Source organism: Cryptomeria japonica, chromosome 2, assembly GCF_030272615.1.
Source record: "Cryptomeria japonica chromosome 2, Sugi_1.0, whole genome shotgun sequence".
Taxonomy (NCBI): Eukaryota; Viridiplantae; Streptophyta; class Pinopsida; order Cupressales; family Cupressaceae; genus Cryptomeria; species Cryptomeria japonica.
Window position 1 is genome coordinate 599,366,972 of NC_081406.1, and position 144,179 is coordinate 599,511,150.

General features: G+C 37.1%; 1 protein-coding gene across 1 annotated transcript; it reads right to left on the reverse strand.

Annotated features, from left to right (window-relative positions):
* Positions 1–58,790: 58,790 nt before the first annotated feature.
* LOC131063013 (annexin D5) lies at positions 58,791–113,090 on the reverse strand. Its single transcript, XM_057996774.2, has 6 exons — positions 112,827–113,090; positions 69,681–69,826; positions 69,375–69,593; positions 68,998–69,213; positions 68,713–68,802; positions 58,791–59,234 (listed from the first exon to the last, which is right to left on the reverse strand). Exons 1-6 carry the CDS (start codon positions 113,056–113,058, stop codon positions 59,028–59,030), a joined length of 1,110 nt encoding a protein of 369 aa, XP_057852757.2. The 5' UTR covers positions 113,059–113,090; the 3' UTR covers positions 58,791–59,027.
* Between the last annotated feature and the right edge of the window lie 31,089 nt (positions 113,091–144,179).

The following is a 144,179-nucleotide window of genomic DNA, read 5'->3' on the forward strand; positions in this document are numbered from 1 at the left end:
ATAATGGAAAAGCTAAAGTCACAGATGATCAAGCCAACTATACTAGAGCACCTTACAACTATGATTCAACTATCAATCATATCTCGATGGATAATCATATCTCTACTATTACCATCAAGAACAAAAACCCTGAGAATCCTCCTCAGCGACCCAAGATTGTCCTAAGAGGTGTTGGATCTTCTTCCGAACATACCTCTGAATGTCACGTTACAACCCATCGAGGTAAAATTACTTTTCTAGGAGCTTCAACTAAAAACACCACTTCTTCATCAACCAAACCTGAATATGACCTTGTGGAACAGTTAGGGAAGACACCCACGCTCATCTCCATACTTGAGCTTTTACGCATATCCCCCGCTCATAAAGCTATTCTTGACACAATCTTAAGAGACACCGCCGTTCCTACTGATCTGAACGTGGACCAGTTTCAAGCCATGGTGGGATACCTTTCCATTCCACACTCCCTTACATTCACAGAAGCTGATGATGCCTCCGTAAGTCAGCCACATAATGCACCATTACATATTGAAGCCTTCATACACAAACATCGAATAAAGCGAGGCCTGATAGATGGAGGAGCTGGTCTAAACATTTGTACATTGAGCACCATTAAACAATTGGGATATTTTGATAAAGCTGTGAATTCAACAAATCAAATCACCATCAAGGCATATGATGATGAAGAACGCTCATCCAAGGGCACAGTCACCTTACCTCTAAGAATTGGGCCAGTCACAAAGGATGTGGTTTGTCAGGTTCTAGATCTGGATCTCACTTATAATATATTGTTAGGACATCCTTGGATTCATGAAATGAGGGCAGTCCCATCGACATATCATCAATGCATTAAGTTTCCTCACAATGGAGTCGAGGTGACAGTTAACGGTGATCCTAATTCGTTCATATATTGCAATAACTTGAGATCACATACTGAGACCATCATTCCCAGTAATCGTGAAGCTGTTCCTTCTTCGGCATACATTGATCCTGAGTCATTGAAACCTTCGACATCAAAACAAGGTGAACTTAAAGGCATATTTCAGGACAAAGGCATGGGAGAATACACTTTAAATCAGACCATGTATTTACGACAAGTCATGAGCTCTCCAAAAGAATATGAAAGGCCACATCCTAACAAGCAAATATCCATCATGGCATTCAAATGGGATCCTACTACCTTTCAAAGATGGGGCGAACTGGAAGAGGAAAGTTTATACAAAATGCTCTACAAAGACATTGAAGATGACACACAAAAACAGATCAATATACCCTGTGAGAAATATGGCAAAGGCTTCAAGATTCTACAAAAATTCGGGTATGATGGAAAAAGCCCCCTTGGGTTACGCAAAGAAGGTGTTATGGAGCCCTTACAACCTGAATTGACTGTAAAAAGGGAACGCTCGAAGGGACTTCATTTTCTGACTTCCAAGATCCATACTATAAGGACAGAAGAAGCCTTACAAATCAAAGCTGCCAAAATTCAACAAGAGAATTGCTATTCCACAGATTCCAATGAATGGGAATGGGGTTCCGACAAGTCTTCCAGTGACTACGAGCTCACCGAGACATTCAGAGAGCCAGATAAACCCACAGAAGAGGAGGAATTTTATAACAAATTCAGAGTTGGTCAAGAAACAACCCATGAGGAGTCTACACAGTCCTTGTCTCAAGGTTCTAGGTTGAAATCACATAGGATGAGAACACCTATTCCGGAATGCGCTACTAGTGATGATAATTTGGATTCGCTCGTGATCGAGACTGATGAGGAGAGTGCCATCGATGACCTTGATAATTACCTCGACATAACCGAATATAACCACATCTTCACTCTTAACCCCGCAAACTCCGAAAACATTAAAGGCCTTCCCCTTGTTCACTACCAAATCATTGACTGGGATTATGAAGGGCCAGCACAGTTTGACACATTTCAAAATGATGAAGCTGTTATTGACTATCTTGGCATACGAGATGATCTTCCCCTTGGGGACCATAAAGCAGGATACACTATAGAACTCAACAACATGGCATATTTTGGTGAGGGTGTTGGACCTTCCAGTCGCAAAAATGTGAAAATAAGAGAAAATCAAGGATCTTATGGTGAAAACCACACTGTGGCGCTATCTGATCCCAAAAAAGTAAAAAGAAAGGACGTATCTGAGGGAGAAAACCTCTTTGAGGCACTCGAAGATGGAAGGCTCGACATTCTCCCAGCTTCGTATGAGGAAAAGTCATCCATGCTGGTAGAGGAGACTATCAAGACAAACATTGGTACGGAAGAGGTTCCACACAACATATTCCTGGCTAAATCATTGATAGAGTTCGAAAGGTCACAGTTCATAAGCTTCTTCAAGGAAAGACAAATCAACTTTGCATGGTCATACGCTGACATGCCTGGATTGGATCCGGATTTGGTAATGCATCATCTGACAGTCAAACCTGGGGCAAAACCAGTAAAACAAAAATTAAGAAAAATGCATCCACAAGTGGCATTACTAGTCAAAGCAGAGCTGGAGAAGTTATTGGATGTCAGATTCATAAGCCCAATTGATTATCCTGAATGGATCTCCAATTTAGTACCTGTCAGTAAACCAGATCGCAGCATCAGAATTTGCACAGATTTCAGAGACATCAACAAAGCTTGTCCAAAGGATGACTTCCCATTACCAAACATTGACTTGATTGTTGATCTTACAGCAGGTCATGAAATGCTATCATTAATGGATGGATTCTTTGGCTACAATCAGATTAGAATCGCACCCGAGGATCAACACAAAACATCATTTACTTGTCCGTGGGGAACTTTCTGCTGGAACGTCATGCCCTTTGGGCTAAAAAATGCAGGTGCTTCATATCAAAGAGCAATGACCACTATCTTTCATGATCTCATGCACATAACTGTGGAAGATTATGTTGACGATCTCTTGGGTAAATCAGTAGATAGAAATACGCATCTGGACATACTATCAGTCGTCTTTGATCGGTTGGAAAAATACAAAGTAAAATTAAATCCCAAGAAATGTGTCTTTGGAGTAACCTCCGGGAAGCTCCTAGGATTCATTGTGTCCAAAAGAGGAATCGAAGCCGATCCAGCAAAAGTCAAGGCTATCTTGAACATGCAACCACCCAGAAATATCAGTCAGCTTCGATCCTTACAAGGAAGACTCCAGTCCATTCGAAGATTCATAGCACAACTGGCAGATAAGTGCAATCCTTTTCAACACCTGCTACATAAAAATATCAAATTTAAATGGGATGAAAACTGTGAACAAGCTTTTCAGACGCTCAAAGATTATCTTTTGAATCCGCCAGTTTTGATGCCACCAGTTCCAGATCAACCTTTGCTACTATACATATCAGCTACTCCAATAGCACTGGGGGCACTCCTAGCACAACAAATTGCTGACGGCAAGGAAAAAGCAGTATACTATATCAGTCGCACACTGGTGGGATATGAGCTAAACTACACGCCAATCGAGCGTGCATGTCTCACCGTGGTCTTTGCTTCGCAGAAATTACGACATTACATGCTTACTCATAAGACTAAGTTAGTTGCAAGGATCGATCCATTGAAATACCTCCTCAATAAAGCAACACTTACTGGGTGGCTGGCCAAATGGGTAATGATCCTTAGTGAATTCAACATCGAGTATGTGGACAGAAAAGCAATAAAAGGACAAGCCATCGCGGATCAATTAGCAGATGCCCCCATGATTGATGATGTTCCTCTAAATTCAGAATTTCCAGATGAATCCATTTTAACAATATCATATGCAAAGCCATGGAAACTGTATTTTGACGGCTCATACACACAGCATGGGGCAGGAGCTGGTATTCTCTTTATAACTCCTCAAGGCGATTCTATACCAAAATCATACCGCTTATCATTTCCTTGCACTAACAATATAGCGGAATATGAGGCATTAACAACAGGATTACGAATTGCAGTTCAATGGAAGATCCAGGAACTTCGTGTTTTTGGGGACTCCCAACTTGTTATCCGTCAAGCAACTGATGATTACCAAACAAAAGATGAAAAATTACTGCCTTACAAGCAAATGGTGGACGATTTGAAACAACAGTTCACAAAGATAGATTTTGAGCAGATACCAAGAGAGCAGAATCGTGCCGCAGATGCCATGGCTACAATTGCCTCACTGATTGATCTACCTCAAAATGAGACCTGCTATGAGTTCTTGGTGGATAACCTTTTGGTTCCTTTATATGAGATTACTCCTACTGAAATGATATGTGTTGTTGGTCCTGAATCCCAGTTATATGGTTCCATTTTCACATACCTACATGACAATACTTTACCTCCCGATCTATCAAATAACCAACGTCGCACCTTCATTCGCCAATCCTCTCGATATGTCATTTTAGCTGATATCCTATACCGATGAGGTCTAGATGGCACTCTTCTTAGATGTTTAGAAAGCGACGAAGCTCAGATTGCGTTACGTGAAGTGCATGAAGGGATATGTGGTCCACATGCTAGTGGTCCTACCTTGGCCAAGAAACTCATTAGGACTGGATATTACTGGCCCAATATGGAAAAGGACTCATATTAGTTTGTCAAGAAATGTAAGCAATGTCAAATTCATGGAGACCTCATACATGCGCTAGCACAAGAATTACAACCACTTGTGTCTCCTTGGCCCTTTTGTCAGTGGGGACTCGATCTCATAGGAAAGATTCACCCTCCTTCTTCCAATGGTCATAAATTCATTATCACAGCCACAGAGTACTTCACAAAATGGATTGAAGTCGTACCTCTCACACAAGTCACTGGAAAACAGATTGCTACCTTCATCCTTAACTATATCATATGCCGATATGGTATTCCTGTTTCCATTATTACTGATAACGGGCGTCCCTTCAAAAATTAGGATGTTCGTGAACTCTGTGACCGCTTCCATATTTCCCATCATTTCTCCACACCATATTACCCCCAAGGTAATGGCCAAGCTGAGGTGTCTAATAAAACAATTCTTAAAATCCTCAAGAAGACAGTCGACGATGCTGGCCGTAATTGGCATATCCAACTCAATCCTGCACTTTGGGCCTACCGCACAAGTGTCCGCACACCTACAGGAGCTACACCCTATTCACTAGTCTATGGTTCTGAAGCCATCTTGCCTATTGAGGTCGAGTTACCTTCTTTACGGGTCTCTTTGCAAAACATCATCGCTGATGAAGACTACAGGGTCTCTCGCTTACAAGAACTAGAACTGCTAGATGAACGGAGACAAACTGCTTTTAATCATCTCAAGGCTTACCAACAACGAATGAGTCGCAGCTACAACCACAAGGTCAAGCCTCACACATTTGAGGTAGGTGACTTGGTTCTCAGAGAAAACCCCAAGAATCAGCAAGACAGAGAGAAGAAGGGCAAGTTCGAACCAAACTGGCTTGGTCCTTACATCATCACAGCAGCATATGGATCTGGGGCATATCAGCTCTCAACTACAGAAGGTGAACCTTTGGAGGATCCTATCAACAACATGCACCTTCCCAGGTTCTACACATAGCTCTTCAGAGTATCCTAATTTAAAAATACAAAAAAAAAAAAAAAAAAAAAATACAAAAAAATCATAAAACAAAAAAAAATCGTTACTTGGTGAAAACCTGGCAAATAGGCGCCTTGTGACACAAAAAACATTGAAAAATCAAAAAAAGTAAAGAGAAATAATTTCGTCCAACGGTGAAAACCACTTCGGTGGCGCCCTGGGCAAGTACCATGGTGAAAACTGGGTCACCAACGCCATGTGTAGAGACATTGCTCCTCCCTCCTTCAGGATTCTCTTCATCATTTCACTTTGCACACACTCACAACCTATTCGTTCATAATAAACTTACCCATTCCCATCATGGCTTGTTATTGATCTACCCAAGATTGGTTAGCCATTCATAATAAACCTCCCTTTTCGCCTCCTTTTCCATCCATAATAAATCAGATCCTATCTGTGGCTAAGGCAAAATCCTACATCTAGTGATGGGTGTGGAACTGAGAACATCACATGTTTCAAGGAGTACAGTTTCTTCCAGCTTTCTTCAGTCTATCCGCGCACAATCCACAATAAAGCAACATTTGCATCACAGATCCGCAATAAAGTTTCATCTTCTCCGCAATGAAGTATCAGTTTCATGGATTCAGTCAGTTTCAGATGAGACACAACAGCAACAATGGGCTTCAACAAATCAAATATTTCAACAGACTTAGACAACATTATGGTTTAGTGCTATCTAATCCTTTCTGTGAAAGTAAACATTGTGACCACAATCAAATAAGACTTATACAAGTGACAAGAGACACTAAACTTGAGGACTACAGTGGGTGTTGGTGTCGAGTCTTGGTTTTCTTTTGATTTCATCTTTTTTGGTGACATGTCTTTTAGTTTTTCTGGGATGTCTCTGACTAGAGATTCTATCTCCAGGATGTCTTTGACTAGAAAGGCGAGGATGGGGTATCGTCACCTATTTGTATTTTGTTGTCTGTGGATTGTCTCTTAGTAATGTTATGACTTGTCCAAGGATATGAGGACACTGTGCATCTAGTGTGAACTGGGGCATTCCTTGTTTGTGACTATCTTATCTCCATGCAAACAGGTACAATGACTTTCTGGGTCGAACATATGCCTCGATTGTCATAACCTACTTGCCATAATAAAGCTCAATGATGATAACACACAAGAAGCTCTTTCACTTTCATATCTTCTGTCTTCCATCCCCCTTTCTTGATTGACTTCCATCGTCCTTCTCGAGTCCACGTAGCCTGCTATCACATGACTGAGTATAATGACACACCAAAAACATTTGCATTTCATGTAGTTGCACCTGCATTACCACATATAAGTATTTCATACATACATATAGATATCACAATTGCATCACATCCTGCACACAACACCTGTTAGCACAATTTACATTATCATATTCATCTGCATTACTTACATTCACATTTGCATCATGCATACATATATAAAACATAAAAGAACAAAATAAATATTGCATTGCATCATATACATATTTGCATCCATATCATAAGCATCACATAGAAACATACATCATAAAAACATCTCATCACATAGGTACACATGCATATAGCTGCCGCAAAGATGAATCATCTCATATATATATAAAGTGTCATGATACAATGATGTCAAAAAAATCATATGGCTACAAAAGCACCCGTAGGTGTCTACAATACAAAATAATGGTACAAAATTGATACAATGGGAGCCCTCTAAGGCTATGATGAACTCCCTCCCTCGGAGCCGCCTCGCCTCGGTGGAATCTGAGCCCCTGAGGGACCCGCCCTAGGATCACCCTGCCTATCTCCTCTATCTGGTGGTGGTGGAGGACCCATGACCCCACCACTCGATGCCTGCCTCCTCCGGCATAACCCTGTGGCGGTCATGGTGTCCCATGCCACATGTCCTGCCCTCATCTCTAGTCCGGGATCCTGGAACACCCGTCTCAATGCCTCCCTGTCTCCATCACGATCATATGGAATCAACTCTCCATCAATCGGTATTCGCAGAATCCTATAGACATCCTCAAGGGTGACTATCATCTCATCCATCGACAAATGGAAAGTGCATGTCTCAGAATGCCATCTCTCGGCAAGTGCAGTCAGCAAACCCATGTTTTCCCGAAACTCAGGTATGTACAATACATGTCTCAAGCCCATCTCCTCGATGGTAGCTCTATCCTGAAACGATAGCTCTGGTCGCAATCTCTGTGTCGACGGGAATCTCTCTCGTGACTCCAACATAGGCAAGTACTCCTGTAGTCAAGCAAATCAATCATGTCAGTCATGGTGGCATTCACTGTTTATCACAAAATGCTACTTATTTATCTAAATGCATATGGTTATCTATCCTAGTGACACTCACTGTTCATCACAAAGTGTTGCTTCTATCCTAGTAGTGCTCCCTATTCATCACAAAGTACTACATGTGTGACACTCACTGTTCATCACAAAGTGTTACTCACATTTGCACTCCCTGTTCATCACAAAGTGCTGCTCATACTTTGGGTACTCACTGTTCATCACAAAGTACTCTATCTTGGTACTCACCGTTCATCACAAAGTGCCTTGATCTATCCTAGTCTTCCTAGAGGACCTGATTGAGTGTATCCTCTCAGCAGCTTATCCAATCGACAGCGTATGTTCATCACAGAACTGCCGATTTGACCTCGAAGACCAAAACTTGCATTTTTTTCAACGTAAACGCGCTTGACTGACACAAACGCGCCTACAGACTGCACGAGCGCGCCTGAAAAACATAGACGCGCCTGTATGACATAGACGTGCCTAAGCTGTGCACAAACGCGACTTTACTACGCAGACGCCCCTGTGCATCGCAGACGCCCCTGTGCATCGCAGACGCCCCTGCACATCGCAGACGTGCTCACATTTGACATAGGCGCGGTTCCAGACACAGACGTGCCTGACACCGAAACAGACACGCCTGTCGGACACAGACGTGCCTGGCACCGACGTAGACACGGTTGCACGTTTTCAAACTTTTTTGTACCCTATTCCTAAGTGCATTTATTGCTCTAACTAGCATGCATTAATGACAAAAATAAATGCGTCAAAGTACGAGGAGGCTTGGTGGTACCTACCGGCTCTCTTGCCTCTGCTGGCCTCTGAAATCGTCGAACGCGGTCGAATCTGTGCACGGAAGCCATCGCTGCTGACTGCTGCTGCTCTTTTCTTGCTCTGCACTTTGATCTCGTGAAGGTGTAGATAACAATGAGGATGTCTTTTGCCCGTGGTCTATCTTATAGCCTACCCTAGCCTTAGCCTTCGTTTCCCGAGTCAGTTTTCCTCATCCCGTGACTTTGTCACTTTATCCGGTCAATCCATTCTAGCCTTTCTTTCTTATTGAGAGATTGTCTGCAATCTTTTCAAGACATTTTCATCCAATCTCTCGAGGGGGCATATCATTCCCATTCTGGGGCAACTCTGTATCAGTTCATATTATCTTCTTTGAAACAACGCGACAAGCCGCATTGTCTCAAAGAGGGGCAAAATGTAGACACCTAAAATTGTCATGTCTAATTAAATAAATATTTTATTTATTTAATTATCTAAGCTTAATTCTTCTATTAATTAAATAAATCTTTATTTATTTAATTAATTCATTTATCCTCTTCTAGCCTTATTTCTCATTTAAATAAATACATTTATTTATTTAAATTATCCTTTTGTTAAATTAAATAAATATTTTATTTATTTAATTGATCCCACTTCTTCCATTAATTAAATAAATCTTTATTTATTTAATTAATTCATTAACCTTTTCTACCTATGACACGTCATTCATCTCTTAATTCATACACTATCTACCCCTCTCATTATTTTATTATTTCTTTTACCTACCCTCTAATCCTAGCCGACCTCCTTTTACACCTCTCAATCTTATCCCTCCATTTCATATTGTGTCTTCTATTTGAGGAGATGCTTTCTTCATTATCAAACCCTAATCATTCTATGCATTCTAATCAATCATTTCCTAATGACCTAATCGACAATTTGAAGGACTTTACTATACTACGATCCTACTTGCAACCACATTCCGTTCTTTGTTGAGCTCTTGTGCATATAAAATCTGAGAGCAAATATATCAAACAAGATCAATGGAGATAGGAAGAATGGAGATCAAAACCCTATTGGACATGTGATGGTATAATCTTTGTGATTTCATTTGATTTGCATTGTCTTAGGTAATCTTCATATGTTATGGTGGATCTTTGTTGATTGTTAGGCTAGGGTTTGGTGGTTGAATTCATTTAGCCTTTCAATATTGTTATTATTGTTATCCATTTTTCACCATATACAATAAGGATATTTTTCCATCATTATTTTATGCAACAAAACTCTGCCAAAGTGAAGAGCAAATTGAGTCTTGGTATTCATATTGTGAATTTGCAAACTTAATCAAAGAGAAGACAAGTTTGGCTTTCAATATTTGTGTTGGAATCACTCGAATATGATATAAATTCTCTTATGTCATTTATGTTATATGTTCTTGGAAGATCTAAGTTGTGTATTGTTATTGCTGCAAAATATTGAGGAATAACTTGAGTTTATAAAAGTTTTGTGTTACTTTGAGAATTCAAGAATAGGAAATTGATGTGGTAATATTGGAAAGTCCTTGAGCTTCTTTTTATTATCTCTAAAGTTTACATTAAGTAGATAAGAAGGTAAAGTATTTGTGCTATACTGGGTTGTCTTGTTAGAGTAGAAAATCTTACGATATATTTGAAAGTATTTGAGCTAGCAACATATTGGTATTTTGGGTTATAGTGGTTGATAGGACTTAGGTATTTGAAAGAAACTTTGAGCTCTTTATATACATAAGGCCTATCCCTAAGTCATTTTTCAGAAAAGGGGAGTAACGGAAGTCTTTGTTCTTTCATGAACACTTTACTTCCTCATTAGCTTAGTTTAAATATTACTGCAAGTTTGAGTTGTTTCAATTGAAAAGAGTTTGTTCTAAATAGAGATTTAGATAGAACTTGTTCTAAAGAAATAGAATGAAGTTGTTGTGATGTCCTAGATTAGTGTAAAGTTAGCAGGTAGAATAGGGAAAATAGAATTTGTAGTAGAAAGGGGGAGCCTTCCCTTATAATTAGGAGAGATTGTAATTTTCCTTCTAAGAAGTATTATCTCATGTGTTGTCGTGAAACTCAAATTTTTTAATCCTTCTCCAGTTTACAAAATTTTCACCCAACACAATAGTTGGAGCTCTACATTAGAAAGCAAGGATATCATAGGCACATCTATTAGTTGTGTATCAAGAATAGCTTGATAGTAGAATGTAGTGATTTATTTTACATGATGACATCTACAAAATTATATGGTTATTATTAGTTGTATTGGTGGTCTATGATGTATTTGTACAGGAGGACATGGGAAATCATAAGGATATATTGATGTTGGATATATGATGTCACGTGTATGTGTAATGTTGATTATTTGTCACAAATGTATGCAAATTATGATGAAAAGGTGCATAGACTAACAAATCTTACGTGCATGACCTACTTATGTATGATCATGAATGTCACATGTATGTGTGATGTTGATTATGTGTTTAGAATGTATGCAAATATGATGATTATGATGTAAAATATGCATAGAATAAAAAATATTATGTGTATGAACTACTTATGTATGTTCACGGATCTCACATGTATGTGTAGTGATGATTATGATGAAAATATGCATAGACTAAAAACTCCTATATTTATATTCATTGAGGTTGTCCTAGGTTCACTAAGACTATCCTTAGTTTATTAGAACTACCCTGAATTCATTAGGGTTACCCTAGGTTCATGAGGGTTGTCCAAGGTTCATTAGGACTGGCCTACATTTATTAGGCCTGACCTAGGTTCATTAGGGCTGACCTAGGTTCATTAGGGATATCTTATTTTCATTAGGACTATCCTAGGTTCATTAGGATTGTCCTACATTCATTAATTTTGTCCTAGACTCATTAGGATTGCTCTATTTTCATTGAGATTACCCTATGATCATTAGGACAATGATTAGGACTATCCTAGGTTCACTAGTATTATCATTCTTTCAAGAATTCTTGCCAACGTTCTACCCTCTTTTATTTAAGCCATGAGTAATATGAAAAATGTGGCAGATATATTTGTGGTAGCTATTGTTGCCTATATTCTACCATTGTTTATGAATGTTACTTGTTGACCTAGAAGAGAAGAAGAGTTGGAAGATTGAAATATTTGTGTAGTTAGTTTGGGAGAGCTAGGGTATGAAGCATGACCGTTATTAGCATAGATGTGTCCACTTGGATGTTTTGGCACTGACAGTTCATGCCCACATTGAACATAATAAAAATTAGGCTACCTTGCTACTTTTCATTACATGCATCTGATAATTTTTGCATTAAAAAAAAAAAATTCTCCTAAAAAATTGGGTTTGAATCTTGAAATTATGAGGTAGATTAATGTAGAGGGGACTCATGCAACCTTGTAGTGTCCTCCCTTGATTTGACCTATTTTGACTAGAGTTGACTTTTATATTATGCTTTATAGACTTATCTAGACTATATTTGATGATTTGGATGATTACTCATGTGCTTCAGTTACTTATTATTGATGTTAGACACTATTGGACATATGTTATTTTGATGATCTATACGGATGTTGATACTGTCATTATTGATCATGTGATTTGATGATATATGTACTCTATGGATTTTATATGCTCACTATGTGATGGATTATTGATAGATTAGATTTATCATGGTTTTGATGATGATTACGATTACGCTAACCCTGCTTCATTATTACATTTGATGAGATGTTTATGAGATGTGTTTGACTATTGTTTGACTGTCTTCGTGATGGAGATGATTCCACATCACTCATTGAAAGTGGGCTGTGTCGTCGTGATTCTCTATCACTTTCTTGTTCTATAAATGTATATGTATATGTTGTATTGTCATTTTGTGGTTGCAGGATTTTGCATGTACCAGACATCGACTCCACCTGGCTTCACAGGTCTGAGTGTGTCTTTATTTCCAATGGCTTATGTGGTTTAGAGATGGCATAAGTTTTGTTCACATACTCTGGGTCTAAGTTGTTCACCGTGATTCGTCTGCGTCTTGGCATAATTCGCCATGTCAGTTAGTTAGCTTGGTCTTCTTCGTGTTGTGAGTTCGGTTAATGTTGGTTGATTTTCTTGATTATGTTAGAGTAATTATGTGGCTCTTGATGTGTGGTTTTATATTTAGTAATTTTTATTTTAATGTATTTAATTTATTAGTTTTGAATATTTAATTATTTGATATTTATACTTATTTGATAATTAACGTTTATTGATTTTATGATTATTTAACATTTGGTAAGCCTTAATGTTGTTTAATATTTATTTTATATTTGTGATTTAATATTTAATGGTATTTGATTATATAATTATTTATTTGACTTTCTATGGTTTAGTATTTATTTGATATCTTATATTTATTTGGTTCTTTAATTTATTTTATTAGCTTTTGGTTTATTTAATTTTAATCCCCATTTGGATTATTTATTTATAGCTTATGTTTATTTAATAGTTTGACTTTTATTTCCTAAGTGGAGTGTATGAACACATTAAATTAAAATACTAATAAAACATTCCCACTTAACTAGATAAGTACATTTTATATTTACTATACCTACCCTTTACTCTCATTGGCTAAATTCAAAATGGGAGAATAAATTATAATATATGGTGGGTTGGTAAAATATATTCTAAAATGGAATATTTTGATTGGCCGAGATTGAGGCTAGGGTTATTGGTTATTGTTGCATTTTATTTTCATTCCTGTGATGGTTTTCGGGTTGGCTACTCTTTGGAAGTTTTTCCAGCAAACATTCTTCCCTGGTTTTGGATTTCTTTTACTCTTGATTTTGGCTAGAGCTTGGTTGGATTTTGGTTTGGCTTTGTGGGAGCTCTTCTTCAGCTTCATTCCATCACTTCAGGCTGCAGGTTGGAATTCTTTTACTCTTGCATTTTGATTTTAATGGTTTCTCTGTGTATGCATTGTGTTTGCAAGTGTATTGGGCTTGGGTTGAAATATTATGATATTCTATAGTTTTAATTATTTGGAGATTAATATTTAGGGAAGAAACCTTATATCATTTGGGATTTTATATAGTTGTTGGGAATAATTTTCTAGTTGTCTGGGAATGCCATTTCACGGCTCTGCCAAATTTCTCTATGAGCTTGGGTTGTTGAATCATTTGTTTTTGTATGGGAGTCTGAATGGATATTTTTCCCCTTTGTGAGTTTTTTCTGAGAGTGTTTGGATTTAGTTTCATTGATTGTTCTGTGAGTTTGAAGTGATTTTGTATGCATTTTGTCGTGAAGAAATTTTGATTAAATCTTGATTTATAGTCTGAATTGATTTACCTTGTTTATACTATGTATTCCTTTTTTGGGGGTGTCTCTATTCATGTGTTTTTCAAGCCCCTTTGTTTAAGTTTGGAATTTAGTTTTATGTCGTAAGTTTTCTGAGTTTTTCGTGCGAAACATGTAAATGCGTTGTTTTAGAGAAAGCATTGTTTAAATGTGTAAAAGTGCTATTTTGTATTGTGTTTGCGATGTTTTGCACACCATAAGCGTTGCCTCAGAAGTCGTAAGCATGAATCTAGGAATGCATGCACTGTCTTAGAAGATGTATGCGTGATTCTGGAAATGTTTGCACTGTCCTGCGGGATGAAAGCGTTGTTCTATCTGAAAAAAACATTGTTCTATGGGATAAAAGCGCTAAACTGTCTATGTTCTGTGTTTTCTCAGTTTTGAGGTATTGTCCTGAGTTGTTTTTTTTCTACCAGAGGTTTATTTGAGGTCTGCTAATATTTTCCAGTTTTGGGTTTGATAAGTTTTGATGCATTTTGATGGTTTTAAGTATATTTATTTCTCTATGTCTTTGTGGATATTTTAAACTCTCTCCATGTTGATAAGCCATGGTTATTTCAGATGATTATATATTATTTTGGACCAGCAATTGAGTTGGCCTTGTTGGTGAAGTTATCTTTTATTTGATGAAAATTTTTGATGGCTTTATATGCCTTTGTTTATTGTTGGCCAAGAGGCTCATTCTGCTATATTGAGGTTGTTGTAGCCTTGCCTATGTTGTGAGAGAGTGTGGAATTTATTGGCTGCATATGAGTGTTAATTTCATTTTTTATTTTGGTTAGAGCCTCTTGTGTTTTATTGTTGAACCATGTTAGGGGGAGCCGACTTCCTTGTGATGATTGGGGTCACGAGAGATAGGTTGCATGAGGTTCCTTGTAAGGATGCATGAATTTTAGACCACTAGGGCACATTGGAGTTTTCCATGATTGTAAATAAGTGATAATCTAATAATTGTGTTGGCATTTGTGCATAATATGTTGACATAATGATATTGTATGTTGTCATTGATGTCAATATGCTGAAGAGTGAACCAGTATATTGAAAAGAGTGAACCGTTCTATTGAAGTTTGCAACAGGCAAAGAGAACCAGTATATGTGAGAACCGATATATGTGAAAAGGTGAAGCGGTATGTTTGTTTGAGGTAAACCGGTACGTTGGTATGAGAACCGGTATATGAAGGTTTTGCATGACTACCGGTTGGTAGTCTCAACTTCAGGGTTTCCAGTTGAAGTGTTCCAAGCTTGTGTGATGAGTCAGCATTGTAATGAAGATCCAATCGTGTTGCCACGTCAGCTTGAGCACATGAAGGATCTTGCATGAAGGAGATCAATCCTATCTACCTCGGGAATGTGCGAAGTCTCTGTAAATGGTGGAGAACGCGTGATGGGTTATCACATTCATGAAGCGGTGAAGAACGAACGATGGAGAATGTCTTGAGGTCTGTTCAAGACCGTTGTATTCAATGAAATGTGATTAACGGTTAGGATTGAACCGACTGTATTGGTAAACCTAAATGTTTAGGGTTTAGGGTTTATGCTACCGACCTATCTGTTTTCTATAAGGTCGATGTTGTGTTTCATTTTTAGGTTGTTGGCAAATGGTGTGTGTGTATCTAAGTACAGAGATACGTGATTCTTGCCAGACCAGATGAGATAAGAGGATTGATTCCTGCATAATGTGTGTGTAGTAGGAAGGAACTTAAGAAGATTTGCATTAGGCATTGAGTGCTATTATCAGATCATTGTAATACCTGTTGATCTTTAACCACTTCAACAGTTGGAAAATCCCTTAACCGAATAGCCTTAACCAACTTGTTGTAAATCCTTTAACAGGGTGACTCAAACTCATTGAGTTCTTGAAATCCTCTAACAAGGTAACCTCTAACAGGGTTTAACCCTTAACCGGGTATTTAGTCATCCCTTAAACGAGTGATCTCTAACATGATTGGTTCCTAGCAGAACCTATTGTAACAATCTCTAACTGGACTAGGATCCTAACAGAGCATACTTCTAAAGAGTTCAAAAGCAGCTTGTGGGTATTCATCCACACCGTGGTTTTTCCCAGTTGGGTTTCCACGTGAAAAATCTGTGTGTTATGTGTAGTATTTTTCATGTGATGATTTAAGTGATTTGTGTCTGAAGGTAAATCATGTTGAGCTAGCTGTTATTATATTTCTGATGATAGATTACCTATTCATGCATAAGGGTGAAATGGAAGTGTAGTATTAAGTTGAGTGGAAAGCTAAGTGATTAACCGGTTAATGCTTGTCATAGTCATTCTTAGCTTTACCGGTTGCACTCTGTTTCAGACCGGTGTTACTGTCTGTCAGACATTTGCAGTGTTTTCAGTCAAACCGGTTTGGGAAAAAATTTTGTGCCTGTACTGATTCACCCCCCCTCTTAGTACCGGTTTGGTACTTATTGTTCATTATTGAGTTATCAATTGGTATCAGAGCATCCTCCAGGTCCTCTGTGTTGTAAGCTCAACCGCTTGAGGGAAAGATCCTATTGTAATGATGAAGAGAGAAGGTCCAAAGTTCAATAGAGATAAATTCAAAATTTGGAAGGACAGAATGAAGATTTACATCAGAAGCATGGGTGCTCAACACTGGAGCTATGTTGAGAATGCTTTTGTTATTCCTACCAGTACTCTCACCGATGATCAAAAGAGAGAAATACAAGAGAATGGGCAAGTCAGGGAAGCCCTAATCAATAGCTTATCTGACATTGAGTTTATTGATGTCCAGGATAAAGATAATCCCAAAGAAGTATGGGACACTCTTGAGAATATCTATGGCGGTGATGAGCATGTAAAATAAGCTAAGGAGGAAAGCCTTAGAGGGAAGTTTGAAGACATGCGGATGATTGAAGGTGAGACCATTCAACAGTATGGAATAAGAATCAAAACTATTGTTGGAGATATCAAGAGTGCAGGTGGTAAAATGGAAGATTCCACTGTGGTAAGCAAAGTTCTGAGATCCTTATTACTGGTCTATGCAATAAGGGTTACTGCTATTTAGGAGTTGAGATCAATAGACAAGACTAAGGTATCCCTAGACTCCATCATTGCAAAATTGACAGCCTATGAGCTAAATAGTTTTGATGGCAGTGTTCAAAAGACTGAATCAACTTTTAGAGCTTCTGTTGTACCATCCAGAAAAGGAAAAGAATCAAGCACCAGTGGTGAACCAAGACAAAGCAGAGAAATGGATGATGAGGAGATCTTGATGGGATTTGAAGCTCTTCTTGCCAGGAAACTTCCTAAAGGAACTAGTAAATACAGAGGTAAGCTCCCTTTGAAATGCTTTTCTTGTAACCAGATAGGACATATTGCTATAAACTGTCCTAATGGTGATAACAAGGACAAACCAGAGAGGTTCAAGAAATTCAAAGGAGGAAACCGGAGAAACTGTTTTGTTGCAGTTGATGAAGGTGTCATAGATGAGGAATCGGAAGATGAAGAGAATGAAGATATTGTATTTGTTGCAGTAAAGGAAGATGTGTCAGACAAGAAGGCTCTTATCTCCCGCTTTGATAATTCCAATGAGTGGATTATTGACAGTGGCTGTTCTCATCATATGATTGGTGACCGGAGCAAGTTTCTATCTTTGGAAGAATATGATGGTGGTGTGGTTCGCTTTGGTAATGATGCACCATGTATGGTCAAAGGAAGAGGGTCCATCTCTCTGAATGGAAAGAGCAGTGCCGACAATGTGTATTGGGTGGAAGGTCTCAGACACAATCTATTGAGTGTTGCCCTGCTGAATGACAGTGGACTCACTCTGGAATTCAAAAATGGAGCGTGCAAAATCAAAGGAAAGAATGGTGATTTGATGGCCACCGGTATGCATACCAAAGGTAACTTATTTCAGCTAAATGCAAATATAAGTACATGTCTTATGGCTAAGTTTGATGACAGTTGGATATGGCATAGGAGACTCTGCCATGTAAACTTTGATAACATTGTGAAGGCCAGTAAGATCAAGGCAGTTAGAGGACTGTCGATGCCGAGCAAACCGGAAAATCCTTTGTGCAGAGAATGTCAACTGGGGAAAATGTCTTCCTCAACCTTCAAAGGTAAATCCTTCACAGCTGACAACTTACTTGATCTTGTGTATACTGATTTGTGTGGTCCTATGAAAACTAGGAGTGTGCAAGGAGATAGGTATTTTATGATTCTTATAGATGATTGCTCAAGAATGATGTGGGTCACATTCTTGAAGGACAAGTCTGAAGCCTTTGGAAAGTTCAAAGCTTTCAGAGCATTGGTAGAAAAGGAAAGTGGTAGAAGAATCAAATGCCTTAGAACTGATCAAGGAGGGGAATTCACTTCCGATGAATTCAACAAATATTGTGAAGAGAATGGTATTAAGAGGCAACTGTCTACCCCCTGGACTCCACAATAGAATGGCTTAGCAGAGAGAAACAACCGGACTGTGGTTGAAGCAGCTAGAACTATGTTGATCCAAGGAAAAGTTGCTCACACCTTTTGGAGAGAAGCAATGAGCACTGTAGTCTACACAATGAATCGGGTACTCATCAAAAAGGGAAAGGATAAGACTCCTTATGAGTATTGGACCAGTAAGACACCAGTGGTAAGCTACTTTAGAATGTTTGGTAGCAAATGTTATATCAAGAGGAGTGTACATCAAAAAAAGTTTGATGCAAAATGTGATGAAAGAATATTCCTAGGATATTCCACCAAGAGTAAAGCTCTCAAATGTTTCAACAATAGGACTCAGAGAATTGTTGAAAAAGCATCAATGTTAGGGTTGATGAAAACTCTAGGAAACCTGAGGAAATCGACAATGAGTAAGTAGGAGATGAACCGGTAATAACCTTCTGGGAACCGGTTGCAAATCAGCCCAATACCAGTAATTGTGTTCCTACATCGGTGGATGCTGATGCTGATGAAGATGAGGATGAAGAAGAAAAGCAAGAAGAATTTGTTAAGAACATACCTAAGTATCTCAAACTCAATCATGATCCAAAGCAGATCATAGGAGACAAAGATGCATGAATTCTTACAAGAAGAAAGGTCAGAGAAAACTCATGTATGATCTCTGAATTTGAGCCTAAATCATTCAAAGAGGCACATAAAGATGAACACTAGATCAAGGCAATGGAGGAGGAACTTGACCAGATAGAGAAGAATGGTACATGGTCTTTGGTATCCAGACTAGAGCATAAAAATGTCATTAGAACCAAATGGGTTTTCAGAAACAAGCTAAATGAGGATGGCACAGTGGTAAGGAACAAAGCCAAACTAGTGTGTAAAGGATACGCCCAAGAGGAAGGAGAAGACTATGGGGAAACCTTTGCTCCAGTAGCAAGATTGGAAGGAGTGCCTATGCTTCTTGCATATGCAGCTTTTAAAGGATTCAAGGTATATCAAATGGATGTAAAATCTGCATTCCTAAATGGAATAATTGAAGAGGTGTACATAGAACAACCAGATGGGTTTTCCCTATCAGAAGACAATGACATGGTGTGTAGGCTACATAAAGCCTTGTATGGACTGAAGCAGGCACCTAGAGCATGGTATGAACGCTTGCACTCCCATCTTGTGAAGATTGGATTTGAAAGAACAAGTGAAGATAGCAACATCTACTTGAAATCAGAAGGAGATCAGATTCTGATATGTGAAGTATTTGTTGATGACATCATCTTTGGAGGTGATGACAAGATGAGTCATGAATTTGCTGATGAGATGAAAACGGAGTTTGAAATGTCACTCATAGGGGAGATTAAGTTCTTCATTGGACTGCAGATTCAACAAATGAAAGATGGAATCTTTATTACTCAGTCCAAGTATGTCAAAGAGGTGTTGAAGACCTTTGGCATGGAAGACAGTAAACCGGTTGGTACACCAATGGTGACCGGTTGTAAATTATCAAAAGAGGATGAATCGACATTGGTAAATGAGAAGGATTACCGATCAATGATTGGTAAGTTGCATTATGTAGTGCATAGCAGACCAGACATTGCACATGCAGTGGGTATTACCGCTCGGTTTCAGCAAAGCCCAAGAGAATCCCACTTGGTAGCAGTCAAGCGGATTCTTAGATAGCTAGAGGGAACAGTTGACTATGGGTTATGGTATCCATACAATAATGATTTCAACTTGAAAGTGTTCACAGATGTTGATTGGGATGGTAATGTAGATGATCGGAAGAGCACAATCGGTGGTGCATTCTTCCTTGGTGGTAGACTGGTCTCATGGATGAGTAAAAAGAAGAGTTGTATCTCTCAGTCTACAACAGAAGCAGAGTATGTAGCTTTTATGAACTGCACCTAGACTATTTGGATGAAGCATGTATTAAATGGCTTCAAAGTTCCTGTATCTGAACCAGTAAGCATATTTTGTGACAATACAAGTGCAATTAACATTTCCAAGAATCCGGTTTTGCATGCTAGAACCAAGCACTTTGAGCTCAAGTATCATTTCTTGAGGGAGAAGGTTCAAAACAAGGAGGTTGTGTTGGAACATGTTTCCAGTAAGGAGCAGTTAGCAGACATATTCACGAAGCCTCTACCAAAGGCTATATTTACCTATTTGAGAGGTGAATTAGGGGTGTTGTCCCTTCAAGGGGTGAACTGAAAATATGTGCTCCACATTAGTCAGGTATGGTAGTGTCCAATATTTTTTAGGATTGATGTGTTGAAGGATGCTACTCCTCAGGGGGAGCAACATAGTGGAATAGGAAAACTTGTGCCTCCACTTTGGCATTGTTGTCAAAGGGGGAGAAGATGTGAAGATGAGAACCGGTATATCTGTAGCAGAAGATGTGATGCTAGGTAATATCTTTGTATATTGCCATCAATGCCAAAGGGGGAGATTGTTGGCATTTGTGCAGAATATGTTGACATAATAATATTGTATGTTGTCATTGATGTCAATATGCTAAAGAGTGAACTAGTATATTGAAAAGAGTGAACCGATATATTGAAGTTTGCAATAGGCAAAGAGAATCGGTATATGTGAAAAGGTTAAGCGGTATGTTTGTTTGAGGTAAATCGGTCCGTTGGTATGAGAACCAGTATATGAAGGTTTTGCATGACTACCAGTTGGTAGTCTCAACTTCAGGGTTTCTGGTTGAAGTGTTCCAAGCTTATGTGATGAGTCAGCATTGTAATGAAGATCATATCGTGTTGCCACATCAGCTTGAGCACGTGAAGGATCTTGCATGAAGGAGATTGATCCTATCTACCTTGGGAATGTGCAAAGTCTCTGTAAACGGTGGAGAACGCGTGATGGGTTATCACATTCATGAAGCAGTGAAGAACGAATGATGGAGAATGTCTTAAGATCTGTTCAAGATCGTTGTATTCAATGAAATGTGATTAACGGTCAGGATTGAACCGACTATATTGGTAAACCTAAATGTTTAGGGTTTAGGGTTTATGCTACCGACCTATCTGTTTTCTATAAGGTCGATGTTGTGTTTCATGTTTAGGCTGTTGGCAAATGGTGTGTGTGTATCTAAGTGCAGAGATACATGATTCTTGCCAGACCAGATGAGATAAGAGGATTGATTCCTGCATAATGTGTGTGTAGTAGGAAGGAACTTAAGAGGATTTGCATTAGGCATTGAGTGCTATTATCAGATCATTGTAATACCTGTTGATCTTTAACCACTTCAACAGTTGGAAAATCCCTTAACCGAGTAGCCTTAACCAACTTGATGTAAATCCTTTAACAGGGTGACTCAAACTCATTGAGTTCTTGAAATCCTCTAACAAGGTAACCTCTAACAGGGTTTAACCCTTAATCGGGTATTTAGCCATCCCTTAACCGGGTGATCTCTAACAGTATCGGTTCCTAGCAGAACCTATTGTAATAGTCTCTAACCAGACTAGGCTCCTAACAGAGTGGACTTCTAAAGAGTTCAAAAGCAGCTTGTGGGTATTCATCCCCACCGTGGTTTTTCCCAGTTGGGTTTCCACGTGAAAAATTTGTGTGTCATGTGTAGTATTTTTCATGTGATGATTTAAGTGATTTGTGTCTGAAGGTAAATCATGTTGAGCTAGCTGTTATTATATTTTTTATGATAGATTACCTATTCATGCATAAGGGTGAAATGGAAGTGCAGTATTAAGTTGAGAGGAAAGCTAAGTGATTAACCAATTAATGCTTGTCACAACCATTCTTAGCTTTACCAATTGCACTCTGTTTCAGACTGGTGTTATTGTCTATCAGACATTTGCAGTGTTTGTAGTCAAACCGGTTTGGGAAAAAAATTTGTGCCTGTACTGATTCACCCCCCCCTCTCAGTACCAGTTTGGTACTTATTGTTCATCATTGAGTTATCAAATTGATGGGTTGGGTAGCTAGATTAATTAATAAGATGATAAATTGATTTGAGCCTCATAACTTAGTCCTAAGGAGGATGTTTTAGGATAAGCATGAGAAGGACGTAAAGATGGTAAGCTAATATCCCTTAGTCTCTCATAGGTTGAGATGGATCCACAGGTCCATCAGGATAGTGCCTTATGTTATTATGTTTTGAGTATGGCATGTGATGACACTCCACTCCTACATGTGTTCCCCTTTATGATTTATGATTATGCTTATTGGATGCATTTATGTCTTGATGAGTTTTATGCCTCTAGGAGTTCATTCTTGTTGTATTGTGTGAGTTCTTGCTTGAGAGTCCTTGTGTGGTTAGTCTCTTTGGTTAGGGTGCCAACTTAGGTTTAGAGTGTGTGTTGGGACCTTGTGTCATCTCCTAGCATGGGGGGTGGTTCCTTTGGTTCCACATGGTTAGGTGGTTGGTGCTTTTAACCATTGGGATGTTCTCCTGGATTCGTCGTGCATGGATGTGGATTCTTATTCATGATGGACTATGGATGTACCTTGTAGCAGATTTATGTAATGAATAAGATGGAATGCATGTAATGTAATATTCTTGTATATAGTAGATAGATTCTTGTAGTAGAAAGAGCTATGCTCATGATGTATTTAATGTACTTATATTTATAAGATGAATTGTAGTTGGAATTAGAATTAAGTCATATTTGTAATTGTACTATTGTAGAGATGTGATCTTATGAATCATGGATATAAGTGGATTATAGTTGGAATAGAATGGATTTGCATTATGGTTTAGTTGTATTATCTCATGGAATGTTTAGAAGCAAGTTAGAATTTAAAATAATCTTGAAAGAGGAACATTCATAGATTAATAAATGAATATGTTGGAAGGTGTTAATTAGATCTAGTGAAGATGAATGTTTCATATAGATGCATTGGTAGAAAGGAAATTATGCATATCACGAGGAATAAATAATGTTGTAGGTTGCATATCTCATGGTTAGAGAATTATAATATGATGCATTAAATGAAGATTAAATATACCTATCATGTGTCTAGTATGTTATTGTGGTGATGAATTAAGTAATGATATTGAAGTACCCTAGGGAAAGGTTAATGATGTTACGATATTTCCGCTTGCGTTAATCGAAGAAGTGAGTAATGATGTATGTTCATATTGGTTAAATGGTTAATGAATGTAAATAGTTGGAGATGTTATGTGTTGCATTAGTTGTTATTAGATGTTAATTAAGAAAAAAATTATCTCCATTTGCACGTTATTGTTTAGTTTCTCTAGGGTATTTTGGTGGGCATTACATAGATTAATGTAGAGGGGACTCATGCAACCTTGTAGGTTTAATCAATACATTCATATGTGCCACAAATTCTGAGAAAATAACTTGTCAAACTTTAATAGTTTTTTTTTAACTTAGGGCACTTAAGAGATAGTGTTGCTAGGGTATGGACCTGAACGTTGGGGCAATTTGGGAAGTAAATCAAGAGCATACCTTTCGTAAACCCGCCCACTTGAATGTGTTTGCACTGATAGTTTGTGCCCATGGTGAACAAAACAAAAATTAGGCTACCTTGCAACTTTTTATTGCATGCATTAATAATTTTTGCATCAATAGAAAAATTGTTTCTCAAAGAAATTAGGTTCTAGCATTAAAAAAATGAGAGATTATTTTATAGGGACCTCACTTGACTCTTTAGGTTTAAACAGTATGTTCATATGTGCTATGAATTTCAAGAAACAACCTGTCAAAGTTTGATAAGTTCTTAAACTTAAGGAACTTAAGAGATAGTGTTGCTAGGGTATGGCCTTGAACATTCGAGTGAGTTGGGAAGTAAAATAGGAGCATGCATAGCATAAACCCACCCACCTAGACATGTTGGTACAGACGGTTCATGATCACAATGAATGAAATAAAAATTAGGCTACCTTGCAACTTTTCATTGCATGCATCTAACGATTTTTGCATCAATAGAAAAATGGCTACCCTAAGAAATTGGGTTTTTCTTGAAAATTTGAGATAGGTTATTATAGAGGATCCTCATGTGACCTTATAGATTTAAATGATACATTCATATGTTCCACTACTTGCGAGAAACAACTTGTCAAAGTTTGACATTTTTTTGAACTTAGGGCATTTAAGAGACAGTGTCGCTAGGGTATAGCCTTGAACTTTTAGGCAAGTTAGGAAGAAAATCAAGAGCATTCCTAGCATAAATAACCCACTTAGACATTTTGGCACTCGTAATTTTTCCCCATGACAAACAAAACAAAAATTATGCTATCTTGCAACTTATCATTGCATGTATCTGACAATTTTTTCATCAACATAAAGATTGTTGCCTTAACAAATTTAGTTTGATTCTTGAAAATTAGAGAGGTTATTTTAGAGGGGTATCACTTTAAATTTTAGGTTTAAACAATACATTCATATGTATCACATATTTTGAGATACAATTCACCAAAGTTCTACATTTTTTTGAGCTTAAGGCACTTAAGTGAAAGTGCCGCTAGGGTATGGCCTTGAATGTTAAAGTGAGTTGGGAAGTAAGACAAAAGCATACCTAGTATAAAACCACCCACCCATATGTGTTGGAACTAATAAATCATGCCCATGATTAATAGAACAAAAATTAGGTTGCCTTGACACTTTCATTGAACACTTTTTGCATGTTTTTGTAACTTTTTGCAACCTTTTGCAAATTTTCAACACTTTTTGACAAACCTAGTCAACCTAAGAGATTTTTAATGAGTCTAGGACATCCCTAATGAACTTGTCATTCATAATGAACCTATGTGAATCCTAATGAATGTAGGACAGTCCTAATGAACCTAGGACAGTCTTAAGTGAGACAATCATAGAAATCACAATTTATTTGGAATGCTTTGGTTTTATTTAGTATGTTGTGGTGGAATCTAGGTGTCAATTTTTTATTCCATCACATTGATCAATTCCATCATGGTTTTTTCTTGGATATTTTCATGAAAGTAGCAAGCATGCATTCTATTGGCATTTGTCATTGTTTTGAAATAGCAAGCATGTATTCTATTGGCATTTGTCATTTTTTGAACGTGGACCCCACATTCACTATTGAAATGCACAATAGAAATAAAAATGAATTTCTCTTTAGTCATAAGCTTAGTAAATGATATGTTTGGTAACATAATGAAATTTACATAAAATTGAATTCAATCTTGATTACTTGTTATCCACCATAAATAAGCATCCATGCTATGATTGATAACATTAGAAGAATGGTGATAAAATTTGGTGAAGTTGCTCAAGACAACCAAATTTAACACTTAGAATATAGATGGATTACCAATTGTCATTCATAAGTTCTATTGAAGTACAATATCTAAAAAACACTAAAACATGCTATTGTTCATAACTTAACCATTCTAAAGTAATTATGCATTTAAAATTAAAGTTTCAAAGTAGTAAAACAGGTACACGAGGAAAAAAAATTAGATCCAATATCAACTTTTATATATCAAATTTTAGAATAATTGTGTATTTTCATATACAAAAATGACATAAATGTCAACTAAAACAAAGTTTTACAAAATGTGGCATATGCCATATTGAAATATATATAAAATATACATCCCAAATAGATATGAATGAATCCCTAACTATCCATAGGTGACTACTACATGTCTCTATCACATCCTAAACTTATGTTGGATCATCAAAATTGAGCCTCTTGGAAGTATTTTGTGGCTTTGAAGATGCACAATAACAATCCAAGCCACAAGTTAGATTAATTATATAATATGATTTAAAATTATCAAATTAACGTAAAAATAATATATATTGAACTATAGTTTCTCCAACATTGAAATCTTGATTACCTCAACTCTACATTTTTTCTCCAAAAGACATTCTACATATGGTACTCCCCTAGAATGATTGGGAGTCTTCGTTTATGTTTGTGGTAGAGGCTCCATGACATTGTCAAATTGTGTATAAGACTATAACACAACATAAAATTTATACAAGTTAATATATAATTGTTGACGAAAGAAAGATAAACTCATAGATATATCTATCCAAACATTTGTATCTCCAATATAAAATAAACACATAGTTCTTGGGGTACCCCTTGTGATGATTCTTCAAACGTTGTGGGAGCTGTAATGGTGTTAAAAATTAGGGCTTCACCACTTGGATTGATAAAGCCACTAATTTTGCTTGGGACCACCACACATTAAGGAGGTAATTGAATTTGATTGATCCAATCCTAAAAGGGGCTAAATACATATCAAATTAATCATCCTTGTTTGAGTTGAAACTAAATTTGTATTAGGATTAAATTGCAATGATAGATCTAGGAAAAACAATGAGGAATTGACATAAAATAATAGTAACAAAATGTTTCAGATGTCATGTAGAGTTGTAAACCTAGATTTGAGGATGGAAAATATATCAAAATGTGTGATGGAAAGTTCAGATAGAATTATTGGGACTAGTGGAAGAAAGTCCACTTAGTCCTTCGAATATCGGAGGTACACAAACTTGATATTTTTTGGATCAGGATGGCGTACAGACTCCATTGTGAGAAGATTGTCATAAATTCATGGGACTGAGGGGAGCCGACAGTCCTAGTCCTCTACTTTTTGTGCCTTCAAAAGCTACTTTTTGTGCCTTCAAAAGCTACTTTTTGGATTCCTCACTCCTAGCTCCTGAGACAACTCTTTGCACACAAAAACAAGGAAATAGGTTTGTTGATGGGGGTTTGCCTTAGGTCAAAACTCGATTTAGGAATTAACATTGAAATTAAAATGATAATTGTAATGGAATTAAAGTAGAGTACTTTCCTTTTTAGGGAAATGTTGGATCTAATATGAAAAATACTTGAAATTGAACTTGATACCTTAATGAATCTTGCTTGAATCCTCATACAAGGGCTTAGTATGCCATGTAGAATGTCTCCATAGAATGTTGATCATGGATGTTTGAAGTTGAATTCTTGAACTTGACTTCTCTTTCAATGCTTATTGAATAATTGGCTTCTTTCTCACTTAGGCTTGAATTGATTTTGTAATTGAGAGATCACTTATCATTTTCTTGTTACCAAATGAGGGGGTAAGGGTTCCTTTTATTCCTAACTATGCGATAAATGTTTGAGTTTTTGAAACAAAATTGGATAGACTTGATATTCAGTTGAAAATGTGTGAGCAACATCAAAGAAGGCATTGAGTACCAAAGGTCGGGATGCCAAGATGAGGCCTAGAAGTTCATTGTAGGTTGCTAGCAACCTAAAATACTAGTCCAACTACTCCACTCCATTTTGTGAGTCCCACTCACAAAATGTTTCCTACTTAGCATGTCTGGTGTAGGAGCACCTGAGGAAGTCCTTGATCAATACCGACCAAAATAAATAAATAATATTTTCAGTTTGTTTTCTCAGTTATTTTCTATTTCTCATAGTTGTCATAAGCAAGTTAAATATGGTCTCTACTTTTCTTGTGTTCAGGGCTTGAACATCATTCAAATCACAAAATATATAGAAATTTTTTCATATGTTGTAGTTGCAACTGCCTAGTAGTAATGTATGCGAAATGCAAAATCCCATACAAGGGTCGTGACTACAATGACTGAAACTATGCACAAAATGGATTTGTTGAAATGGCAATTGTTAGGTTTAAAGTTAAATTTCATGACCTTTCCCAGATTTGTTATAGCTTGAGCTTTGGAACAAAGTTTGGACATCCATCATAAAATGTTTTGTCAAAAGATGTTGAAGCTACAACTTCCCTGGTTGACATGCATGCAAAATGTAGATACATAGATAGAGCTCATGAATCATGGTGGAATCATGGTGTGTAATGAATGCAGGATGTGCACAAAATAGAGAAGGCATTAGAAACATTCAAACAAATGTAAATTTGTCCCAAAAAAGCCTATCGATTATGCTTCTCTTTAACAAAGTATTGTGCGAAGTGAAGGGGAGAAATGTAACCAGAAATGAGTTAATGAAAGGCCAAGACATATCAATTGAATGGAAAATAAATAAACAAAATGACATTTTTATGTGATAAAAAAAATAGCAAATCGAAAGGACAGAGAAAGGAATCAATTTGGACAGACGACTATAATGAGTGGAAATCAAGTTCGATGAAGAAGTTTTCAAGTCATGCACTAGCAGAGGAAAAGACAATATAGTGGTGGAAATATGAGTCATTTTAGCTTCCAAGTGACAAACCTCAACAATGTGATATAAATAAAAATGTATCAACCCAAAAGGAGGAGGATGTGGGTGGGTCGAGTGCAAGAGAGAGGAGAGATTTGTGTAGGTTAGATGTGAGTAACATCTCATGTGGGAAACACTTCCAAGAGGGGAAAGCATATGAAAATACCCCATGGTAGACATAAAGAGATTCATAGAAAAATGTGGGGAAATTTGGTGGAGTATGGTGCATTGTGACAAAGAACAGGCTTTATAATAAAGAGTAGTTTGTGACATTGAGAGTGGCCAATAAATGGCCCTAAGTGTGAACATTTTTTTTGCAAAATTGATTCCAAATAAAGTTTGTTTCAAATTACGACCTTGTAAGTTGAATTGAGTGTAGAGGGTCTCTGCGACTGTGTGATTCAATTTAGGATTCTTGAATCAAATGGTATCAGAGCGAGAGGTTATGAGTGCATAGCTAGCTAGAGTGTTGAACATGAGGCAACCTATACCAGGACTTGTGGGTGAAGGGTGGACTTGTGTGAACAAATTGTTGACTATGAGGCAGTTCGCACTTGAGAATGTGAAAAGGTCGAAAGCATTATTGCAGGAGTGCAAAGTCCTAAGTGATTAAGAGCTTGAAGCCGCGAATAAAAGTGTATGTGAGTGAAAGATTACAAAATATGATAAGAGGATGAATCCAAAGACGAGGACAAGGTGGGTCATGAAGAGGCTTGCGTTGATTATGTTTTTGGAACAATATTGGCAAGAGAGTTATGGGATATGGAAAAGCTTGTTGAATAATAATAGTTACACCGAAAATGTGAGAGAAGAGAGAGCAAACCACACAAATGAAGAGAGAAAAGAGGAGAACACGGTAACAAAGGATTGTTAGTATTCAAAAGGTTGATTTACATAAGAGAGAAAGAAGATGATCTACTCGAAGAGGTTGCAATTGCAATGAGAGGTGATGAAGAGGATGCTGAAGCAGTGGAGGTAAATTTTAATTTATGTAATCAAAAGGTTGATTTACATAAGCTAGGGGATATGAAGAGTTGTCTAGTTTTAGATTTGTATGGAGATGTGGCATGTTTTCATGTGGAAGTAGTAGAGGATGGTGTCAGTGAGATTTGGTGGAGGTGGTTGGTTTGTGGTGGGTCAAAACCACAGAAGAAGAAGAGAAGAGTGGTGAGATTCTTTGGCAGAGGAGGGCAGTCTATGATGGAAAGGAGTTCACAAGAAGCAAGATGAGAAGATAGCTAAATTGGTCTAGGAGGTAGGACTGCAATGGACATGAGTTTACGAGAGGGAAGAGGAGAGGAGGGCACACTTGATGGAGGAGTTCGACAAGTGTCCCAACTAAGTGTTGAAAGAGGCAGAGGAAGAATTTATCTCTGTTTACATCAGTGATGGAGTTTATTGTAGGTTGCCAACAACCTAAAAGAGAAGTCCAATTACTCCACTCCATTTTGTGAGTCCCACTCATAATTTTTCCTACTTGACGTGTCTAGTGCTGGAGCACCCAAGGAAGTCCTTGATCAACACTAACCAAAATAAATAATTAATGTTTTTAGTTTGTTTCCTCAGTTCTTTTCTAGTTTTCATAGTTGTGATAAGCAAGTAAAATATGGTCTCTACTTGTATGTAGTAGTTGCAATTGTCTGGTAGTAATGTATACAAAATGCAAAATCCTAGACAAGGCTCGTGACTGCAATGATTGTAGCTATGCACAAAATGGACTTGTTGAAATGACAATTGTCAAGTGTAAAGTTAAATTTCATGACCTTTGCCATATTTTTCATAGCATGATTTGGAACAAATTTTGGACATCCATCACAAAATGTTTTGTCAAAATATGTTGAAGTTGCAACTTCCCTGGTTGACATGTATGCAAAATGTGGAAACATGCACAGGGTTGATGAACTACTTAAACACTTCGAAGAAATGTAGTATCATGGTCTACAATGAATGCAAGGTGTGCACAAAATGAAAAACGAATTAGAAATGTTCAAACAAATGTAAATTTGTCCCAAAAGAAACCTAACGATTTGGCTTCTCTTTAACAAAGTATTGCGCAAAATGAAGGGGAGAAATGTAACTAGAAAATGATGTATTAGTTGAATGGTAAATAAACAAATAAAATGACAGTTTAATGTGATAAACATTAGCAAATCAAAAGGAAAAATAAAGGAATTGATTTGGATAGATAGTTGCAATAAATGCAAATCAAGTTTGATGAAGAATTTTTGATAAGTCATGTACTAGTAGAGGAAAAGACAATAAAGTGGTGAAAATAGGAGTCATTTTAGCTTCCAAGTGACAAACCTTGACAATGCGATATAAAGAAAAATAGTGGCATTAAACCAAAAGGAGGAGTGGGATGTGGGTGGGTTGTGAGCAAGAGAGAGGAGAGATTTGCGTAGGTCAAACATGAGTAACATCTCGTGTGGGAAACACTGCCAAGAAGGGAAAGTGTGTGAGAATACCTTGTAATAGACATAAAGAGAGCCACAAAAGAATGTAGGGAAATTGGTTGGAGTATGGTGCATTGTGACAGAGGAAGGGCTTTCTTATAAAGAGTAGTTTGTGAGATTGAGATTGGCCAATGGAAGATCCGAAGTGTAAACATTTTTTTGCAGAATTGACTTGAAATAAAGTTTGTTTCTTTTTTCGATCTTGTAAGTTGGATTGAGTGTAGAGGGTCTCTGCGATTGTGTGTTTAAGTTTAAGGTTTTCAGGCAAGATAGTTTTCTTCTTGCATCAATATACAATAAAAATAATTTAAACATCTACGTGCACAAACGTATACCGCGTAACTATCTAGGCCAAATAAAATGGCCAAAATGGTGTTGTGTTGGACCTATCATGTCCTCCTCAATTATAAACTTTTAAATGGACCACATAAATATAGATTAGTACTAATATCTTTTATGGATATTAATTTAAGATAAAAGGGACTATGAAATTATAAGTTTAAGTCTTACTACTACATTTCTTGGTAAGACCCAAGATCCTCCTCATCTCTAGCATGTGACGACTCTACAGGATTTTCTCTAGTCCCTATTGTCTCATGTGGTACATTAGCCGTATGATGGACTTTGTAAATAGATGTGTTGATGGGAGGCTCAATACCTTGTTCAAAGGGACCTAAACATGTGTGCTTGCACATAGTGCAAGTATGCAACACATAAATATGTGGAGATGAGGAGGATATACCAACACCACCCAATCCACCAAGAGTATCAAGGTCTTGCAACTGAGTGAATTGAGAACTTTGAGAAATCAATGGTTAGTCAAATAATGAATGGCCAATATGCTTGATAAGGTTGCATTGCAATAACATCTAGGTGTTGTATTGGAGGTGGGGTAGCAATATGAGGAGGGATAACATACAAGACCTGTATACTTGAAGTACCTCAACTTTATCTTGGGGCATGCCTCTAACCACACCCTAGAAATCTCTCGTGTCATAGTAGTTGACATGGCTAACTAGGACAAACTCAAAATGTATTTTGTGAAGAAAATATTGAGGGACATCAAGATTGTTGTTGGGTTGTTTATCAAAAACCATCCACAACGATCCCAAAATTTATCTAATATACCCTAATGATAGTACCATTTAATAAAATATTTTGTCTTATGTACATGAATGATTTGTCCAGTTCTAGGATTGACAAATAATGTGGCTAATTGGGCTTTCATAATGTCAAGATCCTTGACCTCATCATACAACAATCCATTGGCATAGTGTTGCCTCATGGCCTCTCGCCACAATAGAACATAACTGTGTTGGTTTGTGAGGGTATCAACATTAGAGTTTTTTTACTCTAATGGGGCTATCATTGAGGATACATGATCATTCCTACGACACAATTCATATATGTTCCTCAATTCAGTCAAATTGATGTTAATCAAATCCTAAATTGAGGGAGGGTTTTGTAGTGCAAGGTTTAGATTATCAACCTTGTTTGTAAACCTCATTGAAGTTCAAAATTAAAAAATTAACAAAATTTAATCTACAAACTATAATTCATATTAAAAAACCTAATTTGCAATAAAAACAACTAAAAAAAGAATGCAAAAATTAAAAAAACAAATAAAAATAAGTAACAAACCTACCTATAATATATTAATATATAATAATCCAAATTATACTTCTTCACCCCCTTCTTGTACAAATTCAAAGCATTGTTCATCTTAGTCTTCATTCCTTTTGCATTCAAATCGAAAAAACCCATCATCACATTAGAAGATGGAGAAATTTCAAACTGATCCAAAGAATTTCTAATAGCAATAGCATTCTCCTCCCAAACTATTCGATTAAGTATACCAAAGGCCTTTAGAGCATATCCTAAGAACTACACAATCTGAGCAAACGGGCTCTCATAAATAGATTTGTCATGCACGTGCCCTTGAGCCCAAAAATACATCCCCAAAATCTTGATCATAGATAGATGTTCCTCCTCATTCCCTTTCCGAAATAGATGGGCATTGTTGAACAGACCGAAAATACTGAGAGGGGGGGTTTGAATTAGTATTCCCTAAAAGATGAAATAAACAAATTGCTTTCATAAACTGAAACTTATCTTAATCTTGGATATCTTTAGCATGAGATGAAATATGCAACATAAGTGAAAAGAATAACATACATGACCATAAGAGAGACACCAGATTTTTATACGTGGAAAAACCAAATGGGAAAAAACACGGAGAGGGTTGACTCTCAATATAATATAACTAGTTATACGGAATTACAGAAAGAGGCTCACTGCCAGATTAAAACGGCTCACTGCCAGAAAGAAAGGAAATGAACTGAGAAATTTACATTTACATATGCATGGAATCATTTCAAATTAAGCTAAGACAATACACCAAATGTTTGCAGTAGATTCGATTAAGAAAATATGCAAAACATACCACAATGTGCTTGCTTCAAAGCATTGTCATGCAAGATCAACCTCTTTGTTCTATCACTTACCACTTTTCTCTTCTCTTGCTTCATCACATTATCTTCATCCAAAGTGTCTCATACAATTCATCGTATACTTCACAGATATCTCACTCTTCATATGCTTCATTAATATTTTCCTTTTTTAGCATAACATGATCATGTATATAAATGTGAGTATAAAAATAAGAATATTCATCATGAAGTCGGTCTTAACAATATTTTCCCAAATGATATCTTCAATGACCAATTCACATGCTACAATCACCGGAGCTCAACATTAACATAATCTCTCAAGGTCGACCTGACCCAAAATAAACATATCAATAACACACTACCAGAGTACCACTATCATACTCCAACTCAGCATTACGAGGTTAACGACATGAACAACTTGCCATCAGGAATCAAGAAATTAGAGTAAACCGAAGCATGAAGATCTACATAATCGAATATACTTCAAGAGCACAACATCTGGAGCAAGACTTTCGAAGCACTAGAATCATGAATACAACAATCTTAATTGATGACAACAATCATACCAAAAGAATTGTACTATCATATTTGTATTAGAACCAAAATGCAAGGGACTACTCTTCTAAAATAAATCACTACATGAGCGACTGGAGCACAAATTTGATTGCCACAACCAACACCAAATCCTTCTTATCAAGATAGAAGTATCCTCATATTGTCAATACATATTGTGTTGCTAAAAATAGTGTCAATAATAAATAACAAACACATAGATGAGACAACAATACAACGTGTGTCAAATCATAAAGAAAAGTAAACAACACACTAGATGAAACAACATCAAACTAGGAAGCATATAAAAGACTAAATAAATGCAAACCAAGGCTTCCTTTAAGATGTCCCATCCTCCTCTATTTTTGAGGATCTTGAAGGTGGTATGTGGGTGGCTCTCAACAAGCAATGACCTCAAAAGTGGCAACTCAAAATTTGAGTAGCTATGTGATCGTGATTATGCAAATGCTCAAGACTAGGATGATTTGATGAAAAATTAAGCTAAGATGAATATGCTAAATGCTTGAAAGAAATGCTAGATTGTCATGATTATGAAAACTATGCTAAACATGTTGGAATTTCTCTAATTATCAACTATGCTAACAATGCTCAAGATATGTAATTGCCTATAATAACTATGTAAAAAGCTAAAATGTCAGGGATGTTATTACTCCAAAATGAGGGGTATTTATAGGAATTCCTAGGCCAAGACTGAGGTGGCAGAAATCGACAGTCAAGATTCGATCTGGATATATCAACGGTCAAGAATGGAGAAGTTGGAGGGAGGGACACATGCCATCCCTGTGGTGACAAGTGTCAAGGAATCCTGATCATGAGAAAGCAAGTGTCCAAGGGGAGAGGACATGTGGCCAAAGTGCCATGTGTCCTCAAGAGGGAATATCCAACCCATAGGAGGTTAGGATAAGGAGGTTAGGATGTGCAAGAAGGGATAGGGTTAATTAGACCCTAGGTTATATTGGATGGGTTAGATTAGGGGTTGGTTAGGCCAGGTGGTTAAAGTAAGGACACATGTGCCCATTTGAATTTAGAAATTCAAATAATTAGGAAAATGTTAATTTAATCATGGGATTAGAAGAATTTAACTAAATGGGGGAATTAATTAATTAATTTGCATTAATTAATCAAAGGGGGGATATGATGTGAACTATATAAATAAATCATTTAGATTTATTTACATGTAGATGAATTAACTAAATCATTGTAAATTTAATTAATTGGGAAGGGTTATTAATTAAATAAATGAGTATTTAATCAATTGTCTCCAGACCATTTTTAGGTGTATACACATATTACCAGAGCAATAAACACATCAACAACTAAAAACTGCCATCTGCAACATACATACTTATCATATATATTTATCTTCCACTGTTCTGCACCACATCATACATACCTATCATATATATTTATCTTCCACTGTTCTACAACACATCATACATACCTATCTTCCACTATTTTTCACCACATTCAGACCAATTTGGATTACCGAGTTTGACATCAGTGAAAAATAAGACAAGTATTACTAACAATCTCCCCCTTTGTCATTGATGACAAAACATTTACATCAAAAATTACCAAAAATAATCCCCCTTAGATAAAGCTTCCTTATTTCTCCAAGAAACTCAAAACACAATGTCGTCTCCCCTATACTCCCAATGTATAACATTTATTTATCACAATGTTTCTCCCCCTTTGACATCAAGGACAAAGGGTAACAACAAAAATGGGTTACCCAAACAAAACAAAAAAATGCACTATAAAAGAGATAATGCATCACTTACACTTCTGAAATATTATTTTATACTTCTAACTCAATTCCGAAAGGAAAGTCTTCCAAGAGTTCATTTCCAAATGAAGACTCGAACTCAAAGTATCATTCTTAAGTATTTCATCAGCTGCTTCTAATACGGAACTGGAAACAACAGGGTTCCGCACACACTTCTCAGCTTCAATAAGGAGACCAGAAAGATGTTCCAGCCTAGCCTCAACAATCTATTTCACCTTGAAGAACACATTCACCACATCTTCTTTCTACCTTTGATAAAACGTAAGCTCTGACTGTAGAGAACTTATTTTCTTTCTTTGTTCACCATCTGCATCACTGAAAATGTCAAATGACTTGCCCATAGAATTTTACTCAGAATCAATAGTCAATATTAGCCTTGAAATTTTCAATAGTTGTTGGCCACTGGAGGCAATATTTGAATACTCTGCCTGCTTCTACAACACAGTCTCTCGTATTTTTAATGTCTTCTGATAATCTATTTTAAGCATGCGCATATTTCTTCTCCATATCATTTTGCATATCATCTTCTGCAACACTCATTGCCTCAAGAGGCTTCTTCAAATGATCCTTAAGCACTTCATTAAGAGCATATGGCAAGATGTTTGAGAGATCATTAAGAGCAATATTGTTTCAGACCAAGTGATCAACTAGAACTTCTTCAATTTGATCCTGATCATAAGAGGGTCGCTCGAGCCACAAATCCCCAATCCTTTTCATCCCATCAACTTCCTTAAGCATACTCAAAATATTCTCAACACTTTAGGGGTCATCTTCCTCTTTACTGCTTTCAACCAAATTTAATTTTCCCTTAGGCATTGAAGATGGTTCCAGATCATCCAGGGAAATAATTTGCTTTCCTTAATCTTCACCTTTTAACTTCTTCATCGGATCTAGAGAAGATACAACAATTCTTCTCTTCGAACTTCTACTGTCGAAGGAGGGAGTCTCCTTAGGAGCACTGATAACACTAGGAACCGGACCAGAGAACAACTTCTTCTGAAGATTTATGAAGTGATTTTCTCATGCCTGATCTTTATTATCCAAACATGCTAGATATCTGAAAATTTTGCTTTCCAATATAGACATTTGATTTTCACATTATATTCTCCTTCAAGGATAAATATCTTGTGAAATAAAGCATTGAACACACAATCAAAGAACCAAACCGGAATGAATATCCCTAATCTTTTGTCATCTTGATATTTTCTGCTAAATTTGTTCTCAACAACTCACACAAATCAAAGTTTTTTCCTTCTTTAACCATTTGATGAGCAACATATACTACAATTGTCGAAGTAGATTTCTGAAATAGATTTTATAAGAGATTCCATATGCCACATACCTTATGACAATGATCGTGTCAATTATTAGGGCCCATTGATCACCTGTGACGCCAATTAGGGTTTCAACTTCTTTGTTCTTGACCAATTTCTTTGCCAGAAGGGGTACATTATCACATAGACCAGAAATTGCACGAATTTCTTCCTTTGAAATATGATACGACTTGTACAACATCATGTAGTCATCCTCAATGCAGTTCAAATGTAACTTAATCAAATATTCATCTGTAAACCAAGTAAATTCGCTCCAAACATCCAAACCCTTAATTCTCTAAATCTTTGATTTGCTACAAACTTTCACTTGATAAAGAATTTCCCAAATTTCTGATTTTATCTTGATTGTATTCTTCTAATTTCACATTCTCAATTTTTTGAACATTCCTACTACTAGATTCGCCTTCAATTGATTTCATTGAATCCATGGAGAAAATATGTGATAAATACCTTTTATGCAAATCTTTGCTTTGAATTTCCTTCTGCTTGTCAAATGCTCTGCTTCTCAATTTCTGACCCAAAAATTAGATATTTACCTTGTTCGATGTGCCTAGGGTTTCACCACCAAAAACTGTCTTATCATCTGATCTTTATAAACCAGCATACACAATCTACCAGATCATATAACAACAACATAAACAACCTTATGTATCTCTTTCACTCAAGGGGGTACACATTAATTTCTCTCTGAAGTTCCCCTTGAGGCAAAGCTACCGGATTAATTTCCGGAGGAAGCAGTACCAGCATCAGACTCAGGTGCAACAAACTCTATTATTTCTTTATTTTTCCAAACCATAAAATTTTTCTTCTTAATTTCTTTAGATTTCACCAGTGCATTCACATTCCTACATTTGTTAGCAAAATGTCCAAACTTGTTGTAATTGTAGCATCTTATAATCCTCTATCCTGAATTCACTGAATTTGCTTTAGATTTGCATTGATTAGTTTTGTGATGAAATTTATAGCATATGTGACAATAACCTTGAAAGGGTTGATTCAAAAGTAATCTATTTACTCCATTCACAAACTGTCTATAGCTTCTACTCATAACTTGATTATTGCAATGATTAGCCTTGTGTCCAAAAATTCCACATGTAAAGCATTAAATATACTGATTTACATTGCGTCTGCAATCTAATAATACCTTTATGTCCAAAATAATTGCATTGAAAACAATAGCCATTGAATGATGAATACCTTTGAGCATTAGATTTCCGAAGTGGAGGTCTGTTTACAACAAGTGTGGGATTCCCGACTTTATTTGAAACTCCTCAGTTAATAGAGACATTCTAATTGGGAAATTATCTTCTTTTGAGCTTGAAGAATTTAGATCTTCTGGAGCTGTAAAGTCTGAACCTGTTTTTCATGCATCATCATCATCATCTACCGGCAAAAGTGATTGGAAAGTCCTATATGCAAAAGAATTGGAAGACATGAGGAAAGAAGATGAAGAATTTGAGCTACTCAAAGCCTTATTTGCTAGAAGAGTACCTAAAGGACCGACAAGAAGTAAGTATGAAGGAAAAGCAATTTTTAAATGTTTTGCATGTAATAAGATTGATCATTTTGCATCTAGATGTCCTGAAAGGAATGCAAGATTTGAGGAAAGAGTTAAGAAATCATTTAAGCCTAACCAGAACAAATATAGATTCAAGAAAAGTAAACAATGCTACATAGCGGATGAGGAAGGAGTAAGTGATGACTCTAGAGATGAACCGACAGAAGACTCTGCTAGTGGATCCGACAATGGAAGGAATGGGTGTTCTATGCTTTAAAGGAAGATGAACCAGAACCGGCTATCATGAATGAAGAAAAGGCCCTAGCAGCAAAAGTTGAAGATAAGGATGAATGGGTAATTGATAGTGGATGCTCACATCATATGACTGGAGATAAAATAAAATTTATGTCCCTTCAAGAATACAATGGCGGTCAAGTCAGATTTGGAGATGACAAAGCATGTATGATCAAAGGTAGAGGTATTATTTCTTTGGATGGCAAGCATAATACTGATAATGTCTATTATGTAGAAGGTTTATAGCATAATCTTTTGAGTGTTGGTCAATTGGTGGACAAGGGTTTCCAACTTCAGTTTAAAGATAGAAAATGCAAAATCATTAACAAGACTAGTTTGGAGATTGCAACCGGTATTCAGATTGGAGGTAATATCTTTCACTTGAACACTGGTAATAAGACATGTTTGATTGCTCATATTGATGAGAGTTGGTTATGGCATAAGAGGTTGTGTCATGTTAATTTTGATTGTAATGTTAAGATCAGTTCAACTAAGGCTATTAGAGATATACCTAAGATTATGAAGCCTCATAATCCGATATGTAAGGAATGTCAATTGGGAAAGCAAGTTAGAAGTTATTTTAAGAGCATACATGATGAATCTAATGATGTACTTGATTTGATTCACACTGACTTATGTGGTCCAGCAAGGACTAGAATCTTTTAAGGTGATAGGTATTTCATGTTGATTATTGATGACTATTCTAGGATGATGTGGGTGACTTTTCTAAGGGAGAAGTCTGAAGCCTTTGAGAAATTCAAGATCTTTAAAGCAAAGGTTGAAACAGAAACTAGATTGAAAATCAAATGTCTAAGATCAGATCAAGGCGGTGAGTTCACTTCTCATGAATTTAACAGTTATTGTGAGACAAATGGAATTAGGAGACAGTTATCTGCACCTCAGACTCCTCAATAGAATGGAATAGTAGAAAGAAAGAACAAAACCATTTTGGATGCAGCAAGATCTATGATGATGGAAGCCAAATTGCTTCACATCTACTGGAGAGAAGCGGTGAGTACATCAGTCTACACATTCAATAGAGTTCACATCAAAGGTGAAAACGGTAAGACCCCTTATGAATTATGGTTTGGACATACACCTACTGTTAAATATTTCAGAAATTTTGGATGTAAATGCTATATCAAAAGAGATGATTCAATTGGAAAGTTTGATCCTAGATGTGATGAAGGGATATTTCTTGGTTATTAAATTCAAAGCAAAGCATATAGATGTTATAACAAAAGATTGCAGAAAATTGTGGAGAGTGCTAATGTGAAAGTGGATGAGCAATACAGAAATCAATCTATATCATATGACAGGGAACCGGCAGTGGAAATGATCATAACTGAACCGACAATGCCTCAACCGGTACAGGAAACTGAGACAGTTACACCAGCACAATCAATCGTAACTGATGATCAGAGCAGTGAACTTGAAGTTCAAAAGACACCAAGGTATGTAAGATTAAATCATTCTGAAGATCAAATCATTGGAGATAGGAACAAGGGATTTATGACAAGAAGAAGACTGGCAAATGGAGAGGTATGTCTTATTTCTCAAATTGAACTGGCATTTGTTATTGAAGCTTGTAAAGGTAAACATTGGTTAAAAGCTATGGAAGATGAATTATATCAGATAGAGAAAAATGAAACTTAGACTTTAGTTCCCCAGCCTAAAAATAAGAATTTTATTGGAACTAAATGGGTTTTTAGGAATAAATTGAATGAGGATGGTCAAGTTATAAGAAACAAGGCTAGATTGGTTTGTAAAGGATATTCCCAAATGGAAGGAATTGATTATGGTGAGACATTTGCACCTGTAGCTAGAATTGAAGCTGTTAGACTATTTCTTGCCTATGCAACTTATAAGAACTATAAGGTTTATCAAATGGATGTTAAATGTGCATTTTTGAATGGTGAACTTGAGAAAGAAGTATGCATTGAGCAACCTGGTGGATTTTCACTAATAGATGATAAAGATATGGTTTGCAGATTGAAGAAAGCTTTATATGGATTGAAACAAGCTCCTAGAGCTTGGTATGCAAGGTTGGATAAATATCTTTTGAAGCTTGGTTTTACTAAAGGCGGTGCTGATAGTAACTTATATTATAAGATCACTGATGATGATATTTTGATTATTGAAGTATTTGTTGATGATATCATTTTTGGAGGAGAAGATAAATTGTGCATGGAATTTGCTAACAATATGAAGAATGAATTTGAAATGTCCATGATTGGTGAGATGAAATTTTTCTTAGGTTTGCAGATTACTCAAACTGACAAAGGCATTTTTATCTGTCAAACTAAGTATCTGAGGGAATTGTTGAAGAAGTTTGGTATGGATAATTCCAAACCGGTAAGTACTCCTATGGTGACAAGTGAGAAATTATCTATCAAGGATACTTCTACACCGGTAAATTTGACAAGGTATAAGTCTATGATTGGTGGTTTGTTATATTTAACTCAGACTAAACCATATATTATGAATGCAATAAGTATTGTTTCAAGATATCAAAGTAATCCTAAAGAAAATCATGAATGTGTAGTAAAGAGGATATTCCGATATTTGCAAGGAACAACAAAATATGGCTTATGGTATTCTAAAAATGATGTTTTCACTTTATGTACATATACTGACTCAGATTGGGCAGGAGACACTGATGACAGGAAAAACACTTCTGGTGGAGCTTTCTTTCTTGGAAACAAACTGGTTTCATGGATCAACAAAAAATAGTCATGCATTTCTTTATCTACTGCAGAAGCTGAATATGTTGCAGCAACAACTAATTGCACTCAAGTCTTGTGGATGAAGCAAATGTTGAAGGATATCAAGGTAAATTGTAGTGAACCGGTAGTTATCTACTGTGATAACTCTGCAACTATTGACATGTCTAAGAATCCTGTATTTCACTCTAAGAATAAGCATATATCAATAAAGTATAACTTTCTGAAGGACAAGGTAGAAGGAAAGGAAGTGTGAGAGTTGAGAAATACAACACCACAAAAGCCTAAAGATTTCTGCAAGTTGAATAACCCGTTACAAGAAGAAGCAAATAACAAAAAACCAATACACAGAAAATATGCTCAAAAAGATGAGAGCTCAATATTCACAAAATGTGTAATGTGATAATGAAATAATACAAAGGAAAAGAATCCAACCTCTAATAGGTCAAGAAACCCTAAAAAGGAAAACTTAGTCTTGCACATAATAATTAATAAAAGAATTAATTATTATGCATCTAAAGCTAGCTTAAGTGTAAAAGAGATAAAGGGAACTTAAATAATTAAACAAATATTGTTTAATTAATCAAGTAAATACCCAAATACTCTAACACCCCCCCTTAAGCTAGACTTAGGGAGAAGCTAAAACCTAGAACAACTACTGAAAGCAAGAAAGATGGATCCCGGCAACAAGGCCTGATCAGGTACCCAAACACAACCAAATCTCTATGAACCGGAGAAATAGAGAAAACCACGTGGGGAAAAAACTCTAGTCCAAACAGAGATGGAAAAGGCAAGAAGAAGTACTGAAAAAGCCTCCAAACACGAATGTTCCAAAAAAATAGGAACAAGAGAAGATCAGAAGAATCACTAAAGCATGAAGAACCTGCAAACACTGTCAAAGAATAACTGTTGATCTGAAGAACCTCCACTAAAAAGAGAACATGACCAGGTAGAGAAGATTGTAATCTGTATGAGTGCCCTCAAATGACACTACTTGAATCAGAAGGCAAACAAAGGCAAACAATTGAACTCGAAGATACAGATGGCATGAGAAACCAAAGCTTGAAGAGCTGATCAATCGAATCATGGAAGCATTAGAACCAACAGGACAAACCTCCCCATAATGTTGAAAAGGGAGAGGGACAGGTACACTGAAAAGAATGGCCAACAAGAACTGCACGACGAAGAACTAGGAACATCGAAGGCGCAGAGAAAGTACACAGTGTCGTGGAAGGAACACTCGCTTGACACATAGCATGAGGCGAATGTCGTGGAAGGAACACTCACTGGACAAAGGTAGATGGAAAACAAGGCAAACATCAACCCCCTCATGGCACTTTATAAGTAGTACATGTACAACAAGGCACAAGATGTGCAAGATCCCAAGTAAACAATGCATGATAGCACTCTATCTCAGTGTGTTTGCATAAATAAAATGCTACAATGATAAGAAGAAACAAAAGACTGGAAACAGAAAGAACAACAAAAAATGAGACATCCTACTTAGAGAAAAAGATCCCAAGACCTGAAACATCCAAGATATTTACCAGAGTGTTGAAAAGCAAAAAACTGAATAAAATATACCTGAAGCAAAATCTGGAGAGAAAACTCATATGAATGGAAAGTACACAGAACAAGCTTTCCAACAATATAAAGTTTTTCAAAAAATGGAGTTCGGTTGCTCAAGTTATGTCTCCTGGAGTGCAAAAAAGAACCTCCGGCTTGGATAGCAAAAAACGCCATCAAAAAAACAAAATCAAAAGTTCAAACCTCCAGATCCGAGTAGAGCTCAAAAAGAGCTTTCCGGCACCTATTCATTTTCATAAAACTGACTCCATTTGCCCAAGTTACGGTCAAAAGAAAAAAAACCCTCTTGTAGGGTATAAAGACGCATTTGCAGGTATAGTCGTACGGATTTTTTTGCCTTGTAAAACATGCCACTGAAAAAATCATGGCCCAGATGCCCTTGTCACCGAAATAGGTCAAATTATATATCAAAATGACTGGAAATGCCCTTTGGAAGCCAACGATGTGGTCTTTTTTGGCCCAAAATGCTCGAATTGTTTTTTTTTTAATGATTTTTCAAATGAATTTCTCAAAATTCGTGCCAAAAAAAAGTCCAGAACCCAAATTTGTCAAAATTTGACAAATTTTATGTGGAAATGGGGGGTTTATGGGCGTTTTGAGCTCAACGGTGAGGTCCATTTGAGCCCAAAATGATTAAAAAAAAAAAAAAACAGCTACCCCAGATCCAATAAAAAAAACTCTGAGAAAGCTTGAAACCCTCCTCTAGAAAATCTTTTGAAAAATTAGGAACAAGCAACAGCAGATGTAGGCTCTAGTACCATGTGAGAGTTGAGAAATACAACACCACAGGAGCCTAAAGATCTCTGCAAGCTGAATAACCTGTTACAAAGAGAAGCAAGGAAGCAAATAACAAAAAAACAATACACAGAAAATATACTCAAAAAGATGAGAGCTCAATATTCACAAAATGTGTAATGTGATAATGGAGTAATACAAAGGAAAAGAATCCAACCTCTAATAGGTCAAGAAACCCTAAAAAGGAAAACCTAGGCTTGCACATAATAATTAATAAAAGAATTAATTATTATGCACCTAAAGTTAGCTTAAGTGTAAAAGAGATAAATGGAACTTAAATAATTAAACAAATATTGTTTAATTAATCAAGTAAATACCTGAATACTCTAACAGGAAGTCAAATTTGTTTATGTGAACACTAAAGAACAGATTGCAAATATATTCACTAAACCACTGTCTAAGGAATCATTTGAGTATTTGAGAGATAGGTTGGAGGTTTCTGCCCCTTCGGTGGGGACTTGATTGATGCAGTTTGTCATTAGTCCGGTATGCATTATCAGAGATATTATTCATTCTGGCACTGATGATTGGTGCTACTACTCAGGGGGAGTAGTTAGCTTTGAGATTCAGAGGTCTACATTATTGCTTTGATATTTGTGTCAGATTTCTGGCATTGATGTCAAAGGGGGAGAGATAGTGATGTGAAAAATAAATTCAAAACTTTACAAAGATACCATTCACAGAGGGAGATTGTTGGCATTATGGATACCAATTGTTGGGATCCAAGAACACTGAGAGGGGGGGGGTGAATCAATGTTCTTCCGGTAATATAAGATTTTATCATTTTATACCATACACATATAAACCGGTAAACAAATAAACATATAATTTGAAGCAAATAAACCATCCACATAAATGAACACCATAACACACATAATTTATGAGTGGAAAACCTCAAAGAGGAAAAACCACGGTGGGATTTGTGACCCACAATATCAATTCACTAGCCATATGAAAGGATATTACATATAATGGGGGCCTGCACATGCAGGAAGGCACACTGTTCAACACTAAAGAGTCTCATTGACTACAAGCTTCTGCTGAGGTAAAACAATGAAAATGAACTCACAAAATGCATCTGCTATGCCAAATAGAGTTCCGGTTCTAGCTCTTCTCTGTATCAGTTCATAAACCCTGAACACTACTACTGGTATCTCTTATCCTCCAAGAATGCTTTCCAAACTATCTACAGATCATTGCATGATATAACATTCACATACAAATGATCTATCATACATATACTTCGCATTATACAGTTCTGCTATATTCTCTTATGTCACACACTCTTCAAAATGACCTAGCAGACTGACCTACATACCCATTACAAACAATATGCCTTATGTCGGCTTACAATACATTACAAAAGATATTCAATGTTGGCCTCGATAATAATTACAAAAAGATTTTCTAAATAAATCTTCCTTGATGTCGGCTTCCTTGAAGTATTGATGTCGGTGCCGGTGCCAGTGTAATCCTGGATACTCCAATGCTGGTGTCTGCCGGTAAATGTCTCCTAATGCTGGTATATGACTTCCATATGATCTTGTTGCCATCAATGACAACAAAATGAATCCGATGAGTATCAATTGCCAACACAAAACTCCTTTGTATAGGGTTTTTCATGCATCAACTTCACTTGCGCTTTTCATGCATTAAGTTCACTTGAGCTTTCCATGCATCAAGTTCACTTTATCTTTGTTTTCTTATAAATATAGATATATAATAATAATAATAATCTATATATAGATATATTTAATATTAAAAGATGAAATTTTTATTGTAAAGAAGAATCTATATATATATAGATATATTTAATATTAACACGAGATTTCTATTTGTAAAGAAGAATAAAAATCTTTAATTATTATTATATTTTTAAATGAAATAATAATATTATCAACCAAAAGATATAAATCTTTTGTTTTTTAATCAATTTAAATACGTAAAACATATGAAAACAATAACATTAATTTGTAAAAAAAAATCATTTACTTTTCACACCAAGTCATTTTTAAAAAGGTAAGCAAATTTGCATGCCTATGAGCTAATAAAATAAGGAAAATAAGGGTTGTGACAGAATCTAGTTTCTAAATTACTAATTAAAAAAAATAAAAAATGGTTAAGGTTAAGAGGGTGAAATGTTGAGCACATGCAAAAGTTTTCTTATTTTCATCACTAAAATATAGTAGTGTTTGGTGAGATGACTTGTGAAGGTGTGAAAAAATATTGTACTATTGTTATCAAATAGTTGGGTTGTATTTAGGCAGTCAAACACTTAGTTGGATGGGATTGTGTGGATTACTTGTTGAGTTTCACTAGTTCATAATAAATATGACAACTTGATTGCATCTCTTTGTCATTTCTTTAACTGGAAAATATTATAGCACAAAGATGTTTTTTTCCATCATACAAGAATGGTGAAATTAGCAACAAATATAAGGAATTATTCACTAGGTTCTTCCCTTGTTGAAATACGGAACACACAATTGTGGGAAAATTTAGTCGCTCCTTAGTATATTAGTTGTAGCAGTTGTAGTGATACTATGGGTGAAGCCCTTTCCTTCCTATAGTGGACTCTATAGGCCGGAATAGTCTCGGTGTGGGGGTGTGGAATAGTCTTGGAAAGTGGGATAGCGTACTCAATCCCCCTACCTACAGAATTATGATAGATGAATGGAATGGTGAGTTTGAGTATATAGATGGCAATTATATAACTTCTAGAAATCAAAACCTTAGAACTCTTCAAGATACCTACAAGGACAATCATACATGGTACCTTCATGAACAATTATCCATTTACATGTTGTTTTTTGTAATCAAAATTTTACAATGAGCATACTTGCCAAGAATAACTCTTAAGCCACCTTTTGTATAAATTTTTATTTATTCAAATTCTCTATGGACCCTATTGGGGAACTTCTTGCCTTGATCTCACAACTTGATTTACCGTTAGCTTGAAATCAGCTCTAGATTACTCATGTAGTAGGTCATCTTTCACCTTGCCATTCTATTGCTCCATCTTTGCACACTGACGAGCTCACCATGGGGGATTCTCCTCCTACTTCCCTTTTTTCTGAGAATTTGGAAGATAACATCTCCTAAGAAGAAGGAATAAGGTGCTTCCTAATTCATTTTCCCAAACTCATGCTCAAGTATTGGGTGAGAGGCCAATTCATTTTAGGCTTGGGATTGTCTAAGTGGAACCCTGAGAGTCTTAACTCTCTCTTTTGTTTGTTGTTATTCAGCAACTTGGCTGCAACTATTCATCTTTCTTTTAATTGTGTTGTTTATGGCTAGCTTGGGCTTATTTTGCCTAACATTTTGGTAGCCTTTGTAAAGGGTTGGGACCCTTGTTTCCTATTTAATCTAATCAATTTTTTCTCTTCCCTAATGAATTGCAAGTTAGTCCTCAATGGTTATAGTTGTAGTACATACTCTTTTATGCACTCAATTAATAGCAACCAACTAGAAAGCAAAACGATAGAGGATTTGGTGTATGTGCATTTCACACTTTTGTGTTTCAAAACACAAAAAGAAGCCAAATACAATGTTAAGGTAACAAAACATTTGAATGTAATGTTAGAGCATCCTAATTTTGATTATTTTAAAGCACACAATTATTGATTGAGATTAAACAAAAACATGATGGTGCCATATAAGATCTACATAGTTTAGCTAGGAGAAATGATCCAATTATTGAACACCCTCAATTTAGGATCTAATAAATATGTCATATGCCCTCCAAATATTGTATAAATAAGAACAACCTATAATATTTTTTACTTATATTATCATTTTTAAAATTTTATATATATTTATTTTAATATATTTTATTAAGAAACCAATTATTATACATCTTTTATCATCTTCTACAACTTTGTTACTTAGTATTTTATAAAGTAAGAGTAATGTCATGTCATCAGAGCAAATGGAGAAGCTGAAAGGAAGCAAAGTGTGGTGGCAGTGGATGCAAGTTTAAAAGTAAAACAATTAGAAGGCCAAGCGAATGGGTTGGCTCCTTTTGAGGGCCTATCATTTTTTGGCAATATTCAACATTGAGAAGCATTGGCAAATCATTAGGGAAATATTCAATCTTCCCTGAAATCAACACGCTCTTCCTTCCACTTCTCGCAAATTAGTAGAGATGTGATTTCTCTCTAGTCTTCAAACAGTCATAGATTTATAGTAGGCGATGAGGTGTGGAACAACCTCTAGATAATGAAAAGGTAACATTTCAATCCTAATGTTTTAATGCAGAACTTCTAGCTAAGGAATGTAGAAGTTTTTAGAATGTACTGGAACTCTTGGTTGAAGGATGCAGCCTTGTGCCACCAACTGGTGAGTTGCTTATTATCCGAACTGAATAGTCCTTATGAGCAACAGGGTGAGGAGGCAAATAATAGAAGAAAGGTGGGGATATGGATCAAATGAAAGAGCCCAAAGGGCAGGGTACAATGTTTTCAAAGAAAAGTAATCCGCAGGATCTACAAGAATCCAGGGGAGCTTATGAAACTGGTTTCTTGGATCTTAGGAAGATAGATCTTAAATTATTAGTTGTTTCCTCAGAAAATCAGGCAGAATGCTCGAAGCAGCTACAGTTGAGAGAGGTAGATCCTTTCTCCTTTGAGAACTTTGCCATAGATTATGGAGGGGAAAGTGAGGAGGAGATTTAGCATTATATGGAACTTCCATGTCACTTCCTCAATACAATGCGACTCCCTTGGTTTAATGATATATGCCTTTGTAGGATGGTCGACCAAATGTCTTTTTGTATAATATATCTTATGCTTTTTTCAATGTGTATGGCCAACTGCTGGGTAATATGGCTAGGTTTATTCCAGTGACCAGCAAATAAAATATTTTATTTTGGAAATAACATCTGTAAAATATAAATAACTAGCAATTGCATCTTGGTATGCATTGGGTACGTCTAAGACATGCGGATGGTCAATTAGGAAAAATATTGGTATATTTTTTGCGCACATTTGTGTAGTAGATGAGGTCCATTGATAGGTCATTTATCAAATGATTTATTTCTGAAACAAAGGTCTTGATGGAGAAGTAATAGCTTCAAATCAACTATGCATCCATTTATAGGGATCCAAACAAACTGAAACAAAACCTCTAAATCAGAAAGATACTCAAACTCAACTAACAATAAGGTTACGTTTTCACAATAGGGAAAGAGGGGGAGAGAGAGGGAGAGATAGGGGTAGAAAGAGGGAGAGATAAAGGGGTGAGTGAGAGGGAGAGGGTAAGGAGATAGGGATAGAGAGGGAGATATGGATAGGGATATATCCTTCGTAAGTGTTTTTGTCCTTAGAAAAAATCTGAACCAAAACTCTGTAAACAAAAGTTTTTTGGAAATTCAAATGGATGAATGTGGGGTAGATCCCATAAATCGTAATCATTCTCATTCATTGATATTGTTGTAAAGAGCCAATGGATATGATTGTGAATGACCTAATTAAGCTTGAAAGTCAACAATACCATATGTTGCAATGAAATCCATAATTTCCCAAACCCACCTTAAAATGTTGTCCAATTTCCAAGTCTTGGAGTCCTTGTTCTAGATTGAATTTATTGTTTATTAAATCTCCTTCAATGACGAGGTGCATTATAGACCACGCTTTAGCCAATGAGTGTCCCATCACAAAATCTTAAGCCCCTATTTTGTTCTTAGTTCCCAATCCAACTTATAAAGCTTGGGCCTTTGCTCCGATGTTAACTCAATACAAGTTTGACAACCTAAAATCACTAATCACACATCCAACCCCACTAGGACCGAAATTATCTCTTGAGGCTCCCTTAAAGTTGAGTTTGAAGAAACCATTCTAAGGAGGTGAAATGTCCCCTTTCTCAAAGCCCTAGTTTTTGCCCTAAAAATTACAAATTCAAGTACTTTAATAAATGGAATAGAAATATTATTTACCATTTAGATCCTGATTGAGGCCCCTCAATCATGTTAGATATAAAATCAATCATTCCTAATAGGGCTAGGGACATTATTGTAAATTACATAATATACATGTGGGATTCCCTTAAGGCTTTTCCCAACAACCCATCGTCATTATGGATCACCACTTGGGAGATCACACAAGGCACCTTGAGCCATTTCATCCAGCCTAGGAGCACGAAATGACATCCATCATTCGGCCTCCCAACCCCACTTGGGGTGTCTCTACCAGAATGGCTTCCTTGCTACTTGCATTCCTCATATGCACTATGTCCCCTCCATAATGGGGCAGTAGATTAGCTGAAAGCTTGTAATGTCCCCACTTTGAAATAGAATTTAATAATAAATGATAATAAAAAAATTAAAATGTTAAAAATTAAATTAAAATATAAAATAATATAATTAAATATGATTAATTAAGAATTTAATTAAGTTAATGAAAAGTCAAAAGACATGAAAGGAAAAGTTGTGACTCCCTCAACAATGAGATATAAAAGGGAGAAGAGAACCTCATTTGAGAGGTGGGATAATTTGGAAATGGAAAGTGCATATCTGATTTAAATAATAAGTGTACATCTGATTATGAAAGGTTGTGTCCCTTTCAAAGAGTAGAAATAATGAAGAGTTGCACTCTTTCAAAGGGTGCTAATGGTGAAAGGGTATGTCTCTTGCCAAAGGGCATACATGATGAAGAGGTGTGACCTCTCCCTCAAATTGAGAGATATAAAGGGGAGGAAATCGCTGAGGAAAAATCACATCTGGACTTCAGTTTGAATATACGCTGCTCTAATCACTAGCCATTGGTTGACATCCACTGGATACGATTTCCTTAGGCCGAGAATACGCGTCTAGGATCAGTTTACAGGAATTCCGCTGCGATCTTGCCAAGGTACACATAATTTACACATAAATATATATTTAATGCAAGTCATCCATAATACGGCAAAATACAACATCAGTAATTTAATTCATGATTACTAGAATAAATCATAAAGGGGATGTCAAATATATCAGTGTTTTAATAAAATCACAATAATTCAATAATTAATTTCTTATCTATAACACATGTATGAATCCAAAACTATTTGTTCTTTATCATACAAACTCTTATCTGTAACTAGCAAATGAACAAGTTGGAACAATTAAACAAGACATAAACAAATTGTTAATCCTTAATATGAAAGTAGTCGGAAGGTTGTATGAATGAATAGGGAAAGGCCTGTGTAAAACCATCGGGCATCTATCCCAAGATGGGTAGAGATCAGCAACCCATGTAAGACCTTAAGGGTGTTGTCCCAAAATTAGGACTGGGCTTGGATCCAAAACCCCGAGGGAATCGTCACGTTGAGGTATCAAAGCGTCCTATTCAAGATCATAATCCTTTCCAAACTTACATTGGTAGTAAGGTTTTTAAGTCGAACTCCATCGTGATGTTAATTTCTATTTGCTTTGAGAATACTGAAATTATGTCGTCTTAAGTGGTTAAACTTACTTGGGGACATTACAAAAGCTTTAAAGGAATCATTTTATATCTATTTTATTATGCATAGACAACATAGTAGCAAGAATAACATATATAAATATATATAACAGTAGCAATATGTTAACTATGTAATATTCCTACTTTTTATCAAATGGGAGACCAATAATACTTTGGTCAATTCAAAATGATATGCATTATACTTCATACCAAAATACTTGACCACTATGTAAACTATTGTCTAATTTATTAATAATGAGACCACAAATCTCTTGCTTGATTGAATGCTTATTCTCTCTTCTTCAATCATGATCCCTTGATAGATTAATTCAATGCCTTCTTTAAATGATGCCTCCTTCACTTTATACCCTTCATGGAGAAAAATGGTCACACCCTTTGGTTATGAAAATATATTTTTGTTTGGCAACAATTGTTGCCCTTTCACTTCTTGTTTAATTTTTACGTATTTCTCACTTCTCAAATCTATTTTTACTGCTTTTCAAATATGCTTATATCCCATTTAAGATTTGCATATCTTCTTTTCCTAGATCTACATATCTTATTTTCTCCTTTCCTTCTCAATTCTTATTTCAAATCCCTCCATATACTTGTGATCCGAATCTTCTCTAGATCTCCTCTAATTCCACTTCTCATTCTGTGCATTCTATTTGATCCTTCTTCCCTTATATATCTTCTAATGTGAGGGAAAGGTCACACTTCTTCATCATGTCCACCTTTTGGCAAGAGTCACAACCATTCACAATTAGCCCCCATTGAAAGAGTACAACTCTTCATAATTTTTGCCCTTTTGAAAGAGTCACTTCCTTATTACTTCCCATTCTTTTCTTCTTCTCTTAATCCTTCCTTGATTCACATGCTCCCTTCTTTCTTCCTTTCTCCATATCCCACCATTAAAATGAAGTTCTCTTCTCCCTTTTATATCTCATGTTTGAGGGAGTCATAACTTTTCATTTCATGCCTTTTTGACCATTCATTAAACTTAACTAAATTTTCAGTATTTTAATTTTATTATTTTATATTTTTATTCTAATTTTAATTTTATTCTATTATATTTTAATTTTATTATTAACATTTATTATTAAATCCTGTTTCAAAATGGAGACATTATAGGGAGTTTCCATCTAACCTATGCTCTACCCTCCTTTATAAATTTAATGCTAATTGCCCCATGATTGGAATTATTTAGAATAGAATTATTAAATATAAGTAATTCTATAGTAAATTTTGTTTATTATAAGCTTTGTTTCATTGTTTCTTCATTTGTTTATATTGAATTTGAATTTGAGCCCAAAATAAATCACTCAACTACCAAACTCAAACCCCATAGTAGTTCCAAAACCATCAACTTGGGGATTATTGCATTCCAAGCAGTGTCGTCATGCCCACTAATTTAATCAACAAGCAAGCCCATAGTGGTGTATGACTTCTTCAAACAAGATTTCTTGAGCCTCCATAATAGAATGTGTGTAACCATGCACACAAATGGCAAAGATAAATGGTCTTGCTAACCACATATGCAAAATCACATGCAGGGAAAGTCCCAAGTATTCATTACGTGTTCACAAGTAACACACTCATGTAAGTAGAGTAGTGAATTGGGCCTAAATTCAATCATTGTATGTGTTGAATGTGAAACCCAATAGTCACTTTGTTTCCCCCCATAACTTTTGGCTCTTCACATTCAGAATAATGTTGTTATAATTGTATGTAATCGTCTAAAAATAGTGAATAGAAGTTATTACCTTGCTTGAGAGTGGATGTAGCCTTTATGGTGAACCAATATAAATTTGTGGTGTCTTGTTCTTGTTTTTTGAATCTCTTTTTCTATTATTTATTTTCATTAATCTGCTCTTGATTGTTTAACAATTGGTATCAAAGTTGGATGTGTTTAGCAAGAGAGATTCGAGTTTTGAGTGGAAGCAATGTCGACCAAAGAAGGAAAGGTCGAAAGGTTCAATGGCCACAATTATCCATTATGAAAAATGCAAATGGAGGATTATTTATACTAGAAAGATTTGTGGCGATGATTACATGGTAAAGAAAAGAAACCAGCATGTATGTTAGATGAAGATTGGGGTATTTTGAACAAAAAAGCATTGGGAGCAATTCGATTTTGCTTATCTCCATCTATAGCATTTAACATATCTAAAGCAACAACAACTATTGATTTGATGAGTATTTTGGATAAGCTATAAGAAAAACCTTCAACATTGAATAATGTATTTTTAATAAAGTGGTTGTTTATTATGAAAGTGGTTGAAGGTGGTTCTGAACATTTCAATAATTTTAACAGTTAACAGTCAATTAGCTTATGTGAAAAAAAAGTTTTGATGAAGAAGTTTGGGCCCTATTAATTTTGTCCTCTTTGCCAGAAAGCTAGAATAGCTTGGTTATGGTAGTTAGTAACTTTGTTTTTAGTTTAAATACTTTAAAATTTGATGATGTTGTGAGTGTAATTCTAAGTGAGGAAATGTGAAGGAAGAGCACAGGTGAGACTCCAACATCAGGTAATGCATTGATTGCAGATGACAAGGGAAAATCAAAAGAAAGAGGGAAGAGTCCAAGAGATCATGAGGAAGGTCAAAATCCAAAGGTAGAGATGGTGGTTATTGGTATTTTGACAAGCAAGGCCACATCAAAAGGAATTGTTGATCTTATAAGACTGTAAATCACCCAAAAGAAGAGGAAGCCAATGTAGCATACCATATAAGATGTTGGTGTTCTTATTTTAACCGAAGAAGAAACTACAACCGATGGTTGGGTGCTTGATTCAAAGCATCTTTTCATGTAACTTCATGTAAGAAGTATTTTTAAAATCAGCATATTGGTAACTTCAGTAAAGTTTTTCTTGGTAACAATAAATCTTGTGATATTGTTGGCAAAGGGATATTTCATTGAAACTAAAATATGGAAATAGTTGGTTGTTGCAAGATGTTAGATATGTTCCCCCAACTCAAATAAAATTTAATTTTTGCTGGTCAATTCGATTCTCAAGGATGTAAAGTCAATTTTGAATCCAATAGATCGAAAGTAATGAAAGGTGCCTTGGTAATTGCTCAGGGGCAGCAAATTAGGCACATTGTATGTATTAGAGGGTTACGCTAAAGTGGGAGTTGTCCATCCTATGTCGGTTCTTTCATTGCCTACGCAATCTCAATCATTGTGTGAGGTTTTGGCTACTCGAAAGAGGTGGTTGGATCAATTAGATGATGAAGCTGATTTTGTTATTGAGAAATTTCTTAGCACTTTAGAGTTTAGAGATTGATGAGTACAATTCGCTCACAAATTTGAAGTATGAAGGTGAAGAACTGCAAGAACAGAGTTATAATGTGTTGATGGACAACTTTGACGGCCCTGCAGTTGGGAAATTGTTGTTGTAACTAGCATGGAGTTAAGTGAGGAGGTGCTTAAAGATTAGAATGCCCAGATAGTGCCTATCCCTGTTGATTGGTTTTCCTGGTCAAGGATACATACTTTGGAGAAGCAAGTCAGCTTCGTTTTTTCACGGAAAGTCTAAAACCCGGAACCCTGATATGTATTTAGAAATACAAAATTCTATCATGAAACAATACCACAGGTGTCTACATAAACAAATTCTTCTAACAGATTTGTTTGGTATAGTTCCAGAAGACAATGATGTAGTTCATGAGATCATGGATTTTTTGGACCACTTGAGCTTGATAAATTAAGCTGCCATCAAGACGGTCCCATTGCCAAAGAAGATTTAGATTCTTCTACAAAGAATAGCATCAACAACTTCAGGTACTAGAAAAAATGTATTGTTCCAGGCCTCGGAAGAAGACTTTTGGAGCTTCTGCTTAAGTTTCAATGTCAACCCCTGTTCTTACTGAAGCTGCAATTCCAATAGTTTTCGTTGGACGAAAATTAGTTGCGGCTTCAGCTCAAAGTGCATTGAAGGCAATGCATGATAATACACCTGCCATGCAGCGTGCTACAAAGCATTGTTTTAGGCTAGAAAATCCTTTAGTTGATAGTGGGGATGAGAACACAAATTCAAGGCCAGATGAATAGGAACTCAAAAATGAATTTGTCTGTGGAGCATGGCAGAAGCTCAGATGAAGCTTCTCTGCAACAGGGGAAGGAGATCCATGAAGATGTAATTCGAAGAGGGTCTCAGTTTGATGCCTTTGTCGAGAGTGGCAGACATGTATGCTAAAAGGCAATAGGAACTCAAAAATGAATCTGTCTGTGGAGCATGGCAGAAGCTCAGATGAAGCTTCTCTGCAACAGGGGAAGGAGATCCATGAAGATGTAATTCGAAGAGGGTCTCAGTTTGATGCCTTTGTCGAGAGTGGCAGACATGTATGCTAAAAGGCAAGCATAAAAGATGCCTGCAAGATGTTTGATAAAATGCCAAGGCAAAATAGGGTTTCATGGACAACCATGATTGTAGGATATGCCATACATGGTAGCTATGAGGAAGCCCTCCATCTTTTTGAACAGATGCAAGGTTCTGGTACAGACTAACAGTAATATTTGTTGGGGTTCTATCTGGTTGTTGTCATGCCGACCTAGTAGGTAAGGGGTGGCAATACGTCAACAACAGACTAAGGATTATGGGATAGAGCCTACGTTGGAGCACTATTGTTGTATGGTTGACCTACTTGGCTGTGTTGGGCATCATGACGAGGCAAACCATTTGCCAGCAGTGTGATGGGTTGGTGGAGTGGAACTCGAGCTGATTGCGATTGCAACAAGTGGACGAATAGTTCCGAGGTCTCAAGAATTGAAATCAAATAAGTTAGGCAAGGATGGGCTTGTGAGGGAGAAAGCATTTGGAACAAAGCAAACTCTTCAAGATGTTCAGCTACTAGGTTTTATTGACTGTGACATAGCTTGGAAAAGATTAATCCAGAGTGTCCTTGAACAGATTTTGGCGAAGTTGAAATCTTGCAATGCTTCTTCGAGTTTGGTTAGAATATGATATTAACAATGGAAAAACAAGGAATATCATCGTTCGTAGTGTTATGATTGGGTTTCAAGTGGGAGATTGTTGAATGTGAAACCCAACAGTCACTTTGCTTCCCTCCAATAACTTTTGGCTCTTCGTATTCAAGATAATGCTATTATAATTGTTTATAAAGAGCAAGCGACTGCTGTATGTAACCATCTGAAAAGAGTGAAGAGAAGTTATTGCCCTGCTTGAGAGTTGATGTAGCCTTTATGGTGAACCACTATAAATTCGTATTGTGTCTTGTTCTTGTTTTTTGAATCTCTTATTCTGTTCTTTATTTTCGTTAATCTACTCTTGATTGTTTAACAATATGACTATTTAGGCATTTTTGTCATAGAAATAATTAAAATTTTAAAGACTGTCATATAAAAGATAAGATTTAGAAAAACCCATCAAAAATTAGAGAGGATTATAATTATATATATATATGTCTTGATGTTTGGAGGGCAGTTTAAAAAACAGTGTCATATAAAAGATAAGATTTAGAAAAAAACATCAAAAATTAGAGAGGATTATAATGATATATATATGTCTTGATGTTTGGAGGGCAATTTCAACTAGATAACCATAACAAAAAAAAATTGCTTCACAAATAGGGTAAACCAACGAATTTAGGCCCTGGTGGTGAACCATTTTTAACATTTGAAAAAATCAAATAAGATCCCTAATGTTTGAACATAAAGTTCCACGGTTGGAAGTCCGTATGTTTGCACACAGTTATGCAAACATGAACCATGCGCTGTCAAATTGTAGCTGCAGTACTATGGTCCTTTCCAAGGGTGTAGATATCTGGAGATTGAGTTTAACTCTTCTTCAACAAATCATATGTAGATGTGTATTGAATTTTAGACTTGTTAATACCAAATGCTCTCAACTACCTATTTTTATGGTCTTGTTGCCTAACAATTTGATTTTTTCAAGGCATTTAGATATTACATGTGCAAGTAATTTGCTAGATTTGTGTTATCTTCCCAAACTAGTCAACGACATATAGATGCTTTTTCAGAATTTTCTTTTTGCCTCTCCTATAATAGATGCTCTTTGATGAAGCTCCTAAATCATGTTTAGGAGGGCAAAAATGGCGATTCATAAAATGGTTGCATCTAGTAGCTTATCCAAATATCACAGTACATAAAAATTGGTTTCAATATAAAATAATTGCTCTCCTATTAATATCATTTTAGTTCAAATATATTTAAATTAGACTTTACTTGTTTATAAGACCCAATAAATTTGTTCTGTGCTTATAAGACCAAATCAGTAATTAATTTTTCACTTTTAATTCGTATCTGATAATGAGCAACCATAAAACTCTTAAAATTGATGCAGGGATTGAAGCAAAGAAAATCTAATCAAATTGTAGCTGAAAATAATGTTCTATAATTAATTTGAGCAAACCACTTTAAACACAATTTATGGCAAATTTAGAACAAACCCTTGGGTTAAAGTTCCACATAAAAATATGAGCTAAAAGCTTTTTGATATTATGAATTCCAGACTAGGTCATTAGTGCTCGTCTCTAAGGAAGTTCAAGACTTGGTGTTGAGACATCGACCAGCTAGGACTCGAACCTAGGACCTTCCATATGCTGCTGGAGTGCTCTACCACTGAGCTACTGGCCCCTCTTGGACCAGTCCATCGTTGGTCTGGGTGTGGCTTATTTCCAACACCAACACCCCCCCTTAAGCCACACCTCTCGTGTGCTTGGGGCTCCTAGCCTGAACCTGGCTCTAATACCATGTTGAGACATGGACCAGCTAGGACTCGAACCTAGGACCTTCCATACGCTGCTGGAGTGCTCTACCACTGAGCTACTGGCCCCTCTTGGACCAGTCCATCGTTGGTCCAGGTGTGGCTTATTTCCAACACCAACACTTGGTAGTATTTGTTTTCCTTCCCATTATAATATTTTTTAACAATCTACATTCCTAAGGTTTAATTTTTCTTTCTGCAGATTATATACATTTTCTGTTGAAGTAACTTCCTTCAAGATTTCTGAATGTGCAACGTCATTCTGAAATATTCAACTGAATTAAATTCATATTTTAGAAACCAGCCTTAATGATTGACATGCTATCAGACTAGTGCCCATGGTATTTTTTGAATTATTCTGCAAGTAGTATTCATCATCAATTTTCATTCTACAGCATCTAATAAATTTGTGAAATGCATGCCCAACACACAAACTTATGCCCTATTGTATACATGATACAGTATTCTAGACTCCAAATTCAATTAGGACAGCACGTCAAACTCTACATTGCAATATAGGTATCATAGTTGAAACGGGAATCAGACTATTTATAATGTATTTTGAATGCATGATGCTAATTGTATGTCAAGCTCATTAGACAGCACATCACATCTTGGACTCACAGTACGAAACAAGAGACTAATCCATAAAAAGCAATCCAAATTTACATATAATATCTTTTTCAAGACAATTTAATATGTTTCCCATACAATACCATCATTTATTTTGTTCACCAACAAGAATTATTAGGGAAGTGCTCAAATACAACACCATCAATGTGACAGTTCACATTGAACTTTTAATTGCCCATACAAATGATCATAGTTGTATAAAATTACAGAAAATACATATGATTGTAACAAATGAAAAATAAATCTTACTTAGGTTGTCCACTAACAAGAGTAAGAAGGAAAGCCCTATAGTCACCAGAAGTATCAGATGAAATCATACGCTCCAAGGTCTTTCCATAAGTATTTAAAAACTCTACCTTGATGTATTCCATGTCCATCTCTACCCGTGTAACCACGACACGAATAAGAGCCGCATCGTTGGTGCCTATGCCCTTCATTGACTTGTATAAAATCTGTAACAACATTATGAAAGAGTGTGAAAAGAACCTGGAAAATTGAAAGCATTAGTACATCTAAATTATAAACATCATCTTTTCTGTGTTGATGATATATGCAGATGCTTGGAGGCAAGCAAATGGGTAGGAACTAACAAATGATAGGCATTGAGTCAAGACGGTTGCAGGGAAAGGGATTGATTGTAGACCATTAAAGAGTTAAAAACATTATAAAGAAAGTTTTATATGAGGACACGATATTGCTTCAGTGTGTAAGTAGGATTTCAAAGTATTCTCAACTTTTGGTTAGGCTTGAAGGTTATATGTAATTTTGCAACAGTGTGCAGCTCATATAGACAAGGTTACTAATAAATCATATAAGACAACATGAATTGCCGTATAACACATTAGAACAGTGCACAATTTTCACTTTTTCAAAAAATACATAAAAAAACAATATTTTGAACCTGGATAGATATTGTTTAGAACCTGGATAGATAGTAGATGCTAATGGCTATAACTAAATCGGATTGCAAATTATATAAGAGAAATGTTTTTGGTTGAGAAAAAGCTTTTAGAAATTTTGAAAGCTATTGGGCATAATAACAAGATGCATAGAATATTTAAAATTAAGAATCTGTGGTAATTTATTTTGATACCATGATTAATGTAAGGACTCATAAGGCATGCCTAATATGATAAGCCATCAATTGCATCTACAATACTTTCAATGATAGTTCCAAGCAAAGAAATCCAGATTTAATCCCATCTAACACAATAACAAAATGTCTTTCAAATTTTAGTGGATTTCTGACTTGTTGATGGTAGCCAGACTTCTTTTTGACATTTTCCATTTGATTACAATGCATTTATTCATATGTAAATTTTCTATCCAAATAAGCCATTATGCCAGTCTCTTATTTACAATTCATTGTCACCTGCACCAATGTGCAATATTTCTGTAGCTTTACTTTTTAGAGTTTTGTGCCAACGGCTGAATCTACTGGCAAGGCAACATCAGCATCATAAAGGGCTGAATCTCCTAAAACAACATTGTATAGCTGTCATTAAAAGTTAAAGTTTGTTGTTCTTTAATCATCCCTATGGGCAGAATACGAAAATGAGTAAACTGCCTATTAACTTGCCTAGCTGAGGTTTGTCAAGTTTTAGGCAAGTCTTAGCAAGTTTTGCAGAGCTTTGCCAAGCCAATGAATTTAAGTGTATTTTTTAATTTGCTGAGTTTTTTGCAGAGTCATCAAGTCCAAGTCAAAATTGGGTCTTCTGAGTTTTGTTAAATTACGAGTTTTCAAACTATGGTTCAACTAGTCCCAAATACTTGTTGGAAAGACCTCATTGTGATGCATAGATTGAGGCATACCAATGTATATCGGAAAGATCTCATGTGATGTTGTCTTTTATCATCACTGAATTGTCCTGTTCTTCAAAAGGATCTCCCTCTTCCTATTAAATTGCACTGGTGCTTTCTAGACAATTTCTCTTTTGACCTTACGGCATACTATTAAAGCGTTTCTACTAATCTTGGTCAGATCATGTTGAACTCATCTTGGACTAACATTTGAAGCCTATTGATGTACCTTGCAATATTTTTCTCATCATCTCCTGCATGACCAACTCAAATATCAAGCCTATAGAACTCCTCAGTGTAGGCCGTGGCATTCACCTCTCTGTTTCATATTTTGTAATTACTTTAATAAATTCAACAAATAGTCTGCTGCTAATAATTTTACCTTCAGATTTGCAACCATTCAATCCCATGATCGAATCTTCTTCTTTCCTCTCATCTGTCTATCCATCTGCACTGTTACCCCCATAGGGATGCATAACTTTGCAACTTAGTAGTGGCAAATTATACCCTTTTCATGCCTTTTAAGTTTTATTGACTCAAAATCAAAATATCTTTCCATTTCTAAAATCCAATCTACAAGCTCTTCAAGAATCAGGCTCTCCTTGTAACATGGAGTATACGTCCACAATATGTTTCCTATGTGTGACATCTCTCTCCATAATGATTCATTCATTCAGTCTTCCATTCCTCTCTCTTGGCCTACTGCTTCTTCTTTATCTCAACCAATGTCTTCAACATGCACACCTCTTCTCTGTGTTGCCCCTTGTTTCCAATCTAGTCACTGTTGTTCTTAATATTTCTGCTATATCAGCATTTCTTTGATATCTTGTTCTGATTCATAAAGGTCTCTGACTCTCTACTTCTATAAGCCATGTCTTCCACTTTAGCTCTCTAAAGTCATAGGATCCTCACACCTACAAAATTCTTCAAGTTTCCCAAGACTAACTCCTCAAGACACTTCAGCAATCCAATGAGCTAACAACCTCTAATGCCATTTGATGCAAACAAGGATCAGAGAAACAATGAAAGGCAACCAATCCTTGTAGCTCCACACAGAAAACCAAATTACAAATACAGTATGGAATAACAGTTACCCAGAAATTATGAATTAGAATTCAAATTGTACTTGCCTACACAGCCAAACCAAGGGCATTATAATTTAACTCAAATATTCCAACATCTCTGCCTTGTCATTGAAGTCCTATGAAAGCCAGCAAAAGAAATGATTTTCAGCTTTTAACTCCTGTGATCCCTGTTGTTCTTATCTTCTTCATACATTCATTGTATTTCACAGGGGACATCAACCAAGTAAGTCGGCACTGCCAGCCATGATCAGGAATAGGTAGATTAATGAAAAGTGAAAACACCGGCCAAAGGGCTGCAGTGAACGTAATCACTTGTTAAAAATTTATAGCATTGAGGAGAAAACTGAGAACATCTATCAGCCAATAATAGGGTCAATCCACCAGAAATAGCTCAGCAAAAGAAAACTGCCAATAGCCAATAGGTAACCACAGGCAATAAAACCCAAGTCCAGCATAAAAGGCATTGTCAGATTTGCAGGTAAACACCCACAACCACATTAGGAATTGCCCGGCCTGGAGGAAAGACCATCTACCAGCCAATAATAGGCTCAATCCACCAGAAATAGCCCAACAAAAGAAAACTGCCAATAGCCAATAGGTAACCACAGGCAATAATACCCACGTCCAGCATAAAAGGCACTGTCAGATTCGGAGATAAACACCACAACCACACTTCTAAAAAAATGTCCAGCAAAAAGGATAAACACCTGTCACATGGGCCCCAGCAACAGTAAAAAAAAGGTTTGAAAGAATGCCACTCAGGAGAGGAGACAAGCATAGCTTCAGCTAAAATGATTAGAGTATGTTACAGACCTCAGGGATCAGAGGCTACATCCAAGAGGCAGACCTCACAAAGGCAGCAACTGTTGGCCGCAATATTGTACACGGAAATAAAACTAGTTAATTAAGTTGTAATTGTGTTGGTTAGTTGGCAACCGAGGGGTGGCAGTTGCGGTGCGACGGTTGGCGCTCGCACCCCCTCGGTATCTTTATATACTTCCGAATGTAACTTGTGAAAGACAATTATGAATGGAATAACATCTATTATATTGCATCTGATATCTATGGCATTATTATTCTGCATTCCGTGTTTTATCCGTGTGCTTTAAGTTATTCACCCGAGAGGGTAAACATTTGGCGCCGTTGCCTAGACGTACTCGGGAACGGAAGACACGATGGGCCTACCCATCGGTGAGATTAACCCAGAGGCCGACGACGCGCAAACGGAACCCTGTAATAATCCCGGCACAATGTTGAGATAAATTGTGGCCGAAAGGAAAAATAATAAAAGTTTTTTTTTGTGTACATGGCGTGTGCTTGCTATGTACGGAAGTGATTTATGCCCAATATATTAAATAAAGATAGAAATAAAAAAGCAGAAACGGACGAGTGGGAGGCCGCACAGAGGGCCTTGATTCTGGAGCAACAAGTAGAACGTAGACAGAGGCTAAGGCAACTTGCCGAAGGATGACCTGCCGAAGGGTGGCCCGAGGGGAACCAAGGAGGTGTCACGGAGGGTGCAGAAGCCGACGGAAATTTCTACGCATCGCTAGAACACCGTAGGGTGCGGAGCCACGAAGAGTTTCTGGAGGAAACAAGGTTAAGGAGAGATCTAGTCGAAGAGACCTGGGATCGGTTCAGAAACTTATCCCTTACACCACAAAGTGAGGATCACCAAAGGGAGCCAGGAGTGGGCGCGGGTGACAACGAAGGGGAGGATAACCGTATGATAGGCGCCACACTCGGCAAGCAAAACACCGTACCTCCAGTCACCCACGCAGGACACACCACCGGCACTGGAGGGACCGGAGGGAGCGGCGCAGGGGCACAGACACAACCACAACCACCTCCAGGAAGACGACCCCCATCAATGGGGAGTAAACAGAAACTCCTGAAGTTCAATGGCGACGAGAAAGAAGATCACGTCCACCATTGTCGAACGTGCGAAACCATATGGTCAGCGAACGGTGTTACCAACCAAAACAAATGGGTAACACAGTTCCCAACAACTTTAAGGGGAGTGGCCATAGACTGGTACTCAGACATGGATAAGGCCAAAGTCGGCACATGGCCCGACCTGAAGAAGGAGCTTGGGATAGAGTTCCGCCTCCTGAGAGATGACAACGAAATAGTCACCAAGATCTATGGAACGAAGCAGAACAAGAACGAGAGTGTCCGAGCCTATAGTCGGCGGCTGAAGGAACTATTGGGAAAAATGGAGAGTCAACCAGCAAATGGGTTGAAAAAGCGATGGTTTGTGGAGGGACTAAAGCATTCCCTCCGAAAGAAGATGAAAATCGTTCCACCTACATCGTACGAAGACACATACAATAGAGCGATGGATCTCGAGAGTAAGACCAAGACATCGAAGAAAAAGAAGAAGAAGGATAGCTCGTCCGAGGAGGATGACTCGTCACAAGAAAGCAGCAGCGACAACAAGGCTGGCAAACGGATGCAAGCGCTCCAAAAAGACATGGAGCGAATGAGGAGGGAATTCAAAACAATGAGAAGCACCGGTCGGACCGAAGGGGACATATGGTGCACTGAGTGCAAAGAGGCAGGGCACACAAAGGGTACTTGCCCGAATAAGGCATTTTGCGAGATTTGCCAAGTGATGGGACACTCCACCAAGGAGTGCCCATACAAAATGAAAACCTAAAATACGCAAATGAACCAGGTGTTGTTCACGAAGCAGGCCACAACGTCCGCACCAGCGGGTACGGGCCAACAAGCGAACAACAATGCAACCTCGGGAGGCTACCGAGATAACCGGTGGGGAGGACGAAACAACAATAACAACAATAACAACACAAGGGGCCGGATCCAATACGACTCCAAAGGTCGACCGATGGTACAATGCAGAGTGTGCAGCCAGTGGGGGCACTCCGCCCGAGACTACCCGAAGGGAGAGGCCACACAATATTTGTGCAAATGGTGTGGACCGGGAGACCACGAAGACGCCACCTGCCCAAAGTCCGGCGTCAACTTGCTCAATGTCGAGGAAACCAAAGAAGAGGAAGTGTTGGCCGTAACCCGCACCCAAGCCAGACACGCAATGTGCCCAGACCCGGAGATGGAGAAGTGAAGGGCACGGGAAGAAATTGAGACAGAGATACGAGAAAGGGCGAAGGCGAAGGGTACGGCAAGTACTTCCAGCCAACCGGAGGCTGAGGATGCTATACTAAATCAAATTTTAAAATTAAAACTGCAGGTGCCTGTGAAGGTACACGACCTCCTCCAGACGATGCCTCAATTACAAACGGCGTTGCTGAATAATCTCTCCCAACCACGAACCAATACCAACCACCGCACAGATGTTCTTGGGGGGTCTGCAATAGATCCCATGCTACTGGCAGTTAACACTGGAAGGAACCCGACCATTGTGGAGATGGGTATCCTTGGCACCATTCTAACCGATGCCATCGTCGATGGTGGATCAGGAGTGAATGTTCTTCCAAAAGAAACCTGGCGGAAGCTGGGGAAGCCGACGTTGTGGCCATCTACATTCAATCTGTTCGGAGCAGATCAGCATGGAATCAAACCCATCGGGACACTGATGGGCCAACAAGTTACCATCGGGACGCAACCCTTCATACTGGACTTTGTGGTAATCCCACTAAAGAAAAAAGGGTATGATGCGATCTTAGGGAGAGGGTCGCTGGTGGCAGCCAAGGCCACCCACAACTGGAAGAAGAACACTCTGTCTATGGAGAATGGAGGAAGGAAGTTTATCATAGACCTCGGGACACAGTTAGTTAGTGAGGAATTGGCATCATCTTCAGAATCGGAGGGTGAAGGAGAAGGCAACCTGAGGAACGAAGGACAAGGCTACAGGGGGCCCAACGACGAAGGGATTCTCAAACTAGGAGAGTGCTCCGAGGATGAGACGGGGTCATTGAACGGGCTCTTCCATTGGCAGATGGAGGATTATGAAATGTTCCAGAGCTACAGGCTTGAAGTAGAGGAACCAGAGCAAGTAACAGAGGAGGTGTACCTGCCAGAATACATAGAATATTGGAAGGGAGACGCCCCAAACCTCGGTGACGTAGATAATCCAAAGGTCAATTGTGTCGGCAACGATTGGAACCCTATGTGGAAGGCCACAGCTTTCAAAATCTTTATTATTCTTCTTCTTCTTATGTACGGGAAGGAGACCGTGGTCCCTATGGAATTTGTGGTTCCAGGTCTTCGGATGGCCATTGAAAATAGACTTGCCACCAACGGATCCAAATTGAAACCCTACCACGCGAAGCGCGCAGGGGACCCGAGAGGCCGGAAGGACAACCAAGAGGTCAGAGGGGGACCCGATAGGATGGAAGGGGACCTGAGAGGCCGGGCAGGCGACTCGAGAGACACGGGACCAAAGCGGGAGACTCTCAGGCGAGGAAAATCAAGAAGGATGAAGGGCGATCCCAAAGACAGGGGACCCGAGCCGAAGACTCTCTAGACAACTAAATTAGGAAATTGGAAAAAACAAAATAAAAAATAAAAAATTACGGCCGTACGAGTCCGTACGGCAGTTGACTGTACGGTTTGAAAAAAAAAAAGGAGAAGAAAGCCACGGTGGAACCACCGTATGGTAGCACCACCGTGCGGTGGCAACACCGGCGGTGGAACCACCGTACGGTAGCACCACCGTGTGGTGGCAACATCGATGGTGGGACCACCGACGGTGGAACCACCGTGCGGTGGCAACACCGACGATGGAACCACCGTGCGGTGGAAACCATCGCAAACATAAACGCAGCCCCGCGCAAACACGCAGCCCCCGCACAAACAAACACATAGCCGTATAGTGGAGGGGTGATGACCGCACAGGAAGGTGGCCACACGATTGGAGGTGTCAATGCTGTTGTTGACCGTACGGGGAGGTTGTATGGCTAGGGTGCCATCGGGGACATTACAGTGGACAAAAAAAAAACGACGACGACCAGATTGAAAAATTATTCGATGACATCTGGAGCCTGGACACTGAAAATATTAGAGTGTAGAAGAAGGGTTTTGACATAATAAAATATCACAAAAATGATGCGCGCCATGGACTTTTGTGTGGTTCTGAAGGTTGTAAATTGGTGTTGGCGGCGGGGGTGCTGCCCCAGACCCCAGTTTATTTTTGAGCTACAATACACTTGTTGGAGTTGGGCGAAGGGCATTAGAGATGTCATGGGAAGTGTTGTGGTTGTCCGTACTGTGAGAAAGAAGCCTGCAACTAAGCATTGGCGGGGAAGCCATAAGCCGTAGAGGGAGACGGATTTGGAGGTTGGGAACAACCAGAGTTTGAGGGAAGGCATTGCAGGTCCGCGCAGTTGTATGACACCGGGGAGTTATTCAGTTCATTTTTTAGCCTTTGGGGAGTGTGATGGAGGATTTGAGGTGTCTCCTAGCCTTTGTGCCAGCAGGTTGTGGCCACCTCCAGGCAGGAATGGTACGCTTTGAGGAACTTGGAGTATGTCTCAGCTGGACGTGAGGTTGCCTTGGTGGATGCAGAGAGGGCTCGGGAGGAGCTGACCACCAGGTTGGAGGCAGTACTAGCGTGAGACTTAGCTCAGCGTACCCAGGAGTTGGATGCCGAGAGGGCAGCGCGAGTAGCTATCGAGGACAAATTGGCTAGGGAGACAGTATCATTTGAGTAGCAGTTGGTGGAGGCTGAGACTGTAACGCGTGTTTTGTAGATAGGTTTGGTTTAGGCACAAGAGGATTGTGATGTCAAAGGAAGCACTAATGGTGAAATCCGCACTTGGGCATAGGATGGTAGCAGAAAAGGGTTTTCAAGCGAGGACGCAACAGGTGTATAAGTTCCGGGCTCAACTGGCGTCAGCAATTTTGTTTAATGTCATCTCTATTTTGTATTAAGTCGTCCGGAGACGACTTCTTTTCTTTTGGGGGGGATGATGTTGGCGGCAATATTGTACACGGAAATAAAACTAGTTAATTAAGTTGTAATTGTGTTGGTTAGTTGGCAACCGAGGGGTGGCAGTTGCGGTGCGACGGTTGGCGCTCGCACCCCCTCGGTATCTTTATATACTTCCGAATGTAACTTGTGAAAGACAATTATGAATGGAATAACATCTCTTATATTGCATCTGATATCTATGGCATTATTATTCTGCATTCCGTGTTTTATCTGTGTGCTTTAAGTTATTCACCCGAGAGGGTAAACAGCAACTTCCAAGCAAAAAGACAAAATGAATCTGAAGACACGCAGAAATTAGAACAAAAAGCCAAAATTGAACAGCAGGATGACAAGTGACCCAGATTCTCCTACATCACAAAGGAGGTGACTGAGATGAGTGGAATACAATAAATGAAGATGCCTTTCTCCTGGTTAAATTTGGGTAATGCCCTTTCTCTTTACAAAGAAAGATGAATGTGCTCACAATGGTGTGTCTTGGAGACTGAAGGCGGCTAATAGATCATTTGCCACCTATCCCCGAAAGGAAAGTAGTTATTGAAAACTAGACAATTGTGGTTTGTGACATTTGAGAATAGCATGCTACTTGTGAAGTTAAACAAGGACTTCAACCAAGATTTGCCTATTGCATATCAGACACCTACAGGTATTTTTTGCACATTGAATAATTTTTCATGTCACAATTTAGATTCACCAAATCGCATACAGAATGTACATAAATTTATTGGACTTGCAAAAAATAAATGAATCACCAATCAGTTTTATGTTTTCCTCAAAATTAGCTTGCATGACAATTATTTCTAATTTTTCAAACTGCAAAAATTTGTGCACCAGTCGATGTTAGTAAAAAATTCCATCCCTTCAGAATTTTTTCTGAACAAAGTGACCACATTCTTTTAAGCTACTTAAGAAAATATGATTTGCTTGCATGGTTCAGACATCAAAGGATAATACAATAGCCAGATTTTGCTAAATACAACTAGAATGGTTATAAATTTTTTATACAAGTATGATTTTCAATGTAAATGTCAACTCTATCCTATCAATCATATTTTATTTTTATTTTTTCCTGGCACAGAACATAATCCTTGTATAGGAATTACTTTCAATCCTAATTTGCTAAAAGTCCCATACCTTGGCAAAATATTTTGCTGGATTTCGAATGCATTTTAGAATAGCCCGAAGAGCATATTCAAAGTCACCTGATGTTTCACGTTTTATAGCCTGCACATCAATGTATCATGTAAAGATACATCCACATGTTTCATGAAATCAAATGTAACATTCAAGACTTATAGTCAAACACAAGAATGCATAGACATGAGCCCTTCTCGTTTACCACTACACTCAAGACCATATAGATAGTAAATAAAATGTTCCGTATCTCCAACTTAAACAATTTTGTGCCTAGTTATTGACCTTTTCAAGATCATGTTTGTACAGGTTATGATAAATAGAAGCAGTAGCTGCCAGTTGTGCACTGCTTCGTGTGCTGAAGATCTGAATGAAGGTTGCTTCGTCAGTTCCCATTCTTCCTTCACCGGCTTTGTAGAGTGTTTTTGCATCCATCTCTGCTAAACTCATATCTAGTTGTGGGCCTTCATAGCGAGTTGCACTTAAATATGCAAGGAGCAACTGAAGAAAAAAAGAGGAATCAGCATGCCTATTAAATAAACTCTTCCTATACCTCAAATTTCCATTAAAAGTAAAACTTATTTAATTAAGCAGAGGATGATGCAAACAGAAGAGATGACAAGCATATAATGCCAGCATGCAATTATTTGAAGACCTCTTACCTTTTGGTAATGACCACTTGTATCTGTTTCAACATCCTTCTCAACATATCTGCTGTACCTTGCATGATATGCCTGTCTTATCAACTGAAGTTGAGATGGAGTCCGAGAACATATAATTTCTACTAATGTTTTATCTTTGGTGCCTGCTCCTGCTAATGCCTCTTTCAATAAAACTGCATCACGGTCCGCAGGATCATACATCCAAAGAATTACAGCCCTCTTCAAAAAAGATCACACTTTCTGTCAGACATCATAAGTATGCACCTCCAAAAGTCGAAGTTTGCTGCTCATAAAAATGTAAACTACCTTTAAATTTCCTCTGAGTTCTGAATCTAGTCGACGAATCAAATCATCTGCATACATAGTTTGGTATGCCTGCCGTATCATCGGCCGTTGTCTTGCATCTCTGTGACCAAGGATTTCTATCACTGTTTTGGTGTTGCAACCCAAGCCTGCATGTGATTCATTTATCCTACTTTAGTATAGTTCTTATCTTAACATGTGAATAGTTCTATTATCAATCTCTCAAAGTTTGGATCACATACTGCATCATAATGAATTCCATTTGATATGCCCAGCAAGGGCATCAGTTGGATAGCAAGGTGAAAACATGCAGAGGATATTCGATCACCGTGTCAATATTTAATCTAAGACTTTCTATCTTCACAAAGCCAGTCTTGAAAACACAAAGAGTAGACAAAAGAACTGGAGAGAACACCTGTCATATCTTCACATTAGTAATTGTTAAATTGATGAAGCCAAACTTGGCAATGATTCTCAATCATTGCAAATGTTTTTCAAGGACTCATTCACATAGCTGGGAACAGTAGAATTATTTCAATTCAATTAAATTGTTTTATTCATTCATTTCCTTCCTCACAATGTTCTGTTAAATACAGTTCAACATTTGTCCATTGTTTTCTGTGTTGTTCTCAAATACTTGCCGATATATTTTAAGATCATCATCAGGGTACCTTTTAATTTAATATGGTAAATCATGGTTTTAAGACTCGTGGACTCACCACGGCTCGCGAGTCCAGTGGCGCCACGAGCCGACTCGCGCGAGTCCTAGCGAGTCAAATGCACGGACTCGCGCAACCCAGAAATATGCCTAGCAAGCATAAAAAGTGGGTTTTTTTAATTTTTTTTCACTCATTTGGCATTCTTTCTTGGTTAAAACAGGTTTGTAGGGTTTGAAGGAGGAGAGTAAAGAAAATTTAATTAGTAAAAGAGATCTAGGTAAGGATTTGTCCTCTCTTTTTTTTTCATTTCCATGTTTTGAAAATCCAAAAAATCTTGAAGAACAAGGGGATATGCTGCCAAAAAAATTTCTATTTCCCTTCCTAAATTATTTCCTTACATTTTTTTCTTGTTTTTGAATGTGCTATTTTTTCCAAATGATTCATCTCCACAAAACCCTGATGATTTTTTTATTTTTTTCATGTTAAATCAGCAATGGCAAGTTCAACTCCAAGGGCAACCCCAAGGCCAGAAAGATAGAGATAAAGCATGGAAATGTGAGATTTCTGGAAGCAAAAAGGGGGAAGTCACTTGCACCGAATGTACAAAATGGATGACGAGTGGAATCAATCTACGAAACCCGGGGACGTGTCCCCTACCTGAAAATCCCCGTCCCGGTCCTGGGGACGTTTCGGGGACTTGGGGACGGCCAGGGGACGTCCCCCCCCCCCCGCGACCCCAAATTGTCAGAATTTTGAGGGGACGTCCCCGAAACGAGGGGACAGCTGGGACGTATTGGGGACGGCTAGACATCCCCCACATCTAGAGCTAGGGAAAAATATTAAAAAAAAAAAGTCGTATTTTGAATTTTTCTAACATGGGCCCTCTATATTGAAAAAATTTAAAAAACGACTATCAATTTTTTTATTATTGAATTTGAATAGTTATGAAATCAAAATACAACTATCTATATTTTATTATTTTTCTAACATGGGCCCTCTATCAAAAATTAAAAGGCAACATTAAATTTTTTAATTCATATCAAATATTTATAATTTTAAATTAATTCATATTATAAATTTTAAAATTTATAAATAGAAAATAAATTAAATAATAAAATATTAAATAATAAATATTATACTTTGCTTTTTAGTATTTACTTAGTACTATTTTGATTTCCATATCGCAATTGACAATGAAACAATATGGCAGCAGTGTGGCCTTTGGGCATTTTGTATGTTATTTCTTTAATATCTATTATGATATGCATATTGACAATGTGAATGAATTGAAATTCTGAATTATGAGTGCATATTGAGTATTGAGTCTATTGATAATGTTGTATGTTCAATGCTTGCATTCTAAAATGTTTTCATAGTATCATACACATGCTATATCCATGTTTTCATATGAATATAATATATAGATGCATGCTTTATCCATGTTTTCATATGAACATTTAGAATTTTCCTATATATTTTAAATTTTCCCTATATTTTATATAGCCGTCCCTTTTGCCGTCCCCCCCTCCCCTGTCCCCAAATTTGGCAAAAAAAATTGTCGTCCCAGAAACTCGTCCCCCCGTCCCGGAAACTTGGGGTAACGTAGGAATCAATAGATTAAAATGCCACCTTGCACAAATACCTGGATATGGTGTGGACATATGCCCCAAATCAACTCCTGAGATTATTAGAGAGATGAAGACCCTTCTTGTTGAGCATGATATGCAAAAGGAAGAAAGGCAAAAAATAAAAGAAGCCATGGCAGCTGCAATGAATCCCACATTGTCCACTTCAAGTCCCATTGGTCACACTCGTGGTCGTCAATCACTTTCATCTTTTGGTGACAATGAGGATGAAAGTAGTGGCACTCCTATTATATCAGGCCCTAATTTTTTTGTACCACGCAATGTTCCAGGTGCACAACCTTCACTTGAAGGTACAGGATGGAATAGAGAGAAGCATGAACAAGCGAAGATAGCAGCATCAAACTTTTGGTTTTACAATAATATACCTTTCAATGCAGCAAACAATGTGTATTGGGAAGGTTTGGTTAATGCATTAACAGTTGCGGGTAAGGGGTTTAAGGTACCATCAGGTCATGACTTTAGTGGGCCATTGCTAGAGAAAGCTGTAAAAACTACACAAGTTGTGGTTGATGATAAGAAAAGGTATTGGAAGAGAAAAAGATGCAGCATTTTATCTGATGGATGGATAGATGGACAGAATAGGACTCTTCTCAACTTCTAGGTGGCTTCAAATGGTGCAATGGTATTCCTAAAGTCTATTGATGCCTCAAATGAAATAAAAAATGCAGAGACTTTGTGTAATCTATTGGATGGGGTGGTTCAGAAAGTTGGAGTTGAGAATGTTGTCCAAATTATCACGGACAACGCAGCTGCATATGTATTTGCAGGTAGAATGTTTACGGAGAGGCATCCTACGATTACATGGAGTCTTTGTGATGCACATTGCTTGGACTTGATGCTAGAGGGCATTGGGAAGATTGGATGGGTGAAAAAGGTGGTTGATGATGCAAGAAGTGTTATCAAATTCATCTACAACCATACTTGGGTGCTTGCTTTGATGAGAAAACACACAAATGGCAAGGACCTTGTGCGACCTGGAGTGACACGATTTGCTAGCCACTTAATCACTTTGCAAAGCATTCTGAGTGCCATTCCTCATCTTTAGCAGATGCTTGTGTCTGATGCTTGGTTGGGGTCTGCATACTCCAAAAGACCTGAAGCAGAGAAGATTGTGAGCATTGTTTTTTATGAAGGGTTCAGCAAAAGTGGAGAGGAATTGACTGGGGTAAGTAACAAACACAAAAGTAAACTTTATACAATCTTGTCTATTTGCTGATTTTATTTTTTAGGGGTTAATTTTGTATTAATTTAAAATTTGTTTTCATTTTTTTTAGGTGACAGAACCTTTGGTAAGGATTCTTCATATGGTGGATGGAGAAGGCATGCTAATGGGTTTCATTTATGAGGCCATGGATAGGGCCAAATAGGCCATTTCACATTACTATCGTGGAAATACAAGAAAATGTGAAATCCTTTGGCGCATCATTGATCATAGGTGGACAAACCAACTCCACCAACCGATACATGCCTTTGCCTACTTCTTGAACCCGAAATTCTACTTCTCTAATTCATTTAGGGCTGATGAGGAGGTCATGGCAGGTGTTATTGCATGCATTGATAAGATGGCACCTGATCCTGAGTTGAGAGACAAGGTTCTTGATGAGTTGGAGGTGAGATTTGACATTTGCAATTGCTCTATCTTTATTTATGAATTTGGAAATGTTCATTACTGAATTTGAGTTTGACACTTTGACTATCTATTTATGAATTTGGAAATGTTCATTGCTCAAGATCTACAAGAGTGCAGAGGGGAGACTCTTCTCATCACAACTAGCAATTGATAGGAGGAAAACAACAGCTAGGTAAAAAATTTAGTAACTTAGTTCAATACTGCAAGAAAAAAACTACAAACTTGATTGTTACATTTTTTTCTCAATTCTAATATTTCTAAATGTTTTTTGTAGATTTATGATGGGAGAATTATGGTGTTGGCACGCCTAATCTTCAAAAGATAGTCATCCGTGTTTTGTCTCAGCCATGCAGTGCTTCTGGGTGTGAACGAAGTTGGAGTGTATTTAAGAGCATTCTGTAATATCCCTTGGCTAATCTGACCCTGTTTCGCTTATTTGAAACCCAAGGAATATTGTCAAACACTTGGCATGCAATGTTTGAAGCCGCTGTAGTGAATTCTTTATTTGCCTTCTTTGGGTTTGTAGGCTGCAAATGAAGTTATGGAAAGCTTCTAACAATGCAAAGTTGTTATAGAAATGATATACTAGCTGTTTTAGACCTTTCCACACATATGTAATGACTGAAATTAACTAGTACAGCTAGTTGACATTAAGACAAACACTTGTCATACATCCCAATGTATACCTACAGCCATTAGGCATTTAAGCAAACAATTGGCATGAAAGCTAAGTGGCTGATCAATGTTGAATGTTACCATGAATGTGGAATATGCAAATTATATTTCCATTAAACATATGCAACCTCCAAGTATTTCATGATATAATCATAATAGAAAATGATGCAATGAAGTAATGATTTTCTAATACAATGACCATAGATAGAAAACCTAGTATTTCAATGGCTGCCTTGATATATTGGTTTGATTCTCCTCATATGCAAATCCCTTGTCAAATACATATAGCTGTTCAACCTTTCTAAATCCCCTTCTATAGAACTCAAACTACTGTAGCACACTGTTCACGGCAATGTAGCGCACTGTTCACATCACTGTTCATGCGCACTGTTCACGGTACTGTAGCGCACTGTTCACAGCTCTGTTCATGCGCACTGTTCACGGCACTGTATCGCACTGTTCATGGCACTATTCATGCGCACTGTTCACGGCACTGTAGCGCACTGTAGCCTCTTTCAATCTGCAAACAAACTCTGAAATAAACCCTCCAATCAGCTCAATATTGACTTCTGAATGAAGCCAATTCTCACAAGCATAATCAGATGATATTGCACACCCTCTATATGCTGTTACAATGAAGAAGCCACGCTCTCCAATGCCGACAAGCCTTGAATCCTACAGAAACCCTTGCTATTCTACACTTCAATGCTCCAGAGAAACTTCAATCAAAAACTCCAATCACATAATCAATCCCCCTTCTCTTCTTTTCAAAAGCCTTATATATATTTCCCATGAAGGTTTGATTTTCTCCAATAAGGCATTAAATCAATTAATGATATTAAATGACATTTAATGATATAATATTTTCACTTTGTCATTTAATATTTCACCTTGGTAAAAGAGCCACAATTAATTAATTAAATGGTCCCCTTTAATGATACTTGGACCCTTACTTAAGTTATAATATAAAATTATATTATAACTTAATAATATAAGCTCAAAACATTAATGTTTATTTAAACTAAATAAACATTAATATCTCCATTAATATTCAACATTTTTGAACACCGTCTGAACTGGGAGCTGACATGATGAAGCTGCATATGACCATACCCCCTTTACTAAAAATAGCAAGGGTCCATCTCTAACATCCCAAGACTTACTAAAAATAGGAAGTAGAGCAAATGATGTCCGAATGATGCCAAACGAAGACCAAACTGAAGCACTCTGAACACTGGAGATGATACCAATCCTCAAAAGACCCTCTATCCAACACATTAGCCTACAAGGGTCAGGATAATAGGCTAATCTCACAAAATCCAAGTCTGCTAAAATGGGGACATTACACATTCACACAAAGAAGAGAAATAGATTGACACAAAAGTGGCTCAATGATCTTGTCTTCGTTCGGTACAACCTTCGCCTTCGAGTTAGAAAGGTGGAGGGTGTTTCACATGAGGCCATTGACTTGGATGATATTGATCCATATGGTGATTGGACCGTGAATGAACAAAATGATGGTGATGATGTCCTTCTTACCGAAGAAGAAATTGCAGAAATAGAGAGAGGAGCAGCACAAGAAGCAGAAGGAGCAAGATTGGATGAAATGGGGGATGAAGATGAGGACGAAGATGAGGACTTTGATTTTGAAGAAGAATCATCTCACCATTTAGATACCACAACACCCACTGCTACTACTTCTAACTCAAGGCCTGAAAAATTGAGCTATGTTAGGAGAAATAAAAAGAGAAAGATGTAGTCTTCTCTTTAGTTTGTTCATTGTTGTTTTTCACATTTGGAGTTGGACATATCATTATATGTAATTTTATAAACATTTATAAACTTATGCTGCTATTATACATTTTAGAGTTGAAACTATGAGTATGAATGATAAAAATTTCAAATATTGAGTGTTTGTAGATCATATGACATGTGTAATGTTTCAATTATGACTCTTATGTTCTCTTAATGCATTAATTTTTTTATGTTTTTTTTGTAAAACTACCGTTTTTTTTTTTGCCGAGTCTTTCACGAGTCCAAGTCCAAGTCCAAATTTTTGGTTTGCCGAGTCCGTGGCAAGTCCGAGTATTAAAACTTTGTGGTAAATATTAGCCAGATCAAAACATCGGATTTTACTGATCCATACTTTAATTGTTCAAAATATTTGATTTAAGACCCTATAAGTTACCTTTGATTCAAACTTGCAATATGGATTCCAACTAATGAGTGAACCAATTTGTGACATGTGAGTAATCCTCCTAAATAGTCTTTAAGAATACATATATTTCACAGGTATAGCTTCCTAGACTGAACATAGCAGTGCACGATAAGGTTATTTCAAATCAGTTAATTGTTTTATTCATTTATATACTTCCGCACAGCATTCTGCTAAGTATGGTAAGATATTTTTCCATTCTTTTTTGTGTTTTTCTCAAATAGTTGCTGACATATTGTACGACAATTATTAAGGCACCTTCTAGTTTAATCTGGTCGATATTAGCTGGATCAAACCATCTGATTTTATTGATCCACACTTTAATTATTTGAGAGTATTTGATATTAAGACATTTTGAGTTGCCTATAATTCAAAGTTTATTTATTAAAGGAAACTTATTTAGAAGCTTCTTTATAATTTCCCAGGTCCCTTATAAATTTTATAAATTCAATGCATGTGGAGCGATCAGAAGGAAATGACGAAGTTATGCTACAAAAAGAGTCTATTTGTATTCTTTACCTCAATCATAGTTTCATTTTGTCCAAAAACCAGCGAATATTTCCTACCCAAGAAACTTTTAGTATGATTTCCCAAATCTTGACGAATCTCTATTATCAAAACAAATCTATGTTTTATAAGATACAAACTATTTTGAATATGTTCCCAATGATCTATTTTGGGATACATGCGTACCCTCCACATAACAAGTCAAGTACCATTATTGGTATTCCACTAATATCTATTAGTGCAAATAAGATCTTCTAATCAATAACAAGGCCAAAGAAAATGCCTTACCTTTTGTCTTGTATCTATGATAAGATGTTTGTCTTTTTCCATGAGACCTTCGTCATTTTGTATCTCTTCACTATTTAATCCTATATTTTCATCTAAATTGTTTTCCAAATTCAAATGATTCAAAATTCTCTACAAAGCCTTAGCAGAAAAATGTTTTCAAACATGAGAGAACTTGAAATTTTTTTCATTTACATCCTCAATAGTTTTTATTTTTCTGCATTGTCCAGATCTATCAAAAAGATTTACATCAACTCTTTCTTCTTTCATTTTAGGAAAATACTTGAAATTTTATATATCACGATTTGGTCATTGAAGTATCCCGATAGAAGTGGCACAGATCATAGCCTTTCATCAGCAAAAAATCCATGAAAAATCTTTCTTGTTAGTCTGGAAGCAACTTTTCAGATACAACATAATCTCCAATAATTCCAAGTCAAGCTCCCTATTTTCCAAATATGGATTAGCTAGTTGGAATATGGTGGTCTTGTTGCCCAATTTCTTCTTATCTAAGAAACGAGATGAGTTTCTGCCACTAATGAATTTCTGAATTCCTTATTTTGTTTTTTATTGTCCAATCCAAAATCCAATTTAAATTTCACTTCATCCCATCCCTTTTCATCACCTTCTAAATTTTTTTAGCATCCAGTTTCTAAATCTTTTTTTAGCATCTCGTTTCAATTTGCTTAGCTTTTATTGCTCCTTTCTGCTCTTCTATTTTTTCCTTAAATTTCTTAAATTCCCGATCCCTCTCTCTTTGTTTTTTCTCTTCTTCTATCTATCTTAAATGCCTTTTTTCAAGATTTTAACTTCTTCAAGAGTAATTGCCAATTCCAATTTTCGCATTCTTTCTTTTCTTTTTCTCTCTCTTCCTTTTCTCCCTTTCCTCCTTAACTCTTCGAAGTTCTGCAAGTTTGCTTTGTCTTTGGTTTGCTCTCTTCTTGAGACTTACCATCACATAAGCATCAACATCAAAGTCTTCTGCAAATTCAATCTCTTTAAACTCCCATATTTCTTCAATATGTTTTCTAACTATTTCCAAAGGATAAAGGTCACCAAGTTTTTTTTGCATTCTTTACTCTTCTTCTAAGATCTAGGAACAACCAAAATTGGAATTTGCAATACAATAATCGGGATCATTTTTATTTTTTGGAGTGATCTGAATTCTTCTTATATTTGGAGTAACTGAAATTTTTTCATTCTTTAAAAATTGGTGAAAGTTGTGCAGTCTAGTTCCAATACATATTGTATTGTGGGTCCATGATTATCCTCTTTCATATGATCCAAATAACTATATGCTAAAAGATCATATCTGTGACATTTGATCTTATTTTTGAGTCGTCTTAGAAAAGATGCATATTGTTTGTCTCCCAAAAAAGATGTAAATTCACTCCATCCGAATCAGTTACCATTTACAATTTTCATTTTCTGTGGTGCTATTTTGTAGCCAGAACACCAATTTAACCATTGTTTCCAATCTTTTACCCTTAAATCTTGAGGGTCTTTATAATCCGATATTCCTTGTAAATCTAGCATTTCCTTTACGTTTTTATTATTATTAAAGGACACAATGTTCTAGATTGTATGTAATGTCCCCTATTTATGCTCTGTTCATTATCAAAATAATATCTATGTTATGCTCCTTATTAAAGCAAATTCGATCTTATTTTGTAACAACTCTAGAGAACCAACCCCAATCGCTAACTATTCCGTCCCTTTTCGCAGAAGAGGCTCTTGCTCGTCTAGGGCGCTCGACACCAGTTTTCTCTCAGGTACCAGTCTCTCAGGTCCCAGATTACTCTACTCAGTCCTCTCATCCTTAGGGTACGCAACCCGGATTTAGGAGGAGTCTTTTACCCTTGGGGCATCTCTTGGCTGGATTTACTCTGCCTCTCCCTAGCAGCATCCATCTCCCTTGGGGATTTGGAGAAATACGGATTCTGCTGACGATTTGGATTGAATTCAGAATTTTGCTATAAGACTTGATACTTGTATGTTAAATTCAGTATGTAGTTATTGTTAAAAATCTGGCTTCATTTATTGTAAGTTTAGATTATTTCCATACATTATATATTGATTGTATTCGGTGAAAATTCATTCGTTCAACTAGACAGACTTGTATTGAGTGTCACTCAATTAATTATCTATGTATTTGAATTTAAATATTGTCTTAATTCATTAATAAATGGTGAATTCATTCAGATTCCTTTATCATGAGTGTGTTGATTAGCTGTACATTCATTCCCATAATCTTATTATTTATTTTTTTTTATACATGTTCATCCATTCGTTAATATATATACGGTGTAATTGTTGTTAGGTACATAGGTGACTGTAAATTCATTCTTAAATTTATATCTGCTGTCGTTGTATTCAATATTTCTAAATCACAATATTTGCAGCTGTATTATTTATAATAATCTCATGCCAAGTTACTGATTAACCCAGCAAGAATAAACGTTAGAATACATACAGATTAAATATGCCAGTCCATGGTGACTGCTGCTGTTGTTATTACGTATTCTGTTTTCCCACGATTATTTCCGCAGAGGTTCCACCGTATGATTATTCCAACTCATTCGAATCTCTCCACATAACATATCTGTGGAGGTAGACGGTATAAGGCTGCCACCGTTTGATTTGGAAGATACGTTGATTTATTCGCACCCTTTCATCAGCGTTTGACTAATTAATTGCCTTAAACGATTTTCATCTTCAGCCGATGCTTATAATCTTATTGGGGGTTTGATAAATTATTAATGATTATTTTGCATGAATATTATTTATAATGAATTTAATATTATTAAATGATAATTATGGTAATATCATTTCATCTTTCTTAATATTAATAATTCATTTCACATATATTAATAATGAATTAGATATTAATTAATTAATATTATTAACTGTGATTTATAATGAATTTGGTAAACATTATTACTGATAAATATCCAATAATTATAATTATCATTATTATTAAATTCTATTTCAAAGTGGGGACATTACATTGTAATAATATACAATTTCATAATATGACAGTATACTAACAACTTAATGTAGAATGTATAAGCTATAAATATTTATACACCATGTAGCATGTATAACACACTTCAAGAAATATCAATACAAATATAGCATATAATTAAGCTAAATAAATATCAATGCATTTAATTAAGACTGCAAAAACTTTAAGAATGTTTTGCAACTGGATTGTAAAAATAATGATTATATTAAACGTTAAATACATGACCTTATAATTTTGTCCCTCTTTTGGCCACAATTCAACAAGGATTCCTGCTTGATTTGCAACCTGTGACCTAATGTTTTTAGTTGCCCACAAACCCATGAGTTATTCTACCCACATGAGTTTTGTGATGCATATCCTCTCATCTAAAAAGTTGACATCGACATGAGCCAACAATGATTATTAATGTTATAGCAATTTAAATAACTCACTGCAAAGATTTATTGAATAGGAGTTTCTTACTTGGGACTTCAAACCAGATTCTACATGAATTGAGGGACATCTCAAACCCAAACCCATATCAAAATTGGATTTTTGTAATATGCAGGCTTATAAGATAGTTGCTAGATGGTTCGGGTAGTATAGTGATTTGGTAAAAGGAGTCCATGCTTGAACGTTATTCAAGCTTGAAGCAACCACTGTGACTAGTGGATGTAATTGCTTTGTTGTTTTTGAGGTTTAGCATTGAAACAGACAAAACACCTATGTTGCCTCTAGAACAAACAATGCTTTGTCATGAGAGAATGGGAAATATCAGAAAGAAAAACCTTCAAGATTTGCTCAAGGAATTTCTAATTACTCTTTAGATTTTGGTTTTTGGGAATGATGTGTATATAGTACACAAAATCCAGTAAATTTCTCCACCAATTCTATCATTAAGAAAATCTATGGTGACATATTTGGACCTATGTTTGTTCCATCAATAGGAAAATCTATGATTTATGTTTCTTTTATAGTTGACTTGTCAACGAAAACAAGAGTATATTCCTTCAAAAGATCTTAAGTTTCAGAAAACTCAAGGAATTCGAGACTCTTGTACAAAATCAAACCTGGAAGAATATAAAGGCATTGAGGGCAAATAATGGAGGATTTTACTTAAATAAATTTGAGTAGTTTCGACGATATTCTACTAATTGCAAAAAGGAAGGAAACAGTAAAGAATGTTAGATTCTTGGAAGCCTATCGTTGCGGGCATGATTTTGAGCTCTTCCCATGTGCCAAGGGTTCTTCATTGCATCTTTTGACTCTTCAAAGGACAAGGACTTAATGCTTGATGGCAGGTTGTGGATGTGGGGAGAGCACTCTCTTTTGGTCACGCCTTGGACTACTACCTTCAAGCCCCTTTCAAAAACTATCAATGTTAGACCTATGTGGGCTCCCCTTCTAAATCCTCCTCTCCAATTCTGGGAAGTTTCTTGCTACAGGCCATAGGCAACTCTGTTGGTAGTTTCTTGAAGGTTGACTTGATCACTTCCTACATGGGTCACTCAACCACTTGACTATGAGAGTCATCCCTTCAGATGCAGACGATGCTTTACTATTGGCCAGCTAGCTATTGCTTGTTCACTCTCTCGATGCAAGGGTGTGGTGACATGGTGGAAGAATGACCATTCATGCCTCTGACTCTTTGGTTGATGGTTTCTCTGAGGATGATAGGTCGTCTAAAGATGTTCGTTCTCAAGCGAATGGTTCAACTCTGGCAAGTTCTGCTCCCACTGCTGCATCAACTCTCATTGGTGAGTCCCAACCACCTTTTGCCCCAATTACTCAGCCTGCTATGCCATTGACTTTGGATCTACTTCAACCTACTAATCTAATGGTTGTTCAACATGTGGCTACTCTGCCTTGACATTCCATCGTTCCTATTGTGCACATAGATGGGCCCTACACCGCTTCTCCTTGTTTTGAGAACTTAAATGATAATATTTCCTAGACAATTGTACGAAGGAGGAATCCAAAATTTATCTCCCAATCTCATATTAGAGTGAAGGGTATGAGATTAAACAAGGTTGGGCTTGGCATGATCTAGGTTGGTTCCCAAGTAACCCAATTGTTTCCTACTTTTTGGTGGTTGTTGTACCTGGCAGCTTAGTTGCAGCTGTGTCTCTCACTCTGATTCAAATTAGTTGGTTGTTTGGTTTGTCCCATATATCATGGTACTTGTTCCATTTAGCTATTGGCTGCCCCATTGTACAAGGGTTTGGCCCTTTCAAAACCCACTTTTATCATTATCAAAAACAAAACTTGCAAAACTATGTTTGCTTAGTAGTTTTTCTTGAAAGTTTCAGTTCTATCAAAAGAGTGATTTCATTGATTGATAAATTGATTACTGCATTTCTAGAAACGAAATAATTTTCTTGCATTTTCCAAATGAAATGAAAAGGTTTTGCACATGCTAAGAAGTTGCATCTGATCAATTACTTAATTGCATTTAATTCTTATTTATGAAAATACAAAAAGGAAAAGGCATAATTAGTTTTTGTTTCATTTCCAGCACGATAGATTAATTAACATTATTTTATTTGAAACAACTTGAAATAGCTTTTACTTCTTAATTAGCACTGCCATTATTAATCTGGTCGTTTCAGGGAAACTAAACACAAAAACATTATAAAATATCGTAAAACACCAAAAACAAGAATTTAACACCTTCAACAAACACTACATTCAATACATCCAAAACATTTAACGTTAAACACATTACCAAGTAAGAATTCAATCAACACACATACATCAACATCAAACCATTCACCTTGTGCAAAATCCACATAACTTCCCTTGCTCTAGAGCAATCTGAAGTAGAGTGGAAGCAACTAGAAATTAGTAGCAAATTGCGACAACTTGTATTTAGATCAACCCCTTTTCCACCCCTCATGGTTAACCAACATTGTGCTCTCAAGGAACAAAAGCAGATTGCTAAAGGGGGACAAATCCAAGTGGGACAAATACAACCTCGACAAAAGCAACATTGGACGAGTCCTTCCCTTCATCTTCTACTACCGCAACCTCTCAGCCTCATCCACCACGTTAGCAAATCAATGGCAATATCCACCACAACAATAAATGCCAACACATTATCCATCTAGTGGCTTGCCTCAACACACGACCCCAAAGACTCCTGGAAGACTGGAATATGCATTATGCTTGCTTATATATATGCTAGGAGTCAATCTGCTCTTGTAGGTGTTGTTGTCTGATCGATCTACTCTGAACTCTCCTCTACATCTGCTCTAAAGAGGAATGATATTCCATGAATTGTTGTTCTAATGTCCACCAAAAGACTTGTTTATATATCCGTCAACATGCCTCTTTATCCAATGGTCACCTCCCTTTGATTAGGTCAGCCAGCATTAATATAATAGTTATTTAATTGTTTTGATCCCACCTTCAAAGGGAGCATTGCTTTGTAATATGTCCTAATATCCCTATTTGATTCGGCCTCTCTTGTGATTGCCACCATGTGAGTATTTTATTTTTAACCTAGTCGGTCCTATTTGAGAATTCACTACTCAGTAATTATTGATCGGCTTAGTTTGATATTAAAAAGGGGTTGCAATCTGGTTTAGGGGCATGACAAATTGGTATTAGAGCAATGGTCATCTTTGGTTTGTAGTGATTCTTTTTTATGTGATCAATTTTCCATATTGACGCCCATTACCATAACATCTAAAGAAGTGAGAAGCAAATCCCAAGAAGATGAGAGAATTTATCAAGTTGATGAGGCAAGATTATGCTAAAGCAATATTGTAGTAATGTTGTAAAATATCAAGATATTCAGGCCTCCTGAGGAAAAACCGACTTTTGAATCTTGAATGGAGATAGTGCCATGAGGGCACAGCTCCACTATTCTAGAATTATCACAATGGATTTCTCTACCGTAATCTCTTGCTAGCGCTGCTCTCTTGCTTGTTTAAAATCATATATGCAACTACATAACAACATTTTCAGCTCTTTAGCTTCACAATTCTAAAGCAATTACCTGTTTTTAAGGAAAACCACTCAAAGACAAAGAAATACAACTTGCAAAAACACCAATGAGTAAGATTTATGTTGATGAGTTATCTTGATGTGGGCACTAACGCATTCGAACTAGGCCTTCCTCTAGACATGAAGTTATATTTAAATATGAATTTAGAAAACTAGCATCTCTTTGAGCCTTCTATGTTAGATGATGAGGAAAAGATTGTCATTTGCTTCCTTCCACTGGAGACCTTGAGTTCAATGCTCAAGAAGAGTTGGAAGAGTTCATTACTTCACAAAAGAAAGTGAGAACATCAAGAAGAGTAATGCAAGAAAGTTAAAAAGTGTCATTGAAGGGTCATTTGCCAAGCAAGGTCAACATGGATTCCAAAAGGAAAAGGCTCCCAATTGAGGAGATGTGATCCACCTCAGATCGTGAAACATGTTAAATCTAGTTCAATCAATGCCAAAAAGTATACCTACAAATTGTTATGAACTTATGGCAAGTCAAATGATTTACAACACACAAATAATGGAAGGAGAAATGAAATAGATACAAAAAGTTCAAGGGTGGTATGGCTGCTTTGTGAACAAAAGCAAACAAAGATGATCAATGCCTAATGGGTTAAGCTGAAGATGAACTCCTCAAACAAAGTTTGTCTTGAGACAAAATCGTCCTACACAAAACATAGCATACAGATCAGTCCTCCCAGACACAACCCACCCACATAGGACAAAAAATAGCATTTAATCAAAGTATACATGGGGACATGTCCCCTACCCTAGAACCCGACGTCCCCGTCCCCTAGCCATTTCGGGGACGACGAGACGTCAAGGGGACGTACCCCTGCCATCCCCTATGTCTCAAAATGCTCAAGAAACGCTAGAAACGTCCCCATGCCATTCAGAGATGGCTAAGCATCCCCCACAACTGGGAGCACTTCCAGCCCAAAAAAAATTAAAATAAGGTTTTCTTAAAAAAAAATCTTCTCAAGTGGCGTGGGGGGCCCACAAGCACTCCCACACCATACTAAAACCCTAAAACAACCTAAAGGGTTAAAGCCAAAACACTCCCACTCCTCAAACAAAGTTTGTCTTAAGACAAACTCATCCTACACAAAACTTAGCATACAAATCAGTCCTACCCAACCTAACCCACCCACATAAGACAAAAATAGCATTTAATCGAGGATACACGGATGCCCTTGAACCCAACATTCCCGTCCCCTAACCGTTTCAGGGACAGCGAGACGTCAAGGGGACGTCCCCCTACTGTCCCCTATGTCTCAAAATGCTCAAGAAATGACGAAAACATTCCCATGTCGTTCCTAAGCATCCCCCGTAGTTGGGGGCACTTTCGGCCCAAAAAACAATTAAAATAAGTTTTCTTTTTTTTTTTCTTCTAACGTGGTGTGGGAGGCCCACAAGCACTCCCACACCACACTAAAACCCTAAAACAACCAAAAGGGTTAAAGCCAACAAAACACTAACCTAGCAAAGCTATTTCCTCTTTCATTTGCTCCTTGCTGTGAGAATTTGATTCTTGGAGAAGAGATTAGACTGATTTAGAGGAGAGATTGGACTGATTAGAGGAGACATTGGACTAATTTTTGTTTTGCTTCAAGTCTACAACGACTTATCAGCTGCAACTTTGAAGCTACAGCCAAGGTATGTCAATTTGTTTAGAGTTTTCTAAGATTTTAGCTTGTTAGTAAGTTTGTAGATTGAAAAATATTTTCATTGATTTGGTTTCAGACTTTCAACCATAAACAAAAACACCACAAATGAGCAGCAGCAGTAGTGACAGTCATGAGGGTAGTGAAAGTGAAAATGAAGTGCACACAATGGTATTAGACCCTTCTTTTACTTCAAACATTGAACCTCAGCTTCTAATCTACAAGACCGTTATGCATGCCATTCACCCTCTTTAAAAATTTGCAAAAGGCCCTTTCAACCCCAAGAAACCATTGCTTCATTTTGCCACAAATGTGACTGCCAACAAGGGTAAAAATACAGGGGGCTGCAAGAAGTGCCTTTGTCATGTTTGCAACACTCGTTACCATGGGAGCTATACTAGGGTTACAGGCCATCTAGTGGTTGAGAGTGGAAAAGGTGCTAGAGTTTGTGAGTCAAGAACATTGGTACAGCAAGTTGAAATGGCAAAGTTGGCTGGAGTGAGTGAGGACAAAATCATTACAACTCACAATAAAAAACAGTCATCTGCTAATTTGCATGCCTCTTCCAATCTGTCATTTGGAGAGAGTTGTAACAGAGGGAGGAGGAAGGCCATTGCAAGTGGGAAAAATTCGGTGATGGGGATAATGAATATGCAAAAATGTGAGCAAGCTGATGATTCAGTGGCCAAATTATTTTATGCACATGCTCTTCCATTCCATTTGGCAAGGTCACCTAATTTTAAAACTATGTTGAGAGATATATTGACAGTTGAACCCTCTTATGCCCCCACTAGAAAACATAGATCGCATACCTCCCTCCTTGATAAACAATATTCAAAAGCAACCACGATGATAGAGGAGATGAGGCAAACATGAATTAGGACTAGCTGTTCCATTGTCATGGATGGAGGGACTGATATTCGACATAGGCCACTCATTAATGTTATTATTACATGCCCAGCTGGTTCATACTTTCTTAGAGCTATTGATTGTTTAAGAAAACTTAAGGATGCTGATTTCCAGTTTGCCATATTGGAGGAGATCATAGAGGAGGTTGGGCCTTCTAATGTTGTGCAAGTTGTGACAGATTCATCTCGTATTTGTAAGTTAGCTGGTTTGATAATTGAGAATGCTTACAAACATATTTTTTGGACTCCATGTTGTGTACATGCTTTGAAAGACATTGCCAAAATAGATTGGATGAAGGTAGCAATGGCGGAGGCTGGAGACATACAAATGTTTGCATGTTACCATTACACTTCACTCGCACTATTCCGGTCTTATTCAAAGAAAGAATTCCTCAAACCAGTTGAGACTAGATATGCTAGCAATTATATATTGCCGTAGAGGATGTTGGAGGCAGGATGCTCTACAATCCATGGTTTGTGGAGACTGGAAAAAGTGGGCTCAATCAAAGATAGAAGAAGGGAAGGCAGAGAGAGAGAGAGTACTTAATGACACTTGGTGGGTCAATATCAAGAAATCTGAAAATTTAAATATTTTTTGAGTTTGTTACACTTTGTTTTACTTTGTATTTTAAAAGTTTTAATTTTAAATGTTGCTTGCAGGTATATTTGCTCTATCATATCACCAGTTGTGGGGGTAATCTGGTATATAGATACAGACTCACCTAGCCTGGGAGAGACCTGTTGTGACATTTTCACACATCGCTCCATTGCAAATGGGGACCCCCTACTTTTTAGGCCCTCTCGGTCTTTTGGTTTTGGTTTTTGGGTCTTTTGGCGGCAATCTCTTCGATCCTCTGAGTTTGCAAATGTTTGCGGATCAATTTCATCAAGTCTGCTTTTTGTTTGAGCAGTTTTGGCTAAGTCTAGAGCTCGTTTTGTCAGTTTTGGGGTTTTTCCTTCAGTCCTAGATTTTAGGGTTTTCCTTTTAGGGTTTTCAAAAACTAAACGTTGCATTGGAATCAGGACCCTTTGAGGAACCTCCCAGTGAAAATTGAGCAAATTCTGAGCAACTTTCTATTTTTAGAAAGTTCCTATTTTTTAAGGGATTTCACTGTCTCCCGGAATGTCTCTGTTTTGCCAAAAATCAAACTTACTATTTTTAGTAATTTCTATTTTTAGTAAGCCCCCCTGCATTATGTTTTGCCCTAACGCTAACATTTCGGAATATTTTCTATTTTTGGAAAGGTTATTTGTGACAGGGTCTTCGCAAGCAAGCACTGAAGACCAGATGTTCATGATCATTTCTAAATCCGAAGCGTGGGAAAAGCAGGCAAATTTGATCAAAAATGGTAAGTGTGGGAATCATTCCAAGAATGGAAGGCATCTGAAAATCTTCTAAGTCTGGGAAATCCACCTCAATTCCTAAAATGGCATCCTGGATCTGGAAACATTCAAATGGCTAAGTCTGGAAAAGTGAACACAAGGCGAAATCCTTCCTCAAGTGATTTTGGTGCCCACATCCCAAGTGGGGCGCCAAATCAAGCATGCCAGGGAAAAATTGAAACTGTCAAAATTCCACCACCCAGGTGAAATGGCGCCAAATTGAAGTGGTCATGGAAAACTCCAAAATTCCAAATTTCCTCCACTAAGGCAAAACAACGCCCATGAACAAAGTTGGGGGCTAAAATGAGGTAGTCTTGGAAAGTTTCAAAAGTTCCAAATTGCTTGACTCAAGCAAACCAACCCCTAGTCAAGAAGGAGGGTGCCAAATAGGAGGCCTCACGGAAAATCTTAATTTCACAAAATTCCTCCTCAATATCAAAACAATGCCCAAGTGGTCAGGAGGGCGCCAAACTGGTCAAGGTGTGGAAAATGTGAAAGATTATGAATTCCTTGACAAAGTGAAATTGGAACCCAAGGAAGAAGTCTGGCACTAAAACAGGGTTGCTCTGGAAAACTCTAAAATTGCCAAATTCCTCCTCCAAGTGAAAACAGCGCCCAGGTTTGTGCATGGGCGCCAAAGTAAGGTGGTCATGGAAAGTTGAAAAAGGTGCAAAATCCTTGACAGGGTGGAATTGGCGCCTAGGAGTCAGGTAGGGTGCTAGAATGGGGTCTTCATGGAAAAATCAAAAGACACAAAATTCCATCACCAGGTGAAAACAACGCCCATGCTAGAAGAGGGACTCCAAAATTACAAAGGTAAGGAACAAATGAGAAAATTGGAAATTCCTTCACCAAGTGAAATCCACGCCCAAGTCAAAGATTCAAAATTTTCCAAGGCAAAGAGTAAATTGACGGTCAGGAATAGAATTAAAAAGAAAAAAAATTCCCCTTGGTAAAAAAAATTTAAAAATCCATTTTCGGGCATCAAATCTCATCCAAATTTCAAAAAAAATTCAGATTTGGGCCCGTGAGAGAATTTTCTCTCTCCTGGACCCTAGAACTCAAATTTGGAAAATTCCTAAAAAGTAGGAAAAGTGGAAAAATTGACTAAGTGTTGGAAATTCCTTCCTTCAGGACAGAATTCCAAGAAAGTGAAAAAAATGACTAAATGTTGGAAATTCCTTCCTTCAGGACATAATTCCTGGAAAGTGGAAAAATTGACTAGGTGTTGGAAATTCCTTCCTTCAAGACAGAATTCCAGGAAAAGTGAAAAATTGACTAAGTGTTGGAAATTTCTTCCTTCAAGACAAAAAATTCTTGGGAAAAGTGAAAAATTGGCTAAGTGATGGAAATTCCTTCCTTCAAGATGGAATTCCAAGCAAGGAAGAAATCAAGGATGAACTAAACAAGAAAATTCCCCTCGGGAATAATTTTGAAAAATCCATTTTTAAGCATAAAAAATTGTCCGAATTTCAAAAAAAAAATTAGATCTGGATTCGTGAGAGAATTTTCTCTCCTAGCCCCCAAAACTCAAAATTGGAAAAAATCCTAAAAAATAGGAAATGTGCAAAATTGATGAGAAATTTCTCCAAGACAAGGAAAATTCAGAACTTCCAAGAAATTCTTCCCAAATGAAGTTTTCTCTCTCGAGGGGTTTCTCGCCAAGTGCCAGTCGGGTCAACGCATGCTAAGGTAATGGAGCATCTTTTGCATGTAGCTGTCACATTTAAGGCATTATGGCAGATTATTTTTGCATGCAGTCATTGCATGTGGAGCTAGTGGAGCATTTAAAGCATTATGGGTGATTTTTGCATGAAGGAATATTCATTGCATGTTGGGCAAATTTAGTGGAACGTGGTGCATTTATTGCATTTTGGTTACCAATTGTAATAGGCTGGAATTAGTTGTATATGGGCATCATGGGCATTTAATGTAGATTCCTGCCTTGTTGCATCATGTGTGGGGAATATTTTAGGGGAAAACCCTAATTAGGGTTTTGCATGTAATCATGGCGTGGGGCCTTGTTAATGTGTGTTTTATGCACATAACATTTCAAAATAAAATACCAAGGTAACTTACCCTCTCTTGAACAAAATCACCTCAGATGCTAAGGATAAGATCAACTAAAATGATTCCAAGGTTTCTACATGTTAGGTCTTAACGAGTGATGGTCAATGTGAATTGTTGTGTTCACTTGGAAACTTACACAAATGTTAGGATTATCTTCTTCGATCATGAAGATGCGGAATAGGCTAACAACTTAGGATTTAACAATGAAGCTCCGGATTTAATTCTTACTAAAAAAATGAGCAAAAGGAATAGGGTTCAGGAAATATATTCTAAGCCTAGGAATGTAGGAAATGATGAACAAATCTAGTGGCATCCAACTAGGCAAGGTCTCACAAATAGGTATTGACACAAGCTTAGTGCAATCGTCTAAGGTATACTTAAGGATTTTCAGACTATTACCATCACACATTGACACCATCCAAGTTGATGCTTGTCAAAGGTTGCATAATAATTGAAGTTAAGCTTACTCAAATTTCCAGTTAACCACACAAGGCGCACTTACCAACGGCAAGAGGCTAGTGGTATGGATTAAGGATTCCACACAAATATATTCAACAAATCTCTCACTCAATCTAACATACATGAAAATAAATTTTAATCTAAAATTCTAATCTAACTTGGAGGAATTGAGAACCATTAATGCAAAGACAACATTTGAAGAGCAAAATCACCAACAATTGAACAATGATTTAGATTCAAATAGCTGCAGCATATACCAACAATTCTACAAAAACTCTCCCTTACAAATGAGAGACAAGGAGGTATATATAGAGTCTCTTACAAAATGGATGGCCAAGATTGATACAAGATCAACGGCCAAGATCATGCCAACAAAACCCTAGAATTGTCCTAATTAGGGTTTACATCAAAAATGGCGCCACCAACATATGGCCCAATAAAAAGATACCTAGTCATCAAATAGGAAATCTTCTAGAAGATTCCTCCCTGCATCTCTCTCTCTCCTAGCATACTCCAAGAATCTAGCCAATACAAAATCTAACTCCATGGAAATGCTAGGCAAGGTATCCTATTGCAAATCAATCACATCCAGTGAATCCGAGCAAGCGTCCAAAATGTTCTCTCAATCTGGCATGAGCTTCTGCGAACTATGAATATGAATCAACAAAGAGACCAAGTCATCTATCTAACTCTTCTTCAAAGAGTCCAACTGACAAAAATACATAAATTTCATCTTGTCTCTTAATTCAACTAAGTGTAAACCACTAGCATCACTAACATCAACACCCAATAACTCCTCAATTGAAGCAAGGATCTTCATCTGAATGTCCTGAATCAATCCCTCCATCTCCATACAGCTCAACTAGGCGTTCTCATAAGTTGATCTCTTCACGGCCAATGAACAATACCAGCCATGGAAATCGTATCTGTCTCCACTGTGCACAATGTTCTCGCTGACCAAGGTGGAATTAGGAATCTTCTTCAAAGCCTTGAGGTGTGAAATAGTCTTCTCCTAAATAGGCCGGAATTCTTCCCAAACTCCCTCCAAATACTGGATTCTAAACACGAGCCCTGTTGTCCTATCATATGCCTGGACAAACTGAGTAAGGAAATCATCCGCCTGTTTTCTTGCACTCTCAATCCACTTTTCCACCTCCGAGAGTGTATCTTTCGCTGCCTCATAGTGTGAATGTAGTCCATGATCAATTGCAATAGGGAAAAAAAGGGTAGGATTTTCACGCCTTATCCCCGCAATATACTCTCTAAGTCTGATATTCTCTTCACTGTACTTTTCTTTCTCTTCAATTTCTCTATCTAACCTTGTGTTGATCGCCTTGAGATTATCACCAACCTCCTGAAACTCTTGTTCTCTTGATGTACTGCCAAGGGCAACTGAAGTAATCTGGAAATCCATAAGAGTAGCAATGTCCGTTGTCACACCTGCAATAGGAACAGCAACCTACGCAATCCGCATTCCTGTCTTATCTCTAGCTATGTGCAACAAAATCTCAGCTCTCTTGGGTTCCTTCTCCTTAGCACTCCTAGCTAGGTAATCATCAATGTTATCAATAGGTTGTACCTCTATCATTTTCTTACTTTTCTCCATACTTCTCATCAGCCAATCAGGAATAGTGGCCATCTCCATACCATCATCGAGACACATCTCTCGATCAAACCCCCTCAATGCCAAGATAACATCATCAGGATTATTCTTGGTCAAATCGTATATCTCATTTCCCAAACTAACTTCCAAAAGGACAGTAGGGGATCCCGGATGATCATCATTCACATTTGATGGTGCAGATGTCACTGTGGCATGTAACTCCTGAATATTTTCTGGTAGTATCACTATGTTGGAACATTGTTGGGTTTCCTTATTCTGCTCTGTTATTTCAATCACCTTATTTGATGAGACACTGAGAGGTGGTGAAGGAATGATAGGTGGAAGAATGATAGTCTTTTGTTTCTTCTTCTTCACCTACTCAATTTTCTTCCCTCTGGCCTTGACTCCTCCTGGAGTGTTTTTCCTTCTCTTGGGAGCTTGGCTCTCTTCGTCTGCATGAATCCTGACATCGCTGATAGTCCTCTGATCATCTTCGAAAGCAGACTCTTCAGGCTTCATCTTTTCATAAGTGAAAGGAACATCCATATCAACTAATTTATTCATCTGAATATCTACCCATGCACGAGAGAAACTCAAGACCTCTCTCATCAACACATTCAAATCAATCTCTTCTGATTCTGACCAATTAGGCAATAAGATTGCCTTCTTCATTTCATTCTCATACTGTGGATGCGTATGATACTTGTCATCTAATACTTGATCGGGAATGAGGAAAAGTCCACACTTCCTCATGAAATCCACTGACATTCTGGACCACCTTCGTCTCTTCACTGCTTGCTCGTCCATCAAGTCGGCCCAATAATCCTCTATGTCTACTTATGGATGAACTTCTCTCCTCTGATCCTTCCAACTTTCTTATCGAAATCAAATCTTTCTCTTTTCTTTAAGGTTGCAAATCGATAGAATGCAAGCTCCTCACTTGCAGTGCTGGCGACTAAGGCAGACTGGCAAACCTCCGATGTCTTCCCAACTGAAATAGGGAATGGCATGCATGTCCTATGCTTCTCTCTTTGAATGGAATCAAACTCTAGAAGTTGTCTCACCACTTCCAACAAGATCATTCTGTCGGACGGATACCTAGGAAGCCTGTAGGGTTCGGATTGAAACACACGAATCCTAAGGTACGTGAAAGTGGGAAACTGAATATACCACGATCCATATTTCTCTATTAGCTTTGTTGCCTCCTTGGACAACCTTCTATGGATTCCGCCCTGTAGCATCCGCGTGATGTACATGGTGAATACATCATTCACTCTCTTATAATCTTCAATTCTATACATGTTCAGCTGGGGATAGCACTCATGACTCCTGAATTGTTCTTGTCCATTCCCGACTTCACTCTGCATATCAATCCTTTGTATGAAACGAACCGTGCAAGCAAGTATACCAAGTAGGAAATCATGGCGAATGACTTGGACCGCTCTACATTCCTCAACTGAAAGTCCAGATTGTCACTTATGATTCTATACCAATTTACCAATGTCCCTCTAAGACAATCCTGGATGAAATAGAACATCCATACATCGAATATTGCACCTTGCGACATTCCCATCACTATGTTGAGCAGAAATACAAAGTCACTATATTCCTCTTTGAAGTTTGTGCACATGAGTGTCTTGGGAGCCTTGGAATGATGAAGCCTAGGCTCAATCATCCACTCTTTGTTTATCATACTATTACACGCATCCATCTTCTTCATGTAACGCTCTTTATATTCATCCTTAGTTGCATCCTTCATATCTGCTCTGCGTGGAATTCCAAACACCTCAGCAATTGCATCCTCAACAAGGTATGCAATAACAACGCCCTTAGGAGTTTTGATCATTCGCGAGCGAGGATCATAACATCGTGCACACTCCAGGATAAGCTCACTGCATTATATGGACTGTGGAAATCCAAGGGCATGAAAAATGCCACTCTTCATAATGTTTACATATGTTGGGGAAGGAATCTAATTTCCGACTCCAAACATCCGCTGTCGCATCAAGTTCAAGTTCAAGAAATGCATGTTTGTATTCATAATCTCCTTCCATCTGGATGACATCTTGGATTCTAGATAGAATCCAGTATCCGGTATCTTCTGTTGTTCATTTCTTTCCTTAAACCCGGACTTCGACATCACACTTGTACGAAGCTTGAAGTTAGAACTTAGGAAAATAAATAATGTTCTTAATAGAATTTCTGACTTCCTAAAGATTTTAAGCTAATTAGAGCATGAAGTCAGGAAAATAGTCCACACTCCTAGTAAATCTTAACAATTAGATTCGAAATGTGACAACATTAGGGTATGAAACCCTAATGAAATTCATTAACACCTCCTTATACTTAGAAATTGTGTAAACTAAAGTGCAAAGGAGTATACCGGATCGATGGTGACTAAGGAAAGGTGTGAAAGGTTGTGTTTTCACACAAAGTATGTCTAAGGACACCTTCCGCAGTCAACAATGGAGGTCAACAAAATCTAAAGACAACCTGAAAATTAAACTTTAAAACATATTGCAATCACCTAGATATGCACAAATTTGATGAGAATCAACCTTCCAAGGCAAACATAAGAAAATCTGAGCATGTATGTAGGGCTGAAAATGAAAACTTAGTCTGAAGACAAATCTGAAAATGAAGTTTTCAGACTTACCAGCACCCTTAGGAATGATAAAATACTCAGAAATAAACTCCGAAATGAAGCAAGAATGCTTCCCAAGTGAAATCGCAAGGTAGGTAGGTGGCTGGAAAAAAATTGTTTTCTAAGGACAGCCCCCTACAATGGAGTTTCAGATCTGCAACAATGGAAGATAACTCTGAAAATTGATTGAGAATGCCTCCAATCAGCCCTTCAGATAAAATCGCCTAAGGCACAATTAGCTGGGAACAAGATATAAGTCTGAAAATTGATTTTCCAGCCGACTATGGAGGTCAAACCAGCTGCAACAATGGAGGATAAACCCAGGTCTGCCACACATCAGCAAGTAGGGAGTGATGGAGGAGACCAAATATGCATGGAATCCACCCAAACAATGGCACAAACACTTGCTAAATCAAAATCGTATTTTCAAGCAATGGCACTGTAGCGTCCTAAAATTGCGACACTTGCAATTTCGACTGCATTTCGGTCTTCACGATGGCGACGCAACACGCAACCTGAATGGAGACCCTGAAACTTGCTCACGACACCAAAAACTGCATTTTTCAAGTACCCTGGCCTGAACCTCCTTGCACCCTGATGTCCCGGGAGGTGGGACCAGAGCGCCCAGCGCCGTGGTCCCTGGGTCCTATTTTGGGCCCGATCTCCTAAGGGGCTCGGGTCTTTTTGTTTGCAATTTGGAAATTACATTTCCTGGTCGGCCTAAGGTCGGGAAAATCAGTCTATCAGCCCTAAATGACAAGTATATAAACTACATTTTTCTCTCTCATTTGGGATAGATGAAGAGGATATGTGTACAAAGCGTGGAAATTATACTCAAGCATTCAAGCATTCAAGCATTCAAGCATTCTTTCAAGCAATTGATCATTTCAAGTCTCCATTCAAGGCTAAGTGTTGCATTCAAGACAAGGATTCAACCATTGAAGAGGAGATCACATACACCATATTACTACAACATACAACATACAACATCTAAACCTTCGCACATAAGGATACCAACATCCTTAGAACAAGGTATTAGTACTTGTTTTACAGTCATTTACATTTACAGCTCTTGCTCATTTCTTGGTTAATTCCAAAACCGGGGTTTGACCTAAAGGCAAACCCCCAATCCCTAACCCCCCAATCGTCTTCGCTTTTCTGTGTGTAGGTTGCAGGTACACGGCTGAAATTGAAGATCTGGAATCCTTGTGCAGAGACGAACAGATCCCCCTTCGTTTCGCGGATTTTTCGGAGGACCGTGGCGCTGGGCGCCATCGTCCCGACAACTTTTGCTCAAATTTGCAGGACAGCGCCGTATCGACATTTTACTGCTAATTCCAGGTCCGCAGCTTCATCCTATAACCCGAACTCAGTTTATAAGCGAATCTTTATGACTTTCTATGCGTGCTTAGCTTAATTTCCTTAACAACATTCTTTACAAAAGAGGGTAGCCTTGCTTTCCTAACCCTTGAAATTCATTTAGCATCCAATCTTGCATTGCGTGGGATTGGATCTTATGAGTTTCAACCCCTCTTTTGAATGTAAAGTCTCTCCCCTAAGTGAAAACCATCGAATCCTAGCGAACCTCCCTTCTCTCTCCTCGAAGTCGGAAGAGGGGAGAACAACTAGGGTTCGATCGCGATTTTCCGCTTTACATTTTGGTGAACCCGACGTGAACATCCTTTCTGATTTTTCATGCTTAGATCTGAAAAAATTGATTACATTTCCATGTTTGATCTTTTGCAAAATTTTAGAGGTGATTGCATAAAAACCCTAAATTTCTTTTTAGTAATTAAACTTGTGAAATATTTAATTGTTAATGCCTGTTTCAGATCTGCCCTTCTATTACAAATTATCAATTCATATTTGTGCTTTAATTCTGAAAATTAAGTGGTTAAGTGTCAAAACCCTAATTTTTGAAACCCTCTTAATTCAACCTTTGTCCGACAATTTGACCAATCAAAACATCTCCAAATCAGCTGTAACTTTGGATTCTGCAATAAAATCACAATATCCTTCATCCCTGAAAATTTGGAAAAAAGTTGCGACGACTGTGTTGCACTCCGAGCGCCATCGTCCCCGACATTTTTTCCAAAATTTCGGGAGCGAGATCTTGCTGTATTTTCCTGCTAAAATCCAGAATTTTGGCTGATTTTGTCAGTTATAACACTTTCAAAATTACAGTCAAAGTTGGTCTTGCGATTGCTTGGTCTAAGGCTTCTAATCATTCAAAAATCATTGAAATTAAAATTGTGTCAAAATTGCGTTTTTATTATCATAAATCTGAAAATTGTGTTTGCTTTCATTCGAAATTTCAGTGCTTTATTCAAATTCTTGCATTTTGTGACTTTTGAAATTAAGTGTTTAATTACAACAACTTTGATTTCCGCTTTCAAAATTGAATTTTGCGTGAAATTGAGTCAATTTTCAAATTTCAAAACTTGCATTGCTTTTGACATTCTCTCTAAAATCATAAAATTCAAAATTTCAGTTTCCCTCTCTTTTTCAAAATTCAAAATTTTGCATTTTTCGACAATCTTGATAGGGTTCAATTTTGAATTTGCAACTTTAATTTGGCCTATCTACAGATCGTAAAATCACTCAATTTTTTCGGATTAGCTCTAAAATCATCATACCTTTCATCCCTGCAAATTTCGAAAAAAGTTGCAGGGACCGTGTTGCACTCCGGGCGCCACGGTCCCGGACATTTTTTCCGAAATTTCGGGAGACTGTTGTGATTGCATTTAACAGCTTAAATCCAGAAGATTGGCTGATTTTACTGAAAATTGCTACCTCTAAATTCAAAATCTTCTCTCTCTTTCTAGTGCATGAGTTTTACAACAATAAGCCCTACTTACACTATTCCCGTTAGACGAAGCCGTAGAATTAAGTCTTTCCGAGGTTTAATTACTGAGGAGATGGAACCTAATTTGAATGGTCTTTTTAACGAGGACATGGGTAATTCCTCTAATCCTCTTAATGATGAAGAAGCTCTCCATGAGGTTTCTGTAGAACAACTTTCAAAATTGGATAACCAATTTGACGATTTTCGACAATGGATGTCTCAAGAATACCCTGATAGTCAAGCTCTTCCTTTAATTGAGGGTCTAAAACGTATGCTTCAAAGTGATAAGAATGGAATTGATATTTTGCGTGGTATTGCACACATTGTGGATTCGAATGTGATGCCTATGAAGAGTTGTGCTGAAAATTTAGGTTATACACAACCTCCTACACAAGTCAATCATTCTATTCCTTTGATGACTTCTATTGCTAGTATACCTACCTTTACATCAAACATAATGGCTACTTCTACACAAGACATTCCTCCTGTGATCACCAGTCATGGGGGCAACCCTTCTTCTTCAATTAACCCTCTTCCTTCATTCAATCCGACTTCTTCATTCATTCCTTCAATGAGTGTCCCTATTATATCTCCACAAATGAACATGACGCAAGGGGGCAATTCATTTAACCATTCCATCCCTCCTTGTAGTGTTCCTCTTGTCCAATCATCTCCTATGACTAATTATCATAGGGTCCCACCACCTTACTCTCTACCTTCTTTCAATAACATAACACCTCCATCTCAATCTAACACATCCAATATGAACTCTTCGACTGAAGCGACCATTAACAATCTTGCACAAACTGTCTCTTCTTTACAGCAACAAATTGCCTCTATGAATCAATCTAAGTTTAGTGTGCCCACATTTGACGTTGCGAGCCCACTTTCTCTTGACATTGTTCGAGCTATCCCTCCTAAACATGTTGAAATCCCGCATTTGGAGCTTTATAATGGTAAAGGAGATCCTCTAACACATGTTAAGACTTTTCAAACAATTTGTACTGATTTTCCTTATGACCAAAGGTTGCTTGCAAAACTGTTTACTAGAACATTAAGAGACAAAGCCCTACAATGGTATTGCTCGTTGCCTTCTTATTCTATTACTTCTTTCGAACAACTTGCAAATGCTTTCATTCAACAATTTCAAAACAATATAAGTCCTAAAGTTACTTTGATTGATTTAATGCATTGTAAACAAGGTGTTAAAGAAAAAGTGACTGATTTCATTGGTAGATATAAGCATTTGTATGCTCAAATTTCTTTTCCAGTGCCTGACAATGATATTCAAAGAATCTTTATTTCTAATTTACAAAAAGATATTCAAGACAAACTTCTGTTTTCTGAGTTTACTTCTTTCCAACAGTTGTGCGCCACTCTTCACAATTATCAACTGACTGTGAGTCAAATGGAACAATCACATCCTATGGCTCCGAGTGATAAGGGTGATAGCAGTCAACAACCATTTGGGAAGTTTAAACTGAACAGAGATTCCATCAAATTCAATGAAAACATCATCAACAACAATGTGAATGCAGCATCAGGTGTGCCTCCTATTTCTAAATTTTTCAAGAAAGAAAGAAAGTATACTCCTTTGAATGAATCATTGCATAGTATTATGAATAAGTTATTGGAACAAAATGTGCTTACTCTTCCTCCTATAAGACAAATTGATCCTGCAAAGATTACTTCACCTTATTTTGATAACAAAGCTTTTTGTCAATTTCATCGTCAGCCTGGGCATGATACTGAAAAATGTTTTTCTTTAAAGGGTAAAATTCAAGATTTGATTGATAATAATACTATCTCTGTTTCTGGAGTGAATGATAAAGGCAACACATCTGTAGCTCCTCCTAATCAAAATCTTCAGATTTTCACTGATCCATTGCCTTCTCATACCTCTAATGCGATTGAGGCTAATGATTCCTCTCTTTCATCTGATGGTCTTGTGTCTATGACTCCGAGTGTGATTAACTTTGTAGAGCAGCAAGAAATCCCTAAAGAACCTTCCATCACATTTGATTCTAGCGAAACCATTAGGGCACCTGATGGTCCTTTATACATAGTTGCAAAAGTTAAGAATACACCTTGCCGAGGAGTGCTTATTGATCCTTCGTGCATGATTAATGTTATTACTGAAGAATTTCTTTTTACTTTGCAATTGAATCAAGTGATCTATGACAAAACAGATGTGATTGTGAAACTATTTGATGCATTTTCTTCTCCTGCAATTGGTTCTATTACATTGCCTATTGAGGTCCATAACAAATCCCTTGATGTGAACTTTGTTATTATTCCATCTTCCGAACAATTTCGTGTGAAGCTTGGCTATCCTTGGCTATCTTCCATGAAAGCTATTGCTTCTCCTATTCATAAGTGTTTGAAATTTCCCCATAATGGTGAAGTTGTTACTGTCAATCATAGTCTCTTTAAACCAGCTGAAAGAACCTCTAGTGTTCCTCTTGATTACTTTTGGCCTAAACAATTCCAATCTCTTCCTCCGCGAAGTGATCATCTTTTCAAATCTTATCAAAAGTGGAAAACAGATATGATCTTATCTCTAAGTGAACCTAGAACACCTAAACTTGACATTCCTATCATTCTTGAGAAGGAAGTTCTTCCTTTGAAAGATAAAACTAATGTCTTTCCTCAAGAAGAATCTCAACCCATCCCTATGGATGTGACTATGTCTATACCTAATAAACTTCCTAAGAGTAGACCTATACCTCCTCGTCATGATGGACTTGGTCTTCTCCCTAAACCAAAAATTCCTCCTTTGTATGGAGCAGTTCCTCCTCCTTCTTTTTATAGAGAGAAGAGACCTTCTTCTTCTCCTATTATCCAGCCTAAGAGACCACAACCTAAACACCCAAGTGCTAAGGATGAGAACATTCCTCCTCCTCAATCTTCTCCACTTCCTACTAAGACTAGACGAAATCGTTCTGCACGTGAACGCCGACGAAAGCGTCCTCTTAGAGCTCAGGCAGCTGCTTCTCAAACTTTGCAATCTCCAAAAACACCTTCAACAAGCATTATTCCATTTTCTCCTCAGCCGGACATTGAGCCTAAATCTCCTAAACATAAGATGCATGATGATCTTGATCCTGTGCGAGTTAAAGATCCTATTTTTATAAATCTTGATGACGATATAGATGAAAATGTTACTCCTCTTGCTTCTGATAGTGAATATGAACTTGTTGATGTCGATAACCATTTATCTAATGAATTTTCTAAAGCACTTATCCTAGCTCCTAGACAAGAACAATGTGGCTCGGAGCATGAACATAGCCCTTGTTTGGATCTTGTGATAGCTCCATCTGCTGTGTTGGATGTTCCTCCTCTAGCGTGTTCCCTGCCTTCCCGAAACATTGATCAGCAAGATCGGGGGGTAGATGACATGCTAGATTAGTTACATTAGCATAGCAGATTCTCTCCTCCTCTCTTTCGTTACTTCTTCCATATGTTATTCTCATTCTTCTATTTGTTGTCCTTGGTGTTGTCTACTTGAGGACGATGCAAAGCATTGAGATCTCTCGATCTCTCTCATGTTGACTCAAAAGACACATGTGTTCCCTTCTTCCAGGTGACCTTCCTTGATTGGGGAATGAAGAACAATTATGCATACATACATATGATATATATACATGAATTATCATACAGCATACTGACCCCGAGGAAAGCGAAGTCACCTCGTGCTTTATGTTTTGTGTCTATTATCCTTGGGTTTATCTCACACTTGGGGGCTAAATCCTTGCGATAACGTGCTCCTTTCCTTTCTCATTTCTTATGTGTATCACTACGTTAAAACAATCACCCCCGGTGAGGCGTGTGCGATCGCTTTAACGTAGGGGGGCATACATCCCATTCATATCTTTTCAAGATACTTGAAAATTTCTTGGCAAATTTAGCCTTGCCTTGAAAATTTTTGATATCTTTCTTGCATGACTCATAGTGAGGGAGCCTTACTACTGACAGTCATGGTTCTTCCTCGCGATCTTCCCTTTTACTTTGTCAATCGAAGTCGTAAGATCCTTAGTCCACTGGGGGCTTGGTGTATCTTGCCTCCTTGACGTGGTGAAAGTCTTTCAATGTTGTTTCCTTGTACTTTACCGGAAGTATGAGCATACATACTCCCGCTAAAGTGGGGGCTAAATGTAGCGTCCTAAAATTGCGACACTTGCAATTTCGACTGCATTTCGGTCTTCACGATGGCGACGCAACACGCAACCTGAATGGAGACCCTGAAACTTGCTCACGACACCAAAAACTGCATTTTTCAAGTACCCTGGCCTGAACCTCCTTGCACCCTGATGTCCCGGGAGGTGGGACCAGAGCGCCCAGCGCCCTAGTCCCCAGGACCAGGGCGCCCAGCGCCGTGGTCCCTGGGTCCTATTTTGGGCCCGGTCTCCTAAGGGGCTCGGGTCTTTTTGTTTGCAATTTGGAAATTACATTTCCTGGTCGGCCTAAGGTCGGGAAAATCAGTCTATCAGCCCTAAATGACAAGTATATAAACTACATTTTTCTCTCTCATTTGGGATAGATGAAGAGGATATGTGTACAAAGCGTGGAAATTATACTCAAGCATTCAAGCATTCAAGCATTCTTTCAAGCAATTGATCATTTCAAGTCTCCATTCAAGGCTAAGTGTTGCATTCAAGACAAGGATTCAACCATTGAAGAGGAGATCACATACACCATATTACTACAACATACAACATACAACATCTAAACCTTCGCACATAAGGATACCAACATCCTTAGAACAAGGTATTAGTACTTGTTTTACAGTCATTTACATTTACAGCTCTTGCTCATTTCTTGGTTAATTCCAAAACCGGGGTTTGACCTAAAGGCAAACCCCCAATCCCTAACCCCCCAATCGTCTTCGCTTTTCTGTGTGTAGGTTGCAGGTACGCGGCTGAAATTGAAGATCTGGAATCCTTGTGCAGAGACAAACAGATCCCCCTTCGTTTCGCGGATTTTTCGGAGGACCGTGGCGCCGGGCGCCATCGTCCCGACAACTTTTGCTCAAATTTGCAGGACAGCGCCGTATCGACATTTTACTGCTAATTCCAGGTCCGCAGCTTCATCCTATAACCCGAACTCAGTTTATAAGCGAATCTTTATGACTTTCTATGCATGCTTAGCTTAATTTCCTTAACAACATTCTTTACAAAAGAGGGTAGCCTTGCTTTCCTAACCCTTGAAATTCATTTAGCATCCAATCTTGCATTGCGTGGGATTGGATCTTATGAGTTTCAACCCCTCTTTTGAATGTAAAGTCTCTCCCCTAAGTGAAAACCATCGAATCCTAGCGAACCTCCCTTCTCTCTCCTCGGAGTCGGAAGAGGGGAGAACAACTAGGGTTCGATCGCGATTTTCCGCTTTACAGGCACCAACTTTGGAAAATCTGAAAAATGTCTTCAATCTAACTCCAATTTGCATACAATCTGCAACTAAGCTCTGGGAACAGCAAGCAATAATGAAGGAGAGAAGGAAAATCGCCATCCTCACAAAAATCGCCAAACTCACAAAAATCGCCATCCTCACAAAAATCGCCAAACTCACAAAAATCGCCAAACTTGGAAAATCGTGGCATGAAGTCATTAATGGCAGCCACCAAAAGGTTGCTAAGCTGGAAAAAATGGAGGAGAAAAGAGTCTTCAATCCAACACTTCACCAAAACATTTCGCCAAAATCCGTCAATAAGAGAGAAAAATCGTCTTGCATGGAGACACCTAGCAAATTTAACAATAAAATAATGTTGGAGACTCCTCTCTGATACTTGCTTTTGCCTCTCACTTTTACCACACAAGCAATGTGGGATAAAAAACTTACTCTTATACTTGCCTGACAAAACTAACTTGCTTCTAGAAGGATAAAATCATTAAATGCTCATTGCAAATTATTTAATTTTGTTTTTAAATTTTAAATAATCGTCAATCATCATTTAAAAACAATTAAAAGAGGGCTCATTTATTAAAATATTTCAATTCAAGTCAAAAATTGAGCCATAAGGGAAAATCGATTTGAGTAGGGATTAAAAAATCCCATTAAAATCATTTAAAATGTCAAAATTTTCCCCACAAGGGAAAATCAATTTCAGTGTGGACAAATATCCTCATCAAAATTCACATAAAATGGGCTAGGGGAAAATCGACTTGGGTATGAATAAATAATCCAGACTCAAAATTCACTTCATTCACAAAAATACTCCCTGGTGGAAAATCGACCTCAATCTGGATGAAAATCCGGACTCAAAATTATGAAATGCACCCTCAGTGGAAAATCACTATGAGTCTGGATAAAAATCCGGACAAAAATCCTCAAAAACTTGTCACAAATACCTAGTGGAAAATCGACCCAGGTGTGGAATGAATGCAAACATCATCAGCAACCTTATCCGTACCTCCCTGGTGGAAAAACGTGGGTAGTCAGGATAAATCCTGACACTTAGTCAAATTTTAAGGCTTCCAGGGGAAAAACGACCCTAGTATGAACTATTAGTGGTGGAAAAATGAGGCAAGTATGGATTTCAGGGGAAATCCATGTCCAGTCCAGATTTTGAGTGGGGAAAATCATGGGTAGTCAGGAATATGAGGGGAAAAGCACCTCTAGCATGGAATTTTAACCTTTTAACCCTTAGAGTATGGATTTTACTCCGGAAAATGATGATTTTTCCACTCAAAATCACTCAGAAACTCTGAAACTTAATAAAACTCAACTGGACTTAGGCAAATTCATCAAAAAATGGAGCGTAACACAAGGAAAACTATCGGGATAAAGTGCAAAATCAACTTGAGTAATTCTCTAGGAGCGAGAAAACAACTCCAAAAGGTCTGAAAACACCTTAGCACTTAAAATCACCGACAAGGACATTTAAAAACACGTTAACGCTCCAAAAGGGTCTACACTTGGACAAAACTAGGCTCAAAAAATCTCAATTTTCACGCGCTTGTTCCTCTAGCTTCAAAAACCCTAAACAGCACTAAGCATGATCAAAACTCCGAGACTCAGGCACAAGAAACACAAAATTGCCCACTAGGCAGCCAAAACCCTAACCTAACAACGCAGAAAGCCAGAAAAGAGGGGGTCCCCATTTGCAATGGGGCGATGTGTGAAAAGGTCACAACAAGTCTATATAAGGGGGTGACCCCTTCATTTGTAAAGCAAAGAGATTTGTATGAAATTGTTGCAATAAGTTTTGAGATAATAACAATGAAACATTGTTCTCTGATGGTGTCCACTTAAGTTATTTTTCAAAACTTGCATGGTGTCACAACCCTCCTTTATCACTTTTTGATTTGATACAATTCTATTATATTTTTTGGTTGAGCTATTGAAAATGATTGAATAAATATTATAAAAGAATAAAAAATGGACCCACATGCACACTTGGAGAATATAATTTAAATAGGCATTATTTATTTATCCTTTTTCCCATTCCCAATTATGGCACATGTTGTAGGAGAAATTAGAAGCTTCTAGAGGAATCTTCAATACCTTGCATGTAACTCCCCCACTAGGATATTAATCAATTTTGCATGGGTCCAATATTGGAAAAAGAATCTCATTCTTAATTAATTTCTCTAGATAGTGGAATTGGAGTTGGTTATTCTTTGAAGAAAGTTTTCTCAAATAGTTTTTTTTAGTAGTCATATTTTCATTTGGAGAATAGTTAAGGTTGTTTTGAAGAAATCTTTCCAAGCTTGCAAGGAAGGATCAAGGAAGGCTAGGCTTGAAGATTTGGAGAGGATTCAACATCAAAAGGCTTCTCCAGGTTCCCTCTTTGCATTCGTTAATTCCTTATGTAAATTTCTCTATATTTTCAAGGGAAATATCTCCTCTTAGATTCTTTAGTTGAATATAGCTTTCTGAAGGAAATCTTTTTTTTTAGATAGATTAATTAGAAAGGAAATCTATTTTTCATTTAAGAAATGCATTGATAAAAGTTTCTTTTCTTTTTAAAATGCAAATGCAAATTTCTCTTTTATTTGATATATTTAAAAGAAAGAAATCAGATTCTACTTTTCTATTTTTTTTTTTGAAATCTAGAGAAAATCTCGAATCTGGAAATAAAAATAAATAAGTCATGTTTTTCAACACCTCTATCTTTTTTTTGAAAAAACTCAAATTCTTATATCTCTGCAGATAATTTCTCTCTCTATGCATAAAATCACTTGTATTGAGAAATCTCGCTATGAGAAATAGTATATCAAATATGAATTCTTCTCATTATTGTTTTGTTATTTATTTATTCCAGAAATCTCTCTCTGTGAATATTATTTTCCTGAAAAATCTCTCAAAGAAAGTTTTGCTTATCTCAACATTAGGGCAAAATTGTTGGATATGCTCACTATGGAATCAAAATTTAAGCATTTACCTATCTCTGTGATAATTTAGTTATCTGTATATTGCTGAAACAAATTTCTCTATTTTATTTCATCCCTGTGATTAAATTCTTATTCTCGTTTTTATAATAACATTCTTTTTGTACATATATCTTTTATATATATATATATATATATATATATATATATATATATATATATATATATATATATATGTTATTAAAATTTATACAGAAAAAATATATATGCAAAATAGTAAGAAAAAGTTCAAAGAATAAATTTCGTCTTTTTTATGTTGCATGGATTAATGGGCCAACGCAGGGGGGCGGAGTTATTACTACCGCCGGGAGTGGTACCCTCCACTACCCTGCGGTCACTGTTACGACAGTGGCCGCAGGGGAGTGGAGGGGACCACGACGGCCCCCTCATCACTGCGATCCTGCACCCGTAGGTCCGCAGTGGTGATGGGACCCATGGCCCCCACTCCCACTTGGCTTTAAAAAGCCACTACATAACATTTAAATTTTTGGCAATTGGATTTTGTTAAAAAAAAATTATTTTAGTTTAATAAAATTCAACTTAGGTAAATTTATAATTAATTTATCTTTAGCAATTTATAATTGTAAATTAAATTATATCAAATTTTATAATTAGAATCTTTCAATCTATTTAAGATGCATTGGGTCACTTAGTTGGCATTTTAGATTCATTAAAAATAATTAATTCATATTAATATGATTTGAACCAAAATTGTCAAATGTCTAAACTAATTGCTATTTTTGGAACCAATGACTCTATAAGTGATTATTCTCATGGTAGAAATAAAACATTGCTTAACCTTGCATGTAACCTACACTATTCTTGCATCATGCGAATTACTTTACATTATTTGCATTTATTGATGACAAAGTTACATTTTCTTCATCTTCATGCAAGTTACACGTTTAATTATTAATATGCAAGTTTCATAATTGTCATTATTATGCAAATTATATTTCAAGTTTTGAATATTAAATAATTTAGTTATGGTTTTTATTCCACGTGGTTCATCAAGTAGTTATTTCAATTAATTAAGCTTTGCAATGTCTAATTATGCACGTTCAATTCATAATTGTTTTCAAGCATGATGTTTTTCATAGCTTCTTAGTTAAGAAAACTAAATAAAGGAAGTCGGAAAACCAAAACCTTGTAGCGTTCGGTATTTACGGTGCTCTGGGTCACGCTTACGAGTAATGCCGTCGTGTTGAACTACTGCACTTAACGCCTAATAAAGTTGCATCAACGACGTCTGTGGCATCGTCCCTATAAATTGTCGGGGAGTAATAAGGGACATTTGGAAGTTAAATCCAAGGGGCGGGTAATCCCCCTTGGATTGATAATCTAATAAGATAATCCTTAAATGATTTTACATCCGCTGAGTTAAACCATAGTAAACCCCCTTTAGGGTTGATTGAGTGAAATACTTTTATGAAATTGATTTAATCTTGAAGAGATGTTGACGATTGACAATTGGGTCAAGGGTGATGCTTATGATAGGTATTAGGATCTAGTTGTTTAGGCCACAAGCAATAGGCCATCTTGAGCCTTTGCTTAAGTGCTACCACAGTAGGTAGCAACCGCAAAGAAACTGTCTGGGACATTGACCCTAGAAAGGGTTGCGTACCCACTAATCAGTTTACATCAAACCATAGATTAGAAAATACAACTACATACTTTACGCCTTGATCCCATGCCGAAACGGGTATGTAGGCAGTCTAGGGACAGAGTTGTCCCTAGTACTCAGGCGTTCGTGGATGGGGTCTAGGTTTTGGTAAGAAGAAGGATTGAGAAGAATCCTAATTTGTAAGATAAGTATAATAAAAAGGAAAAAGTAATTCAATGCATACTCGAAAGGAATCTCGTATGGATTCGCTTGACTTCTCGAGGCTTTAAGCCAAATTCCGAGACGGAATTCAAGCTTGTATTATGTTATTTTGATTTCTCCTAAGGACGACGACCTCGGTGCACTCCTATTAGAGGAGTGTAGTACTTAGTGAGTGACTCGAGACCCGAATGGTCCCGATGAGTCTAAGTCTCTGGCCAGAGCACCTCCTATCCCAATTGGATAGATGCCTACCTCGTATGGGTAGATGCCTATCCCGTATTGGATAGATGAAACCTTCTGCTCCGTATGGACAAATGCCTAACCCATATGGTTAGATGCTCATCCCGGATGGATGAATGCCTAATCCTAATGGATGGATGCCCAGAGTATGCGATTGAATCAAACACAAATGATTAAAGTAAACAAAAAAAAGTGGTCAAATTTTGTTGGGTTAAGTAAAGTGGGTTATTACACATGGTTTCACCTTCCTCACTTAAGAGTAGAAGTAGAATAGTGCTTTGATTTCAATGGAAAATGTAATGGTGTTTGATGAATTCCCATGGTTCATACTTATTGCATCCTGTTGATTGTAAGTTGCAGTGTAAAGTTAGCCTAAACCCCCAAATTTGTGCTAAGTTCGATTGCAAATAGTCATTTGGATTGTGTCGTGTTGGGTATTCAAATGCACTTTCTCAATATGAAAATCCTTCAACATCCTCACAAGATTGCACCGGTTCTTGCAGAGTTGTAGTTTATCTTGGCGAAGCAAAGCTTGGTTTATTTGGAGTTCGTCCACTAGAGCACTATCTATTGATATCATTGCCCTTAGGAGTAGATTTAGATCCTTCTAAACCCTTCCCCCTTTATTTTTAGTTCATTTTAGTTTGTTCAAAGCAGAAGCATCACAGAATTGCTATATCCAATGATGGAGTTTCATCCGCAACAAATAAGTGAAAGAACGATCCAAACATAAGGCCCCTTGGATTACCAGCATTCACATTAGCCAACTGAGTCACATTCGTAGCATAAAGGAACCTTGGAGTCGATCGTTTGAACTCATGGCAATCTTAGCATACAATCGCACTTTGATCAAGAGAGAATGAAGTGACCATTAGGCAACTTTATTCTATGTTCGACGTTGTCATTAAAAACACGTCAACAAGACCTATGAGACTTTTGATAGCATGCTTGATCAAATGAAGCAAGGAATTCATTATAAGAATCTTGAGTTGCAATTCTATGAGGAGCATATTAGGCCTGTTGTCACAAAGAGGTGAACACAATGAACACCCCTCTTCATTGCTTGCCTATGCTCTTAATCCAAAGTGGTATGCACCTAGACCTAGCCGAATGCTTCCTTTTGAGGATGAAGGGGTAATAGAGGGGCTCACAATAGCCCTTTGTAAAATGTATATCAACAAGCAAGCAACCATTCTTCAAGAGCAATGGTTTCAGTTTGCCAATCTTCAAGGACCTACATTCAACAAACCACAGGCTAGGACAAATAGGGTCTCCATTGCACAAAGAAGCCCCTTTGGATGGTGAAAATTTCATGGGAAGGACACACCGAATTCAAAACAACTTGCCATTCGTTTGCTCTCACAAATTGCTAGTTCCTCTACTGAAGAGAGGAATTGGTCCACCTATAGCTTCATCCACTCCATTAAGAGAAACAAGCTTGCTTCAAAAGAAGCTGAAAAACTAGTTGCAGTTCATAGTGCCTTAAGATTTCAGGACCAACAGGCTACGAGTATCGACAAACTCCAACAACGCGATGGGGCATTGATCCTGAAGATGTTAATCAGATTGACGAGGAGGAGGTGCAACCAAGATTGGTCGGGCTACCATTAGATGATCCAATTCAAGCAAAGGGTGATAATGACTCAGATGGTTCTAAGTCTTTGGATATTGATAGCCTGAATGAGGCTTAGTTTCATAGACTGTTGTATTTTAATGAAAATTTGTTGCATTTTGATGTTTGAGACTTTTCGATATTGATAAACCATGGTATTTTGATGTTTGGGACTATTGTTATTGTAATGTCTCCTATTTATAGGCTGTCAATTCCCAAAGGGCAACATACATTACTACTTACTATGTTACAGTAATTACGAATTAATAACTAGGGTTGCTCATAGTACAATTAGGTATTGTCCTTATTCAAGCCTAATCTTAAAACCCTTCTAGTTTCTAATCCTGGATGGGAGACTTGCTTGTCTAGGGCGCGATAATACCGACTCCGTAATGCAGCCCAGATTACAGGAACCTCAGTCCATTCACCCTTGGGGCCTGCAACCCAGATTTCAGGATCATGAGTTCTTTCACCCTAGGGGCTCATCTATCATGAGATGGGTTTATTCCGACTCTCCCTAACAGCATCACACCACTCCTCAGGAAAAGGGATTAGAACTGGTTAAGGCATAGGTCTGTAAATAAGCCAATATCTTGTTGTACTATGTCAACATTTAATACTTAAAGATTTCAGACATATCTGATATTTATCTTATTATTGTTATCTATCAGTCATGAAACATTAATTCAGAAACTTAGATGCTTATTGCAATTATAAAAGAAACAAGCGTATTATTGTTAAGATCAGAACAACATACCAATCTTTGTCCAAGGCAGAAAGTATTAGTTGTTTGAACACCAATGTGATCTCCAATTCGGTTCAGACTCAAGCCTGATTCTCAGTTGATATCTTCTTATTCTTACCGATTCTTGACATTAGGCCAAATGCTCAGATTGAGCGATCCAAATAGGATATATATAAAAGAGATAAAGATTTGATGACGATGAGAGAATGGATTTGATATCCATTATATATATCTTGCAATATCGAAGGGATGCATCCTTTAGTTAGTTAACAGTCATACCCCTCCTTGATCGTATCTCTTCATAAATAATTATTATTGTCTAATAGCACTTGCACCTGAATATTAGTTACTTGTTCTAATCGCACCATTTCCATGAATATTGGTTATTAGCACAAATCTATTTGTATGTCAAATTGCTGCTTAAGTATAATCATTGCTTACTGATTTGTTTGTGCTACTTGAAATTAGTTAATTTTAATCCCAAATCACTTGCTGATCAGATTTGCTTAAGGAATAGTATAAACATCAATCTGCTGGTCCTTCAACCACTATGAGGATAATATGTTGTCTCTGCATGATCAGGTATAAGGATAACGAATTGGATTGCTTCCCTGGTTACTTCATGATGAACATAGCGATCTGCCTCTTCCATAGTGATAGTAATTAGTGGAGGATTATGATGATTGTTTGATCCGATTACTTGCTAACTCCATTACTTTCTCTTTGGGGTGATAGTGATATAAGATTTCTTCATGAATAGATGCTATCACCAGATATGGATGTTCTTAGATTTGCATTTCTTGATAATGAGAATGACCTATCTAATATCTTGTCTGGGATCGCTTCATAATGATCTTTATTGCTATAAATAATGAGATTAAGACTGCTGTTAATCTTGGTCTGATCGGAAAATTGTGAAGTCTTACAGAGTAAGACAAATTTTTTGAGTTTATTAATGATGATGAATATGGTATAGATGAAATCCTGACGGGTCATGACAGTTATACTACTTTGTTAGAATTTATTATGCCGTTACACTACTGCTCTCATGATTTATTTACATATTATGTATACATATGTATGTATATATGTATGTACGTTATACATGTATATGTATATATGTATGTATGTATAACATATATATATCTATACATGCATAACATATATACATACATATGTGTGTATATGTGTGTATATATTATATATATTTGTATATCACCGTCCTCTGACATCCTCTAAAAAATGGCCCTCGAACTGCCATCCCCCGTCGCTATCCCCTAAGCTATGGAACATAGATTTTAAAGGATCCAAAAAGTTCAAACACTACAGCTTCTTTTTAGGGTAGTCCAATTATTTAATTTGTGTATATCTACATCCTCTTGGGAGTTCTGCTCTAAATTTAACATTAAGAGGTGATGTTGGACTCACCCATTAGGCTTGATGTTTTAATAACCCCTCTTTGGGTATTACCATCACTAACAATTACAGTGTCTTTTCAATCCTCTTAACTTGTGGTTGTCATTCATTTTTCTCTCAATTTACAAAATATTAAAGAAAATGATATGTTTATTACTGAGATTCCATTCCTCCATGGTAAAATTTATGTTCTGGCCCTCTCTAACTCGCAGTCGCCACTCATTTTGTCTGAATATACAAGCTATTTAATATTGCGACATCTACACTAATGAGATTTCACGCCTCTGTAATGAAAAAATTCCTCTACTCTTCCTTACACGCCAATTTTCAAACATTAATGGCCAAATTCCAAAACAAGGCCGACAGAGTCGCATCGCGCCCTAAAGTCCAACATCCTGGAATCCTTACTAATTTAAAATTCCTTAGCCAAAAGTTGAATCCATCTGTCTTGACATGGGTTAAAAAGATTTTAAGTCAAATACATACTTCCTTATTAACAGACCCCTCTGATTAACCCATGGAATTACTCTTCCAGAGCACATAATCAAACAGCTTTGAATTCCACTCTGTCCAAATTTTTTAACCGCGTTAAAAGAAAGTTATCATAAGTGAAACACGAAAAAAATCTACAGTTTCATTTTCTGAAAATCGACGCGGTTACCCACGATCCTCTCTTCCACACAAGACCTAAAAAGGAGGGAAACAAAATTTAAAAGCGGTGTTGTGTGTACCTTTAAAGGCCCGATAGAGCTCAATGGCGTCCTGGTTAGGCGGGGGAGGCAAAGGTGGGATTCGAACGCTCGACATGGTAAAGGCTGTGAGTGCTTGCAAAAATGAGGAGAACACATGATGCACGCGTTGAAGTAAAGGGGGAGAAAGTCCATGCCCGTACCTGTAGTAGGACGGCAAGACATAATAATATCGACGGTAAGACCCCACCTGCCTGCTAATAATAATGTACATATAAAACTAGAATTGAACCTCAATTTTCACGCTGATATGTTATTAAATGGGATAAAATGACACACACTTTTAAGTAAAGAGGACCAAGTGCATGCGCGGTGGTAAGAGAGAGAATCGATGACAGCGAGACGATACTTATCCTATTAATTAGTCGATAGGCTTTGGTTTAAGTGGACTTGCTCCACTACATCTTCCCCTGAAAATTGTCTCACGCCGGGAAAGTTCGTCTAACACCGCAAAGTTTGTGTTTCGCCGGAAATAGGTTGTTGGTAATCAAACGGTGAAGTGATGGTTAGCTCCAACAACACCTCATGGCTGACAACAAATTTCAACTCCTCTGCACAGCGTCGCTTCAAATCCAGAAATGGCTCTGAAATTTATCCAATTGTCTTTGTAAATTTCACCAGAAAGTGCCAAAAACTTTATAAATTCCATCGACATCTGCGCGAGAGCAATATATCAATGGCGTTGAGCAACAGCAGCGTTTTAGCACACATACTCAGTAATAATGAAAGAGCAGATCGAATATGATCAATGGGGATTACAGAAAAATGGGCATCCTCATGAAGTAGACATATTCTTCCACCATATGCAACGAATAGGCCTCAAACCAGATCAATTCACATTTGCTTGCATACTCCCAGACTGCGCCAGTATGGGAGATTTTGAACAGTGAATGGACATCCGTCAAAGCATTGAAGATAGAGGAATTTCTTCAAATCTTGCAGTTGCAATTGCCCTTGTAGACATGTATGCAAAATGTTGAAGCATAAACAAGGCACGTGAACTATTTGACAAAATGCCTCAAAGAAATGTGGTGTGATGGACTGCGATGATCGCAGGATATGCACAAATTGGATTTGTTGAAAAGGCTTTAGAAACATTCAAGCGAATGCAATTGGCAAGTGTAAAGCCAAATTTCACAACCTTTGCCAGCGTCCTCCCTACCTCTGACATTCATCAAAGCATAACGGAATACAGAGGAGGTCACTAGGCTCCATGAATAATCATAGCCTTAATCTGCAACATTAGAACCAATTCATCTAATTCCTCAAAATGCATATTACTTATAAATTGTGATTCTTTTGTATCAACAAACAAAAATTCATCTTGAATTTAGACTCACAATATTAAACTAACAATATTAAAAACATTTTTGAAAAGTTTGACTGATAAAGAAGACTCTCCTTTAGTGAAACATAAGAGTAATTCTTTTGCACTAGTAAATAAAAACGATCTTTATGTTAAGACCTATAATAACAAACTAGCAATGTTAAAAGCACTCTTGAAAAGTTTACCAGGCCAAGACAATTCTCCTTTAATCAAACCCAAAGATAACTATCAATTTATTTGTAGATGGTAAGAATTTGTTAAAAATTAAATATGTTTTATTTACATTAATATTTTAGATATAGTGAATCATTGTTAGGATGAAAACAAATTGAGTAGTCAATATAACTAGCAATGTTTGTGGTATAAATATGGTGAACTGAAAACAAAGATGTATGTGTTAAGAGCAAATACATATCCATTCTCCATCTTGAGGATGTGTTCAACCACCATTAGGTCTTATTACAACTATCATCACACTACCTAGTGTGATCCTTTTTCTTGTTTCATCAAATCCTACATAACATTCTAAATAAGTGTGTAAATTATTGTGGATATCAAATGGGTGATCACCTTCTCTTACTGGCTTTTCTCATTAGTTTTAATTCACACTACAACTATCTCAAATTTAAGGTTTAGTGATGTTGTTTTAGTTTTCTCCCGTAATCAATCATGCACATTTTGCGGTATTCCTCTTTCCTCGACTTCTTCTTTTGCTCTACAACCTAAACAAATGTTCATGCATTCAAACAAAAACATAAACAATGAATCAATGCACAAATGTACATTGTAGCCACACACTTTACATCTACAAATTCCCACCTCTCTAGAACTTATTCATTTATTGTTTGTTGGACAACCTAAACATTTTTCTTGGGCAATCAATCCATATATCAATATTATACTATTGTCTTCACTTTTTTATTCTACTTAATGTTATGATTAAGTTCCCTTGATTTCTTTTCTAACATACACATAATTAATGTTTGGATATTTGGTTTCCTTGGTTTGGTAAAACTCTCTTGAAGATTTTTTATACTATATTTTGTGATTATCAAATTTAGAGGGGATAATACAATCTACTTATTTTTAATGCTTTACTATGTCCCTTTGTAATGTGAACCAGGGTCTTAGTTTTGGACACTGGTGCCATGGGTGAAGAAGCTAACACACATTTTTTTTAATTTATATAAGATATGCCTTTAAATAACTTCATAAAACTACAAATTTCACAATATATAAACTATGGATAAAGAAAGAATAATTATTTCACTTACAATTTTTTTTTAATTTCTTCACGTATCTTTTTTAAGAAACTTATTCGTAAATGATAAATCGTGTACTAATTGTATCCCATTGAAATCTACTTATCCATAAAACATCTAATCACACCTTGAAAAGGGTCAAGGCTGAAGATGTTGGCTTCAATTTATTGGCCTTGACTATCTAAGGAATGTCTCTCCAAGACCCTTCAATCAACACTATGCCTAATAATACTCATTGGTACATTCATTTGTTTCATCCATGAGTAAACTGTAAACATCTTCCACAGAAAGGCTCAAGTCTCCATCTATCATTTTAGTAAAGCCCCACATTTAACCATGAATCTACTCTAATAAAATAAATCAATATAAATCAATTTATTAAATTTTATGTTTTCACCTCCTTTTAGTACAACAAGTTACATCTAAAGCTAATAACACGCATACCTCCATTAGTCAAAGTTGTTGTACACCTTGTCACAAAATGGCCTTGAGCAATGATCTCTTCGTAAATATTTCTATCCCTTTGTTAAAATGTATTCAATCAAAAAATTAAGCTACAATACTAAAACTTTAATTAATATAGTAAAATTGAGTATGATATATTTAAAATCTTTGTTGTGCATTTCCCTTAACGAAGGAATATCCACAAGTAACCTCTATCATACCTCAAGACCAAGAAAAAATTGCAATAACACGATATCATTCATATCAAACTCAAAGGCCAACTCCCCCTCACACCATGTAATGAGCTCTCATTGCTACTTATACTAATACAAACTATATCATGAGATAAGTGTAGACAAATACCACTAATCACGGCATGGACTATCAATCAATTCTAGCATGTTATTCATGTAATGGAATGTGGCTATTTAGATTCTTCAAATGATTTTGATTATTTCAAATAGAATGAGAAAATTTAACAAACTTTGAAAAATTGTTGAATAACATCTATATCCAATTATACGTTACAATGGTTATTTATACAAATCAAAATTTATTGACATCATTGATAACAAAATACAGTTTGTGCAGTTGAGGTAAGTCACTTGCCAAGTGTAATGCCCCACTAGGAAACACCGAAGGGATAAGCTAAAACACATGAATAGAGTGCAATAATTTTTATTTTTTTTTAAGTTTAACACAACACAATGATACAATGAGATATCAAAGTTCAGATTACACAATGGAAGACGTCAACTAACACCTAAAGAGTTTCCCAACGTGAATACTTAATTCCACATTTCACTTAACTCACACTAATAAATCCAATAAGTTGATTATCTTATAACGAGATAATTCTTAAACAAGGATAATTTCTTTCAGAAGATGAAAATATAAATCACAAGATAAGGTTCATCCATTAAAATTTATCTTTACCCTTCATTCATACTTTTCATTAAAATTTAAGCCATGCATCTAATTTTATAACACACTTGAATTTTATCAAAAACTAATGAGATCTTTCCATGCATATTTAATTTCCTTAACAATAACTGAATATATTTCATTATTCTAATCTACATCCTTTCATGATCCAATTTACTGCATTTAAAAGATGACTGCATACATGCATTTACGATTAATTTCATCTTATCCACTTTATACATTCTAACATAATGTCATCCATACATGCTAAAATTGAAAAAGGAAACATAAGAGCATAAGCATCACATAACACTAAACTGATATCGGAGTTCACCCCTAAAGGGCTACATCTCTGGGTCTTCTCAACTGCAAGACCCCTCTAATCATTAATAAGTTAAGAATACATGAGGTTCACATCATTTACAATCCTGCCATCAAGGTGAACATAACCAATATACAAACGACCACATCAGTCAATAAATACATAAATGATCTCTGAATAGGAAAGAATCCAACTGAACATAATAGAAGCAAATACAAAGGTCCACTGGAGCATCCGCAAAACTAAGTCATCGCTACCCAAGGTCTAGCATGAAATCAAGTACTCACAAGGGAATAAGCAACAAGACGACTCCACAAAAGTGCTCCTATCAAGACAACACAACAACACACTAGCGAACATATGGGACAAGTGTCATCACACAACCTGGTATGGTTACCATGGCAGGTCTTCATAGGTTCCGGCCCCATCCACTAGGTTACCCTAGCAACCTAATCCGAACCTCCGGCCCATCCAAGCCTCATGTGGACCCACACATCCCTTCATGAAGACAAGGATGATGGTTTTCCATTTCAGGCCTTCTCACTGCATGTCGAGTTTGTACTAGCACTCATCCCATGTGTGAGGCACAATTATCTTACTTAGTGATTCATTAACTAACTCTCTAATATGCTATTAGGTTATCACTTATTTGACACACTTTTGATGGGTTACCCAACAACCACTTTGGGCGCGGCCCCCAATTGAAAGCCACTTCCTATACAACACTAGACTATACTCAAACGAACTCAATAAACCAAGTAATACACATGGTCAAGCAAACGGAGTTCAAAATGGAGGGAACAACCATTTGGTCAAACACGACTTCATATGAGGTGCACTGACAGACGACCTACATACCCAACCAAAGGAAATACCGACGACTACTGATGACGCTCACTTGAGCACGACTATGGTCAAACGAGGGTCTTATGACCACCTAATCCAAATTCTAAGGACCAAAGAGGTACACTCAAACTTGCGAATCTAGGTGGAGACGAACCTCGCACCCATGCGGTATTGTACCTAAAATCTCCTGCAACCAAGAGTCATACATGCATACATATATATACTTAATGAAATTGTTAGCTCAAGATTAATAACACGAAATAGGAGAACTAATAAACTTGCATCCAAACTGGCGCGAAAACCACATTAACAGGTATGCACTAAATCAAAACATTTGACTATAACATTATATTATGATAAACTAACCAAGGTCAAACCGAGATTAGAAATTGATTAGGGCAGGGGTACTACATTCTTCCCCCCTAGGTTCCAACTTACTCCTGGGAGTCGTAAGGATAGACGAAGAACATGTCGCACGCATTAGCCCTGAAACTTATTCAACAAATATTAAATTGCACATAGGAATCCTTCCATAATTAAATGAAACATTATTGCTAAATCCTTATGAATGCCATTATCCATTGGCAAGATACATCTAAAACCATACACTTCTAAAATATTCTAGGAATTATCCACAATCATAGCAGAGAAACAAGAATTTTCTTCCTTTCATTACACTAAATTAAAGCATTAAAAGAGGTAAGCAACAATTACCATGCTCATCTATCAAACATGACAAGAAAACATGCCATCATGATCAATTTCTTTTACCAACCCATCTTTTCACAAAATTTTATCGCATAGAACTAGCTTCAAATATCAATTTCTACAACCAAGTTAACTTCCATGAAATAAGAGCAACATAGATAACTCAATTGTTTATACTTGCCAGGCATATGAAAACCTTTCCAAAGACTATGTCCCATAACATAGTGACAAGTTAACACAATTTACTCCATGATTACACATAATAACCATCCACATAACTAGAATGCACAACTCACATGTGAGCATGTCTAATTCTCGGTCAAAGATAACATGCATGATCAACACCTCTATGCCTGATCTTAGAACAATAATATGATCATAAATATCCAATATCTCACTCAAAGGCTTGATGGTGCTAGGGCATACCATAGCGATGCTACCTTCCATACAAGACCTTTGTGAACATCCCTTGTTGAGTAAGGTTGTTAGCCTCCAAGAGATAGTCACCACACATAGGTAGGTAGTAGATCCTAGCTGCTTCACAACCTCACATACCCCCATCCTCAAGGTTCCCTACGTCTACTTCCTCGTACACACTCAACCAAGACCGTCTCATACGTCCTTGGAGAGGAATTCACATTTCAACACATGATCAGCATATGAAAACAATAAGGGTAAACCAGTTTAGCCACCAAAGTATTGATGAATAAAGATAATAAATCGTCAATTCCAACATTAAGGCAATAAAATAATCCAGAATTTGCAACACCAAATCAAGAATGCAAAAGATCACAAGATCGTGGCTAAACCTTCAAAGTCAAAATAAAATAAATTGTTGGTCCACAAAGAAATAAATAAGAATATCACAACTACACGTAACATCACTATGTGACTAGCATCTAGCCACCAACGAGGAAGGAAGGAACAATCGAAAAACGGTCGCAGTAGATCATCATGTGGTGCAGCCAAGTCACACATCCACACGTCATGGTAGTGTGCACCTCAACATCACCCCACATCATGTCGTCACATGGCATGGCAATACCCCAAGTGGAGAAGACACGCAATGGACGTATCCCGCATGGTAGTGTACCTCGCGGAAACAAGCACGTGTAGGTCACGTCCCGCATAGTGACGTATTTATAAGGATACTTGTTGTAAGCCAGAGGTATACATGACTAAGGTCCACCCACATGTCCACCAACACATACTAACTAGTAGCTCATGTGGATAAACCTACCTTTCATGAAGACAAGGCAAAGGATCCTCCAAAATACACCATCACTATGCTCAAGAGTCACCATCAAAATGCTCAAATAAAGGAGAGGAATAGGTTGTCACACATAAACCTATAAACAGATTAATTAAAAGGGAAAGTATTGAGTGCGCCTTTGATACAGTTTTATTGTATTACTATATCATTCCTTGAAATAGAGAAGCTAAAGTCGCTTCACGCCGATATTACTCGTACGCCGATCCATACTATTTAAGGAATGGTGACTTCGAATACTACCCCTTAACATACTGAATTACCAACAACCTAAGGTTTGGTACTCACTAGGCAAACAAGTAAGCAACATCACATAAATAGTATGGTTTCCCATACTCATAAGCAACATATCCTCCATGGTTGATTACTTCACCAACCCATGGGCACATATAATAAGCACTGGTTTCTTACAATACACACAAATACACCAGTATTGGTTTAGTCACATTCACGGGGAGTACTTTTCAGTACGCTATCATCTACTCAAGGAAGATTTTAATTATGCTTCCACATGAATAACTGAGATCTCTGGTGTCGCTTGTGCAGGTTTTAGTGAGTTTAATTTTTTGAATTTGTAGTTGGTTAGATCATTTCTTTATTGTGTTTTATTCTCTTTCCAACATCTAGCTTGTCACAAACACAAGTAGAAAATATCATCAAATAATTTGAGTAATTTCATAGCGTGTAGCTCCTACTTTTGTAAGTCTTTTGTCCATCATGTTGTGTTGATTAAAGGCATACTAAGAAAAAACAAGGTAGCTTCAAATCATTCCAATTTAGACTATGAAAGGAGTAGTGTAGGTAAAAAATTATTATCAAAACATGTATGAATTTGAATTATCATATAAATAATTATATAACATTAAATATTATTTTTAATTTCCCATCGACATTTCCCATGAACCTCCTATAGGTGCATGTGTTAGTTATAACTAGCAATTGCATCTTGGTGTGTAATGGGTCCGTCGAAAAAGTATAATTAGGAAAAAAATTGGTCTATTTTTACCATACATTTGTGCAATATAAGAAGTGAATTTTTTAATTCAATATTAAAAAATACATAAGCTCAATTGGTAACCCATATAAAAAATGATGTTGTTTGTGCAACAGAGGTCTCAATGGAGAAGTGAGAGATAGGAATATAAACATGATTGAAATAAAGCCTCTAAATCAAGAAGATAAATTAGGCTTCATTACCAACAGACTTATGTTATGTTTACAATAGGGAGGAAGAGATGGGGATAGAAAGAGGGAGAGAGGGGAGGGAAGAGTGAGAGAGATAAAGGAGGTAGGACAATAGAGATAAAGAGGAATGTATAGAGAGAGAGAGAGAGAGAGAGAGAGAGAGAGAGAGAGAGAGAGAGAGAGAGAGAGAGGAGAAGATAGAGGTATAGATGAAAATAGAGCGAGAGAGGAAGAGGGAGACAAATAGCTATATAGAAATAGAAAGAGGTAGAGGGGTGGTAAAGATAGAGATAGATAAAGAGATGAAAAGGAAATAAAGAGAGATATACAGATGGTGAGATAAAATGAAAGATATGTGTGTGTGTAGAGAGAGGGGAGGAGGGAGACGAAGAAAAAGAGAGACAAATAGAAATGTAGAAAGAGAAATAAGGGGAGATAGAGATGGAGAGTGAAAGAGAGAGATGGAGAAATAAAGTGGAAAAGATGGAGATATATGGGAAGAAAAAGAGTTAGATATAGATATACAAGAAGAAAAAGGGATAGAGAGGTAGAGATAGGAAGATCGAAAGGGGTATAAGAAGGGAGCAAGGGAGGGTGAGACGGGGAAAGATAGAGAAAGGGAGGGAGAGATAGGTAAAGGAGGAAGAGAGAGAAGAGAGGGAGAGAGGGAGAGAGATAAGAAGAGGGGGAGAGGGAGAGATAGCTCAACATATAGAGAGGGAGAGGGAAAGAGGAAGAGATGTAGAGAGAGAGAGAGAGAGAGAGAGAGAGAGAGAGAGAGAGAGAGAGAGAGTTATAAATAATTAAAATGAATTTTAAACTTAAATCTGCAACCAATAACCTACATCATGACGTGAATCCCATCTTGCCAACTAGTACGTTAACTAAAAGTGAATGACTGTCATTTTGAATTGGATAAGACATGCATAGTGGATGGAAGACTATGTGCAGCTCTCAAAATCTGCACAAATTAAATAGATTATAACTTGGGGATTTTAATTTCACCATCACATAAATATTGGAATTGATGTTTAGAGTAAGTTCGATGGCATAAAATATAAAAGAGTGTTAATATTATCTATATGGTATAGTGTCTCATTTATGGTTATCGAATTAGAGCAACAAGAGAGATCATGGTTGTTGGATGGAGATATGAGGGTCTCTACGATAAGGGTCATTCAATGGTTTATGTTGCACACCATTCATAAAAAACCACATGTCAATGATGCTGATGAGAAAAAAATGAACAGAGTTTGGCAAAAAGATATAATGAAACACTACCAAAGCCTAATAAAATAATCTCTCATAAAGCAAGAAGGGAAAAAGTGAGAAAATAAATGATGAAGATGGAAAAAAAGGAAACAAACGACCAAAAAATGAATGAAAAATGGCAAAATCCCATCATTCCATTGAATGACTCACTTCTTACTAATTAAATAATAAATATAAATATATATTTAATATATAATATATTTGATATTATAATTAATATATTTTGATATTTTCATTAATATTAAATATATTAATTATATATTATAATATATTATTATTTAAAAATATATATTATAAAAAACATAATGTGTAATAATATATATAATTTTAGTTTTAATTTTACATATTGAAACACAATTAAATATTAAAGATATAATATATTTAACATAAAAAAATAATATAAATAAATAAATTCAATAATTATACTAAAGCATCATTTGTACACCCATCAATACATTAAAGATAAAGAGACAAGATTAGTTTTTAAAAGTTGAAAACCTAGGGTGTACAATTTTCACCTTTAAAAAAGGTAATAAACGAAAAACCTAGTAATCTAGGACATATATATCTCAAAGATGCTTCCTATATTAAATTTATTTTTTAATAATAAAGCATTGAGAACAAGGGCACTGACCCTTTACATAGCATAACTATTAAAAATCATAGTGCAGAAACATCACTATAACAACAATTAACAACAACTATCAGCAAAAAGGAACCAAGTCTCTAGAAATCAGAAACAATAGCAGAAAACAAAAAACAAACTATAGGGGTGCCTTGCACACCCCAGTGGCATCCATGGCATTGTTTCATTCATTGGACAGGAACTTGTAAAGGTCCCTAGCCTCCTGCGTGTCCTCCTTCGTGTCCGTAGAACGCTCCCTCAGCAAAGAGAGGGTGAGCATCGAGTTGTGTAACACCTGCACATGGAATTTGTTAAGGCTTGCCATTTGGGCTTCCCAGGCCTGCATCTTGTTCTTGAGCCAATTGACATCATCCTTGATAGTCTACAAATCAAACACAGGGCCGAGGTTTTCAATCCTCTGCATGATGTCTAACACATTTGTGCTCAGCTTTTCCATTTGCTGAAGAGTAGGAACACCCTGGGGGTTCTCAACAACCATGTCATTCGTAGTCTCTTCCATCTCTTTGGGCACACCTCCAGCAGGGGAGTTATCAATGTCATTAACCAGGCCCATTAGGGGGATAGATTGCATCACTTGTTCAACCATTTTTAAATCTGAGTCCAAGTTACCAAAGTCCAGGGCTTTGTTATCAGAAATTTCCTCGCCCATAAGACACTCAGTGCCCGTGTTCATAGGGGTCGTATCCTTAACATCAATGGGGTCTTGGGTTGGCATTTCAGAGTTACCCATGTCAACGCCACCAACAGTGGTCGGAACCATGGGGTCCCTAGTCATATTCACATCCACAACATCCCCATTAAGGCCCCCCATAGTGGTATTAGGGTCCTCTCCCTCCTTGTCCCCAATGGGGTCCTCCTCGGAGTCCAGATTCTCGATCACCGGGGTCTTCTTTTTACATCTTTTGGAAGCCAGTCTGGAGGATCTCCTTTTAACCTCAGAATCAGGGGAAGGATTTTCATTCTTAGCATCCTCAGAGGAAGAATTGTCATCAAAGACAATATGTTTGTGTTTAGCAGGGGTTTTGCCTTTTCCCTTGGACAAGGAGCGAGAAGCACTAGGAGAGGCTGATAGAGTTAAACTGGGGGAGACCGCCAATAAGGAAACTGTCGAGGCATAAGCAGGCATGGACATGGTGGTCGTAGAAAATCCCTCATGAGGATACTGGAAGAATATAGGGAATGTCATAGACAAGGCCGCAAGCTGTTGAGGAGTAGGCATGGGGGCTGAGAGAGCGAAAGGTTCCGGGGGGGCAAAGGGCCTCATGGAATTTACACAACTTGTAAATGAGGCCCTGGTGAAGGAGGTAGGGTGTCTTATCCCCATGCTTGGGATCCATGGTGTCTTTAACAGAACTTTCTATAGAGTGCAGTAAATAAAACGACAAACAAAGCAAATCATTGTTGTGGAAGTGATTAAGGAGGGGCAAATGATAGTAGTAGAATACCTTATGCTTGCCTTCGAGAGTGAATTACTTCATGATCATAAGGCAAATCATGTTCCACGGGTGTTTGAGCTCCTTTTGAGAAAACCCACCTTGTAGCTTGACGGGTTCTTCGCGGTTACAGAAGAATCGTTTCAAACCTTCACTATTTGCAACATGGCTGGTACGCTTCCAGCGGCGACCGTCAAGTGTTAGCTTCGTAGCTTGGACAATAGTCTCCTCGGAGACATCAAAGGCAATTCCGCCAACCGAGACATGCCTCCCAGACTAGGAGGAGGCAAAAGCAACCGAGAGCTGCTCATCATGGCCCTTCAGGCAATCCAAAAAATCGGCAACCCCAACTTCAACACAAAAATTCTAGACCAGGCGGTCATTTTTAAAATCATCTGGATTATCCGGTTCATATCTAACTTTGTCACCCCCATATCCTCCGCCAACAGAGCTTCTTTAGTCATGAAAAAATTAGCACAGAGAAAGTTGGAGAGACCCTTCGAGAAGCAAGCCAAGAAGAGATGATGGGAAGTGTGCGAGCCCAACGTCAATAAATGAGACATGAAGTTGGGCGCATGGGAAAAAATGAAGTCACTTTTAGAAATGATTTCCTAGTTACGAGGCATTAAGAGCCAGCAAATACCGACGGCAACCAACATGTTACCAATCCAATCGTACCTCATCATGACTCTGCAAGCCCAAAGGAATTGCGAACACAACAACACGTGCATCATTGCCAGCCTGGTCGAACGAGTCACCACCACATCAAAAATGATCAAAGGGATATTCCCAAAATTTGAATTATGAAACTAACACCTCCAAACTAACCCGAGGGAAGAGAGGAGGGTAAGGGAAGCACTTGGCAGCCGCTCAATCATTAGTAAAGATTTTAGATTTCTCTTCCTAAAGAAGGAAGTTAACATGGTCTGGGAGGGAATTGTGACTCCTCCAACATCTCAAACCTAAGAGGTTTAGACCAATGGATGCTAGGGCATCCGCCACACTGTTGCCTTCCCTGAAGACATGCATAATTCTGAATGAGTCAAGCTCAGAGATGAGCCTCATGGTGTCCCTGATGGTTCCCTCAATTGTCCAATTAAGCTTATTCCGCCCTTTGACAACATCAATGATGATCTTGGAGTCACCCTCAATGTCCATAATCCTGATTCCCATGGTGAGGGCAAGGCAGATTCCCCAGGCTAAGGCCATCGCTTCAGCCTGATTAGAGGAATGCCCATTCAGGTTACCCGCATAAGTAGCAAAAAGGGCCCCCAAATGGGATCCGATAACCCCTCCACCAGCAGCCAGGCCCCCCTGGCAGCCCCATCAAAATTGAGTTTAAAATGTGTAGCCGGAGGGGACCAGACCGTGCTTTGTCTTAGGAGTCTCTTAGAGAAGTCAACAAGAGAGAACGAGGGGGGAAGGTTCCAGCATCTAGCAATTTCCTAGTCCCGAGTAGAGGGGGGCTTGGATGCCATCCGGGTTTTAGAAATAGAGATATTCTCAAGAATCAACTTAAGGAATCGAGCAAACACGGTTTCCTCAGAGGCCTCTTTATCTCTGAATATCCTATCATTCCTTTCCTTTAAGATACTCTAGCTCATGTGGGGGGGGATTTGCCTCCACAGTTGTTGGATAAGGGGGTTGGAAGAGGGGGCCCGAAACTCCTGAGACAAATTTAACAAATTATCATTCCTATATTAAATTTGTTAATACAATCAACATTGCTTGCAAGTTTTAATTAACAAATACTTGTAATTCCCTATAATTCTCTTTTTAATCTACATTTCCACCAAAAGTAATCTCCTTTATGAGAGATTATATTTTGTTTTTCCTAAGACCAATTTTAATGAATAATTCTAATTTAGGTGGTAAAAACTATAAAGGAGGGGCTACGTAGGAATTTATGCATAGCTTTGGAATGGGTTCAAACAAAAGTCCACCTTCGATCATTTTATTTTGTAAGTCTTTATTTATATCATTTATTTCAACTTGTTTTCCAAATCATTTTTTTCCCGTCCTTGTTTTGTGCACAGTGCTTCATGTCCTTGGCTCAATACTCTAACAAGACACTAACAAATGTTGTGTGCAAATAACTTACATGGTACGAAGAGGATAAATGACATGTTTTAGTATAATAAATTTCCTATAAATTTGTTTTCATTCTTGATTTTTTGGCCGCTTTGAACGTTATGTGAAATGTTCCTTTGATGAGCTTTATCCCTTGTTTTTATAAGGAGATTTATAAAATTAGATCATTTCAAATCGTGGCTTTTAATTTTGATTGCAAATGTAATGACTGTAAATTTGGAAGCAAAACTCAAAAATTCGAGATGTATGGCATGGTCCAAGTTTAGAAATGGCTATAAACATCAAACAGATGCAAAAACAACGCATGAAAATCTGCTCGGTGGTCATCTTGAATGAAGAAGAGAATGCTCAGAATTCACAAAGGCACCTTTGATGTTAAATTGTATGGAGCGGCAGAACTACCAAATTCTTTATGATTTGGGGAAAAAATTATGCAGATCAAACTCTCAGTGCCTTGTCAGACAGAGATGATGCAACAACAAAGTCAAATCAAACACAAAGAAGAAACTTACAAGGACAAAATGAAAGTTCTGTAATTTATTGAATAAAGCATACTTTCAGTATAATTTATATAATCAATATAAATTTCTCAGTTGTCACACTATTATGCAACTTCATTCTCTCCACAAAAATATTTGCTTCCTAATTAATTGTGCAATTTCTCTTATACATACAATGATTTCAATTCACATTGATTATATGCAATATTACCTTGCGTCAATCCTTTCACATAGGCACTATAAAACTAATATTTTAAGCCTTTGCTTTCTATAACTTGTTCGACAGACTACTCTGTAGTTTCTAAGACGGCTCCTGCACCTTTAATCAACAACAATAATAGAGCAAATAACAGAGACAACTAAAATAGCAGATTAGTTGTTTAAAAAAAAAAAACTTTGAATCAGAAAAAAACAGAGCACTTTGTTCTCAGAACTGTATTCTGATTCTTAACAATTTTTATTGCAACTTACTAAAAAAAATATAAAGTCTTATATATTTATAATTTTCTATGCCTGAAAGAAGTAATCGAAAAAACTCTAAAAACATAGATTTTTTTAAAAAAACAGAGCATGCAAAGCATGCATTATTCGTTGGGAATAAAGCAAAGTTTTAAAACTAAAAAGGGTTTTAAAGCAACTACGGGATTTTTTTAAATTTTTTTCTGACATGTTGGCAGCATCAATTATCTTCATACTCCTCCTTGATGCTGAGAGAGCTCACAATCTGATTTCAAAGCTTTAAAAACTGAACTTTTGCAATTGCTTTGGTGAAGATATCTGCTAGTTATTTGTGAGTGCTGATGTATTTCAACTCCACTTCCTTCTTCTATACCAAATATCGAATGAAGTGATATTTTAGATCAAAATGCTTTGTCCTGTTCTGATGAACCGGATTCTTTGCTAACTTGATGGCACTTACATTGTCACAATAAAGCATTGTAGGTTGAATTTGTTTTTCTCCAATTTCTTCAAGAACTTTTCTAAGCCAAAGGGATTGTGTACCCGTTGAAGTAACCGCAACATACTCTACTTCTGTGGATGAGAGGGCAACAATGCTCTGCTTCTTTGAACTCCAAGTAATCAATCCAGAACTAAAAGAAAAACAATTCCCTAATGTAGACTTACGGTCATCCATACTACCTCCCCAATCTGAATCACTAAAGCCAACAAGATTGAACTTTTCAGAAGAGTAGTAATGAATACCAAAATTTAGAGCGTCTTTCACATACCTCAATATCCTCTTGGCTGCCTTCATATGTATTTTTGACGGATTTGTCATATAACTTGAAACAAGTGAAACTGAATATGCAATATCAGGCCTAGTGTGGGTTAAAAACATCAAGCTCCCCATAATACTTCTATAAGTTGTCTCATCAACTAAATCAACATCATCATCTCTACATAACACAACTCCATGAGCACTTGGAGTGGAGGAAGGAATACAATTAGCCATATCAAATTTCTTCAACATATCTTGTGCATACTTTGTTTGACAAATGAAAATCTCATCCTTACTTTGATAAACCTCCAATCCTAGAAAATATTTCATGAGACCAAGATCCTTCATCTCAAATTCATTCATCATAGCAATTTTGAATTCAGCTTTCATCTTAGAACTACTACCCATGTACAATAGATCATCAACATACAGACTTATGATTAGAATATCAATACCTTCTTGTTTGTAGTAATGGGTAGGATCACTCTTACTTCTCTAGAAGTCGTTCTCTTGAAAGTATCCATCAATCCTAGCATACCATGCTCTTGGTGCTTTCTTGAGGCCATACAAAGCCTTCTTCAACTTGTAGACATGATTCTAAAACCTTGTGGATGCTCCACATATACTTCCTCTTCTAAATACCCATTCAAGAAGGCACTTTTCACATCCATATGATGTATGATCCACTTCTTCTAATGAAATCAACATTCTAATGGTCTCTTGTCTCGCTACTGATGCAAATGTCTCTTCATAATCAATTATGTACTTCTGTGTGAATCCTTTAGCAACTAATCTTTCCTTGTGTCTTTCAACACTCCCATCATTGTTAAACTTGGTCTTGTAGACCCATTTGGTGCCAATCTTCTTCTTGTCATGTGGAAGCTTTGTCAACTCCCAAGTATCATTCCTGTGGATGGAATCCATCTCTTCTTTCATTGCTTGCACCCAACCTTCATTAGTAGATGCATCTTCAAAACATGATGGTTCAAATCAGCCTTGGCTAATAAAGCAAAATTCACAGTCTCGCCTATTGAGTTTTCTTCATGTACTTGATTTGCACTCCTTGATAAATATCACTCAATCTTCTTACCTTCCTTGTAGAACTAGGACTTGAACCTGGACTTGCACTTGAAATTGATCTTGGACTTGAAGAACTAGATGAGGGGCTACTTGGTGGACTCATATCATTTGCAACAAAAACATTAGTGGGCTACTCACTAACATCATTCAAAATAGATTGTGGTTTTTCAACATGGCCTTTTTGATGACCATAAACTCCTCCTTCATAAAAAATTACATCTCTTCAGATAATAAGCTTATTAGTGATGGGATTATACAATCTATAAGCCTTGTTTTTCTCACTATACCCAATAAAAATACATGACTCACTTTTGGTATCTAACTTTTGTCTATTCTGATTAGGAACATGCACATAAGCCAAACAACCAAAAACTTTGAAATGATTAACATTAGGCTTTTTCCCATACCAAGCTTCATAAGGAGTCATCTTCTCGAGTGCACTAGTGGGACTCCGATTGAGGATGTATACTATTGTAGCAACTACATCTCCCCGATATGAATTGCTCAAACCCTTGGTTTGTAACATGCACCTTTCCATTTCAACCACTGTACGATTCTTCCTTTCAGCTACTCCATTCTATTGAGGTGTGTATGTGGTAGTAAGCTACCTCCTGATGCCATTCACATCACAATAACTCTGGAAAGCCTTCAAACAAAATTCTCCTCCACGATCAGTCCTCAAACATTTAATTTTGTACCCTTTCTCATTTTCCACAAGGGCTTTGAACTTCTTGAATGTATCCAAGGCTTCATATTTGACCTTCAAAAAATATACCCAACAATTTCGTGAGTAATCATCAATAAAAGTGATGAAATATGATGACTTACCCATGTTGGCATTTGCATGAAGATTGCATTAATGATATGTTATGTTGTCATTGATGTCAATTAAACCGGTAATGATATTGTTGATATTGTTGTAATATTATCACTGTAACCAGTAGGAAGAATTTGTGGAGTGAACCTGTAATCGATGTAAACCTTATCTATTGTTGTAACTGGTAGACCTACCTATTGTTTTTTATAAACCCTAATCGATTAAGTTTGGTGAATTGGCTATATTGGTTTATGATCTAATGATGAGCGGTAATGATGATAACATACATGATTATTATATGAAGATAATTCCAAGAGATTTTGGCGAGTTGCTGTAATGGTTTTTGTCTAGGGAATGAGCAAATGTATTGCATATAATGCAAAGCGCGTGATAAGTTACTAAGTTCAATGAAGTAGTGATCAAGGAGCGATCAAGGTTTTCTTGATTGATGTGCAGAGATTGCTATGTAATCCAATGGTCACACTTGAACCCAATTTGTTTGTAATCTCGATGAGAGTTAGGTTTTTGTTGCGTTATCGAACTGATTGATTTGTATTTAAGGTTGATGAAGTTGTTTAGTTTTATAGAGTTGGCAAAGAGATAGACACAGTTCAGTTGAGTGTGTGGTTGCCGAACGGGATGATGTATCTGCAGTTTGAGTAAAGGCAAATAGGAGCATGAAATGGATTTGATCAAGCAAGTGTAGTGTTATTCAGGCAAATCAGCAAACTCCTATTGTTTTATAACAATTACAACATAATTGAAATCCCCTAACCGAGTAAGCTCTAACAAGCTTGGTGCTATTCAAATCCTCTAACAGGGCGGTCCATTAGATTGGATTTTCAAATCCTCTACTGAGGTTACTCCTTATAGGGTATTGCTTCTAACAAGGCATTTGTAGTCAATCCCTTAACCGGGTGATTCCTAACAGGATCAGTTCTTAATAGGACTTTTTGTAAAGCTTTAACAGGCTAGACTCCTAACAAGGTGAACTTCAGAAGACTTTAAATAGTTATCTTGTGTCTCATCTCACTGTGGTTTTTACCTAATTGGGTTTCCACGTCAAAAATATTTGTGTTAAGTGGTGAATGTTTTTGTGGTTATGTTTTCATGGTTGATTTACTTAACTACTTAACTATTTTTGATAAGTCATGATAACTGGAAGTATTGAGATATGAAGAAGTTGTTTACTGTTAATTTGTTGTAACAGACAATCAGTTTATCTTATGAGTTTTTATCTTGACAAAGTTATTGTTCTAAGTTTACTTGAGAGATTGATTGGTGAAGTTTATTATCAGTTTTTCTATCTACCGATTCACCCCCCCCCCCCTCTCAGTAGTTGACCAGATACTTATTCTTTCATCATACCATCAACCCAAACTCTTCATTTGCATAGAACCACATATATCTGAATGAATAAGCTGAAGTGGGTGATGGGATCTCCATGCATTTCCATTTGGAAACTTTTCCCTTGCATGTTTGCCTTTAGCACATCCTTCACAAATCTCCTTATGCTCATCAACCTTGGGCAAACCATAAACTAATGCATGCGAGGTTAGAAGCTTCAAACTGTGAAAAATTAAATATCCATACCTGAGATGCCATAACCAACTTGAATCCTCATATGCCATATTTTCCAAACTACTGTTATGTTCACCAAACCTCAAGGGGAACATCCTATTTTTTGTCATAGGCACAACAATGATCACCCTATTGCCCTGATTCTTATCATAGATAGTACATGTCTTATTCTCAAAAGTAGCTTTATAGTTCTTTTCACATAGTTGGCCAACACTTAACAAATTGTGCTTTAACTGTGGAGTATAATAAATATCATGAATACTCTTTATACGTTCTTTTGTGCGAATTTCCATACCTCCTTTTGTCGCAACCTCCAATGATTTATCATCACCAAGCTAAATCTTGGATTTAAAACTTTCATCCTTTGCTGAAAACAACTTCTCATTCCCTGTAATATGGTTAGAGCATTCAGAATCTAGGTACCAAACATCTTTACTAGTATTTTCACCTTTTGCATAAGATAGAAACAGGTGATCGGGAGGATTTTCACTACTTTCTTGAGCATAGTTAGCACTTTTACCTTCTTTCAAACTGCATTCTCTTTCAAAGTGGCCATACCGGTTACAATGGTAACATTGAACATTTCTCTTATCAAATATGTCTCTACCTCTTCCTCTGGAACCACCTCTTCTTCTTGATCCATCTCTGCCTATGTTTCCTCTTGAGAAATTTTGGATTTGCCCTTTACCTTGGCCTTGTTTGCATGTGGTAGTACTGTTGTTGGGATCATCATTCTTTGTGATTTGTAATTTGGAGGAAAATGCCTTCTCTACACCTTCAAAAGAATCTTTCAATCTTTCTTCACGAGACATCAAGGATCCAACCAATTGATCGAACTCAAGGGTTGTCAAATCCTTGCTTTCCTCAATGATTATGGCAACATAATTCCATCTGGGTGTCAAAGATCTCAACACCTTTTTTTAATCAAAACTTCATTGCTTATAGTTTCCCCAAGTTTATCCATTTTATTGACCACATCTTTGACTCTGACACAATATTCGCTTATATTTCCAGCCTCTTGCATCTTCAAATTCTCAAAATCTCTCTTCAATGTTTGGAGCTTGACAACTTTAACTTTATCATTGCCTTGGTAAGCTTCTTTTAGAGTCTTTTAGGCATCCTCAATTGTCTTTGCTCTTGCAATTATTGGAAATAAACTCTTATCAAGAGCTATTTAAATGTGAAATAAGGCTTAAGCATTCTTCTTCTTAGCCTCCTTCTTGGTTGTTCTATCATTGGCAGAAAGGGCATTCCAATTAGATGGCTATTCAACAATCTCCCATAAGTATTTCCTTGTCAAAAATTTTATCATTTTGATGCACCAATAGTCATACTCATTTCCATCAAATTCAGGGATAGGTAAGGAATTAGAATTTGACATGATAAACTTTGGCAAAATTCTAACAGGAAAAAAACAAAAACAAAAAAACAAACAAACAAACAAACAAACAAACAAACTTCAACCCAAAAGAAATACTAACTCTTATACCAAATGTAGTTTCTAAGACAACTCCTGCACCTTTAATCAACAACAATAATAGAGCAAGTAACAGAGACAACTAAAATAACAGATTAGCTGTTTAAAAAAAACATACTTTGAATCGGAAAAAAACAGAGCACTCTATTCTCATAACTGTATTCTGATTCTTAACAATTTTTATTGCAGCTTACTGGAAAAAATACAAAGTTTTCTATATTTATAATGTTCTATGCCTAAAAGAAGTAATCGAAAAAACTCTAAAAACAAAGTTTTTTCTAAAAAAATAACATGCAAAGTATGCATTATTTGTTGGGAATAAAGCAAAGTTTTAAAACTAAAAAGTGTTTTAAAGCAACTATGGGATTGAATTTTTTGACATGCTGGCAACATCAATTATCTTCATACTCTTTTTGAGCTACATTCATTTTTTCCTCATCCACACACAATATATACCTCAGGTATTCTTCTCTTCTTATCATTTTCTTTTTTGTTATTTGCGCAGATTCTTCTTTAGTTCACCCACACACTTAACAACCTTGCCAACCTTGCTTTATAACATGTCTATAAAAGCGTAGATTTTATCATCTCCCTCCCTATAGAGATAAAATGTTCTAACGTGTCTCATCAAAACATAGATTTATCATCTCACTTTTTAGAAATAAAATTATATAAAACATAGCAATTTAGATTCTTTATTATATCAATAGTTTGAACTAATCAGATATTTAGGATTTATTGAGCACGAATTTATTAATATCATGACTTAAATTTTTAGTGTAACTAAGAAGAGTTTTAGTGTAAATATCAAATATTTTAAATTTTATTATCCATTTTAATAGATTTTTGCAATGTTTCATTCATAATATAACTAATAGCTTGTTTGTTTATGTTTTTGTAACACAAAACAAAAATAGTATAACTAGTAGCTTACTAAACATAACAAATTAAATATAAATTTTTAACTAAACAAAAATTTAGAGAACAAAATAATTTTAAAAATAATATAAATTATAAAATCAAATAAAACTGAAATAAAAATTTAAAGAGTGAAATATTAGGTAATAAAAAAGCCTTACGTAGACATAAATATGTTTGATTTAAAAGTAATTTATTTTACCTTAAATCTAATTATATATGTGCCTTCGTTAAAATAACTTATTCTTTATAATTATATACTTTGAAAGATAAAAATTTATGATTTATAAAAAAAAAATTAAAGATTATTTTATTTGATAAATTCCACTCTTAAGAAACATTTTAAAGTTTTCTATTAATGTTTTTTTCTCTTCAAAATATATTAATTTTGATATTTTATTTCAAATTATATATTTGCAAAGGTATTGGTGGATTTAAAAATTTTATGATTTAAATTGATGATCCCATATGATAAATTATTAAACTTGCCCAACTTAAAAAAAAAGCATGGTATACAATATGTGACATTATGATAATTGGTTTTGTCATTATTCTTGTATTTTCTCTGTTCAACTTCCACACCTTTTCGGTGTACCCATTGCACACCAAGGTGCAATTTCTAGTTAATAAATGTGTGAATGATGCATGAATGTTCTGCAAAAGCATCGGTTGCAATCATTAATGGTGTACAAAGAAGAAACAGGGTAAGGTCTGAGTGAGGAGCAAATTACATCAGTTTCGACTGAATTCTCGATAACCAAAAAATTCAGCGTGAGACATTAGTTCCTACAGTGTGACAAGGTACTTTTACAACATCAAATGTCCGATAAAAAGCATGGAAAAGAGAAGGAGAAAATGAAAATGCTAGTTTAAAATCAACGACAAACAAAACTTCAATCGTCTTGCATGTTCTTTTTTGGGTTGTCAACCGTTGATTTAAATATTCAGCTTGTCCATTTCATATATGAGATGCCTTCAGTGTAACCAACAATTTCATTTGAAAGGTTAATCAGGGAGAAATTGTTCCTTTTTTTGGAATCTGCATGTTTTTCTTTGCATTACTCGTGGGTCTTATAGACTGTTTGGCCAAGTATTAAAAAAATTCATTTCATTTCATAATTTGTAAAAATAAAAAAAACATGATGCGTATAAGAGATAAAGTCCACATCACTATTTGTTGTACTTAAGGTTGGTAAAAGAGAAATTAATGCACGGAGGACTTCACATCATAGTTGGTAAAAATGAGAAAAATGCATGATGCATATAAGAGATCAAGTCCACATCACTATGTATTGTACCTAAGGTTGGTAAGAGAGAAATTAATGCAAGGAGGACTTCATATACTTTGTCTATTAGGTATGTAGATTTCAAATTAATAATTGGATTTATTACATTGAAGGCGTCTCCTTATATGAGATGGACAACTTGATTAAAATGATCAATGGTTGAAAATGTTTCTTAGCCTTGCAAGACAACTGAAGACTTCTGATCCGTCTATTTTTCTCTTCTATTGTCCACTGTTCACAACATTAATTGAGTTGTATGCGTACTGCAATGCTACCGATTTGGTTCAAACATGACCATCATTTTTAATGATCAATTAATCTAGTGTGAGACAACTTACTAACATCAGGCAACTTTTCAACTTAATACCTACTTGTAATATCAAAAATCATACCCTATGCAACTCAACGTGACAAATGGCACCTCCCACCACATCATCGAAGGTCGGGTACCACCATATTTGTCCTTTTGCCCATCGAGACCACTTTGTCAGCTCCAGACTGGAATCCTACCAACTTCGTCGACCTGTCATCCTCAGAACATTAGCACAAAGATGTCTGCACAACGCGCTAGCGTCCCGCGAATTTGACAGTTCACAGGTGGTCATTTGAGCATTATGCCTACGCTTGGAAGGAATTGTAACGCTCCTGCATGCGCCCACCAACGTCAATTTTTCATCCAGGGCCTATATCTCTCCAGTTTGAAGGCATTTTGACGATCTTTTAGCATTTTGAGACTACTTCTTCTAGGTTGGAGCTTTTGGCAAACCCTTTAGATAGCGTTTGTAGTTTCTCATAGCATCTCGAAAAGGGGAGTTTCCTTATTCTCTTTTTCATTCATTTCACCATTAGCATTCTTCTATCTTGCATTTTCTTTGCATTATCTTCATCATTTTATTTCCCCGTGGTTTTACTTGGGTTGTCCGTGGAGATGGAAACACCAAAATAGGGGTCTGACTTAGGCAGACTCCAAAACACAACCCCAATATTTTCCCTTCTTGTTTATGTGTAGGTTCATAATCGTGGGAAAGTTATTTTATCGCGGGAGGCTCCAATCATGGACCGGTTGTGAGTTCTTTCCATCTTTTCCTTTTTACTTTATCCTCATTATTTCGTATTTAACATCTACTAGCTTAGTTTCCTTGTTTTCTGTGTTTTCTGTATTATCCCAGCGTCTGGTACTTTCTGTGTGAGTTCTATACCTCATTCGTATAGGATGATAGCGCACTGTGCTGGTGTCCCATACACGTGCGCTCATCCTCTAGACAGAGGCTAGGTAGAGCTGCCTTAGAGCCCCAAATTGTGGGTTATTGGTTCAACTTGTTATATTCATCCCCTATCTCACCCTTAGCGCCAGTTCGAGTGAGGTATCGGAGGGCGGATTTGTTCTCTAGGATCCATCGTCCTTAAGGTAGCAATTTCCTCCATTACATTTTGGTGAACTCAACATGAACCCAACCTTTCTTTTTGCACTGTGTGTTTATCATTTAGATAATTGCATACATCTAATCTAATTTATATATAAAATGTAATTTGTATCTTTGTTCTAAAATTTGCATAACCCTCTTTATATTTTTGAGTATCAAACTTTACTAGAAGACAAGATCCTTCATGTTACTGTAGTGTAGTCTTAGCGTCAGAAGACTCGTTTATGAGCTTTACAACCTAGACTGCCACAAGAGTCGTAGCTAGGAGGTCATCTAGGCAGAGTTTTCCTCTTGATCCTTATAGTCCTCCTTTGCCCAACATGATGTTTAATGATCAACTTCCTAACCCAAATGATTTCTTGGATTCCCATCCCCTTAAGTCCATTTTGATAGGAGGCCCCTCTCCACTTGGTTTGTAATCCAACTCTTAGAGGAATTCTTCGAGGAATTCTACTCCATCTTCCCCTCCTACCATTGATCATGATTCTACTCTCACTATTGACTTTGAGCAAATTGACATGCTTGAGCAAAATTTGAGAGACTTTGAGGGTTTCCTAAATTGAGAGAATGTCCTCCCCCAGGCTAGAAATTTCGTGAGCACTCTGAGAGACATGTTGATCTCAGACAAGAGAGGCCTAGAGATGTTGAGGGTATTATCTATGACTGTCAAGATCATGTGCCTTTGGCTAATATTTCTCCTCAGGATGGCCAGTCCAATATCTGTGGACCTCAGCTTAGTGTTGGTATGCCTGGTTCAGCAGTACACATGGTTGATCCCGAGCCTACTATTCCTAGTATCATTACTTCATCTACCCCCTTGGGCTATACAGGTATGTCTAGTGGCTCAACCGTTGCCTTCACTACAACTCAGATTTCTACAATTAGCACTAGCACCACATCTGTCAGTGGCACTAGTCCTTCTAGAGGTTTCGGTGGAGGTGGTGGGGGATATGGCCCACCTCCACCTCCTCCGCCTAGCAACCCAGTCTTGAACACCATCTTATAGAACATGGGACAGTTGCAGTTGCAACTCACGAACCTGACTTCTGCCTTTGGTCAATTGTCTATGCCTGCGTATTACATGAAGAGTCCCCTTGATATCACCATTTTAAACACTATCCTTCCTATTGTGGCTGTCATTGAAATTCTATAAGTTTAATGGTGATGGGGACCTTAATTTGTACATCTATTCTTTCATGACCATGTGTAGTGACTATCATAGCATGGACTTTGTGCTGCTTAAATTGTTCTCACGGTCTCTTAAAGGAGCCACGTTAGAGTGGTATAGCTCCTTTCTAGACCATTTCATTCATACCTTTGACCAACTCATGGACCTTTTTCTCAAATGGTTTTAGGCCAACATTGGTAGTAGGGTCACCATCGCTGACCTTGTTCATTGCAAGCAAAAACCCAACGAGAAAATCATAGATTTTATCTTCAGGTATCAGTCAATCTCCACTAGAATCCCCTTTGCCCTACCAGATAGCGGTCTATAGAGGATGTTTATTGGCAATCTTCAGTGAGCATTTAGGGAGAAGCTATCTCTCAACCGATACCAAAACTTTTCTAACATGTGTTTTGTGCTTACGAACTACTAGCACACCATGTTGGAGTTTGAAGATTCTACTTCGAACCCTCGTAGTGGGTCCTTTAAAGGAACATCCACGGAAGGGTCTAGGAAGAATAAGGTTGTAGCTAATGTTGTGGTTTTTCCCCCAACAACTGTCGCACAAGGATCGCAAAAAATTAGGGTCTTCATGAAATGGAATGACTCTTATTTGAGCATAATGCGACAATTGTTGAAAGACAATCTAAACACCCTTCCATAGATTAAACCGTTCTTTGATAGTAGACCTTATTCACGCTGGTATGATGGATCAAAGTTTTTTCATTATTGAAGAGGGGAAAATCTAAAGTCTAATGGTTAATGTATAAACCAAATAAAACACAAAATGATGCATTCAAGTACACAAATAAACCATTATAACTTATCTTTTACTCTTCCTCTGATTGAGTTTGATGAAGTAGAGGCGCCCTTGTTTCTCTACTTGATTTGATCCTTTGATGGTGGATTGTGGATTGCTCTCCACTACACAAAAAGATTGGATTTGGATTGGACTTGAATGATGATGATGGATGAGAAGGATATGGCTTAGATGAGGGAATATTTGGGCATTATGATGGCATGATGGATGATTTTGGATCTCAAATGGACATCATAAGATTAAATGAAAAGTGGATATGAAAATGAGGGGAAGAGACCCCAATTTATAGATTTGAGGAGGCCAAAATGGAGGGCCAAGATTCATTTGAGATGAAGGGATAGGATTGAAAGAAAGAGTGGGAGAGGATTGAGAGGACAAGGTGTGGGTTTCAAGAGATATGCCATAAAGGCATTTATTGTCTCCACACTCCTCAAGGTACATGGGGAAGAGCTCTCAAGTACATTGGGAAGAGAAAAAGGAATTAAAAATTCCTTGGAGAAAGGGGAGAGGAATTAAAAATTCCAAAATAAGAGGATGTGTGGGAAGACTAAATGAGAAAATGAATTAAAAATTCCTTGGGAAGAGGATACATGGGGAGATTCAAAGAATTTGAATTTCCTTGAAAGGGTCAAAGTTGACCCATCCCCAATCAAGGTGATTAGGGATATGAAAATGATTAAGGGGATTGATTAGGTGGATTAATGAGTGAATTAGAGTGCAAGTGAGAAAGTTAGGAGGATGTGACATGGGGAAAGAGAATGAGTGGATGAATTTAAAATTGAGGAATAATGATAATCATGCTTCTAGAAGAATTAATTAAGTTAAGTGAGGATTAGAAGAAATGATTTGTAGGAATCACATGACTTAAGTTAATTAATTAGAATTAATGAACTAAAAGGAATTTAGAAGAATTAATGATTGAGATGACTTTAGAAGAATGAGAAATAATTAATTTATTGGTAAATTAATTATCGGACTATAGTGATAAAATTAACTAAAATTGATTTAATTAATTATAAGAAGAAAGGGACCAACACAATTACATTAATTAATTATGTGGACAGGCTTAAATTAATTAAATATTAATTTAATTAATCTTAGGTGTCTACATTTTGCCCCTCTTTGATATAGCATCATGAAGTGATGTTATATCAAATAAGAATAAAACATAGTGAATGGAAAGGATAAGGACTAGTAGCATGATACCCCAGTCATAGGTAAGATGAGTCCAAGTATGACGAGGAGGTAGTAGTATGCCCCCTCAAGAGGGCATGCAAGCTCTAAGAACATGGGTGTGCTCTTGAAATGGATTAGAGGACTAGAGGATTGATGATGAAAGCATGTAAAAAGGAAAAGGATGATGGATGAAATGAGATGAATGAATGAAATGAAGTAAGCGGATGGGATTTCTTGTTGTGTATATGTGGAGGGAAAACCTAGTTTTGATTTTGCAATGGATGATCTACACCATTGACTATAGAAGTCAGGATGTTGTGAAAATGCAAGGCATGGGCTAGATTCTCGGATAATAGGTATCTCAATGCACACAAGTTTGCAAACACCAATGATGGTGTAGATGTGAGACTATAGGATTATGCAAGAGAAACCATCAAACATGCCATACCACAAAAACTATGCCCCATTATACACCAACCGAGACACATCGAGATATAGGATGAATAAGGCAATCCTGAACAGGTATACTCCTGGGACACAAGATGAAAATCAAAGCAAAAAGCTCAATCATGCAAACAATATGCACATGATCAAATGATATATATTTCCAAGAGTAGGACATGGATCTGGATAGACTGCTAGACATGGGAAGGATGCATCCCGATGGGCAGGTGATGGATTTGGATAAACTACTAGACATGGGAAGGATGCATCCTGATGGGCAGGGTGTGGATAGATTGATTGATGACAAAATATAAGCTAGTTGTGCAGGGTCTGCATATGGGATGATTACCACTAAGATTTGATTAGCAAAATATGGATGGGTGTTTGTATTATACACAAGTCAATATAAGCTCAGATAGATGGGAAAAGCTCAGTTTGAAGGGAAAGCTTAGTGTGATGGGGGTCATAATGGATTGGATAAGATGGGAGGGGGATTAATGATTGAGTAGGATTGAATGGGATGGGGACTATGATTGGATATGATGGGATTGGATTGTGGATATATGATAAATGGATGGGGACCAATGACAAGGAAGATCCAAGGCTTGGTAAATGGATGGGTGCATGAAGAGACCACTTAGATAGGAGATGGAAGGATTAAGTAGATGGATGGTGATAGGATATGGAGGAGTAAAACATGAAAGATAGGTGGAATGAGGATCCAAGAACTATGTTACAAAGGAGGAAAATGGCCCACTCAATGTAGTGCAATTAAGTATGGAAGGATGGTGGATAAAGATGTATGAGATGGAATAATAATGTGGAATGAATATGAATAAAGGAGGAAATTTAGGCTTGCATTTTTCAAAGCATGCATATACATTATTTTTTCCTCTATCTTGATCAAGACTAAAGGTCGGAAGGATGGATTATTTGGATAGGATGAGATGGAGGATATGGATAGGATAGTCAAGATCAAAGATAGGGAAGGATGATGGACTTAGATAGGATGATGGATATTGGATGAAGGATAAATGGATTGTATGCAGATGGTAGGTTAGTATGGATGAAACTTACCCCCAAGTGTAGAGTGCAAGAGGATGAGGGGATTACACATGACGCTTGTTTACCAAGTTTTCATCATGGTACTTACCCAAGGCGCCACTAGAAATGGTTTTCACCATTGGATGGATTTTTTCTCTTTACTATTTTTTTGTTTCTTTTTTTTTTTGGTGATTTTTTTTTTAAATTTTTTATTTGGAAATAGTTTGGATGGATAGGGATGAGGATAAGTGGATGTGGAAGATAATGGATTCATGAAGGGGAGATGGAGGGAGGACTAAGAATCTAGTTCCATGGATAGTATCCTTTAAAGATGTGCTATATTGAACTAAGATAACTAGATGTATGCTCATAGATGTTGGTAGAAATAGATGGGAAGATGAAATGGATGGAAGATGGACGAGGACAAGGATTTATACAAAATCTTTAATTAAAGGGATGGTATTATGGAAAATGGATGTTAGATGATGGATGGGGTTGTGGAAGACTTGAGGATAAATGGATGGGGATGTTGGGAGGATCAATACTGGCACACACCTTGAAGGGTGGTGAAGTTATGGCAGAGAGGATTTTAAAGTAGATGGAGGATAAAATATGATTTTGGGGACATGAGGACCCAAAATAGATGAAGGGGATGAGGGACTTAAGATAGTAGATTTTGGGACATAAGGGCCCAAAATGGATTTTGAATATGGAGGATTTTTAGATGGAAGATTGGAGGACTTATGAGTGAAGGGAATTGTTGGATTAGTAAGTTTGGATGCCAATTTGGATTTCTCTTTGAGATGCATTTCTTCTATGAGTACTTTGGGAATCCACATGGTTTTTGATTTTTGATTTTTGGGCCTTTGTGATCTTTTGGATTTTTCTTTCTTTTGGATCATATTTTTCTTTACTTGAGCATGTGTTTTTGAGAGGACATGTTGATCCTTGGATTTTTGTGGATTTATGGCTTTATGCATTTTAGATTTAGCATATAAATTTCTTCCAATAGCAATGGTGCGGGTGCATGAGGATGAATGAATTAGAGATTTTATGGATGGGATGATGGAGAAAGAATATTGGAAGGAATTCAAAGATGTGTGCCTTTGTTGATCTTTCTTAGGGATCATTTGAGGTGATGAAGTGGTGGATGGAGGGATGTAAGGACCCAAGATGGATGGAAGGGATGAAGGGTTTAGCATTGATGAGGAAGGAATGGACTTTAGGACATAAAGACCCAAAAGGGGTTTGGAAGATGGGCAATGGGCGATGGAAATATTCAGATTTATATGGAGAGATTTTAGATTCAAAATAGATAGAAGGTATAACAACATCTTGAGCATGAGCTTTGTAGCCAAGGCCATGTGAATTTGTATTTTCTTTGACTTGAAGGGGTTCCAATATGTCTTGTTCATGGAGGCATAACCATTTGCCTTTATAATTCATTTTTTCACAAATTCTTTTTTCAGTGGGATGCTTATTATTTTGGAAACAAGATGCGAGTCCATTTTGAGGGGGATGGGATATAGGAGGGATTGTAAGCTCTTGGAGGAAACTGAAGTGAATGAAAGTGGAAGAGTCAAGTTGATAGGTATGGGATTCATGGATATCTTGGATAGGGGTGATGGGATCTTGTGTAGGAGTGGGATCTTGTGGGGTATTAGGAGGAATATTAGGATCTTGAGATGGATTGGGATCATGACATGGAGATGGAGACATACTTTGATCTTGACTTGGGATGGGATCATGTGGTGGAGTGGAAGGGATGATTGTATCTTGAGACGAAGTGGAGGGGATGGGATCATGAGATGGAGTGGAGCGGATGGGATCATGAAATAAAGTGGTGGCTGGACATAGATTTGGAGATGTAGAGGTATCATGAGATGTAGGGATGCCTTGATCTTGAGGTGGAGAGGAATCTATGATAGAATCCTCTGGAACAAGCACTTGACATTTTTGGGATTGTGGGGATGGTGTGATGTTGGAGGATATGGTTTCTTCAATGTGGGTAGACTGGGGGATGGTGGTATCATGAAGCTTAGGAAATTGAGGGTTATCTTGATTCAGAGGGGATGGAGGTGGATGGAGGACTTGGGGGGATTGGGCAACTTTGTTTGGAGGTGGGGATGTTTTCTCTTTTGCTAGTATTTCTTGGATAAAATTGCGGAGAAAGGACTTGGAGGATGGGGATGTTGTAGATTTTGGAGGATGAGGATTATGTAGAGGTTTAGTGTTATATGGGGGATTGGGATTAAGACTTGGAGGACTATGATATAAGGGACCTGGATGGGGAGTGGATATGATGGAGGTGTTATAAAAATATGGGGATTGAGATGTGGATGGGTAGAAAGATGGAGGTATACATATTGGATTAGAGGAGTATGTGGATGAGGGATAATATGAGGGCATGGATGTGAGATAAGATGAATTCCCTTGTCAAAGGTAGGGGAAGGATAAGGAAAGTGAGATGAATTGGGATTGACTTGATAAGTGGGTTAGGGAAGGAGACATGGGTAGGCAAAAGTTGGATAGTATTGAGGAATGCATGAGCTAGATGGGCATGGTTGATAGGGTGATCCTTGAACTTCCATAACCATTTCTTCAAACCAACTTATGATGTTTGAATGTGGATTTTGAACAGTTGACTTTTGCTT

Coding starts and splice junctions, on each gene's coding strand:
- LOC131063013 (XM_057996774.2), bottom strand. CDS start 113,058: ATGTACATTATTATTAGCAGGCAGGTGGGGTCTTACCGTCGATATTAT. Junction 69,594..69,680: donor AACTCAGAGGAAATTTAAAG/GTAGTTTACATT, acceptor TCTTTTTTGAAG/AGGGCTGTAATTCTTTGGAT. Junction 69,214..69,374: donor CAAGTGGTCATTACCAAAAG/GTAAGAGGTCTT, acceptor TTTTTTCTTCAG/TTGCTCCTTGCATATTTAAG.